The 144179-nt window shown below is 44.5% G+C and overlaps 2 protein-coding genes and 1 long non-coding RNA gene across 8 annotated transcripts; 1 reads left to right on the forward strand and 2 right to left on the reverse strand.

Moving 5' to 3' along the window:
* Positions 1 to 18837: 18837 nt before the first annotated feature.
* SNAP47 (synaptosome associated protein 47) lies at positions 18838 to 85651 on the reverse strand. 5 transcript variants are annotated; one of them, XM_065917322.1, is made up of 6 exons: positions 85502 to 85651; positions 75088 to 75632; positions 47596 to 48086; positions 40984 to 41108; positions 23202 to 23382; positions 22874 to 23009 (listed from the first exon to the last, which is right to left on the reverse strand). In XM_065917322.1, exons 2-5 carry the CDS (start codon positions 75585 to 75587, stop codon positions 23221 to 23223), a joined length of 1278 nt encoding a protein of 425 aa, XP_065773394.1. In that variant the 5' UTR covers positions 75588 to 75632; positions 85502 to 85651; the 3' UTR covers positions 22874 to 23009; positions 23202 to 23220. The 5 variants fall into 5 exon arrangements, 4 of the variants coding, with proteins under 4 accessions (XP_065773396.1, XP_065773394.1, XP_065773395.1 ...); XM_065917323.1 differs by having other exon boundaries at positions 85430 to 85554; XR_010660840.1 differs by lacking the exons at positions 22874 to 23009; positions 23202 to 23382 and adding exons at positions 23405 to 25221; positions 27845 to 28035.
* Positions 85652 to 85869: 218 nt separating this feature from the next.
* On the forward strand, positions 85870 to 97604 carry JMJD4 (jumonji domain containing 4). 2 transcript variants are annotated; one of them, XM_065917327.1, is made up of 6 exons: positions 85870 to 86368; positions 86600 to 86765; positions 88801 to 88926; positions 89266 to 89497; positions 90010 to 90156; positions 90619 to 97604. In XM_065917327.1, exons 1-6 carry the CDS (start codon positions 86104 to 86106, stop codon positions 90919 to 90921), a joined length of 1239 nt encoding a protein of 412 aa, XP_065773399.1. In that variant the 5' UTR covers positions 85870 to 86103; the 3' UTR covers positions 90922 to 97604. The 2 variants fall into 2 exon arrangements, with proteins under 2 accessions (XP_065773399.1, XP_065773398.1); XM_065917326.1 differs by having other exon boundaries at positions 85872 to 86368; positions 89230 to 89497; positions 90619 to 97603.
* A 32987-nt stretch (positions 97605 to 130591) lies between these two features.
* On the reverse strand, positions 130592 to 133680 carry LOC136165249 (uncharacterized). The gene is made up of 3 exons (XR_010662478.1): positions 132351 to 133680; positions 132201 to 132249; positions 130592 to 131008 (listed from the first exon to the last, which is right to left on the reverse strand). It is a non-coding gene; the product is annotated as an uncharacterized lncRNA (long non-coding RNA).
* Positions 133681 to 144179: the final 10499 nt, after the last annotated feature.

A 144179-nucleotide genomic window follows, 5' to 3' on the forward strand; every position in this document is an offset into this window, starting at 1 on the left:
GGTGGAGGATCCAGCTCAGTCATCAGTAATATCAATAGTTTTGGATAAAGTCTCAGATCCTATGGGTTTTACACGCAGTTGTTGGGTGGGGACAGATAAGGATTTAAACAAACAGGGGAGCCTCAGACAGGATGACTGCTACAGAGACCCTGGCGGGACCCTAATCAGACACCTGCCCCATGAGAAGCCTATTCACTAGGTAGGTACCTACCTTCGTTTTTCTGCTCTTCCACAATAACTTTTCCAGGCTGTCAGATGGCATCTGCCAGTTGAGAACTTACAGCTGTTCTGGTCTGAGGTCCTACCTGTGGTTTCTATTCCTACTGTGTGAGTGTGGAGGCTGGCCTGACCAGGAAAACAAGCTCACTTCAAGGGCTCAAGAAGTAGCAGGCCCTTACTGACCAGATGGCCAGGCTGGGAAGGCCTGGAGAGGGAAGGAAATGCTTGGAAATGCAGGGCTGCCCAGCTGGGACAGGTCTCTTGGCTACCAATCATTGCTCTGAACAAAAAGGGCAGAGATGGTGACACAGGGGGTGTCCCAACATGAGCCCCCCGCCCTCATCCCTCCTTAAAATACCCTCTCTGATCTCCAAACCATATCTGGACCTAAGAGAACAGCCCACAGTGTGCGGCCAATGGCCTTTGTTAACACCAAAGCCTCCGTATTCGTCTGGGGCACGAGAGACGCCAGATATAGGCTATGGGAGCAGAGTGCGCCCACAGAGGCCTCAGGAAGGAATTCCGTTCTCTCACCAAGCGGCTCAGACACGTGCCAGGCACTGCTTGGTGCTACTCACAGCAGGGCTTGGGGGGCGGTTCCTGACGGAGGGGCCTGTACTTCACATGCAGACACCATCTAAAGATGCCAGGACAGGTGACTGGGCATGCAGCCTCTCACCTGCGACATTCAGGATAATCACACAGGCCTCAGCCCAGGCACATGGTGAGTGATGCTTTCTGTTAACTCATTCCTACCTCCAACCTGATGTCACTATACTTTTCCCAAATTTTCTTTCTTGTAACTTATTTATTTTGTGAGATATTTTATGCATCCTTTACCAGCTGCTCCAAAACTAAACAAGGTGCGCTGAGTATATGCTGTGTGTGCCTGCCTGCACGGGCCTGCAAGTTTCCATGCGTCTGTGCGTGTCTGCACGTTTCTCTGCGTGTCTCTTCATGTGTGTGTCTCTATGAGCATCACGTGCCTGAGTCTGCCAGCACATGTGTGTCTCTGTGTATGTATGTCTCTGTGTGTACACACAAATGCACATGTGAAGAAATAACTGTGCAGTTACATCTGAGTTGCTGGGGGATGATCCCAGAGCAACTCTCCCACATTGATTTTAGTGAGTGAGCACATGCTCCAGGAGCCCGAGTGATGGAAGGCTTGCTTCCATGGAGTGGCCACCAAAGGTAGCTGAGACACAGTCTCCTCCTTCTGGGCCCAGTTCCATGGGAGGTTTGTGTGACAAAACCCTGAATATACAGGAACACTGCACAGAAATACAAATGTTCCTGACATCATAGGAAGGCAGGAGACTGGCCAGCAGCCCATGGTGGCCATTGCTCCCCAGGGCATGTGTGGCCAGAGGTTCTTCTGAAGGCCCTTGGAGCATGGGTTTCTAGACTCACACACTCTAGCTGTGTCTACAAGTCGGAGTTTTGCCTGAAAATAACCTCCAATACCTGATATAGATTAAAAAGTAACTAGGGAAGAAAACTATTTTTCCAGCATAAATTTCCCTTCTTCTTTCCTTTCCCAAAGACTATCTGCTAACATAGGTTTTGAGAATATCACTCCAAGGTGTACTAAAAAGCAAACATCAGTTTTGGAGAGGAGGTGCAGGCTCCCACCCTGCAGGGTACCTGGTGAGAATGTGTCTGCAGGACTACTACTGCAGATGGTTCTTTGGGAATTAGTGTTTAATGGTCAACCTATAAATAAGATAAAAATTGCAACTGAGGAACAATCCCAGAGAGGAGGTCGTGGATTTCAAATAAATCTAATGGTGATATGTTTAAACTGTGACTTTTACAGAGGTAGTCAAGGGAGAGGCTGTTTTAGGGCCAGTCTCAGCTACAATTTATTTCGTTGGTTTTACAGTAAATTCAATGTTTTGTTTTTAAGTTTGCCTTGCAATATCAAAACAGTGATCCAGAAGCTCCAGGGAAGGAAAACTTGTGTTGCAAAGCTCCACACAGCTGCTTGTGTTTTTACTTATAAATGACAAAAGTCAGCAAGAAGCACCCAACACTTGCAAGGGCCATGGAACCATCCCTAATCCATGCACACATTTAGTTCCAATGTGTGTGGGTCACGGAAGAACCAAGAGAGCTCCAGAAAAGCAGTACGCAGTTAGCACCTTAAAGGAGGACTCCAGACAGCTCTGCGTGGAAGGTGGCAGGTGGAAAAAAACCCACTTCTCCCGTAAACTCTTCAGCTAGCCCACACCCACCCAGAGATACGACAAAAGTAGGTATTTACATGCCCGCTTGGCCTTGGCCCAGCCTCCTGAGGTGACTTCACCCAGTTTCCCGGTTTGTTTCCTTCTCCACAAGACAGAGTTTCCTAAGCTTTTTTCCAGTTTTAAGTGTTCCATATACATGTTTTTATTTTAAGCCAGCATGATCCTTTCTGAGAGAAAGTAAACACAAACCATTAATTTGTTGACTGGTACACTATCTAGTTATAGTGGCCCCTCATTATTTGCAGGTTCTGTATTTGTGAATTTTTCTACTTTTTAGTGTTGGTTTCCTTAAACTTTTTGAAACTTATTTGGCCCTTTTCAGTGAAGACCTGAAAACACAGGACCGGGGCTGGGGCTGAGGCTGGGGAGAGGTGCCTGACCTGGGCAGGCTGGTTCTGCCCAGAGGATGGACTCAGCGGCCGTCTGCCCTATGGTCCTTCTCAGGATAAGACTGTATGTTTTTGGCTCTCACCACGGCGAGGCCCTGGGCAGCCTTGGGGCCAGTTCACTCTGCCTCTGCAGAGCCTCAGCTCTGCCAAGGGTGGGGATGAAACCAGGGGCTTTTCTTCCTCCTCAACCCTGCTCGGCTGCCTCTCCTTCAGCTCTTGCAGTGTCGTCCATCACTCAAAGAGAAGATGAGCCAGGCTTAGGACAGGAGGATGGACGGCAGCCTCTCTGTCCTCAGTGGAAACTTGGCCCAAAGCCTTGCGCTGGCTGTGGGAAACACTGCATGCACTGCAGTGAGGAACTGAAGAGGAGCTGACTGCTCTCAGGGAGGACGGGGTCTAGGGGTGAGGGTCTGAGTGTCCTGCTGCACCTCAAAGTGACCAGCTGGGTGTAGGCCCACCTGTAGGGGCCACCGTCTCCACCGGAGCCTGGGCCTAGGTTAGATCGTGTAGCTGCCTCATTGAACCTTCCCTTCTCCCATCCTTGCTTCTCAACTGGGAGTCAGAGCCTGACCAGCTCGAGTGGCAGCCTCCTCGGGGGGCAGGAGGATAGGATGATACGGAGGGTGGGCTCAGAGGCCGGCTGCCCTGGGCTTCTTCTTGGGATAAGACTATGTGTTTTTTGCTCTCACCATGGTGAGGCCCTGGGCCACCTGTGGCCAGTTCACTCTACCTGAGGAAGATGGACTCTTGCTGGCCTGCAGAAAATGTGGGGTGCCACAGCTCCTGTCCATCCAGGAGAAATTCCACGTCTGACCCAGCCTCGTCAGTCTCACCGCTTGCCCCAAGTTTCCCTGGGTGGTGTGTTGAGAACAGGACTCCTGGTATCACGTGGGGCCTCGGGCCTCTCGAAGCCAGCCGCAGATGGGCCGAAGGGGGCCCCGTGGTGTGCACACCCCGCGCCCTTCTAGCTAACCCTTGAGGCGCTCTGATGAGGACACAGTCCCTCCCCCATGCAGGGAGGAAACAGCTGGGGTGGGGTTGGGAGAGCACAGGAAACTAGTGTAGTATGCCCCACAGAGGGTGTGCCTTGCTTGAGAAACACAGGTGGGAGGTTTGAGTTCTGTGAAGTCATTCTGGCTAATGATTTCTTTACCACTGCGCCCCTCCAAGGGAACTATGTGGACCTTGCATTCACTAGGGTCCCTCAGGTCCCAGGATGAGAATGTGCCATCCTAGTGTTCATGTCAAAGTCCAACATGCTGAGAAGCTTCTCCCAGGCATGTGAAAAGTGCAGGGTCTTTGACCAAAGCAGAAGACTGGGAGAAGAGTAAAAGGCCCCAAACCTGGTGGGGCCTAGTGGATAGGGCAGACTGCTGGTCTTTCATAGGGACAGGATGCTGGGGCCTGGGACCCACACTGCCGGGCCCCTTGACTGGAGAGATGTGGTCAAAGGATTCGCCGTTGCACTCTGCGCTGAGGTGGTACCCGTTAACTGTTGCACGAGGAATCACAGGATGAAAAAGAGAGTGATGCTCACTAGCGCCAGCACAACCTGGCTGTCACCAGAAGGAAGGTTTCAGCGTCAGATGGAAGGACCACACACCTGGGTGGGAAGCCGGGGCTCACCCGGAGCACACGCACCATATCCTGGGTCTGGAGTGGGCGAGGAGCAAGAGTTGGCCACACACGTGGAGACCAAATCCAGTCCCTCAGACGGCAGCGCTTCTGCCCCAGGCATGGGTTTTCATCTCCTGAGAGACACCACTTGCAGTGAGAGTGGTGGCTGCTAAGCGTCTAGGGCACACCACCCAAATGAGCACCATTGCCTCTCCACCGCCCCGGCTGAGAACACTCACATTTCCTAATTCACATGTTGCGACTAATGTCCTGTGGGTGGCGGAGGGGAAACTTTGGAGTAGACAGCCCCAGATGCCCAGGGCTGCACAGCTTCTTGGGGAGGTGCTGCCTGATGACAGAACGGGACATGGCTGACCTCAGCCACTGGGAGGCAGAGCTCCTCGTCCTGGCACAGGGCACCCTGGGCCAAGCTCCCAACCCTTCTGGACTCGCTCACACACCCACGTGCACACACTCACACCCCACCCCCTTCACATGCACATATACCCACACCCAAACTCATGTACATACTTATGTATACATTCATTCACATGCATGCACACACACCCAAACTCTTGCACACACATATACATACACCCATGCACATACACATACACACACTTATACATACACCCATGCACATGTACGACTTCACTGATAGCTCAGTTGGTAAAGAATCTGCCTGCAGTGAAGGAAACCCTAGTTCAATTCCTGGGTCAGGAAGATCTGATGGAGAAGAGACAGGCTACCCACTCTAGTATTCTTGATCTTCCTTTGTGGCTCAGCTGGTAAAGAATCCACCTGCAATGCGGGAGACCTGGGTTTGATCCCTGGGTTGGGAATATCCCCTGGAGAAGGGAAAGGCTATCCATTCCAGTATTCTGGCCTGGAGAATTCCATGGATGGTATAGTTCACAGGGTCTCAAAGAGTCGGACATGACTGAGCGACTTTCACTTTCACGCACGTACACTCATACACACCTAAACTCACACACATACCCTTGCACACACACCTCCAAATCCACACACCCTCCATTGCACACACCTGAATCCACAGTGTACACACACACCACACACACACACACGCTCATGTATCCACACTGCTTGTCCTGTGGTGTGTACACACACACACGCTCATGTATCCACACCACTTGCCCTGTGGTGTGTACACACACCCTGCCACACACACACACACACACACTCGTGTCCACACCACTTGTCCTGTGGTGGGTACACACACACACCCTCCCCCACACACACACTCTCATGCATCCACGCCGCTTGTCCTGTGGTGTGTACACACACACAGTCTCATGTATCCATGCCGCTCGTCCTGTGGTGTGTACACACACACTCTCATGCATCCACGCTGCTCGTCCTGTGGTGTGTACACACACACACTCTCATGCATCCACGCCGCTCGTCCTGTGGCGTGTCTTCATCCAGCATCAGGAACAGCGACAGCAACAGCACCAAGGAGCTTGCTGAGCTGCAGGTCAGAGCACTGTCTCCCACTGGCTCCCCTGCCCTGGAGCCAGGCCAGCCCTCCCTCTTCTACCTCACAAGGCTGTTCCCACTGCATTCTTGGACAGCCCTGGGCATGCATCCCCAGACCAAACCCAGCTCTGGAACGAGGAGGAAAAGAAGCCAGCGCTGAGCAGAGCTCCTGGTGTGTGTAGGATCCTGGTGACCAAGGCCCGAGGCGCTGGAGGTCAGAGACTGACGAGGTCACGGGGCTCGTCAGAAGGTGGGACCCTCGGGAAGGAGCCGGAGCTCCCTACGGTCAGCTGATGTCTGCCCAGCCTGCATGCAGACACCTTGTCTGGAGGGCTCCACAGTGTGAGTGGGTCCCACTGTGTCACCTCAGTTACTGTTTCCAGAACACCACCAGGGCTGCACCCCATCTCCCTGCCTAAGCTTGGTGCCTGCAGGGTGCGGATCCTTTGCTCCCCCTACCCTGCGGCTTACCAAAGACCTCCCTCCTAAAGAAAGGGAGCTCGGTGGATCCTCCCTTCCCACCTTCCACACCTTCAGACTCCAGCTGCTGGGAGACGCCACCTCAGCGCTACATGCTGCCCCTCTATCACCTGTCCCCTCCACCTGGACGCCCTCCCTCTGCCCACATCCAAACCCCCTGCCATCTGACCATTCACTGCCCCTGCTCGGTCCCTTCTGCCTCGCTGCAGCTGTAAGCTCACTCTCACGCCTTCCCAGCGGTCTGCAGACCAGTGGGGCTCAGGCAAGCTCATACGCAGAGGTGACAGAGCTCAGCATGTGAATGAGCAAAATATTAATACTCCCCGCACAAAATTTTCATCTGGATCCTTTAGCACTATACAGATAGCAGGACTGTATTAAAATAGGCCTCAGACTGTACCTAATTTTTATCAGACTCTGAACATAAGGAAAGAATTAAGCTTTGAAGGAGGTATCATTTCCAAATTTAAGCAGATTTTTGTTTTGGAACTTTCTCCCTTGAAAATTACCGAAAGCCAAAACTGACAGGCATGCTTTCTTCTGAAATTGCAGAGTAATTTATTTATTTATTCAGGCCATGTGCTCGCTGGGATGGCATCTGGAGATAAACATCTGCTTTTGGTGAGAGTCTGCAATTTAGTCATGCCAAGCACACAGCAACTTCAGTCGTGCAAACGCACAAAATATCTGACCCTCTTTCTAAAATAAGGGACTAGTCAGAGGTGGGGGCCGAGTGTGGAGTCCTCCCACATCCTCCTGTGGCCGAGCTGGCCCCAGGCAATGGGTCTTCTTTATAGCAAGGGGTCTTAGGAACGCCTACCCTGCCCTCTCCCCAGGACCCTATCCCAGGCCTTCTGCTTTCTGCCTCCTCACTCCTGCAATTCCATGCTCACCATTCCCCTGCTCAGAGACACACCCAAGCTGAAGGCTTAAGGTGTGGGGCAATAAAAATAACCTCTCCCAGTGGCAAACCCCTCAGAAGCTCTCCCGTGTCCCATCCATCTGAACTTCATGTAGCCAGGACCCTAAATGGGGTTTGGTATGAACTGTGTGCCACGCATGCCCTTAGGGGTGCAAACGGTGCCCACTTGACCCCTGGGAGGCCCCACTGGAAGAGTGGAGAAGCCCAGCTGCAGGCGGGTATAGCTGATACACCCGGACCCTAATGAGGGCTCCAGTATCACCTCTGGGCCTGCCTCGGCTCACCCTGACTACCAACACGCTGCAAGCTACCTGCCCGATCTCCTGTCCCCCCACATGGAGTCCCCGTAGTCCCAGTGCAAAGAGGAGAGGGAAGACTGTAGCCCTGAGGGCTTGCGAGTCTCCATCTCTGTCTCCCAGAGACGCGCTTCATGGCAATTTTCAGAAAGTCTCCCAGGCACTGATCAGGAGAGCTTTGCTCCGTGCAGTGAGTCAATCCATCCCAAGGTCTGTCAACAGCACTAGTCCTCGGCACACACAAAGAACTTCAGACACCCCGGCTTGTTCTCTCCATTCTGTCTCATTCAGAGGGGGCTTCCTAGTGCCCTGGGTGCCATCAGATGACCTCCGCCCCACTGTGGCCTCGGCCCCTCTCTCCGTGGATGGAAGAGCCTCTCTTCCCTCCCAGAGGCCAAAGGGGTTTTGTTGAACAAAGTGATGATCTCAGGACCAGCCAGGAGGGCCAGACTTGTCTCAGGTTTAAACATGAGCAAATTTGAGTCAGGGACCCTCTTGACTGATTGGAAAAGACTCTGATGCTGGGAAAGATTGAGGGCAGGAGGAGAAGGGGATGACAGAGGGTGAGATGGCTGGATGACATCACCAACTCAAAGGACATGAGTTCAAGCAAACTCCGGGAGATGGTGATGGTCAGAGGAGCCTGGCATGCTACAGTCCATTGTGTCACAAAGAGTCGGACATGCCATAGCGACTGAACAACAAAAATACCATTTTTCTAGATTCTACATGTATGTGTTAATACATGATGTTTGTTTTTTCTCTGACTTACTTCACTCTGTGTGATAGTCTCTAGGTCCATTCACGTCTCTGCAGACAACACAATTTTGTTCTGTTTTATGGCTGAGTAATAGATGGTGACTGCAGCCATGAAATTAAAAGATGCTTACTCCTTGGAAGGAAAGTTATGACCAACCTAGATAACATATTAAAAAGCAGAGACATTACTTTGTCAGCAAAGGTCTGTCTAGTCAAGGCTATGGTTTTTCCAGTGGCCATGTATGGATGTGAGAGCTGGACTGTGAAGAAAGCTGAGTGCCGAAAAATTGATGCTTTTGAACAGTGGTGTTGGAGAGTCCCTTGGACTGCAAGGAGATCCAACCAGTCCATCCTAAAGGAGATCAGTCCTGGGTGTTCATTGGAAGGACTGATGTTGAAGCTGAAACTCCAATACTTTGGCCACCTGATGTGAAGAGCTGACTCATTTGAAAAGACCCCGATGCTGGGAAAGATTGAGGGCAGCAGAAGGGGACGACAGAGGATGAGATGGTTGGATGGCATCACTGACTCAATGGACATGGGTTTGGGTGCACTCTGGGAGTTGGTGATGGACAGGGAGGCCTGGCATGCTGCGGTTCATGGGGTCACAAAGAGTCGGACACGACTGAGTGACTGAACTGAACTGAATATTCCATTTTATATATGTACCACATCTTCTTTATCCATTCCTCAGTTGATGGGCATTTAGGTTCACTAGATAGCATCACCAACTCAATGGACCTGAATTTGAACAAACTCCAGAGATAGTGGAAGATAGGGAAGCCTGGGGTGCTAGCCCATGGGGTCACAAAGAGTTGGACACAGCAACTGAGCAACAAACACCCTCTTGTAACAAGCAGGTAGTAAGATGGGCTGTTGAAGCACAGCATTAATGACGTTACATGATGTACAGGGCTCTATGGCCATTTCTAAAAAAAAAAAAAAGGCAAGGCCATCTCTAGCACTGTCAGGAGTGCCCTGGCTTCTGAACACCTCCAGTGATGGGAACATGTCAGAAATGCTTATGTCCCTAGTGGGAAGGAACTAAACTCAGGGGATCCTGCTTTCAAAACAGGTAAGATGCAAGCCCCAGAGGGCAGGGTGCTCTGAATTTGCTCTCCCATTGGGCAGCATCAAAAACGCTTGGCCAGCATTAGCCTGCCTGTCTCACCCATACACCTGCAGTGTGCAGAGAGTCGAGGGACCCTACATGAGCAGAGTGAGCTCCATCGAGGCCTCACCACTCTTCCTGCTGTCTTCTCCCTTCACACTGCCCTGCTGACGGAGCCCGCTGCACCCACAAACAGCAGCAAACCATGATGTCCCCTATCAGACTTCCTGCCCTGGTCACTGGCAACTGGACAGCGCCCTACTCACTCTGTGGGGGTCCTGGGTCCACTATTACTTCCTCTCTCTCCTGACTTTACTGCTGTAAACACCATGCACCACAATGGAAACCATTAAACTCAAAACATGCTGAACATGGGGAACAAATAGGAACATTTCCATAGATGGGGCTGGTGTCCAGCTGACCATCTGCATTTTAAGTCCCCTGCTGTACCTCCTGGCCCACTGCAGATTCTGGTCTGGCTGTCACCTTGAAAGTAGCCTGCTGGAACCACAGCAAGAGGTTCCTTCTGCAACGACAAGGGCACCTGCCCACCAGGCTGAGAGGGTGAGCGGGTGTCCTCCCCACAGCTGCAGCCCTCATGACTGACTTCATCATACTCCTTCTGTCCTCAAATGTGTGATGGAGGAAGGGGACTTCTCCCAGGACCGCAGCATTAGAGATCTCCTGGAAAAGGGGTGGCTTCACAAAGCCCTTTGTTCACTGTCTCCTAGCTCCTGGAGCCACTGGGAGGACATCTCACAGCCACCAGGGGTGGGGGAGTCTCACAGACAAGCAGATAGGAGGTAATGGCTTGGGCCAGGGGCTCTTGCTGGTTCTAACAGTGGGCCTTTAGAATCCATGTGTTATAGATGCAGAAATGAATCTTCAGAGGTGGGAAGTAACTTACAGAAGTCCTACAGATAGACGGCAAAGAGAACAGCCCTGTGAGTTGATGCATCAGCTTCCTGTGGGTGAGGAATGAGTGCTGGACCACCACTTTCCTGGATGCAGGAAACAGACAGGGGTAGATCCTAAGACACCCTCAACATTCCTGCCCTTGTGTACACACAGGCTCACCCAGTTATTTGATCAAACACTAATAAGGTGTTGTTGCATAGAGATTTTGTAGATAGGATCAGGGGACCTTAAGACAGGAAGATATCCATGTGGGCCTGACCCAATTACGTGACTTCCTTTAAAAGTATTTTTCTCTACCTGGTTGCAGAGGAAGAGTGCTAGGTTCACAGCATGAAAAGGATTTGGCCTGCTTCTGCTAGTGTGCAGATGGAGGAGGCCATGGGGCAAGGAGCATGGGTCACCCCTAGAGGCTCAGAGCAGCCCCACTGAGAGCCGGAAACAGAGACTTTGGTGTCACCGCTGCAAGGAGACGAACTCTGCCAGCAACCTGGATGAGCCTGGAAGAGCCCCAGATGCGCCCAGATGAGGATGCAGCCTGGCCAACACCCTGATTTCAGAATTCTGGCCTCCAAAGCTGTGAGAGGAAATTTCTGTTGTTTCAAGCCACCCAGTTTGTAGCACTTTGTTATGGCAGCCCTGGGAACCAAATACAGATTCTATTACTTGGGAGTGGTACAACCCTGCAACAAATACCTAAAAATATGGAAGTGGCTTGAGAATTAGGTAATGCCTTGAAAAGTTTAGAGACACATGATAGGAAAAGCCTAAACTGCCTTGAATAGACTATTGGTAGAAATATGGATGTTAAAAACTCTGCCAGTGAGTGCTCAGAAGGAAATGAGTAACATGTTATTGGAAACTGGAGGAAACTTATTATAAAGTGGCAGAGAACTCAGCTGAACTGTGTTCTACTGTTGGGTGAAAAGAAGAACTTGTAAATGAACACAAGGAGATTTCTAAGCAAACTTTTGAAGGTGCAGCCTGGTACCTCCTTGCTGTTTATAGTAAGACTTTAGAAGGAAAAGATAAATGGTGGAAGGAACTGTTAAACAGAAATGATGAGCATCTGATGCTTTGGGAAACTCAGCCTGTTTAGATAGCAAAAGAGGCTAAAATTAGGAGATTCATGGTTAAGAAGGTGTCCACTGGTGAGAAAGCCAAGTGTGCTGAAGAGATTTAAGGGTGTGACTCAACCATCTCAGCAGAAGCAAGGAACAGAGATGGGGTTACCCAGGAAAGATCTAATGGACGATCTTCTTGTCTATGGTGTGGATCCCCATGACAAACACAGGAGACCCACAAGTTTTTTGAGAATGTTAATCAGCAGAAACACTGCCAGCTGGGACTGAAAAGAATGAAGTGGAAAAGGGCTGTTGGACTTCTAAAACTTTACAGGCAGAAAACAGGCTGATAGAGCTACTGAGCTGTTGACGTGTTCTACCCTTCAAGAAAAAGGAAGAGTGTGTTGGGCCCAGAGGACAAAGCCTTGAGCCACAGAGGATTATTCCCAGGTCTTGAAACTGAATGGAATTTGCCTTGCTGGACTTTAGTACTGATAAAGTACTGGACCAGAGATTGCCATCTCCTTCCCTCTTTCCCTTATTTTTTTTCCAGTGGTCTTTGTTTCTTAGAGTGGTTTTACATTCATAGCAAAACTGAGTGCAAGGTATAGAGAAAGTAATCCCCGGCCTCACATACACAGTGTCTCCTACAACCAAAATCCCACAACAGTGGGGCACATATGTTATAGTCAGTAAGCCTACACTGACACATCTCTATCATCCAAAGTCCAAAGTTTACATGAGGGTTCCCTCTTGGTGTTATACACTCTATGGGTTTTGACAAACATAGCCTTATTTTTTAGCAGTATCATACAAAGTAGTTTCACTGCCCTAAAAATCCTGTGCTCTGCCTAACCCATCCCATTCTCCACCACGCCCCCATCCCCAACCCCTTGGAACCACTGACCTTTTTACTGCCTCCATGGCCCTGCCTTTTCCAGAACATTATATAGTTGGAATTATATAGTATGTATATTCTCAGATTTTCTTTCAGTTAGTTAATATACATTTAAGCTTTTTCCATGTCACTTCATACTTCATAGCTCATTTCTTTTTAATGCTGAGTAACATTTCATTATCTAGATGTACCATAGTTTATTTGTTCATTTTGTCCTTTGGATTAAAGTCCTTATCAGGTGTGTCTTTTGCAAATATTTTTTCCCCAGTCTGTGGCTTGACTTCTCATCCTCTTGACAGTATCTTTCACAGAGCAGAAGATTTAAATTGTAGTGAAACCCAACTTATCAATTTTTCCTTTCATGGATCATGACTTTGATGTTGTATCTTTCCTAATATCTAGGTTTTCCCCTATGTCATCTTCTAGTTTCATGTTTTACATTTAAGCCTGTGATCCATTTTGAGTTACACTTCTGTGAACAAAGTCTGTGTCTAGATTTTTTTTTCATGTGGATGTCCAGTTGTCCCAGCACCATTTGTTGAAGAATATATTGGCTACACTGTGCTGCCTTTGCTCCTTTGTCAAAGATTCATTTACTATATTCAGGCGAATCTGCTTCCGGGTCTTCTCCTGTCTCATTGATTTGTCTATTTCTTCAACAATACCACATTGTCTTGATTACTATCGCATTATAGTCATCTTGAAGTCAATCCTCGGACTCTGTTCTTCTCAATGTTGAGTCAGGATTATAGTCATCCTGAAGTCAGGTTATGTCAGTCCTCAGATTCTGTTCTTCTCATTCAGCATTGAGTTGCCTATTCTGGGTCTTCTGATTCTCCAGATAAACTGTAGAATCAGTTTGCTGATATCCACAGAATGACTTACTGGGATTTTGATTGGAATTGCATTGCATTTATAGATCAAGTTGGAAAATACTGATATCATAACAATAGTGACTCTTCCTATCCATAAACATACAGTCTGTTTAGCTCTTCCTTCCTTAGTATATTGTAATTTCTCTCATAGAGCTCTTACATATGTTTTGTTAGAATTCTTCCTAAGTATTATATTTGGGGAGAGTGTGCTAAAGTATATGACATTGTTAACTTCAAATTCCACATGTTTATCAATGGTATCTAGGAAAGTGACTGACTTTTGCATATTAATACTGTACCCTGCAACTTTGCTATAATTGTTTATTAGTTTCAGCAGTTTGTTTTGGTCAATTCTGATTTTCTACATAGAAAATTATAACCTCTGCAAGCAAAAAGTTTTATTTTTCCTTTCCAATCACTATACTTTTTATTTCCATTTTTAGTTTCATTGCATTAACTTTCGGAACAATATTGGACAGGAATTGTGAGAAAGAACACTTTTGCCTTGTTCCTGATCTTAGCAGGAAAACTTCAAGTTTCTCACTATTATGTATAGTATTTGCTTTAGAATTTTTTGTAGTTGTTCCTTATGAAGTTGAGAAAATTCCCTTCTGTTCCTAGTTTGTTGGAAGATTTATTTTTTTTTATCATGAATGAGTATAGTATTTATCATATGCTTTTTCTAAATCTATTGATATGATCATGTGATTTTTCTTCATCTGTTGATGTGATGGGTTATACTGATTTTTAAAAATGTTGAACCAGCCTTGCAAACATGGGATAAATCCTACTTGGTCATTGGGTATAATCATTTTATGCATTGTTGGTTTGGTTTGCTAACATTTTGTTGAGGATTTTTGCATGTATTAGTACCTTGTAATACTTTTGTCTGGTTTCGTATTAAGGAAATGCTGTCCTCATAGAATGAGTTAGGAAGTTTGCCCTGTGAACTCATTTCTTTAATAGATACAAGGATTGTTGCTTTTCAATTTGTTCAGCTTTTAACTTGTTGTTAGGATGGAGAAGAGACTTCCCAGCTCCTCTCATGCTGGACAAGAAACAGGAACTCTGGTGACCCTTCCTAACTTACATATCCCCTTCCCCCCTTTTGGAGCAGGAACAGCCTATCACTTATCATATGCCTGTCCCACTACTGTATTTAGAAGCAGATAATCTGTTTTCTGGTTTCACAGGTCAGAGATGGAGAGAAATTTTGCCCCAGGATGGACCATACCAAGTGTTTCACCAACACTAGATGTAAATGATTCAGATGATGAGATCAGAGCTGATGATATTTAGATGAGATTTTGGATGAAGAGCTGTTATGTAATGGGTTGAGACTTTCGCAGATGTTGGGATGGACGAATATATTTTCTATGTGGGATGAATGTGAATTTAGGAGGAACAGAGGACAGATTATAATAGGTTGAACTACTGCCCTCAAAAGATATGTCCAAGTTCTAATTCCAGGAACCTGTAAATATGACCTACTTGGAAAAAGTGTCTCTACATATGGAGTTAGGTTATAAATCTTGAGATGACCAGATGATACGGGATTTTTTAGTGGATGCTAAATCCACTGACAAGTGTCCTTTTAAAAAAGCAGCACTGGGGATTTTGAGGCAGAGGCAATGGGAAGACACGGTGGAAATGGAGAAATGTGGCTTCAGAGAGTGGAGAGGCAGACTCTCCCCTAGAGCCTGAGATCAGGGCTCTGCTGACACCTTGATTTCAGAATTCTGAACTCTAGCACTGAGAGAGCTTACATTCTGCTGTTTCAAGCCACCCAGTTTGTGGTATTTTGTTACAGCAGCCCCAGAAGACCATGCACCTCCATCCACTCGTCCGTACAGTTTGCAGACAGGCCAGGTAGTGGGGAGATCCTATCCCATGCTGTGAGGTCTGTGAATGAAGGGCTGGGTGATGGGGAGGCCCCACCCATGCTGAGGTCTGTGGGCTGTGAGAGAGAGCACATGGACACCCCACCCATGATGATGTTCCTGTGCTGGGCAGTGTGACAAGGCAGAGCTGAGCAAGCAGGAGTGGGTGGATCTGTGAGCAGCCTCGGGCTAGTTTATGATGCCAGGAGGGCAGAGTGCTTACTTCACAGGACCCAGAGGTCAGAGTGGGCTTGAACAAGATGCAATGACCCCACACTCCAACAAGCACACGCAGCAAGTGAGGCTGCAGCTTCAAGCATCTCATTTTGGGTTAAGCTGACTGGAGAGGGAGGGACCGAGAAGGCGTCCCCAGCTATTGCTTCAGCCCCCTCTGTGACCCTCCCGTGCGGAAGCAATGTTCTACATGCATAAGTCAGCTGGGAAGAGAGGTGGTCTCTAAGTTTAGCAAGCAGCTACTGCTTTCAAAAAGAAACCAATTTTCTATGACATGGGGCATAAAATGGGTGGGTTTGGGTCTCTAAGTAACCCTGGTTCGTTCAGACCACACCCCGTGACCTGGGACACTTCCCTTCTCTCCACACTGTTCTTCCTGTGGGTTCACTCCTGTTGGGCGGTCAGGACCTCAGCAGAGTCTTGACTATAGACCCTGGGTGGGTGTTAGGTATTTGTTTCCTCACTTGTCAGAAAGATAAACAGAGCTCCCCTCTGGGGAACTTCTGTGAGCAATCTGCAAGGGCCAGCAGGCTTGAGCAGACTTGTGCGTCTGATTCGCAGATGAGCCACTTCCTGGGCACTTAGGAATGGGATCCCTGGTCTCGCCTTCTGACCCACTTCCATCATCTTCACTCCTCATCTCCACTCACAAACTGTATATCTCAATGCTGCCGTCACATTAGGAAACAAACCGCCCTCTAGAGCATCACTTCCACTGGAAAATGCAGCAAAAGGTCCAAACAACTACATATAAGGGATTTTACAAGGCTGTGCATTCTCTGCTTGTCCTCACCTTCCACGGTAGGAGAACCCAGTGCCTGCACCTCGCCTGCACTCCTTTCCAGGGCATCTGCCCTGAGCCTCTAAAAAAGGGTCCAGCCTCATTAATCCCAGCACCAGCTCCATAGACCAGAAGTGGGAACAGAACAGCCACTGTACGGTGGAAGCTGCCCGAGGGTGAAGGAAGAGGCATGGGCAGCAGACTTGGGCTGTCTGGGAGGGTCCAATCCTCCTTTATGGAGAGCTGGGTTTCTGCACCCTCCCCTTTACTCATTCTAGGGAACATGCCCTAGACCTACCTAACCCTCCAACCTCCAGGAGAGAGAGATGGCGGAAGTGAGTTGCCATCCCCCAGCTCACACTTCCCTCCCCGGGGTGAGAGAGAGGGACAGAGGCTTGTAGTAGATGAAGGGAACATCCCGAGGTCACTGAGGACCCGGTGCTGCCTCAGACCTGGTGGGAGAACACGCTGGACAGAGTGGCACCAGTGCACCCAGGACAGGAGCTGCTTGTGGTGGGACGGCCGGAACACGGCTGCCTGCCCAGCAAGAGCCCAGGACGCGAGTCAGCCTCCACGGACACAGCCTTGACCACGGCCGTGCGCACCGCGCCCCACTCCTGAAGCCAGGGCCTCCTCACCCGGACGCTGCACAAGGGCCTGGAGTGGCTCCAGGTGGATGAGCAGCTCCTGCCGTCTTTGAGTTGATGCCCCTGCCAGTCCGTTTCTCACTGAGGAGGCTGAGGGATGAGACTTCTGGGAAGCAGGACCACCCTCGTCTTCAGACTAGCTGAAGGACCAACCCTGTGGCTTTTTACTTTCAAAATCAATCAGGGAAAATTACCTCCTGGGCAAACCCACTGCTGTTGTTTCCAGATGGGTGCCAAAAGCTTGAGATACTATGTGGCTGTGGAAATCAGTTGCAAATGTGAAAACTGATTACAATTTGCAAGTTGTTTTCAAATCCATAGCTAATAATTAAATCAGGAGCAGTGAGAGGGGAGGGGACTCCTCATAGGTGAGGCCAGTGGGGCCGTGGAAGCTTGCAGCATGGTCTAATGCCACGACTGACATCCCAATCAATACAACTTCCTCCAAGAGGGCATTTCATCAAACCCCAAACCAAATCCCCCCACCCCAACTGACTGCCTGTAGTCAAGTTTCCTGTGTTATTGGAAAATGTCTCTAGGATTGACTTCTATCTTTTTCTCTCCTAAAATTTCTGTGTGTGCTGTTCTGGGGCCTCCAGAGATTACCCGTGGAAACCATTACCGGCCATCTCCCATCTCATTCTGTCTCTACTGTCCCCCATTTCTGCCTCATAAAGGAACGGGGCTGACTAGTGCCATCAATGCAGGCTTTGAAGCTCTGAACAGCTGGGCAGAGTCGGGAAACAAGGTGGTGGGCGTCTCCCAGCCTGACTGGTCCTTGTGGTGTAGGCAACTTTGCTGCGAGCAGTTTGGTCAAACTGTAAGGCAATTGTTCCATAAAAGATAATTTACTACAGTCTTGCAGAGCATTAATTCTTGATTCTTTAGCTAATTTAGATACAGCAGCTTGTCCTCTAATGCTTTCTTAACCAAATTATGCAATATTAGAAGCTGGAAGGAAAGAAGAATCAAGGACCTCCTATTCCCCTCAACCCCAAAATACATGGTTATGTGATTCCTCACGAGCATAAGTTTCTTAAAAATGGTGACGTTATTTGATAGCAGAGTACATGATATAGCTAGAATTTTGGTATCTGGCACAGAATCTGTCTTACATGATTTGGTTAAATATTAATAAAAGGACTGGACATGTGATGGAACATTTAAATATAGTCCAGGTATGTATTACCAATTATACACAATATATTGATAAAAGCATCCTTCATCCGTTCACTTACCTCCAGAAAAATGTCAAGAGATTTCAGATTTTTTTATATCATAAAGAACTTAACAACTGACATTAGATCCTAAATCCTTAAATGACTGACTTTGAAAAAGGAAGTATCATCACTTTCTCTAAGTTATACCCAAATACAACTATAAGCATGAATCTACACACATTTTAAAGACTTTGTCATTAGTTTTTCATGTTTCATTATGTCATTTTTGCCTTTTTATCTTTTATGGCAAAAATACCCCAAGCCCTCCCAGCCTTAACCCTAGACTCAGTGTTGCCCACCATCAACACCACTGTTCACAGCAGCAGTGCCATGTGAAGGGCTCCAGCCGTGCCTGAGTTTGGGGCTAAGGAGGGAAGTGAGATGCCCTCCAGACAATGCTCGAAGACTCTGATGTGAAACTTCAAAGGAACACACCCATCTGGCAGGTGAGTGCAAAATCCTGCAGTCTGTTCTCCTATGACTTGCAAGCCAGGGACATGTCTAAGTGTTCAGATGGCTAAAAAAAGAAAATCAAAACAAGAATAACATTTTGGAACACATGAAATATATGAAATTCTAACCTCACAGGTAGTGACCATTTGTTCCTAAGTCCAGGCTGCCTTCATTTAACAGTAGACCTGAGACATTTCAATAGATACCACATGGCTTGAAAGATGAAGTATTTTTTACCTGGTCTTTTACTGAAAAAGTCTGCTGACCTCTGCCCTAAACAAACAAAAGAATCAGCCATTTTTGATGAAATGTCAAAGCAGTTTCATTTCAGCTCAGTATTGGTCTCACAGCTGCATTAGATGTGGGTCTTTATTTTGCCCACCTTTATAGAGTGTAAAACTGAACTTAAAAGAATTGCGTATTTTAAGAAGTGCAAACACCTTATAGGGTGACAACAAACTTGACACAGTCCATTTTCTCAGTCAGAGGTTAAAGGGCAAATAGATTTTGTTACTCACATCCGTGAGCTTGACCCCCCCACACAAACCCGAAGTCAGTGTTAGAGGACAAACTCCACATCAGAAAAATAAAAAACAAAATAGGAGACACAACAGGTCCTGATCCAAACACCAGTGGTGAAGACAACGGGCTCAGCATGCCTTTCCTGCCACTCTCCAGAGGGTCTACTCACCTGGTAGGATCCACCTGGTTCCAGCCATCATGACACTTACCACCTAGGCCGCCTGAGGATGGCAGGAGAGATCCCAGCTGACTGCTCGTCTCCTTCCCTTGGTACTGCTTCTAGGAGCGTCTCAACAGCTGTCCCCCTTGTGGCCTTCCCATGTCTAAAACATGGAGGCAGAGCCAGCGCACCATAATTTGAGGGAGCAGTGGGAGGTGGAATTAGTTCCCCTGGGGTACTATTCCCCTGGGGTAGGAATTATTCCCCTGGGATAAGTGTGTCGTGGGAGCCAGCGCCTGGTTTTATAGAGTTCTTGGCAATTTTGCTTCAGCCTTGGTGACTAACCATTTGGCAGATGGATTTTCTGCTACGGGAAGGTGTTAAAGTTAGAAAGTTAGTTCTGGGGTCAAGGTTTGAAAAAAAATAGCATAAAATGGTCTTTGATGGCTTTTTTTTATTATTATTTTTAAAACACTCTTAAGTCTCCACATCAATTTAGCTACTCATGGGCGAGGAAGGGCTCAGAGAATACACCTCTGATAGTACAATGTCTTCTGTACCACACACCTTCATGCTCAGAGTATCTGGTGACGGAGAGAGAGAGGGTGAGGCCCACGGAGCGCAGGGCTCGTTCCTGGCAGGGGATCACCGGCAGAGTCCTGGCCCCCGCTTTCCAGAGGCCTGTTAGCAGCCGAGGTGTCTGTGGCCCTGATGCCAGGGGAGTTATCTATTTTCAGGATAAGCAGAGGCTGGCTGGCTGCTGGAGACTGAGCTGGGGACCTCTGACCAGTGCGCACCTGTATTCAGAACAGCATCACGAGCAGCACAGATCCGTGCTCATTTCAGCTGCTCAGGGCTCTCCAGAGCCGGATGCAGAGAGCAGGTCTGATGGCGGGAGGGCACTGCTCACTAGAGACACCTGGGTGATGCATGCACCCTGAGATGTTCTGACTCCGGGCCTGGGGTCAGTGTGTGTTGTGTGCATGTCTGTGTGTCTTCTCTGAGTCCCAGGCATGAGCCCGGTGCGTGGCCATGGTGAGAACCACGTACTCTAGCCCAGGGGACACTCTCTTTGAGGGCTGCCATGAGAAGCTATGGTATTTGGGAGCAGCCTGCCCACCTGCTCTTGCCCATGCCCAGGGCACACGTACTAAAGCGCTTCAGTCGTGTCCAACTCGGTGCAGCCCCATGGACTGTGGCCCGCCAGGCTCCTCTGTCCACGGGGATTCTCCAGGCAAGAACACTGGGGTGGGTTGCCATGCCCTTCTCCAGGGGATCCTCCCAATTAAGGGATCAAACCCGTCTCTCCTAAGTCTCCTGCACTGGCAGGCAGGTTCTTTACCACTAGCGCCACCTGGGAAGCCCATGGCCAGGGCACAGGCTTTCCTCAAGTGTTCCTCCAAGTTCCACGGGGATGTGAATCAGCGGCTGCTGCCTCTAGGCATGGACTCAATAACTGTCCTTGCTGACACACCTTCACGTCTGCTGTGTTCTAGGGCGGCATGGGGCTAAGACCCCATGGAATGGGCATGAGCTCTGAGCTCACCCATCGCTTGATGCACAGGAAAGGTCAACAGCAACTCTTGGTATGAGACACCTTGAGAGAACAGGCCCACTTCTCATTTTGAAGGTTAGTAAGTACAAACCAACTAAGACAAACAGAGACTAGGAATATAATTTACCAAACTGAATAAAGAAAAGAACTGAAAGATCCTTATGACCATTACTTTCTAGAAATGCTACTTTCCATGTCTTTTTGGAAAGACACAAGGCTGGGCATCCCTAGGGTCACAAAATCCATGCCCACTGCGAGTCTCAGACCTAATGTGGAAATGGGGTCTCCGTAGACATCATCAAGGTAAAAAGATCTTGAGGTGAGATGACCCTGGATTAGGATGGGTCCTCGTAAGAGGGAGGCCAGGGAGATCTGACACAGAAAAAGATCTTGAGGTGAGATGACCTTGGATTGGGATGGGTCCTCATAAGAGAGAGGCCAGGGAGATCTGTGACAGAAGCGTGGGGAGATGGCCACAAGACACTTGAGGCAAAGATCCGGGTGACGTGGCCACAAGGCTGGGGCCACCTGGAGGTGCTGCTGACTTGAAATGGCACAAATGATCCTCTCCTAGAGACACCAGGATCGCAGACCACCCACACCTCAATCCTGAATTTGTGGCCTCCAAACGTGCATTCCTCCTGCTGTAAGCCTCCTGTTTGTGGTACTTTGTTAGGGCAGCCCCAGAAAACGAACACTGTATCTGTGACTTCATTCCTGAAACCATCCAGGACTCAGCACGCATGGGGAATGGGGCAGCAGGGCCACACAGGGCTTGCAGGCAGCATCCCCGGAGGGCTGCAGCAACGGCTTCAAAGTAACATCGGTACAGGCCTAAGGGAGCTTCTCGGGCAACACTCCTTGGGCTGTCATTTCAAAGCAGCCTGGATGTGGCCTATTGTGAGCATGGGAGGATGTCACCCACTTCTCTACTTTCCCCTCATCTTCCCATGAGGGGCTCCCAGGCACACACTGTGCTGAGTCACTCAGTCATGTCTGATTCTGTGCGACCCCATGGACTGTAGCCCGCCAGGCTCCTCTGTCCACGGGGATTCTCCAGGCAAGAACACTGGGGTGGGTTGCCATGCCCTCCTCCAGGGGAATCTTCTCAACCCAGGGACTGAATCCAGGTCTCCCACATTGCAGGTGGCTTCTTTACTGTGTGAGCCCCCGGGAACGCACTAAGACACCCCAAACCAAGCAAAGAGGCATCAATGCATAGCTTCAAACAACCTTCTAAAACTAGCATTTCTGTCTCTGAATAGAAATGGGGCAGAAAAGCAAAAACTAACAACATTTAAAATAGGTGCAATCTGTGCTGTTTTCACATTTGGCTGAAAACTGAGCAGTAAAAGAATATCTCAGGTGTCTAAGGATGATCTCGATGTGTAACAGTTGTACTCTCAGCTTCTGTTAGAACTTACAGTGTAACCAAAAAGAGACTAACCTGTCCATCAGAGAAAAACGGAACCACATGAAGGCAGTGGGGTCTGTGCTGAGCAGGCCGTGCAGGAGAGGCAGGCTCAGGACTGAATGTGGTTCTGGAGGAGAGATTTTCCTGACAAAGGATAGGCCTGCAGTGTTCAAACAGGCGGAGGGTTAGAAATAAGTAGCTTTCTCTCATAGAGACATAAATCATCCTTTTTATGGTTATCAAGAACAGAGACAGGATGAAAATATAGCTAGCTGTGCAGTGGAGACCCGGACTGAGGCCATGCAAAGTGGTCCCTGAGACCGGGGTCCAGCTCACCCTCAGAATGGAGATGGCTTGCTGCCGTGGCCACCTCACAGGGCTCAGCCTGTGTTTGAATGTGTGTGTGCTCCTGACTCCCCAGGCAGCCTGAGAGGGCCGTGCGGGTAGGCAGCTCACCGCATCTGCAGGCAGAACTCCTCCCATGCACTTTCGGCTCCCTACAAGGGAATCCCTTGGTGGCAGCTACGATCACCCCAAGCAGCTTCCTTGGCAGCCCTTCATCCTGAGGCAGCTGTGCACCTCCCGGGACAGGGCACTTGGAATGACTTCCCGGGGTCTTCATCTCGAAGGAAGCATGCAGGATCCGAGAAAACGTACTCAGAAGTGACTCTCATCAAGCAGTCATCTCTGTGCTTTCCTGCTCTCCTAAGGCAGTCTCTTCATTCGTCGATTATGCTTGTCGATGGTTAGGGTGGCCCGGTCCACAGCCGCAGTGATGCCATCCAAGGCCTCATCCTGTCTCTCCAGCTCTGACTCGGTGTCTAAGGCGAGACCTCTGAGCTTCCTCAGGATCTGCAAGGGAAGCACAAGTGATAGGAGAGGTTGCCTTTTCTCAAAAACAGATGATATATCTTTCCATTACTTTCATAATACTTCAGAAAATTTGTAAGTTAATGGGGATAACGAACACTCTGAGCACAGAGCCAGAGCCTCCAGCTCTGACCCTGACTTTGGGTCTCAGCTCTGCCATTTTCTGGCACTGACCTTCAGTGAGGTAGAGCTGTCAGGAGATGATGCATCTTCTGTCTGGCCCTGCTCCAGGCCATAAACAAGGAGACTGACCACACAGCCCGAGGAGATACATCCCTGAGGCACTGCTGTTTCCAACCCATGATTTTTTCGCTGACCGCCTTGCTGAGATTGTTACCACATCCACGTGGAATTCCTGCAAACAGTAGTGGCACGGGGCAGAACCAGGAATCTGGAGGCTACAACTCAGATCTGAGTTCCAGCTCTCACCTAATCACTGTTTCATTTACCTTTCTGCATCCAAGTGCCTAACTGCGGACTGAAGTTGGAAAAACAAAGTTTAAAAAGAAAGACAACCCCTTTTCTATGTCTGTGTGCTTGATAATAGTTCACACACAAATACAAAAGGCAGAACGAAACAGCAGAAATAACCAGAGGTGATATAGCAGGTACACACCATAACCCCCGGGCCTGCTCAGAAATGCCGGGAGACGGCCCTGTGAGCGCAGGCCCTGGCATCCTCTAGGGAGGCAAAGGAGGCGCCAGGGAGCGCAGACGCACGGAGGACACACAGAAACGCCATGAGCGAGCAGTGATGCCACAGGCAAGGGCGCTGCCCACAGTGTGGAGGGCTGCTCCAGCTCCCAGACCGAGGGCGCTAACCAGGCTGGACGGCAGCTCCTCACCCCCATCTCTGGGACTCACGTCATACTTCATATAGTTTTACACACTAGTTGAGAGCAACACTGTATCACAATGCACCGTGAAATGTACTTTAATTATATACCTACTGAACCGGGGTTTAAAATTGTAACGTCTTTGACAACAAAAAGAAATGATTTTGAGAGAAATCTTAATGACCAACTACTTGGAATAAATATTAATACTGTTCCTCTTTTAGAGAAAGGTTCAGGAAAAGGAAGGAACTGCACAACCTTAATTAAGATGAGACCTTGGTGCCCAGTTTACTAACTCCCAATGGATCAACCTGCCTATGGATCCATTCAAAGTCCTTTATCACAGGAGGATGGATTTGACGATGAACAGTCAAACAGCCCGGGTGAGCACCAAAGGAGGAACGGAAATGCAATCGTACTGATAACATATCACACTCCAGACTGAAATCCACTCCCTCAACAGGTCCCACCCAGAGACACGGGCAAGAAAGCTCTGGCTTCCATAGGTGGCCTGGGATCATCCTGAGTGGTGCTACTGCCTGGGACAGGAGGCCACACCTCAAGGTGAGTAAAGTGCACCCACGTGGTATCTCAGAAGGCATAGCAGTACCTGTGAGGTCAGACCAATCAAAAAGGAATGCCTGACCACCTGGCCCACCACCCACTGCCTGGGAGAACTCCTCCGTCTGATTAACAAGAAACAGAATAGGCAGGGAGATGGTCAGGAGGATAATAAGATCAACTCCTTCCCTAAGAACGGTGGGGCTCAAATGAGATCACAAATGTGAACAAGCTGTGAAAACTATAAAGCGCTATGTAAGGTGCCGCCGCCAAGTCTTAGAACGCTCAGACTGAAGGAGCCCAGCAACACACCCCCGCTTTTGGAGGAATGTGGAGATGAGGCCCGCTGACATCATCCGCAGTTATACGCAAGTTATGACAGAGGCAGGATTGACCCCATCTCTCTTCAAACAAAGCATCATCCCAGGGATCTTCGTCATGAGAAAGAAGAATAAATCGTGATCCAAGTTAGCAGTCTCAGACACTACCTTTTTGCGCCCTCTGGGAGCTGGTGGAAACTCCATCAGTTGAGTCACTTGAAAAACTGGACAGAGCTCTGGAAAGTATACTGTGGGGTCAGTCAGCTCTGGAGGGGATGGGCTAGATGACCTAATACAGGAGGTCTTTTCCATCTCTCATTTCTATGATCTCATATGGCTGAGGCCCAGACAGCATAATAAAAAAGTTGCCACTCACCACTAAGTTAGGCAGGTCCTTCCATGCTGTTCTCTCTGGTCACCTGCTCCTTCCTCACTGCCTCCATTTCAGTGCGACAATAAGGCCATTCTGCCAGAAACCTGCACAGAACGTCCCTTTGTTACACACCTGCATCCTATCTGACACCGTTGAGGTCTCTCTCCTACACTGAGCGATTAGGCCACACAGACCCTGTGACTCTTTGCAATCTCCACATCCTTGTCAATCACATCAAAATGTGGCCTAGTTTATTTTCAACTGAACTGTTTTTCAGGACTACTGTGTTCTAAACTGTAAACAACCCCTGTTTGCACACGCACTGATGGCAGGAGATGGGCTTTCAGCAAGGGAGCCAGACGTTCCCTTCAGTGCAGATGGTCAACTGATTCCTCCTGCTCTGATATCAACAGTGCACACGGAAACCAGGACACAGAACTTAGAGGAGATGCTCAAAGTCCTCCAAAACCCAAATCCAAATCAGTGCCTGTTAGACAAGTACTGCTAATGATATCGCTTTCTCATCCCAACAGGCAAACACTCTCAGAGGAAGGTAAAACTGGGGATTAGAGTGTGTGTGTTTGTGTGTATATGCGTGTGAGCCCCACTGGGTCTCACTCTTTGCAGTCCTTTGGACTCTAGCCCGCCAGGCTCCTCTGTCCATGGGATTCTCCAGGTAAGAATACTGGAGTGGGCGACCATTCCTCTTCCAGGGGGTCTTCCCAACTGAGAGACTGAACCAGCACTGCAGGCAGATTCTTTACCGCGGAGCCACTGGGGAAGTCACATAGATATATGACCTATATGTATGTTTGTGTGTATATATAAATGGCTTTGTTTTCTGTGTTCTCATTCCCCAGTTATCTGAAATAAGAACAGAATTTAGGGGACCCCTGCAACGTGCCCTATTCTCTGTTATTCCTCAATCTAAGTCTTCTTCACAGATGAAGTTGAGATGGGTGGGTGACTTGCTCGACTTCCTGGGGTCTTGCTCCTACTGTGGCCCTGACAACCGCTGCATGGATGAGATGTCACAGCCATGACTCAGAGATGGTACCAGAGACACTGAAAGAATGGCAACAGGGCTCTCGCCAGGGACAGGCGGTTGATTCACATATCCTAGAACCTGTGCCAGCTCTTAGAGCCCCGAGTGACTATGGAAAGATAGCCAATTAGGGAGAGCCATACTCGAAATTTCAGGTTTTTTAATAAAAAGTAAATAATATAATTAATTTAATAATATATTTTATTTAAATCAAATAACCCAAAACATTATCATTTAAACACGTGAGTAGGTGCTCAGTTGTCTCCAACTCTGCAATCCCAAGGACTGTAGCCAACCAGACTTTACTGTCCATGGAGTTTTCATGGCAAGAATACTGGAGTGGATTACCATTTCCTTCTCCAGGGGACCTTCCCAACCCAGAGATTGAACCCGTGTCCTTGGCATCTCCTGCAATTGGCAGGTGGATTCTTATCACTAGCACCACCTGAGAAGCCCCCCATTTAAACATGAAGTCAATAAACATTAATGAGAGGCTTTATATTCTTTTTTTATATGAAGTTCTCACAAGCTACTTGCGAGAACTTGGACCAGCTGCTTTTTAAGTGCTCAGTACCCACACGTGGCCAGTGGTTACTGTGCCAGGTAGCACAGGACCATATCGCCACGCGATAGCACACTCACCAAGGACCACTTTGTGTGATGGATCCTGTGTGTCCTACACTTCCATGGCCATCTTTCTCTAGAGGATGAATCAACTGCCTCTTTTCCAAAATGAAACAGTGGCAAAAGCAAGAACACCTATATTCTTGAGTCTCTGCTTCATAAGCACAGTAGTAAAAGGCACATACAACTTATTTTGTGAACAGGAGGAACAGCTGACATGCCTACAAAGGTTAAGCATTTTACTGAGTGTATGAGTCCAAATAAAGGCTGGTTCCTGTTGAATTTCATTTGGAAAAAGTTTCACTGAGATGGTCTTAAAAGTAGTACTCGTTCTATGCAGCCAGTTGAGACCCTTGGTTGGTCTGCCAAAACTGCACTCGAAATTAATTAATACTGCAAAAACATAAGTGAGATCTTTATAGCTACTAAGTCTGCAAAGAAAATTACTGAGTAAACCTTCAAACTACTAGTACCTCTGGAATATTGGTTCAGTGTCTTTTTCCTTTAAGAAAGGGATTGAAGTAATTAAATGGCATCGTGTGCATTCCATATAACATGGGATGGAAAGAATGGAGAATATGAAGTCTGGCCAAACCTTAAAAACAGTTGTTACTTCTGTGGCCCAGGATGACAAGCTGTCTAGTCATCAATGCATGATGTTGCCAGCCTCTAGAATATCAACGGGGCTCTCAGACGAACCTTCACTGGGCTCTGACTCAAAGACCAGGGTCAAAATGGACTCATCTCCAAGTCTCTGCTCCACTAATAAATAAACCCAGCAGCCAGCCATCATCTAGCTACATTTGTACCTACACAGAAAGTATGTGATTAATAGTACACTGAGTTTAGGGAAAACTTTGATAAATTCCCAAGAAATATATAGTGCATATAAGTACAAGTTAAAACAAAATAGCATGTATGCCAGTATATCTGGGAGTGGCATCTTGGGAAATAACCACAGAAACGCTCAATGCTCTTCAGCTCAGGGGTCACAGGCGCTCAACAAAGCCAGAGCAGGAGGCTTGGTTCCCCACAGGCAGGATGCTGGCCTCACTCACGAGCCTCAGTAACCAGGAAGTGGGAGAGCCGAGATGACTCAAGCGGGAAGCAGGAGGCACCACATGGTCCTCAGGACAGAGCAGAAGTTTCTGTCTTCTCTGGAAGAGGAAGACCTTCTGCTTGGCCACATGCTACGGTGACCTCCATCTCTGCAACGTCACAGACCTCAGAACGGCAGCACAGACACCATCTGGGTTGACAGAAGAGCAGATACAGAGATCCTTGAGCTTCCCAACCATTTTCACTTTGTTTATAAAAAAAGAAAATAAATCATGGAAAAATGGCTCACCCAGTAGAGGAAGTTCCCTTACCAAAACAGATGTATGCCCCACGCCAGCCACCAAGGTATGAAGGCCTGAGAACCAGAGGCCCAAGCTTTGCTGGAAGTAGAGCCTCCAAGGGGTCCTGGAACATGCAGGCTTTGCTTTCACTGTGTAAGGACATGGCTTTAGTGTTTCTACAAAGTCTGTAATATGCTAGTTGTTGCCTCACTTACAGTCTGAGAAAGGAAGTGTTTTGTTCACCCTCACAATGAAACTCCAGGATTTAGACTATTAGTATATTTAAGTACCTAAAATGAGTAGGAGAAGGAATGGCAACCCACTCCAAGTATTCTTGCCTGGGAATCCATAGACAGAGGAGCCTGGTGACCTACAGTCCATGGGGTGAGGGTGTGTCACAACAAAGAAGTCGGAAATGGCTTAGCGACTGAAAAACAAAACAAAGTCAGTTTAATGTTAGCTAGACTGTCTGCCTTGATCTTGTTATTAAACGGACCCACTGAAAAACTGAATTTTCCTGCAGTAAGAAACTAGCAACCATTTAAGAATAGAGCTGGGATAAATCAAGCTGTCTGCAGTTCTACCATTTGGGACTATTAACATGCTGTAGAGAAGGCAAAGAGGGAAAAATTGGCTCCCTCTCAACCAAAGCTCTCGAGGCTGTACAGAATATTCTAGGCTACAATCTGTCACATTCAGCACTCACAGGCCACCCCTGTACCCCATCCTGTCCTCTCTGCATTCCCTGAGGTCCTGAGGGTGATCTGTGATGCACAGGGGCAGGAAAGGGCTCTCTTTGAAGGAGCACCCCTCTTCACAACCCCCTCTCTGCACAGAGGGTGGAGGAGTTGAGCATAAACCTGCGTTACACACCAGGGCTGTGTCTGTGCAACAAGACTTTGAGGGCCGAGTCCTCAGGGATCTCTTAGTCCTCACTTGCAGTCTGCTGAATAGCGCAGTTACAGACACCCGCAATGGCCCACAGCAGAGATGGCCCCTCTAGCTCACGGCCTGGGCAGGGAAAGCACCTCCCAGGACTACAGAGAAGTCCTGGGAACCAAGCTGCTATCAGACTGTAAACAGAGCTTCCCATGATGAGAACCACGTTTTTAAGAGAGGAATGGAATCCCTACCAAGTGAAATGCTCAATAAACTGAAGGTTCATCTTACATTAGGAAGTAAATGCCTCAGTGGGGACTTCTCAGGATATGAAATCAAGAGAAAACGCATCAGTTTGGAAGTTCTTCAGAGCTGATTGGGTCACAAACATTTGGGGCCCCACTGGTAAATCTGTTTAGAACAGAATTCTGCTCCATATAGTACCAGCCTTACCTTTACCTCAAACCCAGCAAACCTCAAGGAGGGACCCTGTTTTGTAAAACGTGACAGTAGCACTTTTTCTGGGAAATGTGCAGCCTGCTGAAGGCCACAAGGCTCACTTGGCAAAGGCACTTACTGGCCATGAGAAGCTATGTTTCCAACAGTTAGTCCCCAGCCATATTTGCTACAGATGGGATGGACAGACATATGCTGCCCAAGGCCACGAAGCTTCCCCAATACTGTGTCCATGTATTCAGTCCAATTTTACATTTAAATACTGCATAAAACCAACTGTCTAGCCTGAACCAAAAACCACCTGATACTAGTTAACTATTTTTTAAAAGTTAAAAAAGATGCTGGTAATGGATGCGATATCCCAGCAGAAAATCAATAAGGAAATGAAAGACTTGAACACCATCTGCATCCAACAGATGTACAAGGCATACTCCACTCGAATCAGTGGAAACCACAGTCTCCTCAAGTGCACACAGAACATCCCCCAGGACAGACCACATGGCAGGCCTCAAAACAAGCCTCAGACATTAAGACTGAAGTAACAGAGAGTACCTTCACAGTGGAAAGAAACGAGAACTCTGGAAAAATAAAGAAACCTCACAAATATGTAGAAATTCAACACTCTTAAACAACCAATGGGTCCAATGGGGAAATTAGTAAACTCTCTAAGATAAATGAAAATAAAACCACAGCATTCTAAAACAGTGGCAAACTGAACCCAAGTATAATCTACCTCAGAAGGCAAGGGTGGCTCAGACTTGGAAAATCAACTCACGCAATATACCACATTGTGAGAACAAACAGAAAAAACACACATAATCAACTCAACTGATGGAAAAACAGCAATGACAAAATCCAACATCCTTTCATGATAAAAACCTCAGAAAAGCAGGACTAAAAGACAGTTTCCTTCTATGATAAAAGAAACTTAACCTATCCTTCTGAAACTATTCCAAAAAACTGCAGAGGAAGAAACATTTCAAAAAGAAAAAAAAAAAAAAAAGAAGAAAATACTTCCAAACTAATTCTATGAGGCAGGCGGATTCTTTACCGCTGAGCCACTGAGGAAGTCCCCCCTTCACTGTTGGTGGGAATGTAAACTGGTATAGCCATTATGGAGAACAGTTTGGAAGCTCCTTAAAAAACTTAAAACAGAGATACTATATGATCCGGCAATCCCACTCCTGAGCACATACCTGGAGAACAATCAAAATTCTAAAAGATACATTTCTAAAATTGTTAGTTCTAGCTCTGTGAAAAATGCCATTGGTAATTTGATAGGGATTGCATTGAATGTGTAGATTGCTTTGGAAAGCATAGTCATTTTGACAGTATTGATTCTGCTAATCCAAGAGCATGAAATCATCTCTCCGTCTGCTTGTGTGGTCTGGTTTCTTCATCAGCGCCTTACAGTTCTCTGCATGCAGGTCTTTGTCTCCTTGGGTAGGTTTACTGCTAGGTATTTTACTCTTTTTGCTGCAGTGGTGTTGCAGGATTGTTTCCTTAATTTCTCTTTCTGATTTTTCACTGTTGGTATATAGGAACACACGGCATTTCTATGTGTTAATTTTATCTTATGACTTTACTAAATTCACTGATTAGCTTTAGTAATTTTCTGGTGGTATCTTTAGGGTTTTCTATGTGTAGTATAACGTCATCTGAAAACAGTAAGAGTTTTACTTCTTCTTTTCCAATCTGGATTCCTTTTATTTCTTTTTCTTCTCTGATTGCCATAGTCAGGCCTTCTAAAACCATGTTGAGTAACAGTGACAAAAGTGGGCATTCATATGACCCAGCAATCCCACTACTGGGCATATACCCTGAGAAAACCACAATTCAGAAAGACACATGGACCCCAGTGTTCATTACAGCACTATTTACAATAGCCAGGACACGGAAGCAACCTAAATGTCCGCTGACAGAGAACTGAATAAAGAAGATGTGGAACACACACACACACACACACACACACACACATACAAACATAAAGGAATATTACTCAGCCACTGAAAAGAATGAAATAATGCCATTTACAGCAACATGAATGAACCTGGAGCTTATTTTACCAAGTAAAGTCAGACAAAGAAAGACAAATATCTTTCTTTGATATTTCATATGATATTGCTTATATGCGGTGGTTGTTGTTCAGTCGCTCAGTCGTGTCTGACTCTTTGCGACCCTGTGGACTGCAGCACGCCAGGCTTCCCTGTCCTTTACCATCTCCTTAAGCTTGCTCAGACTCATGTCCATTGAGTCAGTGATGCCATCCAACCAACTCATCCTCTGTCATTCCCTTCTCTTCCTGCCTTCAATCTTTCCCAGCATCAGGGTTTCTCTAATGAGTCAACTTTTTCCATCAGGTGGCCAAAGTATTGGAATTTCAGCTTCACCATCAGTCCTTCTAATGAATATTCAGGATTGATTTCCTTTAGGATTGACTAGCTTGATCTCCTTGCAATCCAAGGGACTCTCAAGAGTCTTCTCCAACACCACAGTTTAAAAGCATCAATTCTTCAGCACTTAGCCTTCTTTATGGTCCAACTCTCACATTCATACATTACTGGAAAACCCACAGCTTTGACTATATGGACCTTTGTTGGCAAAATAATGCCTCTGCTTTTTAATATGCTGTCTAGGTTTGTCATAGCTTTTCTTCCAAGGAGCAAGTGTCTTTTAATTTCATGGCTGCAGTCAGCATCTGCAGTGATTTTGGAGCCCAAGAAAATAAAGTGTGTCACAGTTTCCACTGTTTGCCACGAAGTGACGGGACCGGATGCCATGATCTTCGTTTTTTGAATGTTGAGTTTTAGGCAAGCTTTTTCACTCCCTTCTTTCACCATCATCAAGAGGCTCTTTAGTTCCTCTTTGCTTTCTGTCATTAAGGGTAGTGTCATCTGCATATATGAGGTTATTGGTATTTCTCCCGGCAATCTTGATTCCAGATTGTGCTTTATCCAGCCCGGCATCTCTCATGATGCACTCTGCATATAAGTTAAATAAGCAGGGTGACAATATACAGCCTTGACATATTCATTTCCCTATTTTGAATGAGTCTGTTGTTCCATTTCCAGTTTTAACTGTTGCTTATGAAATGCATATAGGTTTTGCAGGAAAGGTAGCCTGGTATTCCCATCTCTTTAAGAATTTTCCATGTGGAAAATTATATGTAGAAACCCCCTCAAAAAATGAAAATGAACTTATAAACAAAACAGAAACAAGCACACAGACTTAGACAATGAACTTGTGGTTACCAGGGGAGAAGGGTCGGGGGAAAGAGAGACTGGAAGTTTGGGGCTGACATGTACACACTACTATATTTTCAAATAGATAATCAACAAGGACCTACTATATAGCACAGGGAACTCTGCTCAGTATTCTGTAATAATGTGAATAGGTAGCAAATTTGAAAAAGAATAGATACATGTATAATAATCACTTTGCCATACACTTAAGACAAACCACACTGTTAATTATGCTTCAACATGAAATAAAAATTTTAAAAAGTAGTAGGTATGACATGAAGATTTGACAGATGGCAATCATGATGAAATACAAATAGAGTGCAATATAGAAGATAAATGAAATATTGAGAACATATGTGATGACTAGAAAGAGAAGAGCCTGTAATAAAGTAAAAACTTAGAGACATTTTTAAAAAGGCGCTTATGAAAAATTCAGCGAATAGGAAACTCAATAGGGAAGGACTGAAAGCGTCTGCAAACTAGGAAAGACAAGAATGCCTGCTTTCACCACTGCTACCCAGTACTGCTACACACTGAAGTCCTAGACAGAGCAAGCAGGCAAGAAGCAGCAGCAGAAGGCATCCAAACTGAGGAGGAAGAAGTAAAACCACCTCTACTGTTACACGTAACTAGGAACCTGCGCTAGTGCTCATTTGCGTCCGACTCTCTGTAATCCCATGGCCTGCAGCCCGCCAGGCTCCTCTGTTCATGGACCTTTACAGGCAAGAACACTGGAGTGGGTTGCCATTTTCTACTCCAGGGGATATTCCCAGCCCACACTTCTCGCATCTCTTGCCTTGACAGGCAGATTCTGCACCACTGCACCACCTGGGAAGCCCCATTTTCATTTGACATGATCCTGTACATAGAATATCTCAAAGAATGCACAAGAGAGCTAGAAGAACTCATTAACAAGTTTAGCAAAGTTACAGGATCAACACACAAACATCAGGTATGTTTCTATACAGCAGCAATGAAGAATCTGAAAAAGAAATTAAGAAAATAACCCCAACAAGGAAATAATATGGCAGCTAATTAAAAAGCTAAACATAAAACTATTCTACAACCAAGCAATTCTACTCTAAAGTATATGTACAAAAGAACGAAAGCAGAGACTCAGACACTTGTGCATGAATGCGCATGGCAGCAGTATTCACAATGGTCAAAAGCTGGAAATAATCTAAGTGTCCATCAGTGACGAAGAGATAAACAAAGCATGTTTTATCCATACAATAGAAGATCATTCACCTGTCAAAAGGAGAGAAGTACTGATTCATGCTACAAGATGCATTAGCCTTGACAACAGTAAGCTAAGTGAAGAAAGCCAGAAACAAAAGGGTTACAATACTTACAAGGAGGTTCCTGGGCTGTGCGCAGCGGCTCAGTCATGCCTGACTCGTGACCCTATGGACTGTAGCCCAGTAGGCTCCTCTGTCATGGGACTTCCCAGGCAAGAATATGGAGTGGGTTGCCATTTCCTACTCCAGGGGATCTTCCCGACCCAGGGATTGAACCCGAATCTCCTGCATTGGCAAGTGGATTCTTTACCACTGCACCACTTGGAAAGCCCATTGGAGGGTCCTAGAATACGCAAATTCATAGAGACAGAGAGAAGGTTAGACATTAACAGGAACTGGAGAGAGGTGAAATGTGGAGTTTCTGTTTCACTATAACAGATTCTGTTGGGGTGATAAGAGAGCTCTGGAAATGAAACCATCAGTGGTGATGGTTGGGAAACATTTTTGAATGTAATTAATACTATTTACATAGTTAAAATAGAGGAAAAAAAAGTTTTTTAATAGTTAAAATGACAAAATTTTATTCTACATATTCTACCACAATAAAAAACACGGTTATAATATATATAACCTTCCGCAGCCAAGTACTCAATAACAATATAATCAAACACTTGATTTTAAGACTTGAGGTTCATTCAAAAGCTGACCAAGAACACAGGAAATCATGTTCTGAAGGGTGAACAAGTCATTCTCCAAAACGGAATGCCTGAGTATCTTGCCCCTTGGCACTTTACCTTCTACACCACCAAGCAGCTGCTCTAGAATTTGTTCATTGAGATGCTGGTACATTCTGGAATCACAAAATCTTAGAGTTCCTTATCTGGCAGCTTCTTCCCTATCCACAGTTCCCAGGGGTAGTAGAAAGTACAGAATACAACCCCAAGAATCATGCGTGTGCGTATCTGGACCCAAAGGACAGGTGCCTCCTCCATGCGGCTCAGATTTACACCACAGCCTCTATGTGGAGGAGGTCTAGTGCACCCACTTAGCTTTCTCTGTCAACTGCAGAGGACGCACAGCCACACACTTGGACTGGCCCCCTCATTCTGAACAGTCACTGTCACAGACAACAAGGGCCTCTGCTAGAATGGTGACCATATCCAACATGATGGGAATCCCGAAGGCTGCCATGGAGAAGAGCCGGCTGTCCCAGGCAATTACAGAAGGCACCAGTGAACCACAGCAAGCAGGGCTGGGCTAGGGAGTGGTGGCACCACGTGTCTGTCTGTCTGTCAAAGCAGTGCTCATGGATATTGGAAATAAAAGCAAAACTAAACAAATGGGACCTAATGAAACTTAAAAGCTTTTGTTTTTTTAACAAAAAACAACAAAGGAAACTATAAGCAAGGTGAAAAGACAGCCTTCAGAATGGAAGAAAATAATAGCAAATGAAGAAACAGACAAAGGATTAATCTCAAAAATATACAAGCAACTCCTGAAGCTCAATTCCAGAAAAACAAATGACCCAATCAAAAAATGGGCCAAAGAACTAAACAGACATTTCTCCAAAGAAGACATACAGATGGCTAACAAACACATGAAAAGATGGTCAACATCACTCATTATTAGAGAAATGCAAATCAAAACCACAATGAGGTACCATTACATGCCAGTCAGGATGGCTGCTATCCAAAAGTCTACAAGCAATAAAGTTAGGGTGTGGAGAAAAGGGAACCCTCTTACACTGTTGGTGGGAATGCAAACTAATACAGCCACTATGGAGAACAGTGTGGAGATTCCTTAAAAAACTGGAAATAGAACTGCCGTATGACCCAGCAATCCCACTTCTGGGCATACACATCGAGGAAACTAGATCTGAAAGAGACACGTGTACCCCAATGTTCATCGCAGCACTGTTTATAATTGCCAGGACATGGAAGCAACCTAGATGCCCATCAGCAGACAAATGGATAAGGAAGCTATGGTACATATACACCATGGAATATTACTCAGCCATTAAAAAGAATTCATTTGAATCAGTTCTAATGAGTTGGATGAAACTGGAGCCCATTATACAGAGTGAAGTAAGCCAGAAAGATAAAGACCAATACAGTATACTAACACATATATATAGAATTTAAAAAGATGGTAATGATAACCCTATATGCAAAACAGAAAAAGAGACACAGATGTACAGAACAGACTTTTGGACTCTGTGGGAGAAGGCGAGGGTGGGATGTTCTGAGAGAATAGCATTGAAACAAGTATACTATCAAGGGTGAAACAGATCACCAGCCCAGGTTGGATGCATGAGACAAGTGCCCAGGGCTGGTGCACTGGGAAGACCCAGAGGGATCGGATGGGGAGGGAGGTGGGAGTGGGGATCGGGATGGGGAACACATGTAAATCCATGGCTGATTCATGTCAATGTATGGCAAAACCCACTACAGTATTGTAAAGTAATTAGCCTCCAACTAATAAAAGTAAATGAAAAAAAAAAAAAAAAAGCAGTGCTCATGGTTACCAGTGACCCAGCTAACCGACAGAGCAGACAGGAAAATCAGGAATGAATATTGAGAAGTAAGGCGTGGCATTTTTCTGTAACTGAGCTTTCCTTTCATTGTGGCAGATTCTGCAGTAGATGGTAGGTATTGGAATACACCACAAGCCAGTGCCTTTGCTTTTCAGAAGTGGAGACTGGGGCCAGGGGAGCAAAGCAGCCTTCCCAGGACCACAGAGACAGCAGGCAGGGCTGGGACCAGCGCCAGGATGCCAGGTTCCTAAGCCAGGGCTCATCCTAGGCCATATGACCTTTCACTGAAATGTCCCCTGTATGTGGACAACAAAAGTTACTAGGTACCTTTTCCTCTTCTAATGGTTTAACACATTTAGAAATGACATGGGATATGAAGTCAGAAACATGTATTAGTAATTCACAGTTAGAGTGACATATATTTAAATAAACGGCCTATTTCGTTTCTAATATTCAGACTGGTATCAAAGCCATAAATAAAAATACTAACCTTCTAACTGTGCCCCATAATTAACAAATGAAATGAACTGTCTGAAAAAGATTCAGAAGACAGCACAGAATGATAACAAGAGAACCTGAGGAGAATGAGTAAAAACCTGAAATTATCTCATCTCTCCTTATTTAAAAACCTTCAATGATTCCAAACTACTTCTAGGACAAAATCCAGACTCCTTTGAGTGGACATGTCCAGCTCCCGGTCCCCAGACCCCTCCACAGAGCCCCCTCCAACAAAGGTGTTGGCACACCCTCCCAGCACTGGTCAGTGGTCCTATAGCTGGTGGAAAGTATGACCACTGCCCTTCTACTTTTGAAGGCCTCCCAGTTTAGCCATTCCCACCTCCATCCTAAGACGTATCAGTTCTAGAATGTGCATTTCTGAGGTGTGGTTTAGTCTACTGCCACAGCTGATGAGAAGCACCATGGATCATCACCCCTCACTCATCATCTCATGACTTTGTCTTGACAATTATTCTAGGAAACCCAGATGTGTTGTCTTCTCCAAATAAACAAGTAATACACTGAAGCCAGGGCTATACTATCCCACTAATTCAGACATTTATTTTAGGCTAAAGATCAGTTATGCAAGAAATGAAAGATTCTTTTTTTTTCCTGATTAGGAAAGGAGACATGAATTGGGACAAATTTAAATAACTAGAAAAAAAAGTACAAGGAAAAAGACCAGAATGGTGGAGTTACTGAAGACGAAATATATTTTATCATTTCTACAAAAAAGAAAGAAAAAAGAAAAATAAGATTATCTTGTAATAAACCATAATGGAAAACAATGTGAAAGAGAATATAGACACACACAACATATAGAATGAGAAAGAGAGAAAAGGACATTAATTTCTTAAGATAGTTAGCAAGGAGAGAGCCATAGCATCCTTTCTGGCCTTGAATTATTTCAGGAACAATCCAGTCAATTACCAGTGCAGATGCATGTGGAACTTGGCTCAGCTAATCAATGCAGACAAAAGGCCTGGCCCTCACTCATCTCCCCAGCACAGGCATCTGCAGGACTGCCTTTTCAATAAACTCTTCTCCTCATGCCAGCTGACGAGCTAAGTTTTCCAGTAAACCAACTTTCTGACTGAACTGAATGAATCACCTCCATTTTTAATTTTTGTGTTTTGCATTTATTGTTTATAAAGATACCACATGCAGTAGGCATGCTAAATGCCCAAATATAATCAAACAGAAAGTTCAAAACTATGACCTAAAATCTTGCCATGAACCCGCACTCTGTGCAACCCTTTTTATTGGAAATGATGGAAGTATCCAGGGCAAGTCTTCCTTCATTGTTGTTATGTGGCCGGGGATGTTGAAGAGCCTGATAAACCGTAAGACCAGACCCGAGTCAGCTTTTCATTCCGATTCCGTCTTTGGTGAAAGATGGAGGAAGGGTGAAAAAACAACACAGGAGATTAAGAAGTTATGAAGAAACTTTAGATAAAATTGCTATGTCCTGAGGACAGAACCATGCCGTTTTTTTCTTATCGCTTCCAAATACTGTATCAAACACATGGGAGCCACAGATTTAGTAACGAAAGAGCAGGAGTTCTGAGGCAGGAAAGGTTAGCACATCAGACGCTGGAAATGATTCACGGACTCTGCCAAACCCCTCTGAGGGACTCTGACTCCTCTCCCAGCCTCCTCCACCACGTGCCCGCCCACAGTGGGTGATGGAGAGCCACAGCTACGCGGCAGACGGGGCCCAACTGTAGCCCACATGCCGCTGCAGAGGCCCGGCACAGTGCGCTGAGCACGGCCGCTCCCTGAGGAGGTCATGGCGCGTCTTCTCTCTAGCACCCCGACTGCAGTTTAAGTCACCAAATCCATTTCCACGTAATGACTCTAATAGCATCTGCAGCAGAAACCACAGATGAATGGAGGGAGATTTTCTTGCATTTTCATTTTCCCTGGAAATTTAACTCATTCCTACCTATGCCTGAACTTCAGCTACACAGCTCAAAATTCTTGTCTAAATATGAAACATGTGTTTTACCTCAAAAAGACAACCTCATATGAAACTACGTTCTCCCTGCAGGGAAGGAGAATGAGACAGCTAACTAGCACAAAGTCCTGCCCCTCCTGTGGGTAGGTCCTGCCAGCCCAGCCGCTCAGGGATCACCACGTCCTCTGCCCCAAAGCCAGCATCCTGATTCATGACGATGGCATCTGCTGTTCCCAGCACGGACGCCACAGGGCTCACTGAGACTTGTTGATGACAGTCAGGACCAACCACACAGACACAAGCTTTCATGGGGAAGAATGGTGATCCCAGTGGTTACTGAGGAATCTTATTCTACTCTTAGCTGTTCATGCATTCATTCTGATCTCTCCCATTCTGTCTATCTAGATTTTAGGGGAAGAATACATTGTTTAGGGGAAGAAGAAATTGTTTATTTGAAATTGGAAGGACCCTCTCAAACTACATGGCCACCAGTAGAATTAACAGATAAGATTCTTACATTTCCCATGAAAAAGCCAAGTTCTTGCTCCAGTCTCAACACAACTGTGGGACACAGAAGAGCTCATCTCAGCCACAGACATCTTCATTGGAGGGTGAGAAGGGACCCAGATCCTACCACTTCGAGGCCTATATGTACTCTCATTCACTTTCACGAGAACAGGTTAAGTCTGCCTTCATAGTACAAAGCTTTCTCAAGTCCCAAGACAGACAAGATCTGCAGTGTTCTGGAGTCAATAAGCCTATCAAAAGAAGGGATTAGTAAGCTGCAAAATTTGCTAGTTGCAGCTAGAAAGCAGCATGTCTATGTGTCGTTACTAAAAGTGATTAACTTAGATCAGAAGGAATAAGTGACAAATGACGTATGTTTAAAATACCCCATTGTAAAAGATAAACACTTTTTCCCCCAAAAGGAAAAAGCTGAGCTTAAAGGAGTCTATGCCTATGTAGACACATAGAATAAAATTATTTAAAAACAGGTTTAAAAGACATACAGTCTCTTATATGCTTTGATGAAATTTGTGGGGTGCCACCAACAAAACAGTCTCTCTAAAATGGAGCCTGAATCTGATGGAGCCTCTAGAGCTACAAACTGACCTACAGGAGTACCAAGGCAGAAAGTAGATAGCTCACCATCTGCTGGGAGGTGGGAAAACCAAGTAAGTAACATCTTGCAAGTTGCAAAATTTTGACAGAAAAAGAATTCAGCTTTTTCATCAAATAAACTGCAAAGGAAGAAGAAGAGATGACAGAGGAAAGTTGTGAATTAAAGGCACTTCACTAAATGCAACACAGGGGTCTTAAGAGGATCTCAATCGGAACAAACATGTGACACATTTTTCTAAATGAGGGAACTAAGGGAAACCTGAGCACTGGCTTGATGTCTGATGGCACCAAGGACTCTACCTTTTACTTTTTTAAGGTGAGTATGGTATTGTGCTGATTTTTTAAAATAGTTCTTTCTTTTAAAGCTACTGAAACATTTATGAATGAAATGACACAATGTCTAGGTATTTGCTATATAGTTATTAAAAAAGGAGAAAGAAAAGGCCACTGTGTTGTCCAGCATTAACATAGGAAGGTAAATTGAAAGTATTTCTATCAAATATTGTTTAAATTTCAATTTCCTGGACAAACAGTGGCAAGCCTTCTCAAGAACCAGCGTTCAGCACTTGAGGGCAAGTGTCCTCGACTATACACGCCCAGGGAGTGCACACACACAGGTGCTGCACATGTGTGCACACACCACACACGCACACATGTACACGTACAGAGCATATGTGCGCGCGCACACACACACACACAAGAGGCAAGACCACTGTGTGTGCACAGGAATGCACGCCACAAAACGCAAGGAATCAGAATGGGCAATGCCTTTATTCTTTCTCAAGCCACAGGGAGCTGAGCAAATCAGGTGGATATCCCAACATTTCTGTGTAGGCGAGAGGCAAGCGTAAGTCAGTGGAAAGTTGCTTTTAGGCAAGAAAGACAAGTAAGTTGCCTGCAGGGGAGGATATAACACTATGAATGCACGTTACCTGTCCCAGTTCCTGGGTGTCTTCCTCAGAAATGACTGGCTCGCTTTTCTGCAGCTGAAGTGGCCTCCCTTCCTGGCTCCCTGCGGAGGACTCATAGTGCATGGCTTGGTCCATCAGTCCAGATGCTGAAATACAAAGTCAGGGTGGTATCTTTCAGAAGGTGTGAACAACACAAGCGCATTCAGAATTTTAGAAAAAGTGGTGTTTAAGGCCATCAGAGCTCTTTAGGTTGACAGAGTGTCTTCACAGTCTTCTATGGGTGCAGAGCCTCTGGGCTTGCCGGAGCAGTAAGTGTGGTGAACTCACTTGGCTGAGCCTCTGCTTAGCTGACTGAATGTGGAACCTGCCTGAGCCTTGCCTTCAATCCCAACCCAGAGCTGCTCCCTTACCTGACACTGACCTGAGTGTACAACACAGTAAATACTCGGGACCTTGTTCTATAACTGGCTTTGAGAAGAAAGATCTTTTATCCAAGTGGATATTATTTAGTCACTAAGTTGTGTCCAACCCTTTTGTGACCCCATGGACCAGGCAGCCCACCAGGCTCCTTTGTCCATGGGATTTCCCAGACAAGAACACTGGAGTGGGTTGCCATTTCCTTCTCCGTTTTATTAATCCTGGTCTGAGAACCAGCATCTGCATTCCAGGACCAACTCCTCTGAGCAGCAAAGAAGGCAGAGATGTGACACACCACTTCGTTCTGAGGACCCTCAGGGCAGTAAGCAGTGCTGCCTTCTGGCAGAGTGGCCTAGAGCAGCTGTTAAGTGCATTGTTAGGAAAGGAAATTCATCTTGGGGTCAAGTTCGTGCTGGGCCTGAGGAATAGGAATACAGCTGGTAACTCTAGGGTATGCTAATTGCACAAGTTCCTCCTCCCAGGGGAGAGAACAGCACCTCCAACAGGTACACAAATATCCCCTTATTCTTATCTGTTAAATAATTTCTTACAAACTAACACTCTCTGAAATTCCCTAACTGAGCAGAGAAGACATGAGGATGAGAGCATGTTTCTTGAGATACCAGAGAGGAAGTCTCGGTCAGATAGAGTGAGCTCAGGCACCAGCTGATGCAAAGCAAAACCTGCATGGAGGCAAGGGCAGGGGTTCCACACTGCAGACCTGAGCACTCCCCAGAGCCGTCTCCTCTGGGAAGGAGGGCCTATGAGAGACTGCCCGCCTTTTAACTACGCACACCTGTGAGAGCTGCAACCCGCACAGCACTGCTACACCGTCACACACACCTGGGGAGTCTGACGGGGTTTCACAACACGGAAACCGCGGTACACACCATGCACGCCGCTGTGCTTTTCTGTTCTTTATATGAAAGCTGCTTGCAATCAACCAGATTGATCTCACAACCCGAGTTCTACGATCTCCAAGGTGCCACTACTCCATCATCCTAAGGGCTTACTGAGAACTCTCCATAGCCTACAACTCACTGTTGGTTGGTCTTACAAGACCTAAATGTCACTAAGATGTTACCTAATAAAAAGCACTTTTCTAACACATTAGCAACAGAACACCATCAGAGCTAAGCTGGACAACAGAGGACGTGTTCTACTAACTATCATCAGCCTAAAGGAAAAGCTAACTAACGTACACGACCTTAAAATGTCACCAGTGGTAACACAATGGCCAAGTGCACTTCTTTTGTCTACGTTACCAGTGGTTCTCTGGCCTAATGGGTGAAGGTGAGTGCCTCAGTCAGCCTATACCCTTCTCCCCAGTCTGCTGCCTGACCCTGCAGACCCCTGTTCCTGCCACCCTACCCTCTGCCCCCGACACACCCCACTGCACATGTCATGCAGACAGATGTGCCCCAGCCCACGTCTGCAGACGTGTTCTCCACTCAGCCCTTTCATCACAGCAATCGTCCCGCATCTGTCCTGGTACAATTCAGCTTACACACTGACAGTGACTTGCTGCTGGCACTGCGCTGCTACTCCTCTCATCATCTCTGGGAATGAGGGTCTCCCCGGCCAGCTTCCCTGGGAGCGAAGCCCACGTCTAGTCCACACTTGCGCGCTGTGCCCAGGGCTGGGCTCACTCACTGTTACTACAGTTGTATGACAGCCAGAAACACACCGCTTTTAAATCTTTAACAAATGGGGCTGAACAGCCAGAAAATCACAACCGAGGACTTTTCTTCTTGGAATGTGCTAATCAGAGATGTTTCTCACAACGACCTGTGGCATCACTAGGGTCCTGCCTGGTACAAAACTCGGTCACCCTCAGAACTGTCTGCTGAGACCTGGGGTGCTGACTCAGTTACTTTAATGCTCTGAAATATCTTCTGAAAAAAATTAATTTGATGCAGTATAAGATGGTTTTTGTCTCAGAAGTCAACAACATTAATAGTTAAACAAAATAAGCACAAATTGTTCAAGCTATGTGAGAACTTACAGATGATCCCACTTTCTAAGGACAAGGAGGCATCAAGGGGAGCCCTGAGCAAGGACTGGGCTGGCAGGGGCAGCGCTGGGACACAAAAGTCACCTTTGTGCATCAGACACAGACTGGTCACCTCATCGCAAGTTCGGAGCAGACACCACCAGGGCCTGCTCTGTGAGCAGAAAAACTGCTTCAAGTCTGTCTAGTCACGAGCAAATCCTTCTCCCTGTCCTTGGGCCCCAAATGCCCCACTGATGACACAGGAAAATGCCTACTCTATCCAGCACCTTATATAACTGGAGTGGGAAGCCCTTTCAGAAAAAAAGCACAAAATGCTCCATGTCCTCAATGTAACAGGAGGTATAAGAGACAGAAAGCTGAAATGCAGAAAGAGAGTAGTCTCAACTAATTACAGTTTTTTAAATACTTACTTTGCAAATTTACAAAATTATATGGTATACAGCTTGGACCTGTGGGTCCTTGGAAGGGATCAAGGGGTTGAGGGTCAAGCAGTTCTCTGGGGGTCGGTCGATAGTCAGGGGTCACCACGTCCTAATAACCACACGGGGCCTGTTTGCAGTCAGGGCAGTGCTCATGTCCTAGGGACCACAAGCAGGGCTCTGTCGGTGGTCAGCCTGACAGCCGTGGCCCAGGGACCACATGGAGTCTGCTGGCGGTAAGCACGGTGCTGTGTCCCAGGGTCAGAACTTCACTGCTTCAAAAGATGGTCCTACATTAATGACCCTGTGCAGAGACTTCAGTGCTTCAGAAGTTTACCTACCATTTTACAGAGATGCATGTGCTAAGCAAGATTTCTACAGGGTCAGTGAATGGGAAACCAGTCTTCTTAAATTAGATGGTCAGAGGAGGCCCCTCTCAGAAGGCAACAGTTAGCAAACAGTGAAAACAAAACTCAGTACCAAAAAACTCTTTAAAAATGCTATGCACGGACCATGCTCTTATAATAAGAGCTCTGTGATCTTCCTCCCCAAACCCACCACCCCAGTGGATCATGAGACAACATGAGACAAGGTCCAGCTTGGGAAAAGGCTACAAAGCCTAACCACTGTCAAGATCATCAAAACAAGGGGAGTCTGAGAATCCGTAATAGTCAAGATGAGTCCAAGATGAGACTCCGAAACATCATCTAGGATCCTGGCTAGGATTCTGGAATAGTAAAACTTACGGAAATCTGGATAAAACATGGAATTTATAGAGTAAAGATGTATAGATAGGTTCATTAGTTGTGACAACGAACAATACTAATGTAAGCTGACAAGAACAGGGGAAACTGGGTGTAGGAGACACGGGAGTACTCCTCACAGCTTTTCCTCGAGTCTGAAACTATTCTAAAATTTAAAAGATTATTTTAAAGATACTGTGCAGGCAAACAGCAATTTGCAACAGCTCTTTCTTAAGGTGGAATCTTCCCACCTGCATCATTTCCATTCCTTGAAGCCCAGGAGACTCTCCTCCTCCCCCAGTCCCAGCCTGGCCACCAAGGCCCTCAATCTGTCTACACTATACATTACAACAAAGGTCTCTGGAAAGTTCTTCTGGACTCGTTCTTAACAAACATTGGTCCACCGTTACTAGATCGCCACCTTCTGGCCACACATTTTACTAAAATAGGTCACTGAGGAGTGAAATACATTTCTGAGATGTCAAAGTCATGGTTTCTATCTCCACTGTCTCTGCTGTTTCCCATACAGAAAAGTAAAAACAGAGGTGCTGACAGATGCAACAACAAGAAAGGTCACAGTGAGAAGTAAGTTCTCATTACTGGGCTTGACAGGACCACTGTGAAGTTCCAAGCAAACAAGATATCCTCTTGTTTACTGAACTCAGCATGCTGGCTTCTTCCAAACGTAACTCCTCATCACCTGCATTCCTCCAAATTCACAGCTATAAGGTACACGTGCCTTGCTGGGCCAGGCAGCTTCACAAGGGGAGGATGGCACTTCATGCTCAGTCCAGACTCAGACACACTGTAGGGATCCCACCCAGAAGCTAAAGTTAGCACTGAAATGAAAACCAATCTGTCACGGTGGATGTGGCTCAGCTCATTCCATATATACACAGTCCGTTACTGGGATGGGTGAGGCCACAGTCCCCAGTTATTCAATCCAACCCTAATCTAACTGTTGCTGGGAAGGTGTTTGTAGATGTGGTGAAAGCTCTCAATAAGTTAACTTTAGGGGAGGGGGTCTATGCTAGACAATCTGGTGGGCCTGGTTCAATCAGCTGAAAAACCTTAAAGATGTAATATCTGCAGCTTCCCTGAGAAGAAAGACATTCAGCCTCTGCTCAGCAGCCGCAGTTTATGAGCAAGAGGTCCATTTTCCCCTTCCAGATGGGAGGCCCTGCAAATTTGCACTTGCTTAGCTTCCCGCAGTCTGATCACAGCGGCAGAGGCCCTGGTGCTCACTCCCTGCTCCTCTCGAGCCCCATCTGCCACCTGTATGCTTCGAGTCAGAGCTCATCATCCCATCCTCCTCGGGGCCTGCCCTCCATGACAGCAAGGCCCAGCAAGCTTGCACTCTTCTCACTTGCACAGTATGACTTTCTGTGCCACACAAGACATGTTCCCATCTGCCATCTCATTTGTAACCTTCTATGCCGTGTTCTCTCTCTGAAACCACCATGCCTAACAAGACCCACACATCGAATGTGGTAGAGCCCCATGAGAAGGATGGTTTCCAGGACTACAGGTAATCGCTTCTCGGCCTTGTGGCTAAGATCGAGTGCAGGACTACAGGTACCTGGCATCGTACCTGGTGTAGATGGATTCTTCAACAGCACGGTTAAAACCAATAGCCCACAGCGCTCTGCATCTGGCCCAGCAGCCAAGCCCTCCTTCCTCCTCTCACTGCTGAGGCTCCCCCAGAGGAAAACAGCAGTGATGAGGACTCAAAGACCCTGGTTATCAGAGGAGCTAACCAGACTGAGCTCGCAGATGGCCTTTCCTGAAGGGTCCTTCTGGTCAGCATCTGATGTTGGCCAGCAGAGTCTACCCTTTTTGGCCCTTTTATATAAACAGATTACATATTGAAATCAGTTACTTAAGAGGAAAAGGAAATGAAAGGAACTGGAACCGTAACAAACATACCTCATACAAACAAACTCTAACAACTAAAGTTAATAAGAAAAGATTATTACTTATTAGCAAAATCACTATAACAAGAAAGTAATGTCACCTGTAATGTTAGTATTAGAAAATACAAGAATATTTTATGACTTTAGGATTTCTTAAGCAGGGCTCAAAAATGAACATAAGGGGAAAAGTGGTGGATCTGACCACAGCAAAATTAGAGGTTTCTTTCTGTAATGGAGGCTGACAGTCTGGGAGAAGTATTTGTAGCTTCTAAATCAACGAGGGATGAGTATCTAGAATGAATAATGAACCCCTATAATTATATCAAAGAAAAAAAAAAAGCCTAGTAGAAAAACAAAAACAAACAGAACGAGCAAACCACAGAGAAAAATCTGCGAGACCAAAAAGCAACTAAAAAGTGTCTGATATTTCTTATCACAATCAAAAAAATAAAAATACCATCAAGATACCACTTGACACCCTCACATCCACATGTCCTACCACACACACTGGATCCTGGGGCCAAACTCAGCTATACCCTCCACACCCCAAAGAGACCGCAAGAGGATACTGCAACCACACTGCCAAGAAAAGCAAAGGTTTCACAATCTTTGTAGACGCTAAAAATCACACAAAAACTATGCTGCATAATTATCAAAAATTCTGATATCCAAACACACATCTGGAAAGTGGGCTTGGAAGATCTCAACTAAGTGCCAAGAAAACCAAGAGTGATGCGGGGTCTTGGGCGGAGACACACCAGAGCAGGTGGAGATGATGCTAGGTAGGACCCTAAAGTGTTGGTTCTCAAATCAAACAGAGGAAAGAGGTGAAAACATCTAACTTGGGAGCTTTCCTTCCTCTAAAAGTGTCACCAAAACCTTTCTGACCTACTTGGAAACCACAGCTCTAAAGGAAATGATAAAACTGAGTGATATGATATTGAGAGGGTAAATACTAAGAAAAATGGTCTGAAAATATTTTTATTTATAAGCAAATGGGCAGTTGCTAGTGAGCTGAAACCAGCAGTTGCTCTATGTGATGCATCATGGTAAGTATGCACCACGGGTGTGCTGAGTTTGACTGTGACTTTACAGGTTCTGTGCACAGACTCTTGACGATCACTCACCTGCGTGCCAGACTGAAGAGCCCTTCTCTGCTAGGGAAGAGGTTCCAGTGCTTCTGAGCATCATGGCGACTTCTAATAACTCGATCTTCTTGCTGAACTGTACTTCCAAAATGGGGATAACCTCTGGCATCTTGGCAGATATCAAATGATAAGTTATGTCTGGCTTCCCAATGAACCGCTGGCGGATGCTAATTTCATAAGGTGTGTGGACCTTGATGTCATCTACATCTTCCCTTTCGAATCTGTGCATGAGCAAAGAATCTGAGTTGTAGATTTCCAACCCAGAAACAAGGACGGTGAGCCTTCCTGGTTTAACATGAGATTCTGTTCTTTGCGAAATAACAGCAGGAACTTGGATCACTATCCCTTCTTTTCCAAAAGCTTTGGAATTAGCCACTGAGGTGTCCCACTTGGGCTTTGTTTCCGGTGGCGCTTTCCAAAGCTTGGAGCTAAAGGGCCACCAAGAAGGAGACTCCAGTTCAGTCAGCAACCTAAAAAAGCAAACAAAACACAAAAAGTAGACAATCAGTTGTTAATTTTTTTTTTTTTTGGGAAAATTGCTTTGACCTTTATAAAGAATGTTACCATTTTATAGTTTTCTTTTCCACAAGCACTCCAAGAAGCAGCAAAAACAGGAATTATTATCCTCATGTTTTTAAAAAGAAAACTGAGGCTAAGAGCAGTGGGACATTTGTCTACAGATACAAAGATCACCAGAAGTAGACACATAAGAACATCTTCTCACTGGAATACTGCTCTTTTCATACTTGACCTGCGGTAGTTTTGACCAAAACAAATCCTGATCATAACCTTTAGAGAGCCATCTAATAGAACTTTCTGCAGTAATCTGTATTGCTTAATCCAGTAATGGAGACACGTGGCCACTGGGCACCTGAAATACAGCTAACGCAAGGATGAACTGAATTTTAAACTTAATTTTAATGTGGCTAGTGGCTATCTTATTGGACAACACAGCTCTAATTTAACCACTAATACATAAAGAGATATATCTAAAAAGTCAGTAAGAAAGGAAAACAGTGGAAGCAAGAAAGGAAAAGCAAAGGAACAAAAGAGCAAATCAAATACACAGGATACAAATAACGAGATAGACGAGTTATCACAGCCATATTAGTAACCATGCCAAATGTAAGTGGGCTAAATTCTCTAACTAAAAGGCACATGGTCAGTCTAAATAAAACAGTTATATCTTGTTGACAAAAAGCAACGTGAAATATAAAGACAAAGGACAGACTGAAAGTAAAGGGACTGGAAAAGTAAAATAAAAAAATAACATGCCAAAAATAAACTTTAAGACAAAAAATGTTACTGGGAAGAGGGACAATGCACAATAATAAAAGGGTCAATCTAAAACAAAGACTTGATGACAGTAAATATGCATGCATCTAAAAACAGAACTTCAAGATTCATTAAGCAAAAACTGACAAAAGTAAAAGTAGCTGCAGGTTTTAACAAATTTTTCTTCATAACTGATACATCAAGAAGACAAAGGTAATTAGTAAGAATATAGAAATCTTGAACAATATTGTTCAACCACCTCAACTGATACCTCCAAATGCTGAATGCACTCTCTGAAGTATATTCAAAACATAAACAATAACAACAAAAACAATATATTATATAACAGAGTGGTCAAGATGGCACAGAATGAACACCTTCACTTCCTCTCACAGGTAAACCAAAATTATGACTACTTACAGAGGAACTATCAATGAGAAGGACCTGAAGACTCGCAGAAAAGATTTCCCCAAACTAAGGATATCAAGAAGGAACTACGATGAGACGGGTAGGAGTGGTGGAGTTGCAGTAGAGTTAAAACCCACATCCCCAGGCAGGTGACATACAAAAGGGGGGGCAATCACAATCACAAGAGGTTCTCCCCAAGACTCAAGGGGTCCAAGCTCCATACTGGGCTCCCCAGCCCCGGGGTATCACACTGGAAGATAAGCTCCGTAACAACTGACTTGGAAAGTCAGCCAGTCTTGTGTAAGAGCTAGAGGGCTCCAGGAAAAGAGAAAGCTTCTCTTAAATGACACAAAGCATCACATGCTCAGAGACCCAGCAAAGAGGGAGTATTTCAAAGGCGTCTAGATCAGAGCTACCTGTTACACTTGGAGAAGCCTGCCAGGGAGGTGGGAGGCCACCAGAACGCCCCCTGGGGACACAGATGCTGGCAGCAGCCATTTATGGGAGCTATTTAGGTTCTGTCATGAGGATGCTGATGCTGGCAAGTGCATCAGTGGATGCACTGCTCTGGAGTCTAAACTATCGGCACTGGAACACGCTCTACCAGACACCAGTAGGTGGCCAACAGGCCTGGGACCTCTCGCGCTGCCCAGCCGTGACCCTGACAACCAGCAGGCAGAGACCCAGTCCTGGACCAGCAGAGCTGCAGCCAGCCACACAGGAACCGAGCACCACCCACCAATGGAAAAGAATCAGCTCTGGGACCCCAGGCCCGACAGGCAACTATACTGGGAACAGGTTCCGCTCGTCAGGCAGGCACCAGCCCTAGGAGTTTCAAGGTCCCTGCTTCACATACTGGCAGGTCAGCACCAGGACTGGGACTTGCCAGCTCTTGCAGACAGGAGTCCAAGACGGGCAGGCCCCAAAGTCAACTATACTGGGACCAGACGCCACCCACCAGGAAATTAAATATTTGAAGTGAATGAAACTAAAAACATGATATACAAAAATACAGTGGAATGCAAACAGAGCAGTCATGAGAGAGAAAGTCATCTCTCTCAATGCATATATTTGAAAACCTCTTGTTATTCAGTTGCTCAATCATGTCTGGCTTTTTGAGATCCCACAGACCGCAGCACACCACCAGGCTTCTCCGTCCTTCACTATCTCCTGGAGTTTGCTCAAACTCATGTTCATTGAATTGGTGATGCTATCCAACCATCTCTTCCTCTGCTGCCCCGCTTCTCCTCCTGACCTCAATCTTTCTGAGCATTAGGGTCTTTTCCAATGAGTCGACTCTTCCCATCAGGTGGTCAAAAGCTTCAGCTTCAGCATCAGTCCTTCCAATGAATATTCGGGGTTGACTTCCTTTAGGATGGACTGGTTGGATCTCCTTGCAGTCCAAGGGACTCTCAAAAGTCTTCTCCAACACCACAATTAAAAATGACCAGTTCTTTGGTGCTCAGCCTTCTTCATGATCCAACTCTCACATCCAAGGATATCTACTGGAAAAACCATAGCTTTGACTATACAGACCTTTGTTGGCAAAGTGATGTCTCTGCTTTTCACTCGCTAGGTTTGTCACAGCTGTCCTTTCAAGGAAGCATCTTTTAATTTCATGGCTGCAGTCATGGTCCGCAGTGATTTTGGAGCCCAGGAAAAGAAAATCTGTCACTGTTTCCACTTTTTCCCCTTCTATTTGCCATGAAGTGATGGGATCAGACACCACGATCTTAGTTTTTTGAATGCTGAGTTTTAAGCCAGCTTTTTCACTCTCCTCTTTCACCCTCATCAAGAGGCTCTTTAGTTCCTCTTCACTTTCTGCCATTAGAGTGGTAACATCTGCCTATCTGGGGTTGTTGCTGATTCTCTCAGCAATCTTGGTTCCAGCTTGCGATTCATCCCAACCTGGCATTTTGCACAACGTACTCTGCATCTAAGTTAAATAAGCTGGGTGACAACATTCAGCCTTGACACACTCCTTTTCCAAGTTTGAACCAGTCTGTTGTTCCATGTCCAGTTCTGACTATTGCTTTTTCATCTGCATATAGGTTTCTCAGGAGACAGGTAAGGTGGCCTGGTATTCTCATCTCTTTAAGAGTTTTCCACAGTTAGTTGTCACCTACACAGTCAAAGGCTTTAGCATCGTCAATGAAGCAGAAGCAGAGGTTTTCCTGGAATTCCCTTGCTTTCTTTATGATCCAACAAATGTTGGCAATTTGATCTCTGCTTCCTCTGCCTTTTCTAAATCCAGCTTATACATCTGGAAGTTCCCAATTCATATACTATTGAAAGCTAGCTTGAAGGATTTTGAGCATGACCTTGTTAGCATGTGAAATGAGCACAACTGTATGGTTTGAACATTCTTTGGCATTGCCCTTTTTTGGGACTGGAATGAAAACTGACCTTTTCTAGTCCTGGGGCCATTGCTGAGTTTTCCAAATTTGCTGACATATTGAGTGCAGCACTTTAATAGCATTATCTTTTAGGATTTTAAATAATTAAGCTGGAATTCCCCCATTCCCACTAGCTTTGTTTGTAGTGATGCCTCCTAAGATCCACTGGACTTTACACTCCAGGATGTCTAGCTCTACGTGAGTGATCACACCATGGTTATCCCGATCATTAAGACCTATTTTGTATAATTCTTCTGTGTATTCTTGCCACTTCTTTTTAATCTCCTCTGTTTTTGTTAGGTCTTTGATGTTTCTGTCCTTTATCATGCCTATCCATCTCTGCACGAAATGTTCCCTGCTATCTCCAATTTCTTGGAAGAGATCCCTAGTCTCTCCCATTCTGTTGTTTTCCTCTATTTCTTTGCATTGTTCACTTAAGAAGGCTTTCTTATCTCTCCTTCATATCCTCTGGAACTCTGCATTCAGTTGGGTGTATCTTTCCCTTTCTCCCTTGCCTTTCACCTCTCTTCTTTTCTCAGCTATTTGTAAAGCCTCCTCAGACCACCACTTTGCCTTCTTGCATTTCTTTTTCATTGGGATGGTTTTGATCAACACGTCCTGTACAATGCTAGGAACCTCCACCCATAGTTCTTCAGGCACTCTGTCTACCAGATCTAACCCCTGAATCTATTCGTCACCTCCACTGTATAATCATAAGGGATTTGATTTAGGCCAGACCTGAATGGCCTAGTGGTTTTTTCCCTATTTTCTTCAATTTAAGCCTGAATTTTGCAATCAGGAGATCATGAAAACTTCCTAGGAAGGTTTAAAATCAGTGGTCTAAGCCTCTACCTCAAAAAGTTATAAATTATACACAGAGAAAGTAGAAGGAAAAGTAGGAAACAATGAAAAGGAAAATAGAAAAATTACAAAACATTATCTTTGAAGTAATTTTAAAAATTAAACCCCTAGCAAGAAAAAATAAAGAAAAAAAAAAAAACTGAACAAGAGAGGGAACAAACAACCTGAAAAATAAAATATGCTTAAATAATTGTATATTCATCAATTATTACATTGTTAAGATGGCAAAACTCTCCTAAAATGACATATCCAACCCAATTACTATCAAAAGCCCAACTGGTTTATGTGTAGAAACGGGCTAGCTGATCCTAAAATTCACATGAAAATGCAAGGGACCCAGAATAGCCAACAATCTTGAAAAAGAAGAACAAAGTTAGATTCATATTATCTGATTGCAAAACTTACTACAAAGCTATAGAAATGAAGATGGTGTAGTGCTGGTATAAAGTTATGTATATGGATCAATGAAATAGAATTCAGAGCTCAGAAACAAACTTTGACATTTATGGGCAATTGACTATCAACAAGGGTGACAAGACAATTCAATGGGGAAACAAGTCTTTTCAACAAATGTTGCTGAATACAACTGGATATCCATAGGCAAAAAAAAAGGAACTGGTCCCATTTCTCATGCCATTTGCAAAAATGAACTCAAAGTTAATCATATATAAGATAAATGTAAGAGCTAAAACTATAAAAACTCTTAGAAGAAAGTACAAGAGTAAATCTTTGCAACTGGGATTAGACAAGAGATTGTTAGACATGACACCAACAGTGAAGCAATATTAAGAAAAAAATAGATACATCACACTTCATCAAAATTAAAAATTTTCGTATTTCAAAAAACAATCAATAAAGTGAAATGACAATACACAGAATAGGAGAAAATATTTGTAAATCATTTATCTGATAAAGGGACTTGTATCCAGAATATATAAAGAATTCTTGTAACTCTAGAAAAACAATAATAAATGGTCAAAGGACTTGAAAACAATATATACATATGAACAAAAAGCACATGAAAAGATGCTCACTATTGTGAGGAAATGAAAATGAATACCACAGTGAGATACCACTTCACACCCACTAGGATAGCTATAATTTTTTAAAAGGCAATAACAAGTATTAGTGAGGAAGTGGAGAAAATGGAACTCTCATACATTACTGGCAGGAATGCAAAATGGTGCAACTATGTTGGAAAACAAGTTCTCAGCTTCTAAAAATGTTAAACAAAGATCCAGCAATTTCCCTCTCAGGGGAAATGAAAATATGTACCTATACAAACACTTGTACATGAGTATCCACAGCATCATTATGAATAATAACCACAATGTAGAAACAACACGTGTATCGTTGGGCAGGGACTTCCATGGTATCCGGCGGTCAGGATCTGGGCTTTCATTGCGTGGCCAGGTTCAGTCTGGGGACCTCAGAGTCCACAAGCCGTGTGGCACCCTCCTCCGCAAAAGACTAAAAACTAGTCACTGGGCAAACAAAATGTTACAGATCTACAAAACAGAGTATGACTCTGAAACACAAACAGTAAAGTGCATCCTGCAACATGAATGAGTCTCAAAGGTCGCAACACTAGCCAAAAGGAGCCAAGCGTACATTAACTCTCCCGAAAGACAAATCCATACAATACACACAGGGAGCAGGCTGGTGGTGACCTGGGCTACCGTAAGAACAGAGTGACCCGGCTGGGCCTGCGGCCACTTTGAGGCTGACAGTGCCCTAAAACTGGACTCCAGTGACATCCGTTTAACTCTGTAAAGTAACTAAAAACCACTGAACTGTTCACATAAAATGAGTGAATTTTATGGTATGTAAGTTAGAAAGCTGTTCTAAAACATCTACCCAGACAAACAGCAGTAAAACATTAGAACATTTAGAGTAGGGAGAAAAAACCTTTAGCCACAAAAGAACGATAAATTCTCTTTAGCAGTAACATATGCAAAGAGGACAATGGGAAAACATCTTCAAAATGTTGAGCTAAATTTGGCTTAATTGTGAAGAGCCAAATTACCATTCAGAGTGTCAGTAAAATAAAGGCATATTCCAACATATGAAGACTGAGACAATACTACTTACTCACAGAACCCAATAAAAACATAATGAATTCTAAAAATTCATTATGTAATCCTTATTTTACCACAGAATGTGAGGAAGTGGCAAAGACCTGATTGAAGGATGGCATGGCTGTTGAATGAGTATCACGGAACCAGGGCTCTTAGCTCCCTCCCAAGAGGCAGCTGTAAATAAGCCTCTGGAGGCCAACTGCACCGACGAGACTTTCTCCAGCGACTCCGACCTTCTGTGCCTCCCCTTCTGCTCTGTAGTGTGGACTTCACCTGGAACCTGTCTGCAGACCATTCACCCAAAACTTATATTTAAAAGGTAATAAATGGTGACAGGAGCTGTCCATGAATACCTAAGATTACATGATTTAAGGTTTACAATCCTAGATATTACTCCCTGCTAAATTATTGGGTTAAAAATGTTACAACATGCTTAAAGATGGAACAGCTTAAAGTTCAGGAGTATACTAATTGCAACAGGTTGAAACTCAGAATTCATTATGTTACTCAAATACTTTTAGATCCAGGAATTCAAAATGATATTAAAAATTATAACTGAATATTTTTTGACAATGATAAAGAACAAAATCATTACTTTGAAAACTGCTAAATACAGAAAAACAATGAAATTTGCTCCAGAATGAAATGGTCACATGAAGGGCATCATCTATTCATAAAAGCCATATAGTTAGTGAGGGAAGTTAGCAGGGAAGATGGTGGAATAGGAAGCTTCAGGAATCTATCCCTCCAGCAAAACAAATCAACTGGCACAACTATCTGAAGCAATTACCTTGGAACTCTGGGAAAAGGAGAACATTTGCAGCATCCAGCAGGAAGTTGATGCAGAGACAGTGAACTTCAAGCAACTTCTGCTTTCAAGCAGTAGTAGCTACCACCTCCCATCCAACAAAACCATAGCTCGCAGCTGTGGAACAGCAGCAAGTATTCCTAATGTGGCCTGTTGGAGCCAGGGTGGGCAACAGTGACCTTCCCTCCAAAAATTGGGATTGCTGAGTTTTGACTGGGGCTTTCAATTGCTGAAAGGTTGGCACAGAGATCTCCACCACCATGGGCTGAAGTGCTCCACAGTCAGGAGGGAATTTAAAGAAACAAGACCTATTTATTTTGTCTTTCTTGGGAGCTTCAGTGGCCACACTTAATAAGGAATACATGCTTTGCAAATATAGTCTGGAGTAGTCACAAAAAGTCAGTTCCAACTCTCAATAAGCAAAAACCAACCCCTGAGGTATAGAAGAATTCGATTTCCAGAGTGTTATCAGTCAGCTTGGGCTGCAACAGACTGGTAGCTTAAGCAACAAATATTTATTTCTTACAGTTTTAGAGGCTAAAAAGTCCAAGATCAGAGTTATAACAGATGTGGTTTTTTGCTCAGAGCTCTTTCCCTGGCTTTCAGTCATTTTCTCTCCAGCTTCTTCCCCATCTGTAAAGACACTAATCCCATCAAGGAGGCTACACCCTCATGACCTCATCTAAACTTTACCTTCCAAAGGCCCCACCTCCTAACACTGGTGGTTTAGACTTAATACACGAATTTCAGGGACACACATAAAGTCCATAACAGATTACAAAAATATAATCTTCAGAATGTGTAGTTCTAGAGAGAAAATTACAAAATATACAAAGAAAGAGGAAAATATGGCCTATTCATAGAAAATAAAGCAAGCCCAGGCATTTGAATTATCAGTCAAAGACATTATACCAACTGTCTTAAATATGTGGAAAGAGTTAAAGGAAATTATGGACAAAGAACTGAAAGAAATCAGAATAAAAATATATGAGCAAAGAATCTCAATAAAAAGACAGAAATTATGAGAAGAAACCAAACAAATTTTAGAGCTGAAAAGTAACAGTAACTGAAATAAAAAACTCACTACAGGAAGTCAACAGCAGATCTGAGCAGGGAGAATAAAGGATAAGCAAATTTGAAGGTCAAACATTTGAAATTTTCTAGTCTGAGGAGCAGAAAGAAAAAAAGAAGAAAAATGAACAGAACCTAAAGGAACTATGGGACACCATCAAGCAGATCAACACATGTATTACAGGAATTCCAGATGGACAGAAAAGAGGCAGAAAACACATTTGATTTGAAACTTCTCAAATCCGGTGAAAACCATGAAAAGACACATTCAAGAAGCTCAACAAACTCCATGGAGAATAAAAAAGAAACACATTATGATCAAACTGCTGAAACTTAAAGACAAAAACAAAAATTTAAAGCAGCAAGAGTGACTCGCCATATACAAAGAATTCACAATAAGTAACAGTCCACTGTAATCAACCCACCAAGTAGCTGACTGAACTCCCTGGAAAAAGACGCCATACTGGGGACTCCAGCGTTGATCTCTGCTGCTATCAGATTGCACAGCAGTGGCAATCGCTGAGCTGGCCTTGATAAGTGGAGTTCATGCTTCAGGGCCCAAACATGGCCTCCTCCACCCTGTTGCCACGGCCGTTGTGTTCACAGGCCCACTGGGCAATAACAGGATGGACTGGAGAAACAGGCTGACTGGTGTCCAGAGAACAAGTCTTCCTCTCCGTTTGGTTACTGTAACTCTCTTCTGCTGAGGAGACACTTTGGTGACCTTTCACGTGGGGCACCTCTTCACCTTTCTGCTCATTCAGAAAGATCTATCCATACAGTTCTGCCCCAGACCTCCTCGTCATCAAGTTTCCAGTCATGTTTCTTCCAGTCCCTGAACCTCCAACCAAACCACTTTGCCACAACCAATCAGTACACAGTTCAGCAAGCAAACTGCTGACCAGAATACTGCTTATCATCACTAATCCCAGAAGAGGACTCCAAACACCTCCCCACAGCACCATGGTATTGGAATCAGCATGGAACATAACACAGTTAAGCACCGGACGGAGCAACGCCTTACTGAGCTTTATTTGCACAGAGAAGAGACAGAGCAAGATCAGTTCCAATAAAGGGCCTAGGTCCCTCATGGCCAGCAGGCCCCTCCAGCAGCCAACGGACAGCAACTGGCTCATGCACACCCCTCGGTGCCCTAGTGGAAGGACCCTTCCCCTTCCCCCACGGCGCCTGAAAAACTTAAAAGACTGGATGTGCTTGAGAACCACTAATGTGCAGGCTTAAGCAGAACAAAAGATCACTGGTAGAGATTGTAACAAGGAAAGTTATTCCCCCGAAAGCAAGGCACAGGTTGTGGGGGTGTTTTACCTCTTGATGATAAAGTGTTCTAGCCTCAAGGCCCACTCTTAAGAGGTCAAGGAGGGGTAAAAGACTGCATACACCAGACTGGGTTTCCCAACACAAATGAACCAGAAGCACTGCTTGTGGTTCTGTCCACGGGGAGGATTTCCCATCACCACTGTCCTGTAGGATGTCCCAGAGAGAGACCGTCATGCGACTACTGTCCGCTTCTGGACAGTGCCTACACATCCTGGAACCAGGCCCCAGTGTTTCCTCCTCAGGCAGCTGATTGCAGGGCACTCCCCAAGTAGGCGGTGGATTGTAAGTGGCTGGGAAACAGAAGGCAGTGTACCAGAAAGGGGTGGGAGGAGCATGCATGTGGGCCAGTTCCTCACGCATCTTAACCTGGGCCTTCAGGGCCTACGTGAGCCCAATCTTTCGTATCCCACCTTTTTGTGGGATACATTCGATGATGGGGTACTGCTAAGTATGCCCAACTTCGTGAATGGTGAGTCCGATAACCACCACTCAAGATGGGCAGCTGAACTTGTAGAGTTGCTTGGTGGCCTGTGGTTGTGTTCTGTCTCTACTAATGCCCAGTAGCAGGCCAAGAGCTGATCCTCAAAAGGAAAGTAGTTATCTGCAGAGGATAGCAGGGCTTTGCTCCAAAAGCCTAAAGGTGTGTACAGAAATTCCCTACAAAGGTTTGCAAAAGGCTCCAAAGAGCACACCTGTCTGGCACTCACACATCATATACCAATGGATCATATGGCCCAAGGGGCAGAGCAGCTCTGTGGCGGTCTGGACCTGTTTCAGAGCCTTCTCTTGTTCTAGGCCCTGCTCAAAACCAGCAGCTTCTCAGTCACCTGGTAAACGTGCCAGTGTAAGACATCCAAATGCGGAATAAGTTGCTTCAAAAATGCTAAGAAGCACTGTGCCTCCTTTTTGGTTGTAGGAAGAGTCAGATGCAACAACCTACCCTTCACCATAGAGGAGATACTGCAATGAGCCACGGGATTTCTAAAAATTTCACTGAAGTAGAAGGCCCTTGAATTTCTGTCAGATTTCCCATCCTCTGATATGCAAATGTCTTATGAGTCTAGAGTAGTTGCTACTTCTTACTCACTAAGTACAATCAGCGTCAACATCATGTCATATTGTGGAAGAGAAAGGCATCAAGACCTTTGTCATCTAAATCATGACACAGGGCTGAAAAGTTGGTATACCCTTGAAGTAGGACAGTGAAGGTGTACTGCTGGCCTTGTTAGCTGATAAAAACTGCTTCAGGTGGTCGTTACTAACAGGAATGGAAAAAAAAACACTTACCAGATCCGATGCTGCATACCAGGCACCAGAGAATATGCTTGTTAATTTGCTCAAGCAGTTAAAACTACATCTGGAATGCCAACTGCAATTATAGTCACTACCTGGTTAAGTTTAAGATGTCCTACAAGACCCATACTTCTTTCCATAGTCAAATAAGTGAGCTGAATGGAGATGGGGTAGGACTTACTATCCAAGTTCTTGACGGTGGTACTCATCTCTATAATCCCTCCAGGAAAACGAAATTGCTTTTGGTTTACTAATTTTCTAGGTAGAAGCAGTTCTACTGGCCTTTACTTAGGTCTTTCCCACCAGAGTATCTCTCATTCCACAGGTCATGGAACCAGTGTAGGGATTCTGCCAGTTCCTGAATATGTCTATTCCAATTACATATTTCAGAACTAGGAAAAATTACCACAGAATGGGTCAGGGGTCATCTCACTGTGAGATGAACCTGAGCTAAAACTCCACGGATCACCTGACCTCCAAAAGCCCCTATATGAGCCACAGTGATGTTTTGGGTCTCCAAGAATTGGTTTTAGTTCAAAGCTAGTGTCTAGTGTGAAACTGCTTAGTCGCTCAGTCGTGTCCAACTCTTTGAGACCCCATGGACTATAGCCTGCCAGGCTCCTCTGTCAGTGGGATTCTCTAAGCAACAGTACTGAAGTGGGTTGTCATTTCCTTCTCCAAGTGTCTAGTAGTCCCTGAAAATATGATTATTTCCTTTTCTCCAGTGCACAGTCACCCTGGTAAAATGCCATAGGTCTCTCTGGGGGAAAGCTGGGATAAAGATGAACAATACAAAATTTGATAGTGTACTGAGATCCTTCCACAAGGGGACGGACCCACCTTCCCCATCATTCAAGGTGGTTCAAGTCTAGAAATCAATTAAGAAGCTACGACTTTTTTTAAAAAATTCAATTTAGATGTCATTCACATTACCTACAACTCTTCTGCTTAACAGATTGAGTAAGAATTGAGTCAACTGCCCAGCTATTTCTCTTCTAGGGGCACACGATCAATTGGCCAATTGATTCCCAGGCCTCTGGGAATCAGACTATTCTCTGACTGCTTGTTTTGACTCTGCTGTCCACTATAGTAACCACCCCCACTTGTCTTTGGTGATTTAAGTGCTACCACTTAGCCCTGCCACCCCAAAATCCAATTATCCCTGCTCATTTAAGGACCCCTGTTCAGTGGCAGCAGTTCCCACTGTAATTTCTGGCCTGCAGAGAAGAGCAACCACACAGCTCTTTCAAGGATGCTGGACTCCTCTTAAGAATTTATTTCCCACAGTCAAGGCGAAAAGTGTGTCTTCGTGGACCCTGTCAGGGTAGATGAGGAGATCTCACGTAAGACATCTACTCTACGATTCCAGTCTTCCTCAGTCTTCCTCTGAGCATACTTCCTATGCGTCCTCTGAGATGCTCCCTCCGGACTATACCGAGGCAGTTCTGGCCTTCCAAACTTCATTCAGTGCAGGCTGACTCTCAGTCTGCATCTCACCCCCCCAACCGTTAGAGCCCTTCCAACTTCTCGAGCTGCAGCAACAAGTCCAAGATCTCGGTTTAGCAAGCCCCCATTTCAGTAAACTCAGTCACACCCAACTCCATAGTCCTCTCACCATTGACCTACACCCAAGACATCCATCCCCACACATATTCTTAAGATCTCTGTCTGTAAAAACAAGAAAAATTGTGTAGTTCTTTCAAAGTGTCATGCACCTCCTTTTGTAGGTCACACGTTGGGCTTCGTCTTTTGGGATCTGCTGAGACTTAAGCCTAACAATATACCAAGAAGCAAAGAGGGATGGTGAGGGTAGGTCTTGAGGAGAATCTGCATTGTCCTGCAAAGCAATTATCTCAGGGGAGGCCATTACAGATTCCTTAGGCAAAGTGTGGCTAATCACCTCAGATAGGGATGGAAGGGCTGCTTTTACTGGCAAAGAAGACTCATCAGAATTTAGGGGTTCTATTCTTTCAGTTTCATCAGGATCTTTCTATGTGTCCACATTCTAATTTTCAGGATCACATTTCATTCCTATGAATAGCCTTCGTTTAACAGCAGACACCACGCAAAGTTGGGATTTCAATTTACACTATGATTCAATCACTCACAGGATGACACTCTGGATTTGATTTTCAGAAATCAGTTGTGCAGCTATGGGAGCTAAGGTGTTCTTTCCGGGCAGATACAGAAGTGTTCAGGTCACTATGGGACACCCTGAACTCATCCCTTCCTTTCCACACTTTGTCCAGTGGAGTTAGAGCAGCCAGCCAATCTCACTACCTATTAGTGTGTCAAACATGCTATTAGGGAAAAAAAGAGTTATTAGGTATCAAATGCATGGTCACTCAGAGCCTTTTACAATATTTGATTATGAGCATCCCATGATGATATTCTATGTATCACCACTGCCACATCATCAGTGCCTCCTATACCATTTGAAATAAGGGTTATTAATCACTTTAAATCTAACCAGATTATATTTCAAAATCTGTAGAATTCCAAAAACAGGAAACAAAGAGAAGGAAAAGATCTTCAACACATAAACCCAAAACAATTAAGAAAATGGTAATAGGATCACATATATCAATAATTACCTTAAATGTAAATGGATTAAATGCAATAACCAAAAGACACAGACTGGCTGAGTGAATACAAAAACAAGACCCATGTATATAGTTGTCTACAAAAGACCTATCTCAGGCCTAGGGACACTTATAGACTGAAAGTATGTGGATAGGAGAAGGTATTTCATGCAAATGGAATTCATAAGAAAGCTGGAGTAGCAATACTCATATCAGACAAAACAGACTTTAAAGCAAAGACTGTTGTAAGAGACAAAGAAGAACACTACATAATGATCAACGGTTCAACCTAACAAGAAGATATAACAACTATAAATATATATGCACCCAGCATAGCAGCACCTGAGTATGTAAGGGAAATACTAACAAATACAAAGGAAGAAATCAACAGTAACACAATAATAGTGGAGGACCTTAATACCCCCACTTTCATCAATGGACAGATCATCCAGGCAGAAAATTAATAAGGAAACACGAGTCTTAAATGACACTTTAGATGAGCTGGACTTAGCTGATACTTATAGAGCATTTCACCCAAAAGCAGCAGACTATGCATTCTTCTCAAGTGCACGTGGAATATACTCCAGGACCAACAACACCCTGGGCCACAAGGTGAGTCTTGGTAAATTTAAGAAAACCAAAATTATATCAAGCATCTTTCTGATCACAACACTATGTGATTATAAGAAAAAAACAAAACTCTAAAAACCACAAACACTTGGTGGCTAAACAATATGCTACTCAACAACCACAGGATCACTGAAGAAATCAAAGAGGAAATAAAAAAATACCTAGAGAAAGTGAAGGGCTTCCTTGGTGTCTCAGATGGTAAAGAATGTGCCTGTGATGCAGGAGACCAGTGTTCGATCCCTAGGTTGGAAAGATCCCCTGGATAAGAAAATGGCTACCCACTCCAGTATTCTTGCCTAGAGAATTACACAAAGGAGTCTGGCAGGCTACAGTCTGTGGAATCACAGAGTCAGACACGACTGAGTGATTAAGCACATACACACACACACACACACACACACACAGAGACAAATGAAAACAAAAGCACAACAGTCCAAAATGTACAGGATGCAACAAAAGCAGTTCCAGGAGGGAAGTTTATAGCAATACAATCTTACCTCAAGAAATAAGAAAAATTTCAAACAACCTCGCACCTAAAGCAACTAGAGAAAGAACAAACAAAATCTATAGTTAGGAGAAGGAAAGAAATCATAAAGATCAGAGCAGAAATAAATGAAATGGAGACAAAAAACGTGGCAAAGATCAATGAAACTAAAAGCTGGTTCTTTAAAAAGATAAACAAAATTGATAAACCCTAAGCAAGACTCACCAAGAAAAAAAGGAAGACTCAAATCAACAAAATTAGAAACGAAAAAGAAGTTACAAGTGACTTCGCAGAAATACCAAGGATCATAAGAGAATACTATGAACAATTGTTTGAAAATAAAATGGACAACCTGGAAGAGATGGACAAATGCTTAGAAAGGTACAGTCTCCTTACACTGAACCAGGTAGAAATAGAAATATAATAAACACACCAATCACAAGCACTAAAAACCTCTTGGGCTTCCCTTGTGGCTCAGCTGGTAAAGAATCCACCTGTAATACAGGAGACCTGGGTTCAATCCCTGGGCTGGGAAGATCCCCTGGAGAAGGGAAAGGCTACCCACTCCAGTAGCCTGGAGAATTCCATGGACTGTATAGTCCATGGGGTCACAAACAGTCGGACACGACTAAGTGACTTGTACTTTCACTTTCAACAAACAAAAGTCCAGGACCTGATGGCTTCACAGTTGAATTTTATCAAACATTAAGAAAAGAGTTAATACCTATCATTCTGAAATGGTTCGAAGAAGTTGTAGGAGAAAGAAAACTTCCAAACTCATTTTATGAGACCACTATCACTCTAAACAAAAGCAAACAAAGATACCACACACAAAAAAGAAAACTACAGGCCAATATCACTGATGAACATAGATGCAAAAATTCTCAACAACATACTAGCAATGTGTATCCAACAGTACATTAAAAAGATAACACACCATGAACAAGAGGGATTCATTCCAGGGATGCAAGGATTTTTCAACATCCACAAATCAATCAATGTAAAACACCAAATCAACAAAATGAAGAATAAAAATGATGAAATCATCTCAAAAGATTCGGAAAAAGCTTTTGATAAAATTCACCACCCATTTATGATAAAAAAATTCTCCAGAGAATGGGAATAGAGGATATATACCTCAACATAATGAAGACCATATATGACAAACCTACAGCTAGCATCATACCTGACAGTCAAAAGCTGAAAGCATTCCCTCTAAGATCAGAAACAAGATGGGATGTCCATTCTGGCCACTTTTATTCAACACAGTTTTGGAAGTCCTAGCTCCAGCAATCAGAGAAGAAAAAGAAGTAAATGGAATCCAAATGGGAAAAGAAGAAGCTAAACCACCATTGCAGATGACATATTATTCATAGCAGATCCTAAAGATGCTACCAGAAAACTACCAGAGCTCACCAATGAGTTTGATAAAGCTGCAGGTTACAAAATCAATACACTGAAATCTGTTGCATTTCTACACACTAACAATGAAAGATCAGGGAGAGGAATTCAAGAAGCAAATCCATTTACTATCACAACAAAAAGAATAAAGTGAAGTGAAGAAGTGAAGTCTTTGCGACCCTGGGGACGTAGCCCGCCAGGCTTCTCCGTCCATGGAATTCTCCAGGCAAGAATACTGGAGTGGGTTGCCATTTCCTTCTCATACCTGGGAATAATCTACCTAAGGAGACAAAAGACCTATACTCCAAAACCCATAAGATGTTGATGAAAGAAATGAAAGAGGACACAAACAGATGGAAAGAAATACCACGTTCATGGATTGGAAAAATCAACACTGTCAAAATGACTCTAGTACCCAAAGCAATCTACAGATTCAATGCAATCCCTATCAAATTATCAATGGCATTTTTCAAAAAACTAGAACAAAAAATCTCAAAATTTAATGGGAGACACAAAAGACCCTGAACAGCCAAAGCAATCCTGAAGAGAAACAGAGCTGAAGGAATCAGGCTCCCTGACTTCAGACTATGCTACAAAGCTACAGTCATCGAAACAATATGGTACTGGCACAAAAATAGAAATACTGAAATATTTATCAATGGAACAGGATAGAATACCCCCAAATATGCCCATGCACCTATGGTCAATTAATCTAAGACAAAGACGGCAAGGCTATGCAACACTGGAAAGACAATCTCTTCAACAAATGGTGCTGGGAAAACTGCACAGCCACAAGTAAAAAAAAAATGAAATTAGATCATTCTTTAACTCCATACACAAAAATAAGCTCAAAATGGATTAAATACCTAAATGTGAGACCAGACACTATGAAACTCCTAGAGGAAAACACAAGCAGAACACTGTCTGATATAAATCACAGGAACATCTTTTCCAATCTATCTCTCAGAATAATGGAAGTAAAAACAAAAATAAACAAATGGAACCTAATTAAACTCAAAAGTTTTGCATGGCAAAGGAAACAATAAACAAAATGAAAAGACAACCCGCAGATCTGCAAATGATGTGACAGTGGGCGATCAGTCTCCAAAATTTACAGAGAGCTTATGACGCTTAACAGCTTCAAAACAAACACCCCACTCAAAAAATGGGCAGAATACCTGAACAGACATTTCCCCAAAGAGGACACACAGATGGCCAAAAGGCACATGGAAAGGTGTTCAACATCACTAGTTATTAGAGAAATGCAAATCAAAACCCCAATGAGATATCTCCTCACACCAGTCAGAATGGCTATCACCAAAAAATCCACAAACTGTGAATGCTGGAGAGTGAAGTGGGGATGTAAACACCTGCACTGTTGGTGGGAATATAAACTGGTACAGCCACTATAGAGAACAGCATAAAGCTTTCTTAAAAAACTACAAACAGAGCTACCATATGACCCTGCAATGTCATTCCTGGGCATATATCCAGAGAAAAACATGACCCAGAAGGATACATGCATTCCAATGTTCATAGCAGAACTGTTTACAATAGTCAAGACTTGGAAGCAACCTAAATGTCCATCAACAGAGGAACAGATAAAGAAGATGTGGTACATATCCACAACTGAATATTACTCAGCCATTAAAAAGAGTGAAATAATGCCATTAGCAGTATCATGAACGGACCTACAGAGTGTCATACTGAGTGAGGTAAGTCAGACAGAGAAGGAGAAATACTGTATGACATCCCTTATACGTGCAATCAAAAAAGGCAAGTCCTTCATGGGAAGGACTGATGCTGAAGCTGAAGCTCCAATACTCTGGCCACTTGATTCAAAGAACCGACTCGCTGGAAAAGACCCTGATGGTGAGAAAGACTGAGGGTAAGAGGAGAAGGGCACGACAGAGGATGAGCTGGTTGGATGGCATCACTGTCTCAATGGATGTGACTTTGAGCAAACTCTGCAAGATGGTAAAGGACAGGGAAGACTGGTGTGCTGCAGGTCACGAAGCTGCAAAGAGTTGGATACAACTTAGTGACTAAACAACAACAGAAAAGAAATGATATGAATGAACTTACTTACAAAACAGAGAGACTCACAGACTTAGAAAACGAACTGATGGTTGCCAGGGGGAAGGGATAGTTTGGGAAGGTCATGTACACACTGCTATATTCAAAGTGGATAACCAATAGAGACCTGCTTATAACACATGGAACTCTACTCAGTGTTGTATGTCAGCCTGGATGGGAGGGGTTTGGGGGACAATCGATACATGTATGCGTATGGCTGAGTCCCTCTGCTGTTCACTTGAAACTACCACAACATTGTTAAATTGGTTATACCCCAACAGGGCTTCCCAGGTGTCACTAGTGGTAAAGAACCTGCCTGCCAATGCAGGAGATGTTAAGAGACACTGGTTCAATCCCTGAGTTGGGAAGATCCCTTGGAGAAAGAAATGGCAACCCACTCTAGTATAGAGGAGAATCCCATGGACAGAGGAGAATCCCATGGACAGAGGAGCCTGGCAGGTGAGTCAATGGCATCACAAAGAGTTGGACATGACTGAGCGACTTAGCACACACATACCCCAATACAAAATAAAAAGTGTAAAATTTGAAAAAAAAAAAAAAAAAAAAAGAAAGGCAGAACAAAAGGATGAGGAAAAAGAAAATGAGAACAATATCAGAAATCAGTTCAGAGTTCAAGAAGTCAGATAACAAAAAAGGGGGAGTTCCAAAAGAAATACATTTAAAAAACTGAGGTGAAAAAAATTTCAAAGAAACAATACAGGAAATAATAGGCTCACTGAGGGTCTACCACCATCAGCTTCAAAGGACCCATGCCAAGGAGAATCAGGAACCACAAGACCACCACTCTAGGAATACCAGTCAGCTGCTCTCTGGATAAATCACCACAGAGCTAGACAGTCTGGTGCCTGCAGGCACCCTTCCTGTTCAGGTATTCACATTTTAATTCTATATTTTTCCTACAGTACTATTTTGCATGTTAAAAAACCATATAAGTGGTATCCTTCTGTACACACCTCTCTCTGCAACTTGCTCTGTTTTTCAAACAGTGTTTTGGGATTTATTCAAGTTGATATCTAATATATAACAGCTAATATGAAAAATTAGTCTATTTTGTGACTAAAACATAGCTTATATGCCCAACCCCCTTGAGAAGCAATTAACTGTAACTGCTCACTACTGTCCACAGTCCTTTATGAAAGATCACGTCCGCACACGCTGTGCCCAAGAGCCAGCATTTCCCAGATGACACGTCTGAAAGGGAAACGTCAGTTATGGGGTCTGTGCACCTCTGGCTTCACCAGGTATTGACAACTGCTCTCCTAAGTGGCTGAACCAATTTACATTCTTGACAGAAACATCAGAGTTATTATCACCCCACATCTGAACAGCTGGTGTTACCCACTAATATACTTGTTGGTTTAATTTACCTTTCCTTATTACTAGGGATGTTGAACTCCCTTTTCACTCGTCTTTTGGGATTTCTCAACTGAGAGACACTGTGGCAGAGACCACTCATGATCCCTATTATCCATTCTCCTGTTTTTCCTTTGATAGTGAAATATCTGAGTAACCTCTCACAACCACCCAGCTCCTTTGTTCCTGAGTGTAGTTATGAGATTAAGTCCTGCCAGTAGGATATGAGCAGAACTGATAAGTGCGATTTTGGGGTCATCTTCTTAAAGACATGGCTGTACACCCTGGGCTCCCTCTCTGTTCCCCCTTCCCATTGACTGGGAATGATCAACGGCACCAACTTCTGATGTAATAATGGCTCCATGTGATAAGATAAGAGGACATTCTAGCCAACGTGCAGCCCCAAGTGATGGCGTAAAGCAGAGCTTTATATCTGCCTGGGATAGCTACCTTCCTTTGGACCATCATATTAAACTTCTAGCTTGTATCAACCACAATATTTTTGGATCTCTGTTATAGTGGCTTGTTAGTCTAAAATCCAATCAACGACGTTTGCTAGCTTTTCTGTTGAATTGTCTTTTTCTCATTTGGCCTTTAACTAATTAGATATTAATCTTTTGTTGGGATATCGGTAGGTATCACAAGTACTTTCTTCCCACCTCAGGGTCATCCTTTCACTTTGTCTTTTGTCGAAAGAAGATTTACAAACCATCCAGTTGTTCTCCAAAAGGATTATACCAATTGTCATTTTGATTATATTCTTTGCAGCCAAAGATCGTTAAGCTCCATACAATCAATAAAAACAAGACCTGGAGCTGACTGTGGCTCAGATCATGAGCTCCTTATAGCAAAATTCAGGCTTAAATGGAAGCAAGTAGAGGATACAACTAGGTCATTCTAGGACGACCTAAATCAAATCCTTTATGATTACACAGATGAAGTGACAAACAGATTCAAGGGATTAGGTCTTGTAGAAAGAGTGCCTGAAAATTATGGGTACTGGTTTGGAGCACTGTACAGAAGGCAGTGGCCAAAACCATCCCCAAGAAAAACAAATGTAAGAAGGCAAAGTGGTCATCTAAAGAGGCTTTATAAATAGCTGAGGAAAGAAGAGAAACAAGAAAGGGAAAGACATACCCAATGAATACAGAGTTCCAGAAAATAGCAAGGAGAGAAGAAGCCCTTCTTAAACGAGCAACGCAAAGTAATAGAGGAAAATAACAGAATTGGAAAGACTAGAGATCTCTTCAAGAAAAGGGGCGATATCAACTCTCGCTGTTTGCAGATGAACTCTCGCTGTTTGCAGATGACATGATCCTCTACATAGAAAACCCTAAAGACTCTACCAGAAAATTACTAGAGCTAATCAATGAATATAGTAAAGTTGCAGGATATAAAATTAACACACAGAAATCCCTTGCATTCCTATATACTAACAATGAAAAAACAGAAAGAGAAATTAAGGAAACAATACCATTCACCATTGCAACAAAAAGAATAAAATACTTAGGAGTATATCTACCTAAAGAAACAAAAGACCTATACACAGAAAACTATAAAACATTGATGAAAGAAATCAAACAGGACACAAACAGATGGAGAAACATACCGTGTTCATGGACTGGAAGAATCAATATTGTCAAATGGCTATTCTACCCAAAGCAATCTATAGATTCAATGCAATCCCTATCAAGCTACCAACGGTATTTTTCACAGAACTAGAACAAACAATTTCACAATTTGTATGGAAATACAAAAAACCTCGAATAGCCAAAGCAATCTTGAGAAAGAATGGAACTGGAGGAATCAACCTGCCTGACTTCAGACTCTACTACAAAGCCACAGTCATCAAGACAGTATGGGACTGGCACAAAGACAGAAATATAGATCAATGGAACAGAATAGAAAGCCCAGAGATAAATCCACGAACCTATGGACACCTTATCTTTGACAAAGGATGCAAGGATATACAATGGAAAAAAGACAATCTCTTTAACAAGTGGTGCTGGGAAAACTGGTCAACCACTTGTAAAAGAATGAAACTAGAACACTTTCTAACACCATACACAAAAATAAACTCAAAATGCATTAAAGATCTAAATGTAAGACCAGAAACTATAAAACTCCTAGAGGAGAACATAGGCAAAACACTCTCCGACATAAATCACAGCAAGATCCTCTATGACCCACCTCCCAGAATATTGGAAATAAAAGGAAAAATAAACAAATGGGACCTAATGAAACTTAAAAGCTTTTGCACAACAAAGCAAACTATAAGTAAGGTGAAAAGACAGCCCTCAGATTGGGAGAAAATAATAGCAAATGAGGAATCAGACAAAGGATTAATCTCAAAAATATACAAGCAACTCCTGAAGCTCAATTCCAGAAAAATAAATGACTCAATCAAAAAATGGGCCAAAGAACTAAACAGACATTTCTCCAAAGACATACAGATGGCTAACAAACACATGAAAAGATGGTCAACATCACTCATTATTAGAGAAATGCAAATCAAAACCACAATGAGGTACCATTACATGCCAGTCAGGATGGCTGCTATCCAAAGGTCTACAAGCAATAAATGCTGGAGAGGGTGCAGAGAAAAGGGAACCCTCTTAACACTGTTGGTGGGAATGCAAACTAGTACAGCCACTATGGAAAATAGTGTGGAGATTTCTTAAAAAACTGGAAATAGAACTGCCATATGACCCAGCAATACCACTTCTGGGCATACACACCAAGGAAACCAGATCTGAAAGAGACACGTGCACCCCAATGTTCATCGCAGCACTGTTTATAATAGCCAGGACATGGAAGCAACCTAGATGCCCATCAGCAGATGAATGGATAAGGAAGCTGTGGTACATATACACCATGGAATATTACTCAGCCATTAAAAAGAATTCATTTGAATCAGTTCTAATGAGATGGATGAAACTGGAGCCCATTATACAGAGTGAAGTAAGCCAGAAAGATAAAGAACATTACAATATACTAACACATATATATGGAATTTAGAAAGATGGTAACGATGGCCCTATATGCAGGGCAGAAGAAGAGACGCAGAAGTACAGAACAGACTTTTGAACTCTGTGGGAGAAGGTGAGGGTGGGATGTTTCGAAAGAACAGCATGTATATTATCTGTGGTGAAACAGACCACCAGCCCAGGTGGGAGGCATGAGTCAAGTGCTCGGGCCTGGTGGGCTGGGAAGACCCAGAGGAATCGGGTGGAGAGGGAGGTGGGATGGGGGACAGGGATGGGGAATACGTGTAACTCTATGGCTGATTCATATCAATGTATGACAAAACCCACTGAAAAATTTAAAAAAATAAATTAATTAATTAAAAAAAAAGAAAAGGGGTGATATCAAGGGAACATTTCATGCAAGAATGGGCATGACAAAGGACAAAAACAGTAAGGACCTAACAGAAACAGAAGAGAGTAAGAATAAGTGGCAACAGTACACAGAAGAACTACACAAGAAAGTTCTTAATGACCCGCATAATCACGACAGTGTGGTCATCACCTAGAGCTGGACATCCTGCAGTGTGAAGTCAAGTGGGTCTTAGGAAGCATTACTATAAACGAAACTAGCAAAGCTGATGAAATTTCAGTTGAGTTATTTAAAATCCTAAAAGATGATGCTGTTAAAGTGCTGCACTCAGTACGTCAACAAATTTAGAAAACAGCAGTGGCCATAGGACTGGAAAAGGTCAGTTTTCTTTCCAATCCCAAAGAAAGGGCAATGCCAAAGAATGTTCAAACTATTCTACAACAGCACTCATTTCACAAGTTAGCAAGGTTACACTCAAAATCCTTCAAGTCATGCTTCAGCAGTACATGAACTGAGAACTTCTAGATGTACAAGCTGGGTTTTGAAGAGGCAGAGGAACCAGAGATCAAATTGCCAACATTTGCTGGATCATGGAGAAAGCAAATGAGTTCCAGAAGAGCATCTACTTCTGCTTCATTGACTACTTTAAATCCTTTGACTGTGTGGATCACAACAAACTGTGGAAAATTTTGAAAGAGATGGGAATACCAGACCACTTTACCAGTCTCCTGAGAAACTTGTATGCGGGTCAAGAGGCAACACAGACACAGACAATGGACTTGTTCAAAATTGGAAGAGGAGTAAGACAAGACTGTACTGTGTCATTCTGTTTATTTAATTTATATGCAGAGCAGATCATGTGAAATGCCAGGCTGGAAAAATCACAAGCTGGAATCAAGACTGCTGGGAGAAATACCAATAACCTCAGATACGGAGATGATACCACTCTAATGACAGAAAGCAAAGAGGATCTAAAGAGCCTCTTGATGAGGATGAAAGAGGAGAGTGAAAAGCTGGCCTGAAATTAAACATTGAAAAAACTAAGATTATCACATCCTGTCCCATTACTTCATGGCAAACAGAAGAGAAAGAAGTGGAAGCAGTGTCAGATTTTGCCTTCTTGAGCTCCAGAATTACTGCCAATTTTGACTGCAGCCATGAGGCTAAAAGGTGTTTGCCCCTTAGAAGCAAAGCTATGACAAACCTAGACAGCAAATTAAAAAGCAGAGACATCACTTTGCCAACAAAGGTCCATATAGTCAAGCTATGATTTTTCCAGTAGTTATGTACAGATGTGAGAACTGGACCATAAAGAAGATTGCCCATGTGTGCGCTAAAGTTGCTTCAGTTGTGTCCAACTGTTTGCGTCCTATGGACTACAGCCTGTCAGGTTCCTCTGTCCATGGGCTTCTCCAGGCAGGAATACTGGAGTGGGTTCACTCACATTCTGCAGTGAATCTTCCCAACTCAGGGATCGAACACATGTTTCTTATGTCTCCTACACTGGCAGCTTGGTTCTTTACCACTAGTGCCACCTGGGAAGCCCAAAGAAGGCGAAGTGAGAAAGTGTGAATCGCTCAGTCGTGTCTGACTCTGCAATCCCATGGACTGTAGCCTGCCAGGCCAGGATCCTCTGTCCATGGAATTCTCCAGGCATGAATACTGGAGTGGGTAGCCATTCCCTTCTCCAGGGGAGCTTCCCAACCCAGGGATCAAACTTGGGTTTCCCACATTGCAGGCAGATTCTTTACCTTCTGAGCCACCAGGGAAGTGCTGAAGATTTGATGCATTCAAACTGTGGTGTTGGAGAAGACTCTTGTGAGTCCCTTGGACTGCAAGAAGATCCAACCAGTCAATCCTAAAGGAAATCAACCCTGAATATTCATTGGAAGGACTACTGCTGAAGGTGAAGCTCCAATACTTTGGCCATCTGATGCAAAGAGTTGAGTCAATGGAAAAAACAATAATGCTGGGAAAGATTGTAGGCAATAGGAGAATGGGGCGACAGAGGATGGAATAGATAGATAGCATCACTAACTCAATGGACATGAATTCAAGCAATCTCCGGGAGATAGTGGAGGACAAAGGAGCCTGGCCTGATACAGTCCACGGGGTCGCAAAGAGTGAAACACTACTTAGTAACAGAAGAACGACAGAATTTTTACTTTTAGTTGTTATTAATCTGATCATTAAAACCTAGATTTCCATTATTTTAGTGTACACTTCTTTGATTTCCAGTGTAGATGAACATTCTTCTAAATCTCTAACCTCAATGTTCTGTTATATGTTGAAGCTATTTAATAGGTGTCTCCATTTCCTCCCGGACTGTTGTGTTAGTCTACAAGCGTTGCCTGCTGTAACAAACAACTCCCAGAACCTTTAGGGCCTAGTCCCAGTAAAGGACTATTGCTTGTTCACATTGCAGTCCAACTGAGTGCTCAGACCAGGGTTCTGCTCTGGGAGGCCACTTGGGGCCCTAAACTCTGTCTAACTAATGTTTCTGTCCTAGCGCCTCGAGTCCTGAAGGATTCCAGCAGATAAAGGGGAAGACAGTCTCAGAGATTGGGTAGGAGAGCTTTTAGAGTCTAGGCCTGCAAGTGACCAACATCACTTCTGTTACAACTCAGGTGCATAACTCCTGAACTGCAAGAAGAATGGGAAAATGTCTAGCCTTGTTCCCATGAGGAAAGCTCACAGAGGTCTGATGATGTTACATCTCATTCACCATAAGCACCTCCTCTTAAGGATAAGAAGCAGGGCCCATTCCCTGCAGCTCTAGCACAAAGCCCTTTTCCACATAGTGCTTAGAAACAGCAACAGGTGGAGACTCCAGAGTGTGGTCACCCAGAAGCAAGGGTCTCGCAAACAAGAGTCATGCACCCCTGGTCTGAGAGACAGAGGACCCACACTCAGGGTCCACCCTGAGACTGTCACCACATCCTGAGCTCTCAAGCAACCATTCCAGACACCAGGGAGGGAGAGGTCACTCCTACTAGCCTCAGAGGTCCCTGGCTTATTTTATAGGTCGTATAGTTAGCACAGCACTTCTAAAAGTGTGGTCTTTGAGACCCTCCAAAGGAGTCTGGGAAGTCAAAATTACTTCATACAATACCACAGTGCTATGTAGCCTTTTACTCTCATTCTCTCACAAGTGTAGAGTGGCGTTTCCAGAGACTTGTGATATCACATGTGACCTGTGATAGCACAGCAGACTGACTGCAGAAGCAAGCGTGAGAGTTCAGCTGTTTATCATACTAAGCTTTAAAGAGAGGTGCAAAAAATCTTAAACAGTGACACTCCTCTCACTACACATTTTGCTTTATAAAAGTTATTTTTCATTATTTTTCATTAAAAAAATGTTATTTATGTTACTAGAAGCCTGGCATGCTGCAGTCCATGGGGCCGCAAAGAGTCGGACATGACTGAGCGAATGAACCGAACTGAGGACATGGATTTATCGTTGTACGTTTTAAGTGAATAATTATTTAATGCCTTAGTTTTTTAAAAAATATGGTACATATTGGTATATACAATCCACATAAACAAAAACTCTTTGGGTACTCAATTTTTAAGGAGAATGAGGTGGTCCCCCAGACTGAAGGTTTGAGAGTGGTTTCGTGCAGTGGCTAAGATGGCAGTTTCTGAAGCCATAATGCTTTAGCTCAAACCTTGCTGCTATACAGGTATGAAAAAAAAATTAAGATAAACTATGCCAACAAACTTAGTGTGTTCAAGTGACCTTGAACAAATTACTTGGCCTCTCAGCCCCAGTTTCCCCATGGACAAAACGAGGAACAACATGCTCCTCTTGGCCTGTCTGGTGACTGCACGAGGTAATCCCCATAAACACTTAAAACTGTCCTTGGCACATACTGCACACTCCGCGAGTGCTGGCCCTCATTTATCTGTTTGCCCATAGTAGTCAGCTTAGTGCAACTGTCCAGAACAGGAGTACAGCTTGTGTTTTCAGAAGTTGAATGTGAAATAAATAGAAGATGATGGAAAAGATACCATACCACAGCCATGCCAAGGTCAGGTGAGGATTACAGTGTTTGCTCACCTGTCAGCCACATCCAGGTCAGATTCCATCTTGTCCAGGCCTCTGGAGATACTGTCGAGTTGCTCGCCCTGATGGTGCAGGACTCTGGCTGTGTCTTCCAGACGCTTCTGGGTACAGGCCATCAGATAAGTCAGCTCCTTCCCCTTGGTCACGGAGGAGGAGGATGCCTCAGCAGCAGCTCCTGACGGGGACAACAGCAGCTCTCTCCAGAAATGCTCGATGATGCTGAAAACGGCATTCCGACTAGGCTGCAAGGAACTGAACCAGTGCTTATTGTGGTCCCTCTCCAGGATGGTAATGGAACTGAAGATAAAATGAGAAGCTTCTTTCTTGATCTCAATGATACTAGAAAGGGGAAAGCTGACAAGAATTTCTCTCGTTTTATCAGTCATAAATTTTAGTGAGAGAGAAGTTAATGAAAGTCTTCCAGGGACCCATCGCTTTTCAAGTTCTAAATAATAGGAGCATGGCCAGGTTTGGACGCAGATGTCTCTGCTCATCTGGTTCCTAGGTCGGTGTGCACCACAGCCAAAGTCACTCTGCCGCTGAAGGAAAGGGCACATATTAGTGGGTGGGCGAGCCTAAACCAGGACTTGGACACTTGGACCAGAGACACCGGGACACCAACACGGAGGGCGTGATCTGGATTCTGAGCCCACGGAAGACTCTAGCACTTGGCCAGGCCCCCACCTACAAGGACTCTCACACCACCTGTGACAGGCAGGAGGGAGACTGCACCCGACTCAGGAGAGAAGTAAGGGGTGGGGCCAGACTCATACTTGTCCCAGAGCACCAAGGTCCCCAGGAGCTCTGCACCACAGCACGCTCATTGCTCATCCATAGCCAGATGTGACCAAGGGAAGAAAATCACTGGAAACGACTGCCAAGGATTCTTCACAAGTACACCACTCTGGCTGTGATGACTCCTACCGCTATACATTATACAAGCTTTTAAACTAACACTCTTCTTTTAAAGTTTTTGTAAGTTTACTTAGTGTCATACAGAAAATAATCCTACAAACTTTTTCATTTACATAATCCCAACTAATTTTATAGAGTTCCATGTAATTATGTGCATATTTATATATAGTTTTATATAGTTATATGTAACAGAGGTATACTATTCATATCTACAGTTTGCATTTACCAAGGCATTTTTTTCTTTTTTGGACATGCTGCACAGCTTGTGGGATCTTAGTTCTCCAACCAGGGACTGAATCCAAGCCCTCAGCAGTGAAAGCGCAGAGTCCCACCCACTGGACCAGCAGGGAATTTCTTATCAATACATTTTTTTCTTTTTTTGGACACAACACACAGCTTGTGGGATCTTAGTTCTCCAAGGCCCTCAGCAGTGAGGGCGCAGAGTCCTACCCACTGGACCAACAGAGAATTCTTTATCAAAGCACTTAAAAGTCATGAATGACAGATCTGAAACAGCCCTTGTAAAAACACTCAGTCCAACCCTCTCATCATACAGATAAAGAATATAAGGCCAAGAAAGGATGGAGACATTGTACAGGGTCAAACCACAAGTTTTAAGACCCCAAACATACTATGCTGGGCAGAAAAGAAACAACATCCTTGGCTCACAGAGCTTAAGAGTCCATTGGAATTCTATAAACTTCCTCACTGACTTATATTCTAAAGACTCAAGACTCTTCAAAGTAATTATTGTACTACATGCCACATCAAACAACACAAGACTGGACAGCAAAAACGGGAGTAGCTGCACCTGAAGAACTTGCACTGAATTGACAGTCCTAGTTATAAAGAAATAAAGTGACTTGAGATTAGGAAGAGCACCATCAACTATGATGTGAGTTAATGCGAGAAAACAAAAAACCCACAGCTCATAGGTTATAGGCATAAAAAGAGATGTAAAGAAGTCTTAATTGGACTACAGCGGCATCTAATGGGTCTCCTGCCTTTGGTGCTCCAACACCACCTGCTGCTGCTGAAATCTTCTTTCCAGAGTGAGAGCGGCCTTACCCGCCCTCGGCCTCTCCTCCCCGCTTTCTACCTTGTGGAGCCGTACAGAACTCATGCACACTTACTGTACATGTTAATGGTAGGATGACCACTTGTTATTTGACTGCAAGCTCTCAAAGGGTAATGATCATATTTTATTCATAATCCTAACTCAGGAAATACTCTGTGACTGAATGAGTGAACAGATACTCACGGTTTATGGTATCTGTCCAGCTGTGACCCTCAGCATAGCTGTGGTCAGTGCTCAGGGTGGCCTCACCCTACTGCTCAATACTCCATATAAGGTGTGGATATTACATCTTCACAGTGTTTCTCCACATATTATATCAAAAACTGATGAAATTTTGTGTCATGAAAACTGTCCAAGAATATCTTCCTTGTCACTGTGGACAGTGTCTTCCTCCTGGTTGAAAGCTCTGTTTCCTGACCGGGATAGGAAGCTAGTGTCCCTTTGAGGCAAGGGTTGGACAGGTTTGCTAGCAGTCCCCTCATAAGCTGTGACACAAACCTGTGGTATGCACAGCATCCCCTTGGGCCTTAGAAGTTAGGGGGCACAGGGGCAGATGTACACACGGATCCTGTTGTGCTACACACAACAGGCCCTTTCTCTCTGACCAAGGGCCTCCTGTCTTCCTCCACATCTGCAAAACTAAGGCAGGCTCACTCTCAAACCTATAAGAAAGTCTCAGACCCTTCATGATTCCCGGCAGTGATGCACACCACAAGATCATTCTACTTTGGGGTACGGGTTCTTCACACCAGAATCTCTATTAAAACTAAGTATTTAGGAAGTAAACTCCACAAATCAACTCTGTCAACTCATAACACCCTAAGATGTTTCTATTTGACTTAAGGGAATCAAGACTTTCCCCAAAGTTTAATTTCATTTTAAAAATAAGTACATGAAAAAAAAATTTTTTTTAATAAAATAAAAATAAGTACATGAAAAAAAAAAAAAATAAGTACATGAAAAGCTCAAAAACAGGAATCAGAATGGTAATTATAACCGGGGAAAGGGGGGCCTTGAGGAGGGCTCTGCAGTACTGGTACTGTTGTGCTTCTTGCCCTGGGTGTATTCATTTTGTGATAATTCAAGATTTGTGCTTTTTCTCTTCTTATGATTTGCTTATTTTTCTGCATTAACACTTCAATGAAGGATTTACTAAATATTTACTAATAAAATAAAATTTTATTAAAATTCATAATAAATGCACACATGAGAGATGTACCAAAACTAAATTTCAGCTGGGTATTACAATTTCAAAAACATTTGAAATCACTGCCTTGGATAGCAGTACATCTGGAAGACTACAACACAAACCTCTCATACAGATGATGGCCATGTTCCCACTCTGTGTATGACCCCTTCCGTGTGTGACTCAGCACTCCTGCATCCACTTTCTGATCTGTAAATGGAGGTAACTGTACCTATCTCACACTGCAGTGGTAAGGCTTAACTGAACCGATATGCGAAAGGTGCTTAGAAGAGTACTTGGCACCTAATATACGCTATAAGTGTAATTATGAATACTACAAAGTATCTACAGAACTAACTCTATTCATCTATTAGGTGTGAACAGCCTACAGTTTTCTCTTGATCCCATTTCTTTAATGACCGCTAAAACATCACTATATTCAGAATCTGCATTTGGTCTCATTAGTTACCACCATCTGATCAGGGTTGGCTACAGACAACACCTGAACAGAAAAACAAACATGACAGTGAAAAAGAGAAGAAAAGAAAGAAGAATGTGCGTAGCATACACAAAATTAAGGTGTCAAAACAACTTGATTCCATTACAAGAGAAATAAATTTAACTATGTTAATCAAACTGAAGCACTTTCCAAATATAGTCTAGAACTTCTCTTAATCACAACAGCAAGGGCTGGCCCAAATTTCCCAGTTATGTGTATGTGCCAATCAAGCCCTGTTACAACTACAAAGCAGTCCAGTTTACCAGCTCTGCTAATTACTAAAGCCTGCAATTAAGACAAGCCTAGAAGAGAGCTGCCATATTAAGGATGAGAGTTTTGTCATCACTACAAAGTAAGACATGGCACTTGGAAGTGATAAATATAAAGGGACCACAGATATCATCTCCAATTCACTTCATTCAACAAATGAATGAGCACAGTCCTAAAATGGCAAAAGCTCTAAAAGTCCACTGACAGGACTTTCCCGGAGATCCAGTAGTTAAAAATCCGCCTGCCAAAGTAGGGGACCCAGGTTCGATTCCTGGTCTGGGAAGATCCCACATGCCACGAGCAACTAAGCCCATGTACCACAACTACTGAGTGCCTGGAGCCCTCGCTCTGCAGCAAGAGAAGCCACTGCAATGAGAAGCCTGTGCACTGCAACGAAGAGTAACCCCCCTATCCCCCACCCATCACAACTAGAGAAGGCCCACACACAGCAAGGAAGACTCAGTTTAGCCAAAAATAAATAAATAAATGAATGATTTTTTTAAAAATTAGAAGTCCACTGATGACTTGGCTAATACTTTCAGGAGTATTAGCATCTTCAAGTGTTTTCTCTGAGTGTCAATTCTGAGAAAGCAACAGCCTTAGGATCTACATATTTAAGGAGACATGAACCCAAGAATCCATCTTCTTAGCCAACATGATGATGAATGCCAGACCAACACTAAAAACACACTGAACAAACAAACAACCTCATAGCCCCAACTCGGCAGGGCTCTGTAAATGATCCAGGAAATCCATGCTCTTATGTCACTGGAAAGCTAACGAAGATCTCCTCAGCTGTTTGAAACTCCTGACCTTCTGTACCAAAGACTGGTGTCATCTATACAGGCTTTATCTGTGAGCTCCCTCGCAGGTCCTCCCGGCACACGCTGGGATTGCACAGAAGCACAATGCAAGGGGCAGAGCAGCTGGGAGGGTGCCTTTCCCCCTAAACAGTGGTTCCCACCGGACAAAGGAAACTGCAGAACCACAGGGCCTTCATCAGACCTTTCTCCCCAGAAAGGACACTCACCCAAGCACTCTCAAACAGACATAAAACAGACTGTGGGGCCTCTCCCAGGACAGGCAAGCAAGGGAGGTGCAGGCCTTCAGCGTGTTATGACTGACACATCGCCATCCCTCCTGAGTTGTAAGGACCCTGGCAAGCCACCTGCACGACCTGCTAGCACCGTCTTGCCGTGAGGCCACGGGGCAGTCATCCAGATGTGAATAAGAGAAAAGACTTTTACTCTGAGAATTAGGGGACGACTAACCCCAACAATTTAACCATGTTTTTCAGTGTTTGCACGTCCAAGACAAGGTGCCTCTGGCCTCAGTCACTAGTGGGCTCACGGCTCTGGTCAGGCTCACAGCTCTGAAGCTGGCAGGACCCCGGTCCTCCTAACTGAAGAAAGCCTCCTGCCACTGAGCCACTCTGTGCCTGCCATGAGAGAGAGCGGATGAGGGCCACATCTTGTTTACTGCCCATCCCCATACTTAAGACATTGAGTGAGCATGAAAACTGAATTTATATTAACAATTACCTGACTTGAGCTGTCATTCCTGAGTATGTACCTGGGAGGTATTCCTTGAACACTGAGATTATGCACAAATTCCCCAAAGAATTATTGAGTCTGCCATTGCAGCATCCAAGGAACCATGCTGTAGTTCCAACGCCAGCTCCATCACAAACTTTATGACTGTGGAAAAGTTATTTCACCTTCTGGGTCTCTGTTAACCATTAAAATCACTAAAAGACCTAAGGACAACAGCAGCTCTAAACTATTCTAAAATTCAAAAAGAAAGAAAAGAGGAAAGAAAATTCAAGAGAAGAACAAAAACATTTCTCTTTCCTGTAGTATACAGAAGAAATATGAGAAAAGTACTTAGGTTTGACGAAAACCAAGGAAAAAGCAAAAGGAGAAACCTGTAGCCACAACTTTTCCTACAACAGATTTCCATGGCAGCCTTCCAATCAGACCAAAATAAATGACGATTAAGTGGAACAGCCAAAGGAACAACATTCCCGTGTGCATTAGAATGACCCCACACACACCCTCCCTGTCCCTCAGCTGAGGACTCGGATACCACACCTGTCCCTGGGTGTCTGCCTTTCCTCTCTCCACGCACAGTTTATGGGAAGCAGTGTCCCCACTCCCTCAAAGACCAGGTTCCAGTTCTCTTGATCCCAACCTCCTCCCCTCCAGCAACAATAACTTCTCTGTCCCTTCACCACTAGGACAGGGCATGCTTTTTTTTTTCCCCAAGGGCCAAGTAGTAAATATTTTAGGCTTTGTGAGCACATGGTCTCTGTTAAACTATTCTGCTGTTGCATAGACTATAAGTAGCCAGACAGTCCCCACAGTTCACTTACTGTTCCTCCAAGAGACTCCAAATGTGCCCCTGTGCTTGGCCACCAGCCAGGAATCTCCCCCTTCAGACAGGCTCCTGCCCCTCTGCTCACGGACACGTCTCAGCCCAGGCCTCCAGGTGGCCAAAACTAAAGCACACATCTGTTCTAACCTCTGTCCAACACACCTGCCCACCTCCTGAGAGCCATCATCTCTTGGATTCTTGGATACCATGCTTCCCTGGTCTCCCACCCCCTGGAGCCCGTTTTCTGTCTGCTCTGCTGGTTCTTCCTCTTCTATCTGACTGCTAAATGCTGGAATCACCAGGTCACAACCTTGGTCCTCTTAATCAATACTCTGTTCTTAAGTGAGTCAACACAGTTTCATGGCATTAAATATACCTTCCAGTTGTTGCCTGGCAAACTTTCCTGTCCAGCCCAGACTCTCTTGAGACTTGAGTACTGCCTGGGCATTTCCACCTGACCATCTAATAGACATTTCCAACTAAGCAAGCCCCTCTGCATTTCAGTGAAGGCAGGGCCAGGTGAGTTCTCATAGATTCCCTCTTCCTTATCCCTCTCAATCCACCAGCAAGTCCTGGCAGCTGCATCTCACACCTGCCCTCTGCACTCCCCACCCCACAGCCACAGCACTAGGCAAGGCTGTCACTACTGTCCTGGACAACTTCCCAACTGACCTCCTTGTTTCCCTCTGCCCCCACCACTCGGTCTCTATCCAGTAGCCAGTGTGACAACCGCAAACAAAATGAGAAAAGGTCACTCTTCTGCGGAAACCCTTCCCCGTGTACCTTGAGTAAAGTCACCAGCTAAGTCAGGTAGGCTTTGGTAACCACAGACACACCACCCAGGCCAGTAGACAGAGCCTCTCTCTCTGCTCTGCTCCTCAGGGCTCCCCACCCGCTGCTCTTATGACTCTGAGTGGCCAACTCCACCTCACTCTCCAGAACTCTGTTCCAGGGGCGTCCTTGCCTCTTCACCAACCACAGCACTCACGATAATTCCAAAGAGCCTGTGAACGTGTTTACATGCTGCCCAACTGGATCAAGCACTGGAGAGGCAATCACCACAAGGAGGGTGCCTTGGGGACAACACTGGGGCATCACAGGAACCCAGCAAACACGGGGTGAGTGAGCCACAAATCAGGATGCGGAAACACCTTGTGTCCACTGGGACACTTTTCTTCTTTCTATATGCTAAATTAGGTCACCATTCCATGCCAAGTTCCTGGAGCCCTTATTTGGTCCTCGCCTGCCGTAACCTGGAACCCACATCTCCAGTGAAAACACAACACACCTGCTGACCCTATGGATAGAGTTGAATCAGGGAGGGGAGGTCATGGCAGGGTACCTCAAGAGTGTCTGAGACTAACCCACACAGTGATGCTCTTGGGGAAGAAATGAGTGGTCACAGGGACTGAACTTACAACACACTGCCGTTCGTATAATGGATCTCTTTTAGCACTTCCATCAGACCTGTGTCCTGGAGAAGACTCAGTATCAAGTAAACACCCTATTTTTAGTTAATTTCCAATGTAACAGACCAAGCAACATTTTACACACCTTCCAATAACTCCTGACCATAAGAAGGATTAGAGTCAGAACAGTGGGAGCAGTGTCTCCAGGCACCAGCGGTCAGTCTTTTCCATTACCTTCACCTCCTGCTCCTCAGAGGCTCCCACTTTCAACCTGGGAGGTTTGGGGTGTTTCATTGCAATAACATAGCCTATTCACAAGGCATGCACCATCTTCTTAACTTCTCAGAGTCGAGAACTAGGATTTTATGTTATTCCCATTGCATTTCCTACAAAGGTTAACTTTTAAACTCGCCTCCTGCCATTTTTCCTCTGGCCCTCTGTGGTGTCTGTCATTGGGGTGTGATAAGGCATGCCATGCTCCCAGATCTGATTCAGCTCTGGGTGGGGCTCAAGAATGTGCACTTCCCACCAGTGCCCAGGTGATATCAGGGCTGCTGTCTAGAGGCCTTGGAGGAACACAGACCTGTGTTCCAGTCCCAATCCAGTTCTCAATAGCTATGTCAGAGCCTCATGCATACAATGATGGTAACAGGGTCAACACTAGAGAACCATCATACAAACTAGAGAAAATACAGGACAAAATGCCTGGCCCAGGGCAAATGCTCAAGAAAGGAGACATGCTCTCCTACCCGGAGCTACTGGTTCAGTTGCCCCAACAATCCTGGGAAGCACGGGGACCTGCTGGCCTAAAGCATCCTCTTACTTATAAAACTTAGTCGCAACCACAGAGCTTCAGAAGCTAGAATTCTGGAATTCTTCCCAGGCAATGTCTATCTAAACTTAAAATTTCCCTTAGAACACAAACTTTGAAACATATTTCCCATATCTTTAGACAATTATGAACACTCTGCTTCCCATACATTTCCTATTTGCCTTCCATGATCTGCACTTACCACAGCTAAGATCAAATAATTAAGGAACAACCAGTCAATATGTGGTAAAAAATTGACTGTTAATCTTCTTTAAAAAGTTAAAAGCAAAAAAAAAAAAAAAAAAGTTAAAAGCAGCAAAAGCTTACATATGTAAATTCACTTACATATAAAATAGAAAGACTCTGTGTGTGTGTGTGTGTGTGTGTGTGTGTGTGTGTGTGTACAGAGAGGATCATAGAGAAAAAAACAAATGACTGAGTACATGCCTGGAAGGACAACTCTATATCAAGAAATGAAAAAATGCTCATCTCTGGATGGAATTAAGGATGACTCTTATTCTCCATTTTAACTTCCCAGGGCATTCTAACTTTCTGCCCAACACTGGGCCAATGAAGAATTCTACAGCTTGACCATGTGAGGTACAACAGGACAGACTGGGAAAAGTGCACAGGATCACACACCCTCTCACACTGCTCTGCCTGCCACAAACTCCTCACCACCTGTCCCATCTTACCTGTGTTCTCAGCTCCCACTTTAGACCCCTCCTCTACCTGGACTTCAGACTCCCCATAACTCACTTTCTTCCTAGTCCTCCCCTCTGCCTTTCCCCACTTCTGGTCCTTGCTGTTCTCCTGCATAAGCTTTAAACCCCTTGGAAAAAGTCTCCACTCCCCCAAACCCCTCTCCAAAGCTGAGAGCCCCAATATCCCCAGAGTCTCCCTTATGCCACCTATAGGATAAACAAGATTACATCTTCACTGTTCAATAAAGGGGAAGAAGTTGCTCCTTCTCTACCCTTTGAGTGTTTCTTTTGGTCAGGAATGAAAAAAACCCAGTGTTCAGATTTTACAGGGCACAGTCACCACCTGCTGACTCAGAGCTGTAAATAAACAGGGACCTCCAGAACCCAGGCAGGAGTCTCTTGTCAGGCACAGACTTTCCTCAAGGCGATGACAGAGCTCTTCACAATTCTTTCTCTGCTTTTTGTGTGTGAAATGTGTGAAGTTCTGCCCAACTCTACTCTCTTGAAGATGCCTTAAATCTACGTAATCTGCTTAAACAGTAATGAAACCGTTTCCTTCTCTTCCATATTAATACGGGTATCTGAGTTGAAAGAACATGCATTTCTCCAACATGCTGAGACCCTGACGTGTCACCTCCACTCAAGTCCCCCTTTTTTGTTCCTCATTTCAGGTCTGGTGTGCACAGTCCCGTATTTCCACACCTTCACTTCAGACCCTCCCTATTCTCCCAGCATCCCCTCCAGGTCCCATCCATCCTACCCTGGTCTACACATCCCCTCCATGTTCCCAGCATCGCCCTTGGCCCTCAGCACTCCCCTAACCCCCAGCAACCCCACCAGGTCCCACCATCACCGGCAAATTACAGCATTCCTTCCAAGTCCCCATCATCTCCCTAGGCCTCCACCATCTCCCTAGCCAGGGCCTCTCCATCCCCTCTCCATCCCCTCCAGGTCTCCAGCATCCCTTAAAGTCCCCCAGCATCCCTCAGATCCCACCGTTGGCCCTTGTACTTCTTTGTTAGCCCTGCCCACATCCCACCAACCTTCCGCAGTCCTTGAAGGTTAATAAAGGAAAGAAGAGGAGTCCTTACCTCGCTGGTAGCGTCAGGAGGGATTATGCCGGAAGAGCACAAGCCCAGCTGCAGACTGGAGACACCGCTTACCTGAGTCGCTGGGAAGACGAGAAAACGGCGAGACTCGGGGCCGGCACCGTTCGACAAGCTTTGAAGCCCCGGGGTACCCGAAGCTGGGTCGAAGCCACTGCAGGCCGTTCAAGTACCCGGTGCGGGCCGCAGCATGAAGCGAGCATGCGCGCAGGGCCTGGCTCGCCGTGTTTCAGGCTCCGGCAGGAACTCCGAGTGCAGACTCTTGGTTCCACTTGACTGCTCTGGGACTACCGCGGGCTTTGCTGTCTGTACTTCGCCGGTTTCTCCCAGGCCGGCTGTGGGCTGTGAGCCACGGACGCCCAGAGCGTTTACTCCGGAAGCAGTTTTAGCAAACACTTCCTTTTTTCTCTTCCCAGTTTAAAGAGCAGAGACGTGAGAATGCGCGAGTGGGATTCTGGGCTTCCGCCCTTCGCCGGTCCACGGCTGGGAGGCCTCACCGCTGGTTCCACCGTCTGCACCAGCCCCTCTGTCCCCGCCGCTCCTTCGACATCCCCCGAGCCCTGCCCCGTCCCTAGCAGCCCTCCAGACTCCCCGTCCCGCCGCGGCAGACTCCCAGCCCAGGTTACCCTGCGCCCCACGGACGCAGAACCTGGCCCTGGATGGACAGGGAGACGCGCGTGTTCGCCGAGAGCCACTTCAGAGGCCTCGAGGGGCGTCTCCCCAGCAGAGTTTGTCCGAAACTGGACCGCGTGGACTTCATCGAGAAGCCGGACTCCTTTTCCTACGCCGACTTTTTCAAGGGCTACCTGCTCCCCAACTTGCCCTGTGTTTTTTCCAGCGCCTTCACCGAGGACTGGGGTAGCAGGAGGCTCTGGGTGACCCCCAGCGGAAAGCCCAACTTCGATTATCTGCTTCAGAACTATGGTAAGGACTGGGCAGGAACACCCTGGAGTGCAAGCACAGGCCTAGACTCTGACCTAAGTCAGACTGTGAGGGCGCAAATGAGGAGAGCCACAGAGGGCTTGAGGGAGGCAGGGCATGAGAAGAATTCACTGGAGACGGTGTAGCAGTGAATTGGAGGGCGGACAGGGTCAGGGAGGATGGACAGGCTGGAGGACTCTCAGAAAAGTCTTTTGCCTGACCCTTTCCTTTCAGGAGACGTGGTTGTACCTGTTGCAAACTGTGGGGTCCAGGAATACAACTCCAACCCCAAAGAACACATGCCCCTCAGAGACTACATCAGCTACTGGAAAGAGTACATTCAGGGAAACTACTCCTCTTCACGGGGCTGTTTATATCTCAAAGACTGGCATCTGTGCAGGTAAAGGGGCCTGGAATACTGGCCACAGCACTCCTCCTCAGTTCTGAGTGAGCCCTGGCTGCACACAGAGGAACTGAGCTTTAACCCATTTAGGAATTTAACTTGATCTCTTCAACCTGGTTGAAAGTGTCATTCTCTCCAGTCATGGCCATCTCACTATGCCATCACAGGCTTGGCTGCTGTAAAGAATGTGGGCCTGGCAGAGGCACATATAGCTGTGGTTACCCACCTCTTCGATGTCAGTTTTGCCCATAACCTTACTTGTCAACTTCACCTCCATCTAACTGGCAGCACCCAGCCTTTGCCTATCCTCTCAGGCACCCCTGGGACCAGCCTCCCGTGTCCAAACCTACTTCTCCAAGTCAGGCCTCTTGTCATTCACCCTGGTTGCTGCCAGTCTTCAGACTGCCCTGCCTCAGGTCCTGCACTCCACTGCTAGGCTCACTAAAGTCCAGATGAGCTTTCCAGCAGGACTGTGTCCCTCCCATTTAAAAATCTCCATCACCAACAAGCAATGGCAACTGTTAACGAGGCCTTCCAAGGTCTGTCCCCACCCACCACACACTTCTTCCACCTGGTGCGCTCGAAGGATGTTGTCCTGAGAAACATCTCGCTCGTGTGGGCAACCCCACCCCGTCTGTGGTGTTCCTGCTCTCTGAGGTGGTCCTCGGGTTTTGTAGCCATTTCCCCTGCCAAGGTTATGCTTTTCACAAGCAGGGAAGGGGTCCTACCCAGACCCCCACTCTCTGGCACAGGGCCTTGGCACAGAGTAGGTGCTCATTTAATAAATGAGTGAGCAGTCGAGTTCTTGTTTCACTGATGCAGGAATTAAGACTCCCCCCCCCACCCCAAAAAAATGAATTCAGGCCCTTGTGCTTCCCAAGAGCAATCCAAGAGTACATGAAAGGCATCAGCAGCATCCTGCTCACGACTTGCCTTGGTACTGCCTGCCACACAGTTTCTTACCTGGCAAACAGGAGCTAAGATGCAACCACACTCTGGCCTTGGCCTCAGGGGTTCATATTCCAGCAGCCCAGATGGACTCGTAGACTCAGACGCTCATGTCCTGTGAATTTGTGCTTCAGATAAGCAATGAGTGGTTTTTACACACTTAGCCTAGAAACTTGTTCATTGTTTATTTGAAATTCAGTTTTGACAGAGTGTCTTGCATTTTCCTGGGCAACCCAAAAATAAAAAGAGCAAAGGAAGAGCTGCATCAGGCAGGCAGGCAGCCACAGGGGAGAGAATATCTGAGCAGGGTTGTGAAGAGTGAGCAGGCATCTGTTTGCGTACAGAGGCATGGCAGTGGTGGAATCTGCATGGTGTTGGGGAAACTACCAGTGGTTTGGTACTACTGAGGCTGTATCCTAGCATGGCCTCTGACCAACAGTGTTGTATGACTGTGTAGCTGAATGTGCACTCTCCCTTGGGCTGGTTTAGAATGTTCCTCTATTTGGGATCCCGTTGGTTGGGTTGTGGGGTAAACAAGGAGAGTGAGGGGTTGAGAGACAAGGCAGAAAGGACCTTGGTGTACCTGGGCTGTCCTCACATCTGGGCTTATGGCTTTGAATCTGCTTGATAGTCAGAGTCAGTGGTGTGGGTAAAAAAGTGGAAGCTCCCAAATTCGGGAAGCCATCATGATGCAAATGATCCCTTTATAACCCCAGCTCAGCCAGAGGCTGAAATCCTGGAATGGGTGTGGAAGGGTCCCTAAACATCTCGGTCACTGCCTGCACAAGTTGTCTAGGTTGTGTCATAGCACCCCCAAAACCATTTTATCTGCTTATATCTCTGGTTCAGTCATTTGGGCAGGGATCAGCTGGGGTCACTGGGGGCTGTAGTCATCTGGTGGCTGGGCTATGGCTGGATGGTCTCAGGTGGCCCCACTCCTGGTGGTTGATGCTAACTCCAGAAGGCAGGTCAGGGTCATTCACATAATTTCAAAGCTCTCATGATATTTCATGCAGTCAGGATGTGGGTGCTGGGAAGTTGGCTTGTCACCACTTATGCTGCAGCTTCATGCCACTTTCTAAAGGGACTTCTCGACAGAAGGCGTGTTCACCCTGCCCATATACTTCTCATCTGACTGGCTCAACGAGTACTGGGATGCCCTAGACGTGGATGACTACCGCTTCGTTTACATGGGGCCCACCGGCACGTGGTAACTGCCTGTCTGCTCCCATCCACCATCCTACACCCCTGTCCCTGGTCACTCTCTTGAACCTTCCTGTTGGTCTGTTGGCTCTTGCCCAGAGCCTCTCAGAGATCCTTGTTAGCCAAATGGAAAGAGCTCCTGCACCTCCTCTGTGATGTTCTGAGATTGGGGAGGTTTGGCCCTCCCACCTGGCTCACAGGCCAGGTGTGAGAACTGGGGACCCCTGAGGTCTCTGAGCCTGGCCAGTCTATTCCGAGGAAGCGGAGCCCGCATCCGAGCCACATGGCACCAACAGGAGCTCTTGCACAGGTCGCCGTTCCATGCCGACATTTTCCGCTCCTTCAGCTGGTCCGTCAACATCTGCGGAAGGAAGAAGTGGTTCTTCTTTCCGCCAGGGCAAGAAGATGCCCTGCGGGACCGTCATGGTGGCCTGCCCTACGACGTGACCTCCCCCAGCCTCCTGGACAGCCGCCTGCACCCCACGCGAGATGGCTGTGGCCCGCCACTGGAGGTCACGCAGGAGGCCGGCGAGATGGTGTTTGTGCCCAGCGGGTGGCACCACCAAGTCCACAACCTGGTAGGTGGGCGCTCCACACCCGCGGCCTGCAGCCGATGGGTCAGGGACGCGGGCCGCAGGGCCGCCCGGGTCTGCCCAGCAGCTCGTCTTGCCTTCGGCACCTTCCCGAATGCGTCCTGTAGAGTAGGCAGGCTGTCCCTCTGGGAGAGCCTGGGTATGGGATGGGGCAGCCCGTGGGCAAGACTGGTGTTGCATGTAGTCGTGTTGGTTCCTGCACACAGCACTGCTGACAGCCCCCAGCCTCTCTGCCCCCGTACATGTTACTTTCTTGGGTGACAGTGGGCAAGGGGTCCACACATTTGGGGTTTTCCCAGCCTTTGGGGATCCCCACTCTGGATTAATAATTGTGGATTAGGATGATCCCAGCCCCAGCTCCCTCTTCTCTGCTGGCTCCCACTGGGAGATCGGAGTGGCCCTTCCCAGCTGAGGAAGTCTGAGCGGATCTCAGGACAGGGGGAAGGGACAGTTCCCCCTGTGGGATCATGAGGACAGCCTGTGCCTGCCCCTTCCAGGAGGACACCATCTCCATCAACCACAACTGGGTCAACGGCTGTAACCTGGCCAACATGTGGCACTTCCTGCAGCAGGAGCTCCGTGCCGTGCAGCAGGAGGTCATTGAGTGGAGGGACACCATGCCTGACTGGCATCACCACTGCCAGGTGGGACAACTAGTGTGAGCAGTCGTGGGGGCACCGGGTGAGTGAGGCTCGCCACAGCTATGTAGGAGTAGGAGAAGGAGGTGGGTAGGGGCCCACCTGGGCCGGGGCCACAGCTGGGGCAAGAATATGCTCACCAGGCCCGGGCCTCAGCCAGGGAAAGGTGTGGGAAAAAACCCGGGGCAGCCTGCAACCAAAAGGGAGGTGTGGTCTCTGAGGTCAGAGCTGCAGTCTTAGGGGCCCAGTGGCAGCTAGGCCTACCTATGTGACTGAGGGTCTGGGGCTTCCAGGCTGCAGGACTCAGACCCATTTGATTACTGGCCGACCCCCCGGTGTGTCTCTACATCCTCAAGGACGGGACTGTGTGTCAGGGCCCTTTGCAGCCTAGACTCGGTATAGGGTCAACAGAGCTTGCCCAGAGCTATGAGTGAGCAGCAGCTCACTGGCTGTTTCTTTCTGACCCAGGTCATCATGAAGTCCTGCTCTGGTATTAATTTTGAAGAATTCTATCACTTCCTGAAGATCATTGCTGAAAGGAGGCTTCTCCTCCTTGCGAAGAGGATGAGCTCTGGCCAGGCGGAGGGTGGCGAGGACACTGGATTGGGCCCCCAGCAGGCCACATTTGACATTGGCCGCATAGCTGAGGTGCTGGAGTCTGTGGTGGTCCACCCTGACTTCCAGAGGGTAGATACTAGTACATTCTCACCACGGCCAGAGATACTACTGCAGCAGCTGAAAGAGGCTGTAGCTGCCACGACGTCCCTTTAGTGCATGCTCTGAGGACTGGCTGAAGCACGTCTTTGGGGGACACTGGAGGCACCAGTGTGGAAGGCGGTCATCCTGCTCCAGGATCCCTTCTGGAAATAAAGTTCTGCCCTCCTGTGTGGCCTGGGACCTGTCACCTCCCTGTTGAACTGTCACTTGAGTGTCCTAGGCACAGTTCCTGCTCTTAGGGGTCTGGTATGTCCTGGCTCTCTTTTGGCATCCCTGGGGCCCTGACACCTGTCCAGAAGATCCAGGCTCCTTGTCCTTGTGAGGCTCAGCCAGGACTGGGAACTGGATCTTGTGAGGGGGTGCATGGGGAAGTGTTGGTCATTTGGACCCAGAGCAAGGAGGCTAGGAATGTGCTGGGGACTCGGGAGTGGGTGTGGCATGTGGCCAGGTTTACTTCCCACCACCACCCTTCCCTCAGCAAAGGCTAGCACCCATGCTGACAGCCTCCCATCCTCAGCAGTGCAGGCCCCCCTCTGCAGTAGCACCACATCCCTGCATGAGTCCACACATCTCCCACTAGAAGAGGGCCCTCAGTGTAGGGTAGAGACTGGGTCCCAAGGTGGACCCAAGACCCAAGGCCTGTGTCTCCATCCCACGTTGGAATCACTGTTTAAAATAGAGTGATCTCTATGACCCTCTCCTCCCCAGCAGGATCCTGATATGTCTATCAGAGCTCCAGGCCTCATGTGCTGTCCTTCATGCAGGTCTCCCAGATGTCATAGGTACATCATTCAGGTGCTCTTTGGGCCCTGGCAATAGGGCAAGGCAAAGTCTGTCCCCCTCCTGCTTGCTACAGCAATACCTTTCCCCTGCAGAGACTTTAAGCCCTCCCTTGCAGCTGCATACCCAGTGAGGGAGAATGCCTTGTCTGAGCTCTCCCTGCGGGCCAGGTAGGGCCCAAAGGCCAGCTGGAACCTGGGTCTCTTCCACACCTCATACACCATCCAGCTTAACTCACTGCATACCCACTATTGGCCATCTAAAGTCACTTTGCAAACTGATTCAACAACCACTCTGTGTACTCATTCTGTCCTATCCAGAATTTATCATTGCACTCTTCATTGCAAGACTTGTCTGCACCATCCAGTTTCTACTTGTTGCACACCTATATTATAGGCAGTAGTCACAGTTTCAGGATTCTCCAGAGAAATGGAACCAATAGACTATATGTAGAAAGAGAGGTGTTCAGGGCTGGTGAGTGTGAAATCTCTGTGATAGGCTGCAGACCCAGGGAAGAGCTGACATTGCAGTCTTGAGTCTAGAGGCTGGAAACAGGCAGGGCTTCTGTGATCCAATCTAAAGGCACAATTGCTTCTTTGGGAAACCTAGGTCCTTTGCTGTTAAGATCTTAAACTTATTTGGTGAGGTCTACCCACAATTTGGAGGGTAATCTGCTTAAAATCTCTTGAGTTGAATGTTAATCACATTTTAAAAATGCCAACAACATCCAGACACACTTTTAGCCAAATAACTGCACCATGACCTGACCACACTGGCACATAAAATGGACCATTGTAGTCACTCCTCACATATTCACTGGTCACTCTGCTTCATCCAGTGCCCAGTTCTTACATGCCCCCTCTGACATTGACCAATATCTCCTTGCGCACTCACTGTGTAATTAAAAAGCCAGTGACTCATTTCCAGGTCACTTTGCAAATCTGTTTGCCATCTGGAGTCACTGCATACTCTCCATGTGCAGTTCACCAACGAGTCTATGCGTGTGCATCCCACTTTCACTCCAGCACACTCTTGTAGCATTTAACAATCGCTCCTCCCATGCTCACCATCAAATTTTCTATTCTCACACACCACTGTGTGCCAGCCTATAAAATCTTATTGCATACACACTGGGGCAAGGTTATCAATTGCCCCTCATGCCCCTCGCTTTTCCAGCTTCCCCTCCTACACAGCCGTTGTGTGCCATTTAACAATGTTTACACACTCACTGCAGAGCAGCTACTCTGCACGTTTCTGTGAATTTATCAGTCTTTCCTTGCACATTAATTTTGCACCATCCAGGTTCATCAATAATCAACTCCGTTATGGTCATTATGTGTAGTTCAACCATTGTTTGCTCTATCTTGCTCCTCCTGTGTCTTCTTGCACTCCCACTTGCATTTAACAGTCACTTTGCACAAATCCTCTAGGGCCAGGCAGAAGTGAGCCCTACTGTGTCTGAGTGACAGAACCATCAGGAAGGAAAGGGTAACTCAGAATTGCCCCACAATTCATCTGTTTCTTGCCTTTAAAGGCTGTATATTCAGGGGAGGGTATTGAAAATACGTGACAGTATAATCTGAAGGCTGTGTAGGATCCCAGGGGCTCCCTCACTGTGCCTGACATTAACCCTTTTGTTTCCAATCCTAGGAGAAGCCTCAGGGAGGCACTCAGGTGAGGGCAGGGCAATGTGTTTCCCATCCAGGTTGGAAGCAGTCTAGTGTTTAACTGGTAGAGCTGTGTCAGTGCTGTCCATGGATTGTTGGTACTAGTGATATCCCTCCTCCCTGCCTATCAGGCTGCATCTTTCAGCCCTTTGTACAGGAGAGGCTGACATCTCCATGACATAACCAAGCCCCAGGCAGAGAAGAGTGGCCATGGTGTACCTGATACGGGCCTGGGGACCATCTAGGATGTTTCTGTGTTAAAAAGTTTTTGCAGGGATGCTGGGAATCCTTGTACACAGGCAGCAGGAGTGCTGGTAGAATGACAGCACAAATCTTTCCCTGGAAAAGAAATAAGCAGGAAAAGGAATCCTGAGGTCAGAGGAGTATTCCAACTTATGTGAAGTACTGACCTTGGGAAAGTAGGGTGATGGAAAATCTTGCCTGCTCTCAGTTTGTTTGCTAATAACCTTCCTCTGCCTTTTTCTTTTCCATGTTGTATGTTTTCTCTTTTTCACAAGTTTCTCCACTTAGGGCTTACAGAATTGCAGAGTTTGACCAACAGTTTCCTAATTGGTGGTCAAAAGATACCTCAATAACAGAAGTAGAAAGCTGTCCCTCCATAGTGTAGAAATCAGCCATTGTCCTGGGGTAGGTAGTGATCCTGGCAAGAGTTAACTTTTAAAGATGCCCGCATTTCAGTGGTTGTTGCTATGCCTGTGACAATACCTTCAGCTTCCAAATCTCCCAAGTTCTGAGGGGCTTTCTCAGCTCCTTGTCTAGTTTAATGATACTGAAACAAACATCTCTGTGAAAGATAGACATGGACATGTCTTTCAGAGAAGGATAACTGATGCTGCTTACTTCTTCCACATAGAATAAACTGATGGCCCTGCTTACTGAATGAGGAGTAAGAGTATCTGTCTCTTTTTAAACACAAAAAATGAAAGAACAGAATCACAACTCCTAGGCTATGGTAGAAAATGGGATTTTAATACAGTATTCAAGTGCAGCTTTGGCTATTTACAACAATATTAAACTTTTTTTTTTCACCTTTTATACAAAAAAAGCATTTACTGTCTCACCTCTGAAATCTTCCCACTGGCCCCTTCTCCTGTGGTCTCGTAAGCCCTTGGTGCTTGGCACTTGCAGTGGCACCAGGCAACATCAGTGGGATGAAGATGAAGAGTAAGCTATGTGAAGTGGGGTCTCTCCTCTGCTGGGGGAGGGGAGTGGGTAAGACTCACTTTCAGTTGGCCTTGATAGAATCTCTGAGATTCCATCTAGCCTGAGAAAGTGGTGAGAGGTAGGACCAGGATCCCTGGGAAGGTCGTAGGCAGGTGCTGTGAATCAGGAGAGAACTGCAGTTGCCTGACCCAGTGGGTGAGTGAGGCTCTGGGGAGCCTGTGGGCACAGCTGGCAGTGAGTGGTACCTGTGAAGGGCACTGTACAGAAGGCAGTATCTGGCAGCAGGCAGGGCTCTGTGCCCATTGGCAGTGCTCAGCTAAAGTTAACTAGCCTTCTGCTTCCCAGAGAGCAGAAGGCTCCTAAGGCAATAAAGTCCATGGGAGGCCAGGTTAGCCTGTGAACTGTGCAGCCAGAAAAGAGGTTCAGTGGTGAGAGAAGCCTGGAGGTGGCTTGGTCTGTCAGGTTGGGAGCACGGTGTCTGGTTGACCTAGGCCACTTCAGTCTGGAAGTTTTTAATTCATTCTGGAGAGGGTGACTACTGTCAGGAGTCAGAAGATGCCCTTTGTGAGCCAGAGAAAGAACAAAGTAAGGCTAAAAACTAAGAGCAGAGATGAATATAATAAGAGAACAATATAATGGAGAAAATCAACAAACTAAAAATTGTTTCTCTGGAGAAATGAAAAAATTGACAAACATTTAGATAAATTGACTAAGAAAAATGTAGAGAAGACAACTAAAGTCAGAAACAAAGTTGGGGTTATCCAGAATGACCCTGGGTGTCCCATCCCTGCTGCTGTTGCTTTGCTGAGTGCAGTGGGCACAGCCCATCCCACTGGTAAAGTCAGTGCTCTAACTATAATCTAGACAAGAAACCAGAGAACAGAACAGTTTTGGATGTCATCACACAGCGGCTCCCTGGGCCCTTCACAGGGAGGAAGTGGGACATGCAGACTCCAGGAGTGGTGAGAAGGACTTCAATCCTCCCTTGTCTCCATATTACCTTCCTCTGGCCCTGGATGTCCAGCTCACTCTTGAGACCTCACCAAGCCTGGGCAATAAACCTAGCTCCACTTCCAAATGAGGACCCCAAGCCTCCAGCAAAGGTGGTCATGTCTCTGGACTTAACTGTTATGAATTACATCTGGTTGTAAGTCACCCATGCCCTTAAGCTATTCTGCTTGGAGGATTGCCAGTGTCCTCAGCCCAGTGGGCCATCAATGGAGGACCAAGTCCAAAAGATTACTTCTCTTGGAAGTGGAACACTTGGGGTCACTCCATGCACCCAACTTATAGAGGAGGAAACTAAAGATTTCTGTAGCCCCCTCCATACTAAAGGATTTTGCTCAGATGTCTATATCAGTAGACACAAGACCCCAGGCACTGTCCTGCCCAGGATGCTCTACAGGTGTCCCATTCCAGAACCCTGGGGGACCTCTGCCTATCAGCCTGGTAACACTCCCCCTCCCCATGCTGTGGGCCTGTGGACATGCTGCTAAGAGATTAAATGTCACTACCCCATGAGAGAGCTTCCCCTAACCTCTTTTTCCTCTTATCACCTTAAGGTGTCCACTCTTCCTCTGGCCCCTATACCTATGGTGCCCACCTGGAAGTTTCTATGTGTGTATTTGAAGGATGCTTGAAGGAATATGGCCCATTAAGGAGAGGGTGAACAGGGATCTGCCAGATTCCTATGGAACTTCATTCTTAAAACATAACCCATGGGAGTGGTTGACTAGAGTGTCAGGATAAGAGGCATAAGAGCTAAGAGGTTGGGGTTAGGGATCAAGTGTAGGACATTAGGGTCAGGGTCAGTATTGAAATCTGGATCAAGATTGAGATCTGAGATTAAGATTTGAGTTTGTGTTTGTGCTTGGATTTGGGTTTGTAGTTGGGTTAGAGGGTCAGGGTCAGGATGTAGATTAGGGTCAGAATTAGGAATAGGGTAAAGGTCAAGGTCAGAGTCAGGATTTGGCTTTGAGCCTAGGGTTAGGATCAGGATAAGAGTCAAAGTTTGGATTAGGTTTTAGATTTGGGGATGGATTGGGGGTTAGGGTTATGTTTAGGGATTCAAATTAGGGTCAGGGTTAGGTTTAGAAACAACTTTAAGTCTCTATAAACACTTCACACATTACAGAATTATCACTTCCATTAACAAAACACTGTTTGGAACAGAGCTTGTAAGTAGCTTCTAGAAACACCTTTATTTCAAGTCCCTTAAATACTTCACTACAGGCATTATAGAATGGGTAACACTTCCATTTACTGATGGAACACTATACCAATTGCAGGTTTCAGTGACTATTTAAAAGCCAAGGCTCAAACATTTCACCATATGCATTACAAAATGGGTATTATTTAATTCATTGAAAGAACACTGTGCTAAAGGCGTCTTGCAAGTAGCTTGTAAGAAACATCTTTATTTCCAGGCACCCAAGGTCAATCTGAGACAACTGTTATGGAAGTTAATTGAATGGCAACTCAGAACCTGAGGACAAGTCTCTGATAACTCAGACAGACAGCTAGTCAACCCAGAAGGTAGGCATCCTAGGCCAAGATCAAGGCTGAGACACTAAAAAGACAGGTGATCCCACTCCTGGGCATACACACCAAGGAAACCAGAACTGAAAGAGACTTGTACCCTAATGTTCATCACAGCACTATTTATAATAGCCAGGACATGGAAGCAACCTAGATGCCCATCAACAGATGAATGGATAAGGAAGCTATGTTACATATACACAATGGAATATTACTCAGCCATTAAAAAGAATGCGTATGAATCAGTTCTAATGAGATGGATGAAACTGGAGCCCATTATACAGAGTAAAGTAAGCCAGAAAGATAAACACCAATACAGTATACTAATGCATGTATATGGAATTTAGAAAGATAGTAATGATAACCCTATATGCAAGACAGAAAAAGAGACACATGTATAGAACAGACTTTTGGACTCTATGGGAGAAGGCAAGGGTGGGATGATCTGAGAGAATAGCATTGAAACATGTATATTATCAAGTGAGAAACAGATCACCAGTCCAGGTTGGATGCATGAGACAAGTGCTCGGGGCTGGTGCACTGGGATGACCCAGAGGGATGGGATGGGGAGGGAGGTGGGAGGGGGGTTCAGGATGAGGAACACATGTAAATCCATGGCTGATTCATGTCAATGTATGGCAAAAACCACTACAATATTGTAAAGTTATTAGCCTCCAACTAAATAAATAAAAAGACAGGTGACTGAGCTGGTAGCCAGGTGCTTGAGGCCAAGTCTAGAATAATCCGGTCAGACAAAAGGTCAACACGGCAGCTTAATACCTGAGGCCAACTCCAGGACTCCTGTGAAGGACAACTGGTCTGGCACATTAGTATTAGAGGTCAAGTTCAGGATGTCCGAGACTATAGATAGGTTGTTGACATGGCAGCCTGACACAAAAGACTAAGTCTGGGACACCCTGGAAAGGGATGGCCACCCCAGCAACCTGGTGGCCAAGGCTTAGTTTGGGATGCCCAGGATGAACAGCTCTTCACACCAGAAGACTAACACCCAAATCCAAGTCTGGGAGGCCTGGGGAAAACAACTGGTAGACACAGCAGCTCAGTGCCCAAGGCCAAGTCTAGAACACCTAGGACAAAGAGCTGGGTGATCCAGCACCCAAGGTCAAGTCTGAGAGGCCCAAGACATACAGATGATCAACTAAAATCTGGCACTAGAGGCCAAGTCCAGGACACTGGTTGACCAACAGTACAATGTCCAAGGGTAAGTTCAAGAAACCTGAGATACTAGTGATAGCTTAACCTGGCAGCTCAGTGCCCAAGGCAAAGTCTGGGACCCTCCAAGACACATGGGACATCCAAGATGAATAACAAGTCAACCCAGCAGCCCAGTGCCTGATGTCAAGTCTGGGATTCCTAGGATTGTCAGCTGGTTTACTTGACAGTCTAGCATGCTAGGCCAAGTCTGATATGGGATCTCTGACATGGGATGCCTGGGATTCATATGTGGTTGATCCAGAAACTTGACACTTGAGGCCAAATCCAGGATGCCTGACAAGACAACTAGTTACTTGGCAGAGTGGTACCTGACACCAATTATGGGATACCTGGGTCAAAGAGTTGGTGGGCCTGTCAGCCTGGCACCAGAGGTCAATCTGGGAAGTCTGAAATGGACACTTGATTGACCTGGGAGCTTGGAACCCAAGGCCAAGTTCAGGACACCTGGGATGAATAATTGGACAGTTCAATAGCCTGGTGCCAAGTTCCTGAATGAACAGCTAGTTGACTTGGCTCCCACCCCCCAAGGTCAAGCCTGGCTGTTCTAGGATGAATATTTGGTCACCCCAGCACCCAAGGCAAAATCTGGGATGTCTGAAAAGGACAGCTGATTGTCTCTGCAACCTGGAGCGTTAAGACTAAATCTGGAACATCTGGAATGCCTGAAATAAACAACTTGTTGGTCAGGCAGTCTGACAACCAAAGCCAACTCTGGACCACCCCAAACAGACAGCTGGTCAAACCCAGAAGCTCCGTGTTTGAGGTATAGTCCAAAAAACCTTGGACTGACAGTTGGTTGACCCAGCATTGCAAACATGGAGATCAAATCAGCAACCTCTGTAATGGACAGCTAATCAATAGTAGGTCAACACACTAAGCCAAAGCTTGTTGTTGTTGTTCAGTTGCCCAGTTAAGTCAAACTCTTCATGACTCCATGGATGCAGCACTCTGTGTCCCTCACCATCTCCTAGTTTGCCCAAGTTTATGTCCATTACATTGGTGATGCCATCCAGCCATCTCATCCTCTGATGCCCTCTTCTTCTTCAATCTTTCCCTGCATCAGAGTCTTTTCCTATAAGACGGCTGTTCCCATCAAGTGACCAAAATATTGGCCAAGGCTGGGACCTTACAAATATACAGCAGGTTGACTTGGCAGCTCAATGTTTGAGGCCAATTAGTGAGGCATGGACATCACTAAGTTGGACAGATGTTCAACCCACAAGCTTGATGCTAAAGGCCAAGTCAAGGATGCCTGAGATGAACAGTTGGTCTCCCCAGCACCCTGACATTCAAGACCAAGACTGGGAAACCCTGGACAGACAGCTGTTTGATCCAACAGACCATGTCTGGGAGGCCACAGATTAACAGCTGGTAGACCCTGAAGCCTGTGTATAAGGCTAAGTCTATGACACCCTGGGTCAGATAGATGGATGATGTGGCAGGTCAATGCTAGAGGCCAAGTCTGGGATCCCTGGAAGGACAGTTGGTCAGCCTGACAGCCAGTGCCAGAGGCCAAGTCATCTAGGGATAGACAATTGGTTGACCTGGCAGACAGATGCCAAATGCCATGTTTGGGAACCCCCAAATGGACAGCTGGTTGACCTGGCAACCCAGTGAGAAACCAAATCCAGGATCCTCTGAACAGATAGCTGGTTAACCATGCAACCCACTCTTCATGGCCAAGTCTGAGACAACCAAAATGCCTAGGACAGAGTTAGTTGACACAGCATGCTGACACTGGAAAACATATATAAAAAGTTTGGAGGGAAAAAAAAGTCTGGAATGTTTGGGATGGACAGCAGATAGATTCAGTAGCTCAATGCTGGTAGCCAATTCTTGGATGCCTTGGAGAGTAAGCTAGCCAACTCAATACTCTTGCCACCCAAAGCCAAGTTTAGGATGCCAGAGATTGACAGCTGGTGAACCCCAAGACCTGGTGGACAAGGCCAAGTTTCATGATACCCCAAGACTGATAAGTGGTCAACCTGAAATCCAAGCAACCAATGCCAAGTCTGGGAAATTGGGACACCCTAGACTAATATCTGGTTGACCCAGAAGCCCAAATCCAAAGTTAAGCCTGGGAACCCTGGGATGGACAGTTGGTCAGCCTGGAAGCCTAATGCCCGAAGCCAAGTCAGAGATGCTATAGGATGCACAGCTGGTTGCAGTAGCCTGACACTGGAGACAAAGATTAGGGCACTGCGAGTGTCACAGATGGTTGACTTGGGAGGCCCAGTAGCATGGGATGGACAGCCAGCCAACCTGGCAGCATGATACTGGAAACCAAGTCCAGGTCCCAGCACCCCAGTGGATGAGATCATATCTGGGGTGCTTGGAACAGAAGTTTCTCAACCCAACATCCGGGCACCCAAGACCAAGTCCAAGAAACCCAAGAAGCCCGGAATGGACAATTGCTCAATTCAGCAGCTCAATACCCGAGACCACTTTTGGATCAGAAAGGACAGGCAGCTTGTCAACCAAGTAGTCTGGCACCCAAGACCAACTTCAGAACACTCACAATACCCAGTGTGAAGAGCTAGGTCTGGTAGCCTAATACTAGAGATCATGACAAGGATACCCCAGAAGAATGGTGGGTTTATTATAGGGAAGAGACAATTTTGACTCCAAGTGGGATCCATTTCTTTTACTTTAACGTTTGCTTCCCATTGCTTTTGTTCACTACAAGGATACTGTCCATACATAACTGTCTGCCTCAGGGAACCCTGCCCCTCTGCCTGAATGTTAAACCAGAATGCCTTTGTTTAGGACCCTGTCCACATGTGGATGGCTCCAGAAAGGAAGAAATTAACACATCTCCTGCCCAAACCTGGCCATTCCAGGAAATACTTAAAGATTAATGGTCTTTTTTACTTTATTTCCTCCCCTCCTCCCTTTTCTGTTTTATAAAAGAACCTGGCCTCCAGACCCCGATAAATGGTTATTTTGAGACATTAGTCTGTCATCTTTTCAGTCTGTCAGCTTTCCGAATAAAGGCATATTCCTTGCTTCAACACTATGTCTCTCACATTTATTGGCCTACTGTTGGTGAGGACAGCAAGCTTGGCTTCAGTAACAACAGCAGGTGCTATCCATGACCCCTTCTAAATTCATTGGTCCATCTTTCACTGCAGCTACAACTGTGATAGTTTCTACCTATCTTAGGGGCTTTCTACTTCAAACATCTGCTGCATCTTTTAGTTTTCCTAATTTAGGACTCTTTCTGAACCCACAAGACCTAACCAAACTACAACTCCTGTACTGCAGGAGAGTTAATGCCCAAGGGACAACCGTCAAGCCATGGGTGCTGTTCTGTGCTTAGTCGCTCAGTCGTGTCTGGCTCTTTGTGACCCCATGGGCTGTAGCAAGCAATGGGTAGGAGTAGGCAGATAGTTTCCTTTCTTTGAGGGGACAATTCTGAGGTGTATTCCACATATTAGAGGGTCCTCATTAGCACTTAACCCATAGTGACCACAGAAGTAAATAGCAAAATAGTACATGCTTCATTGCCTTCATACTTTCTCAGTCTCAATCTCCCTGTTCCCTCAGTCTTGTCTCCTTGTATAGCATTTTCATTTTGAGGGGGAAAAAGAAGGAGGATGATACTAGTAAAAAATTAGAAATTACTGAAGCAAACCCCTCATTGAGAGAATAAATAAAACTATAAATAGGGCTTTGAAAAGGATAACCAATTTGATTATAGGAAACAAGGCCAAAGAAAAAGAGAGCAACTAATCAACAAAGGAAATCAGAAAGGAAAACCATTAAAGATCCAGTAGTCCTTAAAATATAAGGACTATAAACAACTTACTAAAATTGTGAAAATGAATTTTTTTTTCATCATGGCATCTGGTCCCATCGCGTCATGGCAACTAGAAGGAGAAATAACGGAAACAATGACAGACTTTATTTTCTCAGGCTCCAAAATCACTGCAGATGCTGACTACAGCCATGAAATTAAAAGACGTTGCTCCTTGGAAGAAAAGCTATGACCAACCTAGCCTAGTCTAGTCTATGTAGCTAAGTCGTGTCCAACTCTTGCAACCCCATGGACTGTAGCCTGCCAGGCTCCTCTGTCCATGGGATTTTCCAGGCAAGAATAATGGAGTGGGTTGCCATTTCCATCTCCAGGGGATTTTCCTGATCCAGGGATCAAACCTAGGTCTCCTGCATTGCAGGCCAATTCTTTACCAACTGAGCTACAAGGGAAGCCCAACAGCAGCTCCACCTAGACAGCAGCATGTTAAAAAGCAGAGACATTACTTTGCTGACAATGGTCCATCTAGTCAAAGCTATTGTTTTTCTAGTAGTCAAGTATGGATGTGAGAGCTGGACCATAAAGAAAGCTGAGTGCCAAAGAATTGATGCTTTTGAACTGTGGTGTTAGAGAAGACCCTTGAGAGTCCCTTGGACTGCAAGGAAATCCAACCAGTCAATCCTAAAGGAAATCAGTCCTGAATATTCATTGGAAGGACTGATGCTGAAGCTGAAGCTCCAATACTTTGGTCAACTGATGTGAAGAACTGACTCATTGGAAAAGACCCAGATCCTAGGAAAGATTGAAGGCAGGAGGAGAAGGGGACAACAGAGGATGAGATGACTGGATGGCATCACTGACTCAATGGACATGAGTTTGAGCAAGCTCCAGGAGTTGGTGATGGACATGGAAGCTTGGTGTGCTGCAGTCCATGGGGTCACAAAGAGTCAGATGCAACTGAGCAACTAAACTGAACTGACTGAATAATGAATTTTTTAAAAATTCCTTAATTTAAAATTTTACCATAAAGAAAACCCCAAGTCTAGAGAGTTTAAACTGTAAACTATTTAAACACTTAAGGAAAAAATATAAATCTTACCAACAAAAATTTTTCTAGGGAATAGAAAAAGAGGGCATATCCCAATTAATTTTATGATTACAAAAGTTTGGTATCAAAATCCTATCAAGACAATGTGACAAAGGAGAAATATAGGCCAATTTTATTCATGAACACAGATACAACAATCCTAATAAAATTATTAGCAAAAGTTTGGCCAAGATGGCAAAGTAAGAAAGAGCCTAAGCTCAACTCCTCCCATAGGCACACCAAAATTACAACTCATTACCAAGCAACTGTTGATGATAAAGCTTGAAATTTAGCAGAAAGGATTTTCTACAACTAAATATATAACAAAGGAATCACAACAATACAATCAAGAGGGGCAGAGTTACTGCCAGAGATTCCAAATTCCAGCTCTGCTCAGAAAACTTTTACTGTCTTTGTTTCCCCCTCAGCTTTTCTTCCAGTACTCAGTGGATGTCTTTATGACCATTCTGACCTCTGACCCTCTGTGAACACACTCACTTCCCCAAATCTGTGTTCAGCCCAGGGAGGGGCTTTATTGTCCTGAGAAAGGGTGTGGCAGAGACTTCAGACCTCCCACCCACATAGGGGTAATTCACTAAATGGCCTAGAGCTCTCTCTTTGCAGCCATTCTTGACTGGATTGGTCTCTTTTACCATTAAGCATTTGTCATTGGCATTGTCTTGCCATGGAAGCACTGTCCCAACCAATTCAACAAAGGATGAGCTAGTACTAACCTCAGGACCCTATAGGTCTAGGCCCTACAAACCAGAAGTCCAGCACCAGCTCTGAGATGCAGGCAAAGAGCGCAGAACCCAACTCTTCCCGTCAGTAGGCCAGCACCAGCCCCAGGACCCAGTTTCACCCACTCGTGAGTTGGCACCAGCCCCAGAATCCCTGAATGCGGGGAGCGGCTTGAAAGAGCTGACTCTGGGAGCTGCCTTGATTGATTATCAAGGGTCTGTTCAAGGACATAGCTCTCTGTCCCACCACCCCTCTGGAATTTACTATCCAAAGTTAAACAGAACACTAGTAAGCCTTGAATGCACACAAGACGCAGACAGATAGCCTTTTTACAATTACCCCTAAGATAAATCAGGATGCCATTCCTGTGCTCTGGCCCCTAGTGAGAGTTCTAGTGATTGTTATCTTAAAGATGATGTACATGGGGAAGAATTTTCTTTGGGATCCCTCCTTCTTGGTTTAAGTATAAATGAAGCTTAGAGAAATAAAGGAGCATCGTTGACTGCAGTGATCCTCTCGACCCCATCTGTCCTGTGTCTTTATTTCTTAGCCTAAAGGAACGCGTCGTGTTGCTCACTGAAATCTTCCGGCTAGTCCGGCACCTGAACACTGGGACTTCCCTGGTGGAGTGGGTTAAGACCCCATGATTCCACTGCAGGGGACACAGGTTTGATCTCTGGTCAGGGAACTAAGATCCTGCATGCTATGCAGCATGGCCAAAAGTTTTAAAAAAGAAATTCCTAAGCCACTAACCCTGTCAGCCAGCAGGTGAAAACCAGCCCAAGGCTACTGCAATTCCCAGCTTGCCATGTCAGGACACAGACAAACCTCCAGCAGGGCAGCACCAACCTTGGTATTCCTGTGCCCTGGTCCCATTCACCAGCAGGCTAACAAGAGGCCTGGAAACCCCTAAGCCCTGGATCTACCCACATGGCAGGCCAACAACAGCTCCAAAACACCTTGGACCCCTCAAACAGTAGCCCAGAATCCAGCCCCACCCAGCCAGTCAGCGAAGACCAACTTTGAGACCCCTAGGAACCTGAAGCCAGTGACTCTAGGGCCTAGCTCTACGCACCAGTGAGCCAGCACTAGCCTGGGGACCCACTGGGCCCTGGGTTTAGTCCATGAGCAGGCCAATACCAGCTCCTAGATACCTTAGACCCCTCGTCCAGCCAATATTGGATAGAGCTCCACTCACCAGTGGATCAGCACTAGTTTTAAGGCACCCAGAAGCCACAGCCAACTGTGTCAGGAACCAACCTCACCCACCAGCAGGCCAAGGCTAGATACAGGAATCCATCCCTAACTACCATTGCAGAACCCAGTTCTGTCCACCAGTAGGTCAGCCCTAGCCCTAGAATTCCTTGGGGTTCCACACACACCTGCTTCAGGACACCAACCAGCGGCAAGCAACATCCACACAAAGCAAGTCTTGGCAACCAATTGGAGCAGAGGCCAATCACACCTACCAGATAACCCACGTAATCTGTCCACCACAATAGAAGGACTCATGCAGTCAGTCCACATAGGGCATTAGCTTTATTGATAAGAGGAGAGTGAGCTGTTTGTCCGCACAAGATATCTCCTACAATAGGCCACTTCTCTGCGGTTGGGAAATGTATCAAACTACCAAACATAAAGAAATAAACTGCAAATTAGGGGGAAAGGTGACGGAGGTGTGCTCTGTGCTAAGTCGCATTGGTCGTGTTCAATTCTTTGTGACCCTATGGACCATAGCCTGCCAGGCTCCTCTGTATGGGATTCTCCAGGCAAGAATTCTATGTGGGTTTCCATATCTACCTCCAGGGGATCTTCCTGACCCAGGGATTGAACCCATCTCTCTAATGTCTCCTGCATTGGCAGGTGAGTTCTTTACCACTAGTGGCACCACTAACAAGATGAAACCAGTAATGATTGTAAACATGATCAAAGAACTCAAGAGAAGAATGGATAAACACAGAAGTTAAAAAGACATGGAAGATATAAAAAGAATCAAGTAAGCTGAAAAAATACAATAACTAACGTTATCAACAGGAGAACAGGCAATACAGAGGAATAGATGAGTAAGCTTGGAGACAGGGTAATGGAAATCACTGAAACTGAACAGAGAAAATAAAAAAGAAATGAGGACAGTTTAAAGAGACCACTAAGACAACATCAAGCATACTAACATTCACATGATAAGGGTCCTAGAAGGAGAAGAGAGAGAGCAAAAGGGGTAAACAGCATATTTAAAGACCTAATAGCTGAAAACTTCTGTAACCTGGGGAAGGAAACAGATATCTGGTCCAGAAGATACAGAAAATCCAAAACAGGATCATCTCAAAGAGGATCACACCAAGACACACTGTAATTAAAATGGCAAAATATTAAATAAAAAGAGAATAATAAAAGCAACAAGGGAGAAAGGAACAAGTCACATACAAGGGAACTCCCATAAAGCTGTCAGCTGATTTCTCAGCAGAAATTCTGCAGGCCAAAAAGAAGTGGCATGATATAATTAAAATGATGAAAGGGGGAAACTTAAAAATAAGAATGCTTACCTGCCAAGGCTCTCATTCAGATTTAAAGAGAAACCAAATGTTCTACACACAAAAGCACCACCAAACTAGCTTTAAAAAATGCTAAAGAAATTCCTCAAAGTGAAAAAGAAAGGGCACAACTGGAAACATAAAAATTATGAAAGGAAAAAGAGCATTGGTAAAGGTAAATGTAGTAAACCAATCACCTAAAATGCTAGTAGGAAGGTTAACTTCTTTGGCATTACTGTCCAGTCTGTGGATTGCCCACCCAGCAGCTCTAAGGCAGGGCTATAGGCTCTATGGTAGGGCCAGTGGGGACCACCTCCAAGAGGATTAAGCCTTTGACTGTGTAAATCACAACAAACTGTGGAAAATTCTTTAAAGAGATAGGAATACCAGACCACCTTACCTGCCTCCTGAGAAACCTGTGTGCAGGTCAAGAAGCAACAGTTAGAACCAGACATGGAATAACTGATTGGTTCAAAATTGGGAAAGGAGTATGTCAAGGATGTATATTGTCACCCTGCTTATTTAACTTCTATGCAGAGTACATCATGCGAAATGCCAGGTTGGATGAAGCTCAAGCTGGGATCAATATTGCAGGGAGAAATATCAACAACCTCAGATATGTAGATGACACCACCCTAATGGCAGAAAACTAAGAGGAACTAAAGAGCCTCTTAATGAAGATAAAAGAGGAGAGTGGGAAAAAGCTGGCTTAAAACTCAACTTTCAAAAAACTAAGATCATGGCATCCGGTTCCATCACTTTATAGCAAATAGATGGGGAAACAATGGAAACAGTGAGAGTCTTTATTTTCTTGGGCTCCAAAACCACTGCAGATGCTGACTTCAGTCATGAAATTAAAAAGATGCTCCTTGGAAGAAAAGCTGTGACAAATCTAGACAGCATGTTAAAAACAAGGACATTACTTTGCCGACAAAGGTCCATCCAGTCAAAGCTATGGTTTTTCCAGTAGAAATGTATGGATGTGAGAGTTGGACCATAAAGAAGGCTGAGTGCTTAATAATTGATGGTTTTGAAGTGTGGTGCTGGAGAAGACTCTTGAGAGTCTCTTGGACAGCAAGGAAATCAAACCAGTCAACTCTAAAGGAAATCGACCCTGAATATTCATTGGAAGCACCAATAAATACTGAAGCACCAATAAATACTTCGGTCACCTGATGTGAAGAACTGACTCATTGTAAAAGACCCTGATCCTGGGGAAGATTGAAGGCAGGAGGAGAAGGGGAGGACAGAGCGTGAGATGGTTGGATGGCATCACCAACTCAATGGACATGAGTTTGAGCAAACTCCGGGAGATAGTGAAGGACAGAGAAGCCTGGTGTGCTGCATGTAGTCCATGGGGTAACCCAAAGAGTTGGACAGGGCTGAGCAACTGAACAACTAATTACTTCCACTAATATTTTTTAGTTTTCATTTTGAAAGTCTTCTGCCTCCTTGACTAAATTTATCTCTAATTAGTTTATCGTTTTTTATCATATTATAAATGAGTATTTTATTTGTTTGGCTGTACTGGGTCTTTGTTTCAGCATGTGGGATCTAGTTCCCAGACCAGGGATAAAACTTGGGCCCCCTGCATTGGGAGCATGGAGTCTTAGTCACTGGACTATCAGGGAAGTCCATAGATTGGGTTTTAATTTTATTTGTGGATCGTTCATTGTTAGTGTTTAGAAATTCAACTGATTTTTGCATGTTGACTTTGTGCACTGCAATGCTGCTTAACTTTTAAAGTTAGTTCTAACAGTTCTAGTGGAATCATTAGGGTTTTTCTACATTTAAGATCATCTCATTTGTGAATGAAGAAAAGTTTACTTCTTGCTTTCCAATTTAGGTATCTTTTATTTCTTTTTCTTACCTAATTGCTCTGGCTAGGAATTTTAGTACTATGTTGAACAAAATTGACAAAAAGTGGGCATTCTTGTCTTGTTTCTAGTCATAGAAGAAAAACTCTCAGTCTCCCACCAATGAGCATGTTATCTCTGGAGTTTTCATATACAGTCTTTATTTCATCACAGGAGTTTTCTTCTATTTCTACTTTCTTCACTATTTGTTTTCCATTTCTTTCTTTCTTTCTTTTTTTACCATGAATGGGTATTGAATTTTGTTAAATGCTTTGTCTTTATCAATTATCATGATCATGTGGAATTTTAAACTTGTTCTATTAATGTAATGTAGTACAGTGAATGATTTTCATATGACAAATCATCCTGGCAAATTAATCCCACTCGGTCATGGTCTAATTCACTTAATATGCTGCTGAATTTGGTCTACTAGTATTTTATTGAGGTTATGCATCTATTCTCATAAGGGCTATTGGCTTATAACTTTCTTTTCTTATAATGTCAGGGGGATGCTGTCTTTATAACATGAGCTTGGAAGTATTACTTCTTTTCATTTGTTAAAGCGTTTGAGAAGGATTGGTATTAATTCCTTTTTATTACTCATAGTATTAACCAGTGAAGCCATTTGGGCCAAGCCTTTTCTTTGTTTGGGATTTTTGATTACCAATTCAATATCTTTCTTAGTTATAGGTCTCTTCAGAGTTTTTTATTCTTATATGATTCAGTGTTGGTAGTTGTATTTTTCTAAGGATTGGTTCATTTCACTAAGTTATCCAACTTAATGGTGAACAATTTTTCATAGTGTTCTCTTATAATCCTTTTTATTTCAATAAAGTCAGTAGTATTGGCCCCACTCTCACTTCTGATTTTAATAATTTGTGTCTTCTTTTTTTTATAATCAATCTAGCTAAAGGTTTGTCAATTTTGTTGATCTTTTCAAAAAACCAACTTATGGCTGCATTTATTTCTCTATTGTTTTTCCGTTCTCTTTCATTTATCTCCACTCTGTGCATGCTCAGTTGCTTCAGTCGTGTCCGACCCTTTGGACCCTATGGACTATAGCCCACCAGGCTCCTCTGTCCATGGCATTCTCCAGGAAGGAACACTGGAGTGAGTTGCCATGGTCTCCTCCGGGGGATCTTCCCAACCCTGGGGTCAAACCTGCATCTCTTATGTCTTCTGCATTGGTAGGCAGATTCTTTACCACTAGTGCCATCTGTGTTAACTGTGGATTTATTGTTCTGCTTTCATTAAGGGGCTTCCCAGATGGCTCAGATGGTAAAGAATCCACCTGCAATGCAGGTTTCATTCCTGGATTGGGAAAATCACTTGGAGGAGGAAATGGCAACCCAACTCCAGTGTTCTTGCCTGAAAAATCTCATGCACAGAGGAGTTTTCCTTAAAATGAAAAGTTAGGTTGTTGACTTGTGGTCTTTATATTCCCATTTTTTTCTTTGTTTTGAATATAACCATTTGTAGCTATCAATTTCTCTGAGCATCTAGCATTTCTTGTAGAGCAAGTCTGGTGGCAATGAACTATGTCACCTTTTGTTTATCTGGGAATGTCTTGATTTTTCCATTTTTGAAGGACTGTTTTGCAGCATATAAAAATCTCAATAGATAGGGTTGTTTGGTTATTGTTTTTGTTTTTGTTTTTGTTTTCTTTCAGCACTTTAAATATCTCATCCCTGCCTTCTGGCCTCCAAGATTTCTACTGAGTAATCAGCTTATGATCTTATTGACAGTCCCTCTTATTTGACACATTTCTTCACTCTTGCTGCTTTCAAGATTCTGATGTGCAGTGATTATAATGTATATTGATTTGGATCAACTTGTGTTTGTTCTGCTTGCAGTTTTCTGAGTTTCACGGATTTGCAAATTCATGTTTTTTACTGAATTGGGGATATTTTCAGCCATTATTTAGGGTTAGGGTTAGGATATAATCTCTAATCTCTCTGTCTCTTTCTTGTCCTTCTAAGACTCCCATAATGCATATACTGGCCCACTTACTAAATCCTTCAGGTTTTGTCCACTTCATTCTTTTTCCTTTTTGCACCACAGATTCAATTTCAAGTGTCCCATCTTCAAGTTTACTAATACTTTCTTCTGCCTGCTGAGATATGGTGTTGAAACCCTCTAGAGAATTTTTCAATTCAGTTATTTTCAAAACCCCAAATCACTGCTATATGTAAAATGGATAACCAAAAAGGAACAATTGTTTAAAAAACAAAGTTGCTAGAAATCTGAGGATGGGGAATTCTCTGGGGGTCCAACGTTAAGACTCAATGATTTCACTTCTGAGGGCCTGGGTTTGAACCTTGTTTGGGAAACTAAGATCCCAAAAACCACATGGCATGGCTTAAAAAAAAATCTGAGGATATTTCCTAACTTTGTATGGTGACAGATGATAATTAGACTTACCGTGGTGATCACTTTGCAGTGTATAGCAAATATTAAATCATCATATTGTACATGTGAGACTAATATAATGTTATATGTCAATTATACAACTCAAAAAATGAAAAAATAAATTAATTTAAAATAAACTAAAATGAAAAATAAAATTTAAAATAATGTAATTTCTATTTGATATTCTATTTGAATATGTTGATACTCTAATTTTCCCTATATCATTTTCCATATGTCCTTTAATTTTCACCCATGGTTTCCATTAGCATATTTAAGACAATTTTTTTAAAAGCCTTTGTCTAATGTCTGTTTCTTCTAGATTGGTTTCTTTAGTCTTAGTCTGCTCAGGATATTCTAACAAAAGTCCATAGCCTGGGTGGCTTAAACAACAAACATGTGTTTCTCATATTTGTGGAGGCTGGAAAGTCCAAGGTCAAGGTGCCAGCAGATTCAGTTACTGGTGAGGGCCCTCCTTATGATTTGCAGACAGTTACCTTCTCACTGCATCTTCATACGGTAAAGAGAGAGCTCTGAGCTCTCTTTTTTTCTTATAAAGACACTAATTCATGAACTCATATACACCTAATTATTGCCCAAATGCTCCATCACCTTCACATTGAGTTTTAGTGCTTCAGCACATAAATTTGGGCAGGCACACAGCATTCAGTCCAATAACACTGCCAGTTTATTTATTTATTTTTTTGAAAAGTCCATGTTTTCCTATTTCTTTATATCCCTTGTGATTTTATGTTGTTACTGAAAATTGGGAATTTGTAAAAACAGTCATCTGGACATACGGTTTTCAGTTCTACATGAAAAGATCTTGGGAGTCACCCCTGCATCCTAACAACAAGTAAAAAGCTGAACAGACATAAAAACAAACAGTTCTGCTAGAATGTTTAAGAAAGGTAAGAATACAGGGCAACCACTGCCCCCAAGATTAGAGAGACCAACACGCAATTACAGAAAATAATTTATTGGAGCAGAGACTCACTGGTGGAAACTTCTGCAGGAACCAATACGGGGGCAGGAAAACCACAACTCTAATTGACAACAGAGGCTCAGTAGAGACAGTTGAAAACCCCAGGGATGCCAAAATTTTGTGAGATTTATCTTCAAGAGCTCCACAAAGTTCCCTCAATAAATACTGGAGGAAATCGTTTCATGATTCCAAAGAGGGTGGTGGGAAAGATCCATTCTGAAATATACCAGAGCAATTGTTCTTCTAAACAAGGTCTGCCCTTAGCGGAAAATAGTCAACCAGAGACCAAAAGGGTAATATTATTAGAACCTAACTGATCTAGAGGAAGGGATATACCTAATTCTTCTCAGCCCTAGTCTTCCAGATGGGAGAAAGAAAATACCCAGTTCTAGCAAACCCTAGCCATCCTGTCCCACATAAGTAGTGAAAGAAAAAGATTGAACACTACTTGTGAAGTTTACAGTCAAAAGCCATAGGCTTACTGAGACTGACACCTAATTATAGGATTATAGAATACTTCTCCTTCACGCACAATTCACCACACATTATATAGGCCCTATACAGCCTTTTACAGTACTTATTTAACTTCTGGCTATCAATTTTAAAATATAAGGCATGCCAAAAGGCAAAAAAAAAAAAAAAAAAAAAACCCAATTTGAAGAGTGAGAGAAAGCATCAGAACCAGATGTGCCAGGGATGTTAGAAATATAAAACCAGGTATTTAAAACAACTTTGATTAATAATATTGCCGCACTGCACCCTGCAGGCCTGCAAGTCTTGTAGCTGCCCAGCCCTGAGACAGAAGAAACAGCCTGGAAACACTGACAGAGACATCAGTATTTTACATAATAGGAAATCATATAAGTCTGAAGCAAAAGGTCCTGGAGCAAAACCTCACTGTATACAGCAGATAGCAGCAATCTTTACTAGTGGAAGAGAAGGAGGCTACAATTTTTAGGTGGAATTGAGTCAAGTTGGTTCATCAGTTACCAGGGAAAGCAGCATTTGGGCAGGGGACAAGCATGTAGACAGTTACTGATTAAGCCCTATAATTAATAGGGCTGGATAGTCATGTAAGTGAAGCAGGTACTGGTCAAACAGGGAATTAGAGAGAGCAAGAGAACAGACATCTTGAATGATTTGACCATGCACTCACTCCACCCCTACAAACCCTGCACGACTCTTACTATCTTGGTCTCCTCTGCAATATCTCTGGGGCCAGGTATGTAGAGAAGCACTGCAACCAAGTGCCATGGATGCAACATAACAACAGCATCCAATGACAAAAATTGTGATTCATTAAGTGGGCAAGTTTTGAGCCCGGTGCTTGTCATGTAAGACTGGAAGAAGGCAATTCTTCAGTTTTCCCCACTTGGTCACATTAACCAGATCAATTTTCCATGGCATCTCACTGCAGATCCAGTAATCAGACTCATTAAAAAGTGAGGTCAACACTGTCACCCAGTCTGCAAACAGGTACCCTCTGTTCAGGTTAGGGATGAAATGTAAGAGATTTAAGACATCTCTTGTAGTAGTTAAAAGCCATAGAGCCCCACATGCTAGTGGATGGCCACTTCAGGATTACCTCCGCAATTTTCAGGATTACCACTGCAACTTTTATGGTGAAAAATATCTCACCTGTAGAGGGACAAAGAATATGCCCAACATATTTTCAGAAACCGTGCACACAAAAAGAGAGAGGAGTGAAATATTTCGAGTGTTAAAAACAAACCCACCAACCTAGAATTCTGTGCCCTGAAAACTATCCTTAAGAAGTGAAAAAGAAATAGAAGCTCTGGTTCAAGATGGCAGAGTAGAAGATGCACTCATCCCCTCCTGTGAGAGCACCAAAACTGCAGCTAGCTGTTGGCCATCGACAGGAGGATGCTGGACCCACCAAAAAGGGTATCACCCATCCAAAGATGAAGAAACTGCAGTGAGATGGGTGGAGGTGTGCGATCACGATAAAATCAAATACCATACCTGCCAGGTGGGTGACTCACAAACTGGAAAACAATAATACCAAAGAAGTTTTCCCAATGTTGTAAAGGTTCTGAGCTCCATGTCGGGCTTCCCAGCCTGGGGTTATGTCAAAGGGAGTGGGAATCCCAAGGGAATATGACCTTGTAGGCCAGCAGGACTTGATTATAGGAATTCCACACAACTGGAGGAGGTACAGACTCCAGTCTTGGAGGGCACAGAGAAAATCTTGCATCCACTAAGATGCAGGGTAAATAAACAGTAACCCCACGGGAGACTGAACCAAAACAACCTGCTAGTATTGGAGAGTCTCCTGTGGAGGCATGGATCAGCAGTGGAGGTGGGTGCACTGGCAGCAGCAGTCCTGGAAGGGGCCCCTTAGCATAAGTGCTCTTGGAGGTTGCCACTAACCCTACCATATAACCCATAGACCCCAGGGCTGGGTGACCTCAGGCCAAAAACAGGGAGGGAGTGCAAACCTACCCAACAGCAGATAATTGGATTAAAGCTTTACTGAGCAAGGCTCTACCCACCAGAACAAGACTTGGTTTTCAACACCCTGTCCCTCCCATCAAGAAGCTTACAGAAGCCTCTTAGCTTCATCCACCAGTGGGTAGACGACAAAAGAAGCAAGGAGAACCACAATCCTACAGCAGCTAGAACAAAAAACCACATTACAGAAAGTTAATCAGGATGGAAAAGCAGAGAGTTATATCCCAGATGAAGGGCCAACATAAAATCCCAGAAAAACAACTAAATGAAGTGGAGATAGGCAATCTTTCAGAAAAATAATTCAGAATAATGATAGTGAAGATGACCCAGGATCTTGGAAACAGAATGGAGGAGATGCAAGAAATGCTTACTAAAGACCTAGAAGAACTGAAGAACAAACAAATGAAGATGAACAATACAGTAGAAGGGATCAATAGAATAACTGAGGCAGAAGAATGGAAAAGTGACCTGGAGGACAGAATGGAGGAAATCACTTCACAGAACAGAATATAGAAAAGAGAATGAAAAAAAATTAAGACAGCCTAAGAGACCTCTGGGACAACATTAAATGCACCAATATTCACATTATAGGGGTCCCAGAAGGAGAAGAGAGATAGAAAGGACCCAAGAAAATATTTGAAGAGGTTCAGTTCAGTTCAGTGCAGTGCAGTCGCTCAGTCATTTCTGACTCTTTGCGACCCCATGGACTGCAGCACACCAGGTCTCCCTGTCTATCACTAACTCCCAGAGTTTACCCAAACTCATGTCCATTGAGTCGGTGATGCCATCCAACCATCTTATCCTCTGTCAACACTTTTTCCTCCTGCCTTCAATCTTTCCCAGCATCAGGGTTTTTCAAATGAGTCAGGTGGCCAAAGTATTGGAGTTTCAGCTTCAACATCAGTCCTTCCAATGAACACCCAGGACTGATCTCCTTTAGGATGCACTGGTTGGATCTTCTTGCAGTCCAAGGGACTCGCAAGAGTCTTCTACACCACAGTTCAAAAAGCATCAATTCTTCAGGGCTCACCTTTCTTTATGGTCCAACTCTCACATCCATACATGACCACTGGAAAAACCACAGCCTTGACTAGATGGACCTTTATTGGCAAAGTAATGTCTCTGCTTTTTAATATGCTGTCTAGGTTGGTCATAACTTTCCTTCCAAGGAGTAAGCACCTTTTAATTTCATGGCTGCGGTCACCATCTGCAGTGATTTGGGAGCACCCAAAAATAAAGTCAGCCACTGTTTCCACTGTTTCCCCATCTATTTGCCGTTAAGTGATGGGATCGGTTGCCATGATCTTAGTTTTAAAGAGGTAGTAGCTGAAAACTTCCCTAACATGGGAAAGAAAATAGTCAACCAAGTCCAGTAAGCCCAGAGAGTCCCAGGCAGGATAGACACAAGGAGGAACACACCAAGACAACATAGTAATCAAACTGACAACAATTAAACACAAACATAAAATATTAAGAGCCATAAAGGGAAAACAACAAATAACACAAGGAAACTCCTGTCAGGTTATCAGCTGATTTCTCAACAGAAACTCTACAAGCCAGAAGGGAATGGCAAGATATATTTAAAGTGATGAAAGGGAAGAACCTAAAACCAAGAATACTCTACCCAGCAAGTAGACTATTCATATTTGATGGACAAATTAAAAGCTATTCAGACAAGCAAAAATTAAGAGAATTCAGCACCAAGAAATCAGCTTTACAGGCCTCCCTGTAATTTTACAGGCTCAGACTGTAATTTTCCTGCAATGCAGGAGAACTGGATTCAATCCCTGGGTTGGAAAGATGTCCTGAAGATGGGAATTCCATTCTCCAGGGTAGGGCAACCCACTCCACTATTTCTGCCTAGAGAGTTCCATGGACAGTAGAGCCTGGTGGGCTACAGTCCAGGGGGTCAAAAAGAGTAGGACACGGCTGACTGATTAATACCTTCACAAACCAGCTTTACAACGATTAAAAAACAAGCATATCTAGGCAGGAAACACAAAAGAAGGAAAAGACCTACAGGAAATAAGCCCAAAACAACTAGGTTTTTGGTTTGGTTTGTTAATCACTGCAGTGTGAAGTCACTCAGTCGTGTCTAACTCTTTGCAACCCCATGGACTATAGCCTACCAGGTCCCTCCATCCATGGGATTTTCCAGGCAAAAGTACTGGAGTGGGTTGCCATTTCCTTCTCCAGGGGATCTTCCCGACCCAGGGATCGAACCTGGGTCTTCAGCATTATAGAAAGACACTTTATTGTCTGAGCCACCAGGGAAGTTCAAAAGGGTGTGTTGCCTTCCCATCAGGGAATTGAACCTGGTCTCCTGCATGACAGGTGAGGATCCTCACCACTATATTAATGAGGACAAAACAACTAAGAAAATGGTAATAGGATCATATATATTGATAATCACTTTAAATGTAAGTAGATTAAATACATCAACAAAAGACATATACTGGCTGGAGAGATGAAAACAAGTGCATGTGGGCACGTCCACTTTCCACATCACTCTGCTTGACCCCCCAAATTGTATGTAATTATTTTATATTGTTAGGTTAATCATGTTCCAATTACGACTTGCCATTGTTATTGTATTTTATTTTTCATTTGGCTATTGATTGTGATATAGAGGAAAACAATAGAATAGTAAAGACCAGAGATCTCTTCATGAAAATTAGAGATACCAAGGGAACATTTCATGCAAAGACGGGCACAATAAAGGACAACAATGGTATGGACTTAAGAGAAGCAGAAGACATTAAGAAGAAGTGGCAAGAAAACATGGAAAAACTATGAAAAAAGATCTTAATAACCTAGATAACCACGATGATGTGATCACTCACCTAGAGCCAGACATCTTGGAGTGCGAAGTCAAGTAACCCTTAAGAAGCATCACTAGGAGCAAAGCTAGTGGAGGTGATGGAATTCCAGCTGAGCTATTTCAAATCCTAAAAGATGATGCTGTGAAAGTGCTGCACTCAATATGCCAGCAAATTTAAAAAACTCAGCAGTGGCCATAGGACTGGAAAAGGTCAGTTTTCATTCCAGTCCCAAAAAAGGCAATACCAAAGAATGCTCAAACTACCACACAATTGCACTCATTTCACATGTTAGCAAAATAATGCTCAAAATTCTCCAAGAGAGGCTTCAACAGTAAGTGAACCAAGAACTTCCAGATGTTCACCCTGGATTTAGAAAAGGCAGAGGATCCAGATATCAAATTGCCAACATCTGCTGGATCATAGAAAAAGTAAGAGATTTAAAAAAAAAAAAAAAAAACATCTACTTCTGCTTCATTGACTATGCTAAAGCCTTTGTGTGGATCACAAAAAATTGTTGAAAATTCCTCAAGAGATAGATACAAGACCACCTTACTTGTCTCCTGAAAAACCTGTATGCAAGTCAAGAAGCAACAGTTGGAACTGAACATGGAAAAATGAACTGGTTCCAAATTGGGAAAGGAGTATGTTGAGGATGTATATTCAGTTCAGTTCAGTCGCTCAGTCATGTCCGACTCCTTGCGACCACATGAACCACAGCACATCAGGCCTCTCTGTCCATCACCAACTCCCAGAGTCCACCCAAACCCATGTCCATTGATTCACTGAGTTGGTGATGCCATTCAACCATCTCATCCTCTGTCGTCCCCTTCTCCTTCTACGCTTAATCTTTCCTAGCATCAGGGTCTTTTCAAATGAGTCAGCTCTTCGCTTCAGGTGGCCAAAGGATTGGAGTTTCAGCTTGAACATCAGTCCTTCCAATGAACATTCAGGACTGATCTCCTTTAGGATGCATTGGTTGGATCTCCTTGCAGTCCAAGGGACTCGCAAGAGTCTTCTCCAATACCACAGTTCAAAAGCATCAGTTCTTCTGCGCTTAGCTTTTTTTATAGTCCAACTCTCACATCCATAAGTGACTTGTTGACAAAGTAATGTCTCTGCTTTTTAATATGCTGTCTAGGTTGGTCATAACTTTCCTTCCAAGGGGTAAATGTCTTTTAATTTCATGGCTGCAGTCACCCTCTGCAGTGATATTGGAGCCCAGAAAAATAGAGTCAGCCACTGTTTCCACTGTTTCCCCATCTATTTGCCGTGAAGTGATGGGACCAGATGCCATGATCTTAGTTTTCTGAATGTTGAGCTTTAAGCCAACTTTTTCACTCTCCTCTTTCAGTTTCATCAAGAGGCTCTTTAGTTCTTCACTTTCTACCATAAGGGTGGTGTCATCTGCATATCTGAAGTTATTGATATTTCTCCCGGGAATCTTGACTCCAGCTTGTGAATCTTCCAGCCCAACATTTCTCATGATATACCCTGCATATAAGTTAAATAAGCAGGGTGACATTATACAGCCTTGACGTACTCCTTTTCCTATTTGGAACCAGTCTGTAGTTCCATGTCCAGTTCTAACTGTTGCTTCCTGACCTGCATACAGGTTTCTCAAGAGGCAGGTCAGCTGGTCTGGTATTCCCATCTCTTTCAGAATTTCCCACAGTTAATTGTGATCCACACAGTCAAAGGCTTTGGCATTGTCTATAAAGCAGAAATAGATGTTTTTCTGGAACTCTCTTGCTTTTTCAATGATCCAGCAGATGTTGGCAATTTGATATGTGGTTCTCTGGATCTCTGGATCTCTAGTCTTTCCCATCCTATTGTTTTCCTATATTTCTTTGCACTGATCACTGAGGAAGGCTTTCTTATTTCTCCTTGCTATTCTTTGGAACTCTGCATTCCAATGGGTATATCTTTCCTTTTCTCCTTTGCTTTTTGCTTCCCTTTTTTCACAGCTATTCATAAGGTCTCCTCAGATAGCCATTTTGCTTTTCTTGCATTTCTTTTTCTTGGGGATGGTCTTGATTCCTGTCTCCTGTACAGTGTCATGAACATCCATCCATAGTTCATCAGGCACTCTGTCTATCAGATCTAGTCCTTTAAATCTATTTCTCACTTCCACTGTATAATCATAAGGGATTTGATTTAGGTCATACCTGAATGGTATAGTGGTTTTCCCCACTTTCTTCAATTTCAGTCTGAATTTGGCAATAAGGAGTCCATGATCTGAGCCACAGTCAGCCCGCGGTCTTGTTTTTGCTGACTGTATAGAGCTTCTCCATCTTTGGCTGCAAAGAATATAATCAATTTGATTTCAGTGTCAACCATGTGGTGATGTCCATGTGTAGAGTCTTCTCTTGTGTTGTTGGAAGAGGGTGTTTGCTAAGACCAGTGCGTTCTCTTGGCTGAACTCTATTAGCCTTTGCCCTGCTTCATTCTGTACTCCAAGGCCAAATTTGCCTGTTACTCCAGGTGTTTCTTGACTTCCTACTTTTGCATTCCAGTCCCCTATAATGAAAAGGATGTATATTGTCACTTTGCTAATTTAACTTCTATGCAGAGTATATCATGCAAAATGACAGGGTGGATGAAGCATGAGTGGAACCAAGATTGCCAGGAGAAATATCAATAACCTCAGATATGCAGGTTATACCACCCTTATGGCAGAAAGCAAAGGAGAACTAAAGAGCCTCTTAATGAAAGTGAAAGAGGAGAGTGAAAAAATTGGCTCAAAACTCAATATTCAAAATGAAGATCATGGCATCCGGTCCCATCACGTCCTGGTGAATAGATGGAGAAACAATGGGAACAGTGACAGATTTTATTTTCTTGGGCTCCAAAATCACTGCAGATGGTGATTGCAGCCATGAAATTAAAAGATGCTTGCTCTTTGGAAGAAAAACTCTGACCAACCTAGATAGCAAATTAAAAACTAGAGACATTACTTTGCTGACAAAGTCAAAGCTATGGTTTTTCCAAGTAGTTATGTATGGATGTGAGAGTTGGAACATAAAGAAAGCTGAGCACTGAAGATTGATGCTTTTGAATTGTGGTGTTGAAGAAGACTCTTGAGAGTTTCTTGGGCTGCAAGGAGATCAAATCAGTCAATCTAAAAGGAAATCAACCCTGAATATTCATTGGAAGGACTGAAACTGAAGTTCCAGTACTTTGGCCACCTGATGCGAAGAACCAACTCATTAGAAAAGCCCCTGATGCTGAGAAAGATTGACAGCAGGAGGAGAAAGGGAAGACAGAGGATGAGATGGCTGGATGGCATCACTGACTCAATGGACATGAGTTTGAGCAAGCTCCAGGAGATGGTGAGGGACAGGGAAGCCTGGCATGCTGCAGTCCACTGGGTGGCTAGCGTCAGACATGACTGAACAACTGAAAAACAGTTGATTGTACAAACTGATAAACATCTTTTACTGTTGTGATTATGTAACAATTACTCAGTTAATACCACTGTATCATGATTGGTCAATAGAAACATAATATAATTCCATATCACAAAAATTACCATTTAATAGAAAAACCTGTAATCAGTTTTTAAGATCCAGGATGCATCTCAGAATTATCTTGGAAGCTTTTGGAAAATACAAATGCCCAGGTATTGCTTTTCACTCCAAACCTCCAGATATGTTTCTAATGAGTAGCCATGTTTAAAAACAACTGGACCATATGATTATTTTTCACTTTTATCTAGTTTGTTTCACTTTTTCTATTTCATATTCAGTGCTCCCATTTCACTTAGTTTATGTTTTCCAGTTTCTCCATCTCTCTTTTTTTAAATGTTCTTTCTCAAGTGCACTAGAAAAGTTTTCTATATATATATATAAATAGTACATATTATATATATAATACATATATATATTTTAGAAGTGAAAGAGAAATAAAGGCTTAATCAGACAAACAAAACTAAAGAAAGTTGCTGCCAGGATACCTATCTTTCAAGGAATATTAAAAGAACTCCTTTAGAGAGAAGGAAAATAATACAACTCAAAAACCCAGATCTACATAAAGAAATAAAAAGCACTGAAGAAGGATTGTTGTTGTTATTGTTCAGTCGCTAAGTCATGTCCGTTTGTCTGCGACCCTATGAGCTGCAGCATGCCAGGCTTCCCTGTTTTTCACTGTCTCCCAGAGTTTGTTCAAACTCATGTCCATTGAGTCAGTGATGACATCCAACTGTCTCATCCTCTGTCATCCATTTCTCCTCTTACCCTCAGTGTTTGCCAGCATCAGGGTCTTTCCCAATGAGTTGGCTCGTCACATCAGGTGGCCAAAATATTGGATCTTAAACTTCAGCATCAGTCCTTCCAATGAATATTCAGGGTTGATTTCCTTTAGGATTGGCTGGTTTGATCTCCTTGTTGTGCAAGTGACTCTCAAGAGGCTGGTATTCACAACTCCTTAAGAATATTCCATAGTTTGTTGCGATCCACAGTCAAAGGTTTTAGTGTAGTTAATGAAGCAGTAGCATATATATATATATATATTTTTTTTTTTTAATTCCCTTGCTTCTTCCATGATCCAGAGAATGTTGGCAATTTCTAAATTTTGTGTTTTCTAAATCCAGCTTGTACATTTGGAAGTTCTTTGTTCACATACTGATGAAACCTAGCTTGAAAGATTTTGAAAATAATCTTGCTAGTGTGTGAAATGGGTGCAATTGTATGGTAAGTTGAACATTGTTTGGCATTGCCCTTCTTTGGGATTGGAATGAAAATGGACCTTTTTCAGTCCTGTGGCCACTGCTGAGTTTTCCAAGTTTGCTGGGATATTGAGTGCAGCACTTTCACAGCATCATCTTTCAGGATATGAAATAACTCAGCGGGAACTCCATCACCTCCACTAGTTTTGATTGTAGTAGTGCTTTCTAAGGCCCACTTGACTTCACAGCCCAGGATGTTTGGCTCTAGGTGAGTGACCACACCATCATGGTTATCTAGGTCATTAAGAGCTTTTTTAAACAGTTCATCTGTGTATTCTTACCACCTTTTCTTAATCTCTTCTGGTCTGTTATGTCCTTGCAGTTTTTGCCCTTTATTGTGCTTATCATTGCATGAAATATTCCCTTGGTATCTCCAATTATCTTAAAGAGATTGCTAGTCTTTTCCATTCTATTGTGTTCCTTTATTTCTTTGCATTGTTCACTTAAGAGAGCTTTTTTAAAAATCCTTGCTATTCTCTGCATTCAGTTGGTTATATCTTTACCTTTCTCCTTTGCCCTTCACTTCTCTTCTTTTCTCAGCTATTTGTAAGGCCTCCTCAGATGACCACTTTTCCATCTTGCATTTCCTTTTCTTAAAGATGATTTTGGTCACTAACTCCTGTAAAATGCTATGAACCACTGTCCATAGTTCTTCAGACACACTGTCTATCAAATCTAATCCCTTCAATTTGAGCCTGACTTTTGCAATAAGGAGATCAAGATCTGAGCCATAGTCAGCTCCAGGTCTTGTTTTTGCTGACTTTATAGAGCTTCTCAATATTCGGCTGCAAAGAATTTAATCAATCTAGTTTCGATACTGACCATCTGGTGATATCCAAGTGTATACTTGTCTCTTGTGTTGTTGGAAGAGACTGTTTGCTATGATCAGTGTGTTCTCTTGGCAAAACTGTTAGCTTTGCCCTGCTTCATTTTGTACTCCAAGGCCAAACTCGCCTGTTATTCCAGATATCTCTTGACTTCCTACTTTTTCATTCCAGTCCCCTATGATGAAAAGGACCTTTTATTGGTGTTAGTTCTAGAAGGCATTGTAGGTCTTCATCAGTTCAGTCACTCAGTCATATCTGACTCTTTGCAACCCCATGGACTGCAGCATGTCAGGCTTCCCTGTCCATCACCAACTCCCAGAGTTTACTCAAATGCATGTCCATCGTGTCGGTGATGCCATCCAACCATCTCATCCTCTGTTATCCCTTTCTCCTCCCACCTCCAATCTTGCCCAGGATCAGGGTCTTTTCCATTGAGTCAGTTCTTTGCATTAGGTGGACAAAGGATTGGAGTTTCAACTTCAGCATCAGTCCTTCCAATGAATATTCAGGACTGATTTCCTTTAGGATTGACTGGTTGGATCTCCTTGCAGTCCGAGGGACTCTCAAGAGTCTTCTCCAACACCACAGTTCAAAAGCATCAATTCTTTGGCACTCAGCTTTCTTTATAGTCCAACTCTCACATCCTTATATGACTACTGGAAAAACCATAGCTTTGACTAGATGGACCTTGTCGGCAAAGTAATATCTCTGGTTTTTTAATATGCTGTCTAGGTTAGTCACAGCTTTTATTCCAAGGAGCAAGCATCTTTTAATTTCATGGCTGCAGTCACCATCTGCAGTGATTTTGGAACCCCCCAAAATAAAGTCTGCCACTGTTTCCATTGTTTCCCCATCTATTTGCCATGAAGTGTTGGGACCAGATGCCATGGTCTTAGTTTTCTGAATGTTGAGTTTTAAGCCAACTTTTTCACTCTTCTCTTTCATTTTCATCAAGAGGCTCTTTAGTTCTTCTTTGCTTTCCACCATAAGGGTGGTGTCATTTGTGTGAGAGGGTAACAGGCAGGAAGGCCAGGGGTCTCCAAATGGAGGAAATAGGCTGCAAGTGTCAGACATTTTTATCTCTCTTAAGCATTAGGAGGAAACAAACTAGCGATATTTTTTCCCTTCTCTATACAAATTTAAAAGGTTTCTCTTAAAATACTGTGTTGCCATAATGACACCTGGTTTCACCTGAAGTTAACTGTTCTCAAACCTTGAGTTAACCAATGCATTTTTCTTATGGAAATGTTTGTCTTAAGCTATGTTAATGTGCTATGCATTTACCCCAGACTCTGTCTTCAAGTCGGTTCCGCCTAATGGCTCAGAACCTACTTGACAAACCATTATGTTATACTCAGATACTGTCCCCCTAATCTATATAAGTGAAACTATTTTTATGGTAATCTGCCCTTCTACAAGATTCAAGTCAATCGTTTTATGGCCTGGGATGAATCGTCTGGTGCCGAGATTATCCCAAAATACATTTTATGGATGAGGGGCCTGGTGCCATTCTGAGTTTTAAGACAATCCTTTCTTTCATTAACAGACTGCTAGTGACTATATAACATCCAGCTGAAGACTAGCAGGAGGGGTGCTCTTTCTGCCCCCTTCTGATGCCTATGTCAGAAGCTTTCTCTATCTCCTTTATACTTTAATAAAACTTTATTACACAAAAGCTCTGAGTGATCAAGCCTCATCTCTGGCCCCGGATTGAATTCTTCTCCTCTGGAGGCCAAAAATTCCAGCGTCTTTTCATGGATCAACAACAACCTTTCATGTGTATCTGAGGTTATTGATATTTCTCCTGGCATCTTGATTCCAGCTTGTGCTTCATCCAGCCTGGTATTTCGCATAATGTACTCTGAATATAAATTAAATAAGTTGGGTGACAATATGCAAACTTGACATACTCCTTTCCCCACTTGGAACCAGTCTGTTGTTCCGTGTCCAGTTCTAACTGTTGCTTCTTGACCTGCATACAGATTTCTCAGTAGGCAGGTCAGGTGGTCTGGTATTCCCATCTCTTGAAGAATTTTCCACAGTTTGTTGTGATCCACAGAGTCAAAGGATTTGGCATAGTCAATAAAGCAAAAGTAGATGTTTTTCTGGAACTCTCTTGCTTTTTTGATGATCTAACGGATGTTCACAATTTGATATCTGGTTCCTCTGCCTTTTCTGAATCCAGCTTGAACATATGGAAGTTCACGGTTCACGTACTGTTGAAGCCTGGCTTGGAGAATTTTGAGCACTACTTTGCTAGTGTGTGAGATGATTGCGATTGTGCAGTAGTTCAAACATTCTTTGGCATTGCCCTTCTTTGGGACTTGAATGAAAATTGACCTTTCCCAGTTCTGTGGCCACTGTGGAGTTTTCCAAATTTGCTGGCATATTGAGTGTGGCACTTTCACAGCATCATCTTTTAGGATTTGAAATAGGTCTTCATAGAATCATGCAACTTCAAGTTTTTCAGCATTAGTGGTTGGGGCATAGACTTGGATTCCTGTGATGTTGAATGGTTTTGTCAGGCGAGTGTATGCTCCTTGGTTCTGTCTCGTCACAACAAAGATTTGGAGTGGCGGACAATAAAGCCCTCGGCGCGTCACAGCTCTCGGGTCTTGGACAAACCGTGTTATAGCTCTTAGACAAATCAATATTACAGCTCTATTTTATTTAGAAGTTAGCAGGATAATCCATCCTCAAAGCGTGAGGGCATGCCAACTCAAAGACGCGAAGAGAATAGAGTGGAGGAGCATGACGGCGCACAGGGAAGAGAGCGAGAGAGAGGGAGGGAGAGAAAGCACTTTGGCTTCTCCTTTTATGTGTTTTTCCTCCCCCTGGGCCTGCCCTATGCAAATTGGGCTTAGCCAGGAGTGCTGTTTGTTCTACCTGAAGTCTTCACTCCGGTCCTCTGACCTTCCTTTGACCTTTCTTTGTTCTATTTTCACAGGCTTTTCCCTTCCTTGACTTTTAGCCACCACCATTTTGGACTCTTTTTCCCTACTCTAACTACCTAACATCCCCCCCCCCCCAAGAGATGGGAGGCCCAATTCCTTGGGAATAGGGCCATCAAGGTCTTTCTGGCTACATCCTGCTGAACTGGGACAACGAGGGGTATTGGGCCTCCCACTCTTGCTAGTCTCAGGCCTCAGAGTCCTCATAGCGGTGTCCGTCTAAGGGTGAGTGATATTTTCCATGGTCGGCTGTAGTTTTGTGTCTTTGTTGAACTGGCACCGCATGTTGTAGCTTGTTGATCTGAGCAGAGACAAAACAGGTTAGACAATTGATAATGCATGGAACAATCATAAGCAGCATCAGTATGGTGTAACAAGGACTAGTAGGGGCATTAGCCAACTCCAAATTCCCATCGCCAGGATGGCTCAAGTCCCTCCTTTTTCAGGGATCAGAAGATTTATTTCCTGCCTGTTTTGGAGTATAATCTCTACCAAGCTGTGTTGGCTCTTTAGAGCTATCCTGAGAAATCTTATCTCCAGAAACTAGATTTTGGGGGTTGTTTATTAGAATGGCATTCATTTGTAGTTCTGAATAGGTATCTGAGATTTCCCAGGGGCTCACAGGTGTACTGAGTGTCCTTTTCTGTTTTCTTCCATGGTGACTCATGAGTAGTGAATCCAGGAGTCATCTCCTGGCACCTTCACTGCTGTGGGAGTAGAAAGTATTATAGGGTAGGGGCCCTTCCATGTGGGCTGGAGTTGAGCCTCTGGGGACCCATCTTTCCAGACTATAACTAGGACTTGAGTCCCTGGAGCATATAGTGGTGACTCCTTAGAGTATTTTGGGTCCTGGTTCATACCCCACAAGCATATATCCTGCTGGAATTGCCCAATGGCCATGGTATAAGACTGGAGGGTCTGAATCCCTGGATCTAGAAAGAGGTCACTGACATAAACAAAAGGTCTCCTGTATAGCATCTCATAGGACTAAGACCAACCTGTTCCTTAGGGGCAAGCAATACGGGTGCAGAGGAGGGCTATTGGTAAAGTTTTCTTCCATCCCAGGGAGGTCTTCTGGGTTATCATTTTTTATCACTGATTTTAAGAATTATTGGGCTCTTTCTACTTTTCCTGAAGACTGAGGCCTTCAGGCACAATGGAGATAATAAGTAATGCCCAATGCATTAGAGACCCCTTGGGTGACCTTAAAAGTAAATGATGTCCCATTGTCACTTTATAATGACCTGGGCAGACCAAATCTTGGAATTTCATGGAGCAGTTATTTTTACCACCTCCTCAGCCTTCTCAGTCAGGGTGGGAAAGCTTTCAATTCATCCTGTGATTGTATCTATCATGATTAATAGGTATTTATAGCCTTGAGAAACTGGCATCTGGGTGAAGTCCATCTGCCAGGCCTCTCCTGGATAGGTCCCACATCGTTGGACAGGCTGGGCCAGCTGGGGTTTTTGAGCTCCTTGGGGGCTGTTTAATTGGCAAGTAGGACAAGAGGACACCACTTGTCTTAAAGTTGTTTGTAGGCCTGTTCCTCTGAAGGACCTTTCTAGTAATCTTTGGTGGGCCTTTTCCCCTAAATGAGTGGTGGCATGTAAGGAGTTGGTTCCCAGGCAGGAAAAGGAGTCCCTCCTTTTGCACACCCCGTATGATCTTCTTGAAAGCCCTCACTCTTAGCTTTAAGAGTCTCACTTTCAGTATATGAAGGAATTTCTGGCAAGTTAGTCTGTGGAACTAAGGTGGCAACCCTATTAGGTCATGGTTCTGTAACGCTGCTCTCTTAGCTGCCTGATCAGCTGCTTGGTTCCCTCGTGCCACTTCTGTGCTCCCTTTCTGGTGTCCTTTACAGTGGGAGACTGAAACCTCAGTGGGCAGATGAACTGCCTCCAAGAGTCTAAGAATTTGATCACCATATTCGATTGGGGACACTCAGGTGGTCAAGTGGCCCCTTTCTTTCCAAATGGCCACATGTGCATGTAGCACCAGAAGGCCTACTTGGAGTCAGTGTAAATGGCTATTCTTTTTCCTTTTCCCAGTTCTAAATCTCGAGTCAGGGCTATAAGCTCAGCTAATTGGGCTGAAGCACCTGGTGGCAGAGGCTTAGCCTCTATGGTCTCAAAATTGGAGACTACTGCATATCCAGCTCTTCCATCCAAGACAAAGCTGCTTCCATCAGTGTACCAGATTTCCTTAGGATTGGCCAGAGGATCTTCTAACAATCCCTCTCAGGGTTTTTTCCAGTGGTCCAAGGTTTCTAGATAAGAGTGAAAGGGGAGAGAGCCCTCAGGGGTAGGCAGGATGGTGGCTGGGTTAAGAACCTCACAAGGGGATAAGTGAGGCCTGGATTTTCCATCAGCATTACTTGATATCTGAGGATTCTTTGATCAGATATCCATAAATGGCCTTTCCCATTTAGGAGTTATTTTACTTGGTGGCTGGTAAAAATAGTTAGTTTGCCCCCAAAGGAGAGTTTTAAAGCATCTTCTATCATGGTTGCAATAGCTGCAAGATTTCAAAGGCAGGGGGGCCAGGCTTGGGTGGTTGGATCGAGTCTCTTGGATAAGTAAGCTACAGGCTGGGGCTCAGATCCTAACCTTTGAATTAACACTCCCAAGGCTATTCCCTCTCTTTCATGGACACAAAGTTGGAATGCTTTTTCTGGGTCTGGCAACCTCAAGACATGTGCCTGAGTTAAGGCCTGTTTTAGTGTAGCCTCTGCCTTCTTTTGAGGAGCTCCCCACATCAGTGGGATTGAATCATCTCGTCCCTTTAAGCTTTCATATAAGGGCTGGGCAATTAGACCATAGTTGGTTATCCAGATTCTACAATACCCTGTTAGCCCCAGGAAAGCTCGCAATTGTTTTCGAGTCGTGGGGGAGGGCAACTGGAGGATTCCTTGTACCCGACCAGAGGACAGCCTCTTAGACCTGTGTGTCATCTGAACTCCCAGGTAAGTGATTTTTGTCTCAATCATTTGTACCTTAGCACGGAAGACTTTATATCTCCTTTCTGCCAAAAAGTTTAGAACCTGAATTGCATGTTGTTGGGCATTTTCCTCATCTCCAGAGAAGATTAGTAGGTCATCTATGTATTGTAATATTTTCCCATTAGGTCCCAGGTCCGGATCTAGGAGATTCTGGCTAAGGGCCTGTCCAAACAGGTGGGGGCTATCTCTGAACCCCTGAGGTAATACTGTCCAAGTCATCTGTTGGTGTTTTTCTCCTGGGGCCTCCCACTCAAAGGCAAAAAGATATTGGGCTTCTTTAGCCAGTGGTATGCAAAAAAAATGCTTCTTTGAGATTCAAGACTGTAAACCACTTGACACTGGGTGGGATTTCTCCCAAGATTACATAGGGATTGAGTACTGTGAGATGGAGGGGGACTAGAGTTTCATTTATGATCCGTAGATGTTGAACTACTCGCCAGGTTCCGTCCTTTTTCTTTACTGAGAGGATTGGGGTGTTACATGGCAAACTGGTGGGGACCAATAGCCCACAAGCAAGAAATGTATTTATTAAAGGCTGTAGTCCCTCCCGAGCCTCTCTTTTGAGGGGATCTTGTTTCCAGTTAGGAAACCGAGTGGGATCTCGGAGGACAATGATGACCGGTTCAGCTTGGTGGGCTCGTCCAGGAATTCCCTGGTCCCACACCTGGGGATTAATTTTGTACTCCCATAGTTTTTTTATCCCTTCCTATTGGAGAAGGTGTAATGGGTTCTTCAGTAGTAACCAGGAGCTGTGGGACTCTAGGGGCTGAAAAGCTTCCCATTACAAGGGTGGTCCCCAGTTTAGTGAGTATATCTCTTCCCAATAAGGGAGTAGGACACTCGTGGACCACCAGAAACTGGTGGGAAAATATTTGTCCATCCCAGCAACAAAGAAGTGCTTGGGTGAATCTTTTGGTAGTTGTTTTTTCTGTAGCACCCAAAATGGTACAGGTTTAGGAGGAGAAGGCCCCGGAGTAGGAGATGAAGACAGAGTAGGTAGCCCCTGTGTCAACCAAGAAATTCTCGGACCTACCTGCCACATCCAGTTGCACCCTTGGCTCCAGCCCCTTGATGATTATCTGTGACAGACAGGCTGGCTGGAGCGGGCCACTTCAGTTCTGTTGAACCATCGTGAGGGAAGGCTTGGCGCTTGATCTTGAGGCTCTTGGGTCCCGAGGGCAGAGTGCCGCCCAATGTCCCAGTTGATGGCATTTGTAGCAAGTCGTTCTAGGAGACTTGTCAGGGTTTGGACACTCTTTGGCCCAATGCCCCGCCTGTCTACAGATTAGGCATTTGCCTCGTGCCTTGTCCTTCAAGGACTCGAGGTGTGCCATAGGGCTTCCCTGGAGGGCAGCCAGCATCTGGGCATGGCTTGTCTCTTTTCTTCTCTCCCTCTCCTTGGCCTTGGCCTCCTTCTCCTGTTCTCTGTTATAATAGGTATTGGGGGCTGTCTGGACCACCTCACCTAAAGAGGTAGCAGGTTCCTGCTGCTGTAACTGTTATAACTGAATTCTGATATCTGATGCACATTGGGACAGGAATTTGTCCTTTAAAATCACCTGTCCCTCGTAAGAGTCTAAGTCCAAATTGGTAAACTTTTGGAGGGTCTCTTTTAGCCTTTCCAGAAAGGCAATGGGGTTCTCATCGGGCTCCTGAGTTATTGTTGAGACCCAGGCATAGCTGATTACTTTTTGTTGGGCTGCTTTCAGTCCTGCCTTCACACAGATTAGAAAATGATCTCTTTCCCAGATGTGCTCAGGGTCATTAAAATTCCAACTAGAACTGGAGGAGGGGACTGCAGTTTCCCCTACTGGGTATCTATCACTTGACACGTGAAGCCCCGTTGCATACCTTCAGGCTTCCTTTAAGACCTTAGTATGTTCAGGGTCAGATAAAGTTTGACAAAATGTGACCATGATGTCCTTCCACGTCAAGTCAAAGGCCAAGGTAATATGTTGGAACATATCTATGTATTTGCCTGGGTCATCTGTATAGCTTCCCAGGTCTTGTTTGATCTGTCTTAGTTCTAAGAGGGAGAAGGGCTTATGGATCCCGGCTTGGTCCAAATTCTCCTCCAGCTAACTCAAGCTGGCTTTTGTAGAGGGGGTGCTCCTGGATATAGGAGCAAGTTTGGATACCAGACAACTCGGGAGTTGTGGGAGGCTCCAGTCTCTTCGGGGGCATGGGAGGTGAGCCTTTACGGGGGGGGTAGGGGGTTCCTCCTCTTGGTTGCCTGTGCCTAACACCATCTGCCTAGTAGACTCACTTTTAGGGCATACAACAATCCCATACTTAAGACATAGTTCCTTCATATCTCTTAGTCAAAAGAAAATTTGGACATAAGGGATCTCTGTCCATTTCCCTTGTCTTTTGCAGAATAATTCTAGTTGCAGGATGGTATTGTAATTTAAACTCCCATCCTCAGGCCAGTGTTCCTCATCCCCCAGTGGATATTGACGCCACGCAGTGGCACAAAAGAATTTTAAGTGACTCCTCCTCAGAGTTAGAGGATCAAACAGCTTCCAGTTATCAAGGATGCATCTCAAGGGCGTCTGCCGGGAAGTGGATTGGTTATTTCCCATCTGAAAGACAGTCATGACAGGGAGGAAAAGAAAAACAAGAAAACTAATAGGCCTCCTTCAATTTTCATGCGTGGACTTCCTTAGAGGTGAGTCTTTCTGAAGCTTATCCTACCCAGAACTGTTGCAACCTGAGAGTCAGGCATCCACGGGTCAGGGTGCAGATTCCCAGGCAGGCTGAGGTGTGACAGCCTCCTAGAGACAGAATCCCCGGGCAGGTTGAGGCATGACGGCCTCCTGAGAATTGGGTCCCTGGGCAGGTCGAGGCGTGATGACCTCCTGGGACCCCTGGGACTGGCGGATCCCCGAGCAGGTTGAGGCGTGACAACCTTTTGAGGACCAGATCCCTAGGCAGGTCAAGACAGGTTGACTTCCTGGGACCCCCGGACTGGAGTTGGGTGTCACCAAGATCTCCAGCATGACCAGTGCTGTATACAGTATTTCCCTCCTAAAGCCAGCTATTTTCTGGTTGTCCCTCCAGAAGATTGTAGAGGCAACATTGTGGGCCCGGATGGGGCTGAGGAAAGGAGCATGAAACAGGAGGGAAGGAGGCAGAGCACAACCTTTGAAAGAATGACAAAGCACAAGGGCATAACATAAACCAATTAAAAGCAATTGGGTCCAAGATGACAAGTCAAATTCAAGTAAACCTTAATCCCCAATCTATAAGCCAACAGACACACCCAGAGGTGGCATGACAGCTCTAAGGCACTGTCAAAAGAGGGAGGAGTGGATGGTTCCCCAATGATTAGAATGACCCTCCCACTCATTAGCGTATAAATTCACCCCACTCGCAAAACCTAGCTAGGTCACATTCCATGGCCCGAGCCCTTGCCCTCAGCAATGGCCCACACCGTGAAGAGTGGCTTCTCTCTGAATCTTAACAAATCCACCTCTTACTTATCGCTTTGTCTCTCAATGAATTTTTGCAATGAGACATCAGAGCCTGGGCTTCATTAGTTTTGGCCGGGCTTGAGTCCTGGGAGAGAGCTGAAGGACAGGAGGAAAAAGCAGTGGGTAAAACATGCCAAGGGATCCCCTTCATAGCCTGCTGGAAAACCCACTAAATTTCTGACCTGTGTTCACAGTTTTCATTGGCCTGATTCTTGGCACAGAGAAGAGTAAGGACAAAAGAACCCCCACCGGTTTGGGTAACAACTACTGGGGCCCAGCAGATAGTGCCTTTGGGACATACCAAAAATTAGCTTCTCCAGAGTCCTTCAGTTGCGCCCACTGCCACCCATCTGTTCACGGGGAGTTCAAGGAAACAAGAAACGAGAGATTGTAAAGGAATTAAGATTTTGTTAGGCATATCCCTCCAGCCATAGGAGCAAGGACCTCCTACCTTAACCGGAGGTCTTCTGGAATCCGAGGCTGAGCCTCATGAGGTTTCTGCTGAGTTCGTTTTTTGCTGTCCTGGTCTCCAGCTCGATGGGCCTCTTGCACTGGGTTCTCTTGCACTGGGCCTCTTGCACTGGGTTTTCTTCATGTTCCACTTCTACCACGGGAGCTTTCGCTAAGTTGGGCTCCTGCTGTGCTTGGTCTCCTCCTGGCGGGGGCCGCGCCGAGGTGGTTTCAGCCAGGTTAAAAACGAGTCACGGCACCATAGATGCCAGGTGAGTGTATGCTCCTCGGTTCTGTCTCCTCACAACAAAGATTTGGAGTGACGGACATTAAAGCCCTCGGCGCGTCACAGCTCTCGGGTCTTGGACAGACCGTGTTATAACTCAGACAAATCAGTGTTACAGCTCTATTTTATTTAGAAGATAGCAGGAGAATCCATCCTTGAAGCGTGAGGGCATGCCAACCCAAAGACACGAAGAAAAGAGAGTGGAGGAGCGCACCAGCGTGTGGGAGACAGAGAGAAAGAGAAAGAGAAAGAGTGCATGCACCTGGGGGAGGAGAGACACACAGAGAGAGAAAGAGAGAGAAAGAGAAAGAGTGCACGCATGCGGAAGAGAGAGAGAGAGAAAGCGCTTTGGCTCTTCCTTTTATATGTTTTTCCTCCCCCTGGGCCTGCCCTATGCAAATTAGGCTTAGCCAGGAATTCTGTTTGTTCTACCTGAGGTCTTCACTCCGGTCCTCCGGCCTTCCTTTGACCTTTCTTCGTTCTATTTTCGCAAGCTTTTCCCGTCCTTGTCTTTTAGCCACCGCTAAAAGACTCCTTTCCCCTATTCTAACTACCTAACAGTTTGCCTTGGAAACAAACTACTCCATTCCTTCTAAGGCATTCTTGCCCACAGTAGTAGATATAATGATCATCTGAATTCAATTCGCTGATTCCCGTCCATTTTAGTTCACTGATTTCTAAAATATCAATGTTCACTCTTGCCATCTCCTGTTTGACCACAGACAGTTTATCTTGATTCGTGGACCTAATGTTCCTGATTACTATGCAGTATTGTTGTTTACAGCATCTGACTTTACTTTCACCACCAGCTGCAACCACAACTGGGCATCACTTCTGCTTTGGCTTGGCCTCTTCATTCTTTCTGTAGCCGTTTATCCACTTTTCCCCAGTAGCATATTGGACATCTACCGACCTGGGAGGTTCATCCTTCAGTACCTTATCTTTTTGCCTTTTCACACAGTTCATAGGGTTTCAAGGCAAGAATACTGAAGTGGTTTGCCATTGCCTTCTCCAGTGGACCACATTCTGTCTGTTACTAACAGGGACATACTGTGAAGCTGCACCATGACAGGCAGCCTAGATTAGGAGTAGGCCTGGTTTTCCAGAGTAACATGATTATCAGGCCACCTGGAGCCAGCCAATCAATATGCACCCAGTGAGGAAAAGGGAACCTATCAGGGGAGAGCTGAAAAGCCTGCGAACGCCCAAGTTTGAAAAAAGCCCGCGAAGGTTTGAGCCAATAAGATTACTTTGCAAACATGTAACCAATCTGCTTAAGCCAGCTACCAACTGCTTATGCACACCTTATAAATTGGGTAACAGCTCGGGCTCAGCGCTTTCTGACCCTGCACCACTGCGTTGGTTGCGGCAGTGAGCCCTGACTCGAGTCAGCAATAAACTTCCCTTTTTTTGTGAGTTGCATTGTCTTGGAAGCCTTCTCTCTTCCCACTCGGGGATTCGGACATCGGGCATAACAATACCTTTCAGCCACTCATTGTAGCTGGATGACATGCCCAGTGCCCTGGTTGTTCCAGTGATGGTCCTTGTTGAGTGTGAAAACCTTCACTGGCTGAAGGGTATTGATCAATGTGTGGCTGGGCGTCAAGAAAAGGCCCTCCTGAAGTGGCTGGGAAGCAAGTCTGGGGAAGGCTGAAGCCAGCGTTGGATGATGCCCAGGAGCGGGGGCACCCTGGCCTTACCACTGCCCGCCCTGGAGCCAATCTGCCACCCAGGAGTGGACGGTATCCCGGCCTCTCCTCTGCATTGGTCTCCCTGGGGTGGATCTGCCACCACCCTTGGTGGATCGACTCCATGGGCAGACATCAACTCCTTGGTGGCAGAAAGGCTCCATAGGCAGACAGCGACTCCTGGGTGGTTGATAGGCTCCAGGGTGGGCAGAGGTAAGGCCAGGGTGCCCTCCACTCCTGGGCATCCTCCAACATCAGGTCCTGCCTTCCCCAGACCCCCTTCCCAGCCACTCCAGCAGGGTCTTTTCCTTGATCCCCCAGTCACACATTGACTGACATCCCATGGCCAGTGAAGGTTTACACGTTCAACAAGGACCGGCATTGGGACAACCAGGGAACCAGGCATGTCATCCAGTTATGTTGAGCAGCTGGATGGCTGGTAGGAGGCAGTTTTAATAAATAAGGGAGCTTACATCCAAGGTTTGTCTTTGTCAGTCTCAAGACAAGTAGATCTTTCCATCCTCCTGCCACAATCTTAAAATTTAATAGAGAGGCCTTTTAAATTTTATTTATTTATTTATTTTATTTTCTGGCTGTGCTGGGTCTTTGTTGCTCTGCGAGGGCTTTCTATAGTTGTGGCAATTAGAAGCTACTCTCTAGTTGTGATGGGTAGGCTTCTCATTATGGCAGCTTCTCTTGTTGCAGAGCACAGGCTCTAACATGGTCTGGCCTTAGTAGTTGTGGTGTTATGGCTTAGTTGTGCCATAGCATGTAGAATCTTCCTGGACCAGAAATCAAACCAGTGTCCCCTTCATTGACAGGTGGATTTTTAACCACTGAACCACCAGAGAAGTCCTACAATAGGGTCTAGTCACACATCCAATTCAGATGGTCTCAACAACACATTACTCTCTCAAGACTGCATCCCTGAAGTGGCTGCTGATGTGGAAATAGTAGGTGGAACATACATTCCAAGGACAGGGGAGAGGTTAAGGAACCTCTGATCACCTGATTCCTGTTCATGGGTCAATTAGCAGTCACATCCTCTTGATGATCTCCCCCAACAATGACATGACCATCTATGTAGGAAATCTGGAAGAAATAACAAACAACTCGTAGAATAAGCAACTACAGCAAGATTGCAGGATGCGTGGTCAATTGCTTGCCTCTATACCAGCAATGAACTCATGGATGTTGAGATTAAAGATATAATACCATTTATATTAACATCCCCAAAGTGAAATGCCAAGGTATAAATCTAACAAAATATGTGTAATATCTGTGTGAAAAAAAAACTATAAAACCCTGATGAACAAAATTAGTGAAGAACTAAATAAATGGAGAAATATTTCTTGTTCAGTTCATTGATAGAAAGACCAGATACTGTCAAGCTGTCAGTTCTTCCCAGATTGATCTATAGATTCAATGCAATCTCAGTCAAAATCATTGCAAATTATTTTGTGAATATTGATAAGCTGATTATTAACTTTATATGGAAAGGCTTAAGATCCAGAATAGCTAACAGACTATTGAACGAGAAGAATAGTTTGAAGATTGATGCTACCTGACTTCAAGACTTGCTACAGGTATATCTCAGAGATATTACAAACCCTAGCAATAAACTGAATACTACACTAAGGGAAGTCACATGAACTTTTATTGTTTCCTAGTGTACATAAAAGTTATGTTTACATTATACTTTTGTGTATTAAATGTGTAATAACATTGTGTCTAAAAATTGTAAATAATGTAAGTAAAAAATAATTTATTGCTAAAAAAAATGCTAACTATCATCTGGGCCTCCAATAATTCATAATCATTTTGCAATGGTAATATTAAATATCACTAATCAGGGATCTCCATAGCAAATATAATCATAATGAATATGTGAATTAATAAATGAATTGAAATATTGTGAGAATTACCAAAATGTGACAGAGAGATCCAAAGTGAGCAAATGCTGTTGGAAAAATGCCACTGATAGACTTGCTTCAGTCAGGGCTGCCACAAACCTTCAATTTGTAAAAAATAAAAATATCTGCAAAGTGCAATAAACTAAAGCACAGTAAAACAAGACATATATGTGTAAACTACAGTAACCAATATAGCATCATCTTAATGAAAGAAGGGATCAATGAAATATGATAGAAATTTCACATCAGTTCAGTTCGGTCCCTCAGTTGTATCTGACTCTTTGTGACCCCATGGACAGCAGCACGTCAGGGTTCCCTGTCCATCACCAACTCCCAGAGACTACTCAAACTCATGTCCATTGTGTCGGTGATGCCATTCAACTATCTCATCTTCTGCCTTCTCCTCCCACCTCCAATATTGTCCAGGATCAGGGTCTTTTCCATTGAGTCAGTTTTCTCATCAGGTGGCCAAAGTATTGGAGTTTCAACTTCAGCATCAGTCCTTCCAATGAACACCCAGGACTGATCTCCTTTAGGATTGACTGGTTGGATCTCCTTGCAGTCCAAGGGACTCTTAAGGGTCTTCTCCAACACCACAGTTCAAAAGCAACAATTCTTTGGCTCTCAGCTTTCTTTATGGTCCCACTCTCACATCCATACATGACCACTGGAAAAACCATAGCCTTGACTAGACAGACCTTTGTTGGCAAAGTAATGTCTCTGCTTTTTAATATGCTGTCTAGGTTGGTCATAACTTTCCTTCCAAAGGGTAAGCATCTTTTAATTTCATGACTGCAATCACCATCTGCAGTGATTTTGGAGCCCAGAAAAATAAAGTCAGCCACTGATTCCACCGTTTCCCCATCTATTTGCCATGAAGTGATGGGACCAGATGCCATGATCTTAGTTTTCTGAATGTTGAGCTTTAAGTCAACTTTTTCATTTCCTTTTTCTTTCTTTCTTTTTTTTAGGTTTTTATTTTTTAAATTAATTTATTTATTTTAATTGGAGGCTAATTACTTTACAATATTGTAGTGGTTTTTGCCACATACACTGACATGAATCACCATTAAAAAATATGCAATTGAATCAGTTCTAATGAGGTGGATGAAATTGGAGCCTATTATACAGAGTGAAATAAGTCAGAAAGAAAAACACCAATACAGTATACTGATGCATATATATGGAACTTAGAAAGATGGTAACAATGATCCTCTTTCACTTTCATCAAGAGGCTCTTTAGTTCTTCTTCACTTTTTGCCATAAAGGTGGTGTCATCTGCATATCTGAGGTTATTGACATTTCTCCTGGCAATCTTGATTCCAGCTTGTACTTCATTCAGTCCAGTGTTTCTCCTGATGTACTCTGCATATAAGTTAAATAAGCAGGGTGACAATACACAGCCTTGACATACTTCTTTCCAGATTTTGGAACCAGTCTGTTGTTCCATGTCCAGTTCTAACTGTTTCTTCTTGACCTGCATACCGATTTCTCAGGAGGCAGGTCACATGGTCTGGTATTCTCATTTCTTGAAGAATTTTCCACAGTTTGTTGTGATCCACACAGTCAAAGGCTTTGGCATAATCAATAAAGCAGAAGTAGATGTTTTTCTGGAACTCTCTTGCTTTTTTGATGATCCAACGGATGTTGGAAATTTGATCTGGTTCCTCTGCCTTTTCTAAATCCATCTTGAACATCTGGAAGTTCACAGTTTACATATTGTTGAAGCCTGGCTTAGAGAATTTTGAGCATTAGTTTGCTAGCATGTGAGATGAGTGCAATTGTGTGGTAGTTTGAATATTCTTTGGCATTGCCTTTCCCTGGGATTAGAAAGAAAACTGACCTTTTCCAGTCCTGTGGCCACTGCTGAGTTTTCCAAATTTTCTGGCGTATTAAATAACTATAGCCTGGTGTTAATCTCCTGGTTGTACATCATGGAGCATCTGATCTTTATCTGAAGATTGGTTACTGAGATAAGCTTTAGAAACAAACTTAGAGTGTCCTTCTTCATAACTTAATTAAATCTTTTATCAATATAACATAACAACAGGGAACTATTTCAGAAGTGAGTCTCAGTAAACACTAGACTTTAATTAACAAAACTATAAATTTAGTTTAACAATTAACAAAAGTTAACATCAGTGAAACATAATTTTTCATTATGAGGGCATTAACCCTGTAGCCAGGGAAGGCTTTAACCCATCAAATAAAAATCAGGTTTGTCAGGGAGCCAGGAAAAGCCAAGCGGCCGTCTTGGATTTCCCGTAGCCCTAACGCTTTGATTTACAGCTACTGTTCACCCATTTTTAATTCCCCAATTCAAGAACAGACTGTTGCCATGTTTTAAGGACATCAGGATAGCAAAAGTCTGACCGTGAGGGCTTATTTTTTGTAGAAGCAGAATAACCTTTGCCTACATGTACCATAATCTTAAATAATGTTTATTTAGTTTATCAAAGTAGCTAAAGATTTTAAAAACAAATATAAACCACTTAAAGGCAAAGAAATTCATAATCTGTTATCAAAAGCTGCATTCTAAGAAAACTTTGTTCTCTTAACATAGAGAGTAGACTAAATTCCAGTCTGTTACCAGTTTACCAGATAACAAACAAAATTTGTTTATTGCTTAATCTTAGAAGTCTTTTCCATAAATCTTGAAGTAGCGGTATTCTTGCAAAGGCATCAGAGTGAAACCATAGAAGGCAGGTTTAAAATCTGATTAAATTGTAACTGACAAAGTAACCTGGTCATTGCTGTGACTTGTAACACTTTAACATGATAACTAGAATTATAACTGACAGTATTTTACCAGGACATATCAGATTTTCATGAATTTCACATAATTTCTAGGATATCTATATTAGCAACATCAATCATACAATATAATCTGAGAAGATTTACCACCCCTTCAACAGTACTTCCCATGTAATTTAACATGCCCAATGAACCCAGGTAGTTTAATAGCTCTTTGAGATATCTCAGGGGCCCTCTGAAGCATCCCAAAGTTAGCTAGAAATCAAGTTATTTAGGAAGTTTTGTCGATAAATATCGAAAGGGTTTATAACACTCAGTCAGATAGAATCATATAGATCATTGTGAAAAAATATATTCACTTAGTCAAAGTAACAAAGAAGATTTCAAAGGTAAACATAGAATAGATCACTACAGAGGTAAAGAAACTTAAAATCCATTATTAAAGGAAGTTCAATATCTCAATAAACTTGTATTTATGCCCAAAATTCTTCCCTTTCCATAAAACCTTCTTATCACTTTCTGTACCCATTATTCTGTTCTCCCATCCTGAAACTGCCATCTGTAAGCCAGACTTACTTCCTTTTTTCCCTTCATAAAATGTAATTTCATTCCTCATACCTTCTTTACTGAAAACACACATCCTACTTTCCTTAAGCAATGAAGAAATGATCTTTATATTAGCACTCTATAGATTGGTGAACATAAATACCAGTGATAAATTCTTTAAAAAATTCTAGAGAACATCTCAGGATGGCATTAAACATTCAATAATAGTCCAAAATCACTAGTTTCTCTGTGAGAGGAAGTTAGTGTTCAGTAATGAATGTTTCCGAATTTTATTTTATTTGGAAATGACCTAGTTATTCAATAAACTTCCATCACTTAGTTTAGCACAACCCTAGAAATTCAATTTACCCCAATCCGCATAGGCTATTTTAGACAGACATTCCTAAAGTATAATTATTCTTAATAATTTAACTAAAAGTTCTTGTCTCATTTATATTTTTCTTTTTTAAAAGTTTCTTTCACTCGTTACTTTCCTTGCTGACAAACTTGTAATAGATATAACAATATTTAACTTATAATGAACCTAGGCACAATGAAAATACTATGCTTAATGATTCTTCGACATGTCTATATTAGATTAGCAAACAAACAATAATACTACATATTTAATACTGAAAATTCCCCCAGTAGGTAAATTTGAAATTCATTTAGGTTAATCTCTCTTGTATTTAGGATTGTCTGATTTGTAAGCGTTTGCTTTTCTTTAGGCCAATTAAATTAGAACTCATTTACAACTTCAGCAATATTATTAAAAAACAAACAAACAAAAAAAAGACACCCACTGAGACATACATAAACCCAGACAGACAGAGATTGCATAGTTTTCTGCCTGAGATTTAAAATGTCTCTTTGACCCCTTGTTTTTTGCTTGTTTGTTTGTTTGTTTTGGCTTGAAGTGCTAATTTGCCCAAGGCTCAGGTCTCGGGTAAAACGGGCTGTGTATTTCAAGGACATGGAAAGGGTTAACTTCAAGCTTTTCCCTAGACAAGACTTTTAACAAGTTAGTTGTTTTTAACTGCATATGCAAAAAGACCCGTTTTGCCATTTTGAAGGAAAAAAATTTCACTTTAACAAGTTTTCTCCAGAGTCTAAAGATTATCATGGCCATCTTGTGTCAAAAAGTCATCTTTCCTTTCTATGGTCATAGTTTTATACCTAAATTATAGACCAAATAGTGCTCAAATTGACTCTGATATCAGGGGCAGATCAGCTGATAAAAATCTTGGATTGTCCCTCTGGTGGAAAGTGAGGTCTTTGTCCCATCAGAAGAATCTGAAGGATTAAGGGAATTTGCTGGGGGAGGCTTGGTTCTTCCCCACTCTTAGGTGTAGTTAGAAGGGAATTCTTTAGGATGGTCAGGAGTGGGGGAAACTTGGTTCCCTTCCCACCTGAGAGATAAGCATACATACAGGAGAGTTTTTGATCCTTCAGGCTTCTGAATATAGGAGAAAGACCTGGACCAAAGGGAACCTCAGAATCCTTTCCTAGAGATCATGTGGACATGCAAGGTCAAGTAGGGGTCATCTAGGAAATCTGATGGAGACAGAGGGGGACAGGTGATAGGAAGACAACAGAAAGACACATGCGACATTAGGCCCTCAAATCTGGATTCTGACTGAGGACCATGAAGGTGACCCCTGAGAAACATGCGGCTAAGGTACCATGTGACCTGGGCAGAGAAAGACAGCACTGGTGGCCCGGGCAGAAACAGATAGAGATTCCCGGGAGCAACTGGGTGACTCACTGGCCATTCCCTGAAACATGGAAGCCGTTCTTGGGATGGCTCTGAGGCAACACCAAGCTCCCGTAAATCAATCTGGACTGAAAGGGAAAGAAGTGAAAGTGACAGGGAAGAAAGCTGAGGAGTCTGCCTTACAATCCTATCGGGGAGACGGTGGCCAGGGGACAATGGCCTCTGCTTTGCTTCAACCACTATGTGCCTGACGCGGTGCATGGGAATTGTCTTGCTGCAGGCGGATGCCCTTGTGGCCTGATCCATTCCGTGTCCCCCTTATCCTCACAAGGGAATCTTCATGTGTCAGGCATCCTAATGGCTTTTAAGTGCCTGACCTGTGCCCACACAATATGGGTTGGCCTGGTCCTCAGTTGGAAAGAAGACACAGGAGAGACCCTCACCAGTTCGGGCAGCAGCTACTGGGGCGCAGCGAGCGGTGGGGCCTTTGGAACACAAAGGGGGTGACCCTGGCCAGAGTTCCTCAGTCGCTTCCACAGCACTTGTCTGCTTGCAGAGGGTCCCTATGAGAAAGGAGAAGCAAGGAGGTGGGGGAAGAGGCCCCAAGGTCCCCCTAAATGTCAGCCACCAAAAATGACGTGGTCTGGACGTGAGTCAGAAAAGAATTTCCAGACATGAGACAGAATGAGAAGGAAACAAAGTTTATTAGAGTGGGAGACGCTGTTAGAACAGTGAGCCAGCTCAAGGGAGAACCGACCTTGAACAGGATTACTTAGTTCACTTTTATACTCAGGGTACGAGGAGTGGGATGGGGCCTTGCGGGTTATTTGATGATTGGATGAGGCACGTATACTGGGTTGAGGGTAGAGTAAGGAAATACCTTCTCCCTATGGGGTAAGAAGGGAGACAGGTTATAATGAACAGGAGGACCTGAAATCTGTTAACAGTTACAACATGGGGGAGGGAAGGATGATAAGGGTCTGGTTTTCTGTTCCTGCATTTGAAGACCCACCCTGGTTTTATCTGCTCTTTCATCCTTGGGTCACCACAGATGCCATGATCTTAGTTTTTTTAATGCTGAGTTTTAAGTCAGCTCTTTCACTCTCCTCTTTCACTTTCACCAAGAAGTTCTTTGGAAAATTGGAATGGAAACTGACCTTTCCAGTCCTGTAACCACTCCTGAGTTTTCCAAATTTGCTGACAAATATTGACAGCAGCAATTTCACAGCATCATCTTTTAGCTCAGCTGGAATTCCATCACCTCCACTAGTTTTGTTTGTAGTGATTCTTCCTAAGGCCCACTTGACTTCACCCTCTAGGATATCTGGCTCTGAGTGACACACCATCGTGGTTATCCAGGTCATGAAGACCTTTCTTGTATAATTCTTTTGTGTCTTCTTGCCACCTCTTATTAATCTCTTCTACTTCTGTTTGGTCCTTACTGTTTCTATTTTCTTGAGATTTCTAGTCTTTCCCATTCTATTTTTTTCCTTTATTTCTTTGCATTGTTCACTTAAGAAGCCTTTATGTCTCTCCTTGGTATTCTCTGGAATTCTGGCATTCAGTTGGATATACCTTTACCTTTCTCCCTTACCTTTTGCTTCTCTTCTTTCCTCATCTATTTGTAAAGACTCCTCAAACAACCACTTTGCCTTTCTTTTTCTTGGAGATGGTTTTGGGCACTGCCTCCTGTACAATGTTAGAAACCTCTGTTCATATTTCTTCAGGCACTCTACCATATCTAATCCCTTGAAATTATTCATCAGCTCCACTGTACAATCATAACGGGCTTGATTTAGGTCATATCTGAATGTCCTAGAGGTTTTCTCTACTTTCTTCCATTTAAGTCTGAATTTTCAAATAAGGAGCTCCTTTTTGGCTGCAAAGAATATAATTATTCTGATTTTGGTGTTGACCATCTGATTAGGTTCATATGTAGCATCATCTCTTGTGCTGTTGGAAGAAAGTGTTTGCTATGAACAGCATGTTCTCCTGGCAAACTCTGTTAGCCTTTGCCCTGTATCATTCTGTACTCTAAGGGCAAACTTTCCTGTTACTCCAGGTATCTCTTGACTTCCTACTTTTGCATTCCAATCCTCTGTGAAGAAAATGACATCTTTTTTGGGTGCTAGTTCTAGAAGGTCTTATAGGTCTTCATAGAACTGTTCAACCTCAGTTTCTTTAGCATTAGTGATCGGGACATAGATTTGGATTACTCTGATGTTGATTGGTTTGCCTTGGAAATTAACCAAGATCATTCTCTCATTTTTGAGATTGCACCCAAGTACTGCACTGTGGACTCTTTTGTTGAATATGAGGGTTACTCCACTTTCTGTGAAGGATTCTTGCCCACAGTAGTACATATAATGGTCATCTGAATTAAATTCACCCATTCCTGTACATTTCAATTCAGTGATTCCTAAGATGTCAATGTTCACTCTTACCATCTCCTGCTTGACTATGTCCAATTTATCTTGATTCAAGGACCTAACAATCCTGGTTTCTATGCAATATTGTTCTTTACAGCATTGGACTTTACTTTCATCACATCCACAGCTGAGTCTTATTTTCTCTGACCCTGCTGCTTCATTCTTTCTGGAGTTATTAGTAACTGCCCTCTGCTCTTTCCCAGTAGTATACTGGACACCTTCTGACCCGTGGGGCCCATTTTCTGGTGTTAAATCTTTTTTTCCTTTTCATACTGTTCATAGGGTTCTCTTGGCAAGAGTACTGGAGTGGGTTGTCATGTCCTCCTCCAGTGGACCATGTTTTGTCAGAACTTTCCACTATGACCCATCGGTCTTCAGTGACCCTGCCCAGCATGGCTCATAGCTTCGCTGAGTTATCCAAACCCCTTCACCACGACAAGGCTGTCATCTATGAGTGGGTCAAAAAGTATGTAACATCCTCAGATAAAACTCTCAAAAAT

Source organism: Muntiacus reevesi, chromosome 1 (genome assembly GCF_963930625.1).
Source record: "Muntiacus reevesi chromosome 1, mMunRee1.1, whole genome shotgun sequence".
NCBI classification, from domain to species: domain Eukaryota; kingdom Metazoa; phylum Chordata; class Mammalia; order Artiodactyla; family Cervidae; genus Muntiacus; species Muntiacus reevesi.

Excerpts from the sequence above, each read along its gene's own strand:
- SNAP47 (XM_065917322.1), bottom strand. The coding sequence starts at position 75,587 with ATGAGCAGAGACATCTGCGTCCAAACCTGGCCATGCTCCTATTATTTA. Across the intron at positions 48,087-75,087 it reads GACCTGGATGTGGCTGACAG|GTTGCTGACTGAACTGGAGT; the intron begins GTGAGCAAACAC and ends TTGCTTTTTTAG. Across the intron at positions 41,109-47,595 it reads CTCTTCAGTCTGGCACGCAG|CATCTGGACTGATGGACCAA; the intron begins GTGAGTGATCGT and ends TTTGTATTTCAG.
- JMJD4 (XM_065917326.1), top strand. The coding sequence starts at position 86,104 with ATGGACAGGGAGACGCGCGTGTTCGCCGAGAGCCACTTCAGAGGCCTC. Across the intron at positions 86,766-88,800 it reads AAAGACTGGCATCTGTGCAG|GGACTTCTCGACAGAAGGCG; the intron begins GTAAAGGGGCCT and ends CACTTTCTAAAG. Across the intron at positions 88,927-89,229 it reads ATGGGGCCCACCGGCACGTG|GTCGCCGTTCCATGCCGACA; the intron begins GTAACTGCCTGT and ends GCTCTTGCACAG.